The sequence below is a fragment of the Gobius niger genome (genome assembly GCF_951799975.1).
Source record: "Gobius niger genome assembly, chromosome: 8".
NCBI classification, from domain to species: Eukaryota; Metazoa; Chordata; class Actinopteri; order Gobiiformes; family Gobiidae; genus Gobius; species Gobius niger.
Genome location: NC_136859.1, coordinates 38,043,759 through 38,187,937, shown reverse-complemented (window position 1 = coordinate 38,187,937; position 144,179 = coordinate 38,043,759). Strand labels below are relative to the sequence as shown.

Below are 144,179 nucleotides of genomic sequence, written 5' to 3'. Positions count from 1 at the left end.
CGCTATATAAAACCGATGCATTATTATTATTATTTATTTATTTTATTTTGTATTATTTACTTGTAAACCCGGAGATCACACTGCTCTGGATTCGGATACGAGCTGAAATGAGCAATGGCAGCCGACTGTGGAGAAGTGCAGCTAATGATAAAACTTAAACCCACTGCAATAGTGAAGGTAAGGAGACTTTTGGACACAGCCTTCAGTGTAACGTCATGTTGTGAATTACATCTGGTGTGGCATCTTATCCTGCTCTGAGGTTGTAAGTCATCATTTCAAAGTGGGAAAAGAACAAGTTACCAGTTGTTTAGGGCCTGTCTCAGCGGGCAGTGGCTTGTGATAAAGGCAGAATTTTTTTTTTAAATAATGTTGAGGCACACACCAACTGTGCTGCATAAGTAATGCACCTGAAGCATCAGCTTCACACATCCATCAAGTTTCAAGTTTAATGGTTTTGTATAGCCCAATATCACAACAGAAGTGGCCTCACAGCTGCACCAAACATCAAGGCAATAAAACAGAGCAATAAATATGACAATTATAAGTTCAGGTAAATGTAATGGCAAATATAATGTCCAATAGGAGGCAGCGACGAGCGGCGTGGGCGTCCCCCGTCCTTAGACTCTCCAGCACGGCAAGGAAAAACTCAAAAACCCGGCAGGAGAAAAGAGAAACCTTGGGGAAAAGCATCAGCATAGAATGCATTAACATTATGAAACAGGTCAATGTTGTGTTTCTCCCGTGTATCTGCGTGACTAAGACCATTGAACTCCTACTGACCGTAACTACGGCCGTGTGATCACTGTCAGCAAACGTGTGCTTTATTTAAACAAAAAACAAACACTCACATTGAGAAACATTGCTATATTTTCTACTCCCCTCCGCAAGCCAAAGATTGAAGGTTCAAATACTGCTCTAACAATTTCCCTTTTCACATAATAATAATAATAATAATAATAATAGTATAATAATAGTATTTTTTATTTGAATTGCACTTCACACATGAAAAACACATCTCAAAGTGCTACAGAACATATCAACAATAAAAACACGTAGCATATTAGTAGTAAAAACACAAAATAAACACACTAAGAGAAAGCCTCACAGAATAAATGGGTCTTCAGTTGACTTTCAAAAACCTCGATGGACTGTGGTGCCCTCAGATGGTTGGGACAAGGGCCACTGCACACAGTCTGAGCCTGATACAACTCCTCAGTCTGCTCCAACTTATGCAGATAGAAATATAGATTATTTGGCCACTTTTTCTACATTGAACAGTAGTGCCTTTCACCTGCCTTTGTCTCTTCCCTTCTAAACTCATGCAGACACTTCTCAAATAATACCTTCTATGTCCCGATCCAAGCTCCTGATCCTCCACCTTTCATGGAGTCAGATCCCTCTGTAGGAACGAGAGCTTCAGCAGCACTTGCCCAATGCAACTGTCCTTACCCAGGGTGGAAAACACAGTCCATATAGTATTGGACTATAAACACTCCGACTACTGGCCTCTGATTTTAATGACTCAAACATGAACCACACAAGCCACACACAAAACAGACAACGATAAAGAGCTGATTCAGATTCACCTTCCACACCTGGCTTATGGGATGGCACATAGCTCCTAGTCGCCGGTGAGGAACCACCAGAGGTCCCTATGCTAAAGGAGGTTTGATAGTTAGCATACAGGCTCCTTTCCCTGCCTCAGCACAATTCGGAGGCTTCTTATCATGGCGGACGCTGACGCACATCAGGGCTGTGTCCGAAACTGTCAAACTACAGCCTCTAAGCACTAACACCAGCAACTAATCCTTCACCTTTCATGGGTCGACTGTTAGATCTGTGCAGTTAGTGAACTAGACCTTCAGCTGCATTTGCACTATTCGACCGTCCTTAAACAGGGGAAAGGGAAGTGACATCACCAACAGCTGTTTTTCTTCTTCTTTAAAGTTATTGGTGGAGTGCAGGCCAAACAAACGTGCATGTCGCCCCCTAGTGTCCAACAACAACATAGTGTCCAAACAAAGACATTTAAGGAGGAAAAAAAATCCAAATGATCCAAACATTTCCCTTTAGTGTCATTTTATCTCAACAGCGGTTTCATAAAGCTACATTATGCAAATGATCCATGTGGCTTAAAGGAATAGGCCACCGTTTTTACATACTGAGATATGCTCTTACCTAACCGTAGCCGAGTTAATATATCCCCGTCTGGTCTCTGTCCGTGCGCTCACACATACGCAGCCTCTCCCACATGTCACATAGCTCCAAAAAAGCTCACGATAGAAGCTACCAAGCTCTTCCACGTGTTCCCTATTTAAATAAAGTTACGTGAAGTGTTTTCATGCAAAGTATATTTACACAGAAATGTAACATGTCGATTTTATAAGCAAATAAAAAGGGGAACTATATTGTGAGGCGTAATGATACAGGAGCACAGTGTTCACGCAGTAACTCCTAAAGGTTATTGACGGAAGTGAGCGGGGGAGTCTTTAGGAGTTAGTCGGTAGCTTCTATCGTGAATGAAAACAAAAGCACAAACTGCCTTCATTTAAAGTATTTACTGAGTTTCCTCTTTAACACTGACATGTGACTGAGCTGTGGGGACATGTATTTTGTCACTTTTATAAATTTTGGCTTGTGCAGAATGTTTCTTTTTCAATTTTTTTTAAAATTAAATGTGCTCCTGTCAATCAACAGTGGTTGTGCATGAATCACTGGAGGGCGGGGCCGAGGGGGTGGAGGGATTGGCGCAGTGGCTTATGCGATGGCACAGAGCTCCTAATCACCGGTAAGGGGCGACGGTGGCGCAGATGGTAGAGCAGGTCGTCTCATGATCGGAAGATCAGGGGTTCGATTCCCACCTCCTGAAAGTGTACACTGTCGTTGTGTCCTTGGGCAAGACACTTCACCCACATTGCCCCCAGTGTCTGCGTACATTGGTGTATGAATGAGAGTATGAATGGGTGAGTGGATCCTTGCTGTAAAGCGCTTTGAGTGCCTAATGTAGGTGGAAAAGCGCTATATAAGTTGAGACCATTTACCATTTACCATTTAAGGGACCACCAGAGGTCCCTATGCTAAAGTGGCTATGACAGTTAGCATTGAGGCTTCTTTCCCTAACTACTTCCTCACTGACAAACCAATTCGGACGCTTCTTATCATGACGGACACTGACGCACATCCGGCTTGGCGTAAGTCGACCTCTTGCCCCTCTTACTTGAGGGAGTCACAGGGGCCATTCACTCCCATTCACACATCTGCATCCTTAAATCTTTTAAATCTCTTCGACGGAGCAATTCTCAGTCAAAGGTTTATTGTGAGAAGCTAATCACAGCTCGTAGTTTGGTCTCAGCTGTGACAGCTCGTGTTCATGGGCTGTAGGAATACGGTGGAAAGGCTGTGTATGCTATATATGCTATATAAAGCTATATATGACACGACATTATTCATGACAGTATGTCAAAGAAAAGTCAATATGCCCAAACAAGTCACACAAAAGGTCACATTTACTAAAAATAATACAGTAAAATATAACAGAATAACCAGAGGCAAAACTGTTTGGTAATTGTGTTTTAGGGATCCAGGACATTTACACATTACTTCTAAAAATGTGTCTCGTTCATTTCTCTTCATATTCATGTCATGTCAGTAATTTAAATGGCTTGTACATAATTACGATTTTTCAAAACTTACAAAGGTATGAATCTACTTTGACGTTTTCATTATGGTGAATTATAGATGTTAAATGTATCTTTTAAACGTTGGAAAACGGTCCAGATTGAAATACATCCACGCGTAGGGCAGTAGGCTGCTTGGTGATCTGGGTCTGCTGCTCAGCTGCCCTGGCGGATTCTCCGCTCGCTCTCATCGCGCTGAGAGAATACAATTTACATGACATGCGGTAGAAATATACAGTGCCTCTCGTTAGTATTCATACACCTTGAACTTTTGCACATTTTGTCATGTTTACAACCCTAAACATAAAGATTTTATCTTGATTTTTTTACTGAACGTTCACACACAAGTAACAGACGACTGTGAAGTGAAAGCAAAATGATACATGATTCTGTTATTTTTCAAAAAATAGAAAAGTGAAAAGTGGGGCGTGCATAAGTATCATACAGCATTTTCTGAGTGCATTAAATTGCCTTTAAAACATTCCTAATGACTCCAGAATGTTCACACCTTGGCCTAACGGTTAAACAGAGGCACCTGTGTGTAATCTACTCTCAGTTTAATTACAGCTGTTCTTTTAGGCCCTCAGAGCTGTGGTCGGAGTGTATTGGTCACTAAACAACATCATGAAGGTCAAGGAGCACCAGAGAGGTCAGGGATAAAGCTGTGTAGAAGTGTAAAGCAGCGTTAAGTTATACAAATGTCCTGCTGCCAAGTTTCCTTTAGGTGATCAAGTGAAGGCATATATTCATAGTATTCATGTCTGAGCTGGGAGAATGAGAAGGAAAAGAGGGAGGTGTATTCTGATCAAATTTAATATTGTAATAATTGAACAGAATTTGAAGCATAAAAGTTGATTTCAGGAGGAGGAGCCAGGTTTAGATTTAGTATCTATTATGTAAACAGTCTGTGTCAGACTCTGACGCACAGGAGGCTTTAAACACAGTGATTCTTCAGTAGACTGACCTTTCTCTAGCGGGCCATGCGTTCTGCCTTTCCCTCGCTGTCTGCGCGACTGCCATCTGCGCGACTACCATCTGCGCGACTACCATCTGCGCGACTACCATCTGCGCGACTACCATCTGCGCGACTGCCATCTGCGCGACTACCATCTGCGCGACTGCCATCTGCGCGACTACCATCTGCGCGACTGCCATCTGCGCGACTACCATCTGCGCGACTGCCATCTGCGCGACTACCATCTGCGCGACTACCATCTGCGCGACTACCATCTGCGCGACTACCATCTGCGCGACTGCCATCTGCGCGACTACCATCTGCGCGACTGCCATCTGCGCGACTACCATCTGCGCGACTGCCATCTGCGCGACTACCATCTGCGCGACTGCCATCTGCGCGACTACCATCTGCGCGACTACCATCTGCGCGACTGCCATCTGCGCGACTGCCATCTGCGCGACTACCATCTGCGCGACTACCATCTGCGCGACTGCCATCTGCGCGACTACCATCTGCGCGACTGCCATCTGCGCGACTACCATCTGCGCGACTGCCATCTGCGCGACTACCATCTGCGCGACTACCATCTGCGCGACTACCATCTGCGCGACTGCCATCTGCGCGACTACCATCTGCGCGACTACCATCTGCGCGACTGCCATCTGCGCGACTACCATCTGCGCGACTACCATCTGCGCGACTACCATCTGCGCGACTGCCATCTGCGCGACTACCATCTGCGCGACTGCCATCTGCGCGACTACCATCTGCGCGACTGCCATCTGCGCGACTGCCATCTGCGCGACTGCCATCTGCGCGACTGCCATCTGCGCGACTGCCATCTGCGCGACTACCATCTGCGCGACTGCCATCTGCGCGACTGCCATCTGCGCGACTGCCATCTGCGCGACTACCATCTGCGCGACTACCATCTGCGCGACTACCATCTGCGCGACTACCATCTGCGCGACTGCCATCTGCGCGACTACCATCTGCGCGACTACCATCTGCGCGACTACCATCTGCGCGACTACCATCTGCGCGACTACCATCTGCGCGACTACCATCTGCGCGACTACCATCTGCGCGACTACCATCTGCGCGACTACCATCTGCGCGACTACCATCTGCGCGACTGCCATCTGCGCGACTACCATCTGCGCGACTACCATCTGCGCGACTACCATCTGCGCGACTACCATCTGCGCGACTGCCATCTGCGCGACTACCATCTGCGCGACTACCATCTGCGCGACTACCATCTGCGCGACTACCATCTGCGCGACTGCCATCTGCGCGACTACCATCTGCGCGACTACCATCTGCGCGACTACCATCTGCGCGACTGCCATCTGCGCGACTGCCATCTGCGCGACTACCATCTGCGCGACTGCCATCTGCGCGACTGCCATCTGCGCGACTGCCATCTGCGCGACTACCATCTGCGCGACTACCATCTGCGCGACTACCATCTGCGCGACTGCCATCTGCGCGACTGCCATCTGCGCGACTACCATCTGCGCGACTACCATCTGCGCGACTACCATCTGCGCGACTGCCATCTGCGCGACTGCCATCTGCGCGACTGCCATCTGCGCGACTACCATCTGCGCGACTACCATCTGCGCGACTACCATCTGCGCGACTGCCATCTGCGCGACTACCATCTGCGCGACTACCATCTGCGCGACTACCATCTGCGCGACTGCCATCTGCGCGACTGCCATCTGCGCGACTGCCATCTGCGCGACTACCATCTGCGCGACTACCATCTGCGCGACTGCCATCTGCGCGACTACCATCTGCGCGACTACCATCTGCGCGACTGCCATCTGCGCGACTACCATCTGCGCGACTACCATCTGCGCGACTGCCATCTGCGCGACTGCCATCTGCGCGACTACCATCTGCGCGACTGACATCTGCGCGACTACCATCTGCGCGACTGCCATCTGCGCGACTGCCATCTGCGCGACTACCATCTGCGCGACTGCCATCTGCGCGACTACCATCTGCGCGACTACCATCTGCGCGACTGCCATCTGCGCGACTACCATCTGCGCGACTACCATCTGCGCGACTACCATCTGCGCGACTGCCATCTGCGCGACTGCCATCTGCGCGACTGCCATCTGCGCGACTACCATCTGCGCGACTGCCATCTGCGCGACTGCCATCTGCGCGACTACCATCTGCGCGACTGACATCTGCGCGACTACCATCTGCGCGACTGCCATCTGCGCGACTACCATCTGCGCGACTACCATCTGCGCGACTACCATCTGCGCGACTGCCATCTGCGCGACTACCATCTGCGCGACTACCATCTGCGCGACTACCATCTGCGCGACTACCATCTGCGCGACTACCATCTGCGCGACTACCATCTGCGCGACTACCATCTGCGCGACTACCATCTGCGCGACTGCCATCTGCGCGACTACCATCTGCGCGACTACCATCTGCGCGACTACCATCTGCGCGACTACCATCTGCGCGACTGCCATCTGCGCGACTACCATCTGCGCGACTACCATCTGCGCGACTACCATCTGCGCGACTACCATCTGCGCGACTGCCATCTGCGCGACTACCATCTGCGCGACTACCATCTGCGCGACTACCATCTGCGCGACTGCCATCTGCGCGACTGCCATCTGCGCGACTACCATCTGCGCGACTACCATCTGCGCGACTACCATCTGCGCGACTGCCATCTGCGCGACTGCCATCTGCGCGACTGCCATCTGCGCGACTACCATCTGCGCGACTACCATCTGCGCGACTACCATCTGCGCGACTGCCATCTGCGCGACTGCCATCTGCGCGACTACCATCTGCGCGACTACCATCTGCGCGACTACCATCTGCGCGACTGCCATCTGCGCGACTGCCATCTGCGCGACTGCCATCTGCGCGACTACCATCTGCGCGACTACCATCTGCGCGACTACCATCTGCGCGACTGCCATCTGCGCGACTACCATCTGCGCGACTACCATCTGCGCGACTACCATCTGCGCGACTGCCATCTGCGCGACTGCCATCTGCGCGACTGCCATCTGCGCGACTGCCATCTGCGCGACTACCATCTGCGCGACTGCCATCTGCGCGACTACCATCTGCGCGACTACCATCTGCGCGACTGCCATCTGCGCGACTACCATCTGCGCGACTACCATCTGCGCGACTGCCATCTGCGCGACTGCCATCTGCGCGACTACCATCTGCGCGACTGACATCTGCGCGACTACCATCTGCGCGACTGCCATCTGCGCGACTGCCATCTGCGCGACTACCATCTGCGCGACTGCCATCTGCGCGACTGCCATCTGCGCGACTGCCATCTGCGCGACTGCCATCTGCGCGACTGCCATCTGCGCGACTGCCATCTGCGCGACTGCCATCTGCGCGACTGCCATCTGCGCGACTGCCATCTGCGCGACTGCCATCTGCGCGACTGCCATCTGCGCGACTGCCATCTGCGCGACTACCATCTGCGCGACTACCATCTGCGCGACTACCATCTGCGCGACTACCATCTGCGCGACTACCATCTGCGCGACTGCCATCTGCGCGACTGCCATCTGCGCGACTACCATCTGCGCGACTACCATCTGCGCGACTGCCATCTGCGCGACTGCCATCTGCGCGACTGCCATCTGCGCGACTACCATCTGCGCGACTGCCATCTGCGCGACTACCATCTGCGCGACTGCCATCTGCGCGACTGCCATCTGCGCGACTGCCATCTGCGCGACTACCATCTGCGCGACTACCATCTGCGCGACTGCCATCTGCGCGACTACCATCTGCGCGACTACCATCTGCGCGACTGACATCTGCGCGACTGACATCTGCGCGACTGACATCTGCGCGACTGACATCTGCGCGACTGACATCTGCGCGACTACCATCTGCGCGACTACCATCTGCGCGACTGCCATCTGCGCGACTGCCATCTGCGCGACTGCCATCTGCGCGACTACCATCTGCGCGACTGCCATCTGCGCGACTACCATCTGCGCGACTGCCATCTGCGCGACTGCCATCTGCGCGACTGCCATCTGCGCGACTACCATCTGCGCGACTACCATCTGCGCGACTACCATCTGCGCGACTACCATCTGCGCGACTGCCATCTGCGCGACTACCATCTGCGCGACTACCATCTGCGCGACTGCCATCTGCGCGACTACCATCTGCGCGACTACCATCTGCGCGACTGACATCTGCGCGACTGACATCTGCGCGACTGACATCTGCGCGACTGACATCTGCGCGACTGACATCTGCGCGACTGACATCTGCGCGACTGCCATCTGCGCGACTACCATCTGCGCGACTACCATCTGCGCGACTACCATCTGCGCGACTGCCATCTGCGCGACTGCCATCTGCGCGACTACCATCTGCGCGACTACCATCTGCGCGACTGCCATCTGCGCGACTACCATCTGCGCGACTACCATCTGCGCGACTACCATCTGCGCGACTACCATCTGCGCGACTGCCATCTGCGCGACTGCCATCTGCGCGACTACCATCTGCGCGACTACCATCTGCGCGACTGCCATCTGCGCGACTGCCATCTGCGCGACTGCCATCTGCGCGACTACCATCTGCGCGACTGCCATCTGCGCGACTACCATCTGCGCGACTGCCATCTGCGCGACTGCCATCTGCGCGACTGCCATCTGCGCGACTACCATCTGCGCGACTACCATCTGCGCGACTGCCATCTGCGCGACTACCATCTGCGCGACTACCATCTGCGCGACTGACATCTGCGCGACTGACATCTGCGCGACTGACATCTGCGCGACTGACATCTGCGCGACTGACATCTGCTTTGTTTTGCTTTTTCTGTGCACGGTAGAGTGCACGTGTGCAATTGCTAAATAGAAGATCGATCGACCCGGACTGAATGGTTAATTGTATCTTCCCACAGCAGAGCCTTTAGTACAAAATGAAAATGAAAGTAATAGGGGCGGGTGTGAATGAGCGGGCCTGGATCTGCAGCGGCTCCAGTCTGCGGGTTGATGTGCGAGTGTCCTGGCTTGGGACCGCTCGCTCTCCAATCAATCTATTGAGTACACACTGTTAGAAGTAATGCATACATATTCCCTTATGCCTTATAAGCAGTCTATAGTAGGTGTATATCTAAATGACAGTACATCCAAAAAATAAAAAATCAGAAGATTACTTAACATCGTGACGAGAAATCTTGTGGCAATTTCATCTCGCAGGATCTCGTACCCTCGTCCCCACTCTCCCGATTACCCTGCACGCCTTTGGGATACTCCAATACAAGTAAAAGTTTCTCAGTCAATTTGTTCTTTTACTGTAATGTGTAAGTACTTAAGTACCTGTAGAAAATACTTAAATATTCAAATTAAGTACAAATCAGTTTTAGAAAATAACTTTGCGGCGTCAAAAACACGACGATTCTGCCCAAATTCCTTCCAGTGTACAGCAACTGGACAGGGACAAACCTTATGTAACCTCTATTTAACCTCTTAACTCCCACCTTAACCGAGAGCATGTTCTCTTTGCTTTGCCCAAATCTAAAAGATTCTTGACTGGAAATTACAGCCTACAAGCCAGTGTAACTTCTCAAGCTACAAAAACGATCTAAATAGATCTTTGACTTTGTTTTGTTGCATTTTGTCCTCTTTTTGTTGTGTTTCCAAGTGATGAAAACATGTCTCATTTTTAAGCTTTTAGATTTGGATAATGCCAAACTGGACAAGAGTTGATTATGTTCAACTATATCATACGACATCATGCGTGATATGGGAAGTATTGAATAACCAGAGTGTGCGGTGAACGTACTGTTGTGTTGCTTTAAAACTTCACAACTTGCATAATGTTTGACTGTGACACAGTTCCATAATGTAGGATTTCTATAGGACTCGGGGGGGGGGGGGGCAAGTCCCCATAAAAGCCAAGCGCTCCAGCAGAGCCTCAGACTTCAGCTGCAGAGAACCACACGGTAAGACCTGAACATGCATGACCTGTGAGTGAAGGAAAAAAGATTGTCCTTAACCCATGTGAAAATGGAGCAGTTCACTATTTTGAAATCAGCACTTTGAAAGAGAATGTTCTGATGAGTGAAGTTTGCATCTATAATATAAAACGCAATCGTGAGTAGGGCGGAGCTTAAGCTCCATAAAGACGCCGCCATGTTTATTTCCCAGAAATCGCATGGCCTGCACTGTAGCTTTTGTTTTGTTTTGTTTTTTCCTTTGCTGCTGTACCATTTGTTTTGTTTTGCTTTCACGTATTGTGAGCCCAGACGTACATTTTATTATAAAGCAGCTTTGGAATCATTGCCCATTTTATTCTAGGGTTATAAATACTGTTTAATAACGATCATTAGGCTATTTCATTTCAAAACCACCTTATTATTTTTTGATTGCACACTACTGTGATGCACCAAACCGCGGGTCCTGCTTCTGCATTTGTGCTGAAGCTGCTCATGAGTTCAGGCTTTCTTAGACTCACTGTGGATCATTTATTGACGTTTGGAGAGAAAAAGTACCGAAAATTAGCACCGGTCGGTACCAAGTAGGAGTGAGTTAGAGCTGTATGAATTTCTCCCTCTTCATGTATCACTGATGAAACAACTTTATTTTCATGCAAATATAATATGATCAAATCAATCATTAGGAATAATAGAAATATGCGCTGTAGGCTGTGTTAGACACATATCCAGAGTTAGTGGCTCTCAGTGGAGGTCCAGCCCCTGGTCCTCTCACTGACACACAGTGTTTGGAATAACGCCGTTTAAAAGAACGGCGTTAGGTAACGGCGTTATTTTTTCAGTAACGGAGTAATCTAATTCATTACTCTCCTCGTCGTTACAACGCCGTTATCGTTACTGGGTAAACAAAGTGGCACGTTACAATTGGGCTGAATGAAGCGCCGCGGTGTCAGCATGGGGAGAGCAGTGGAGAGGGTGGGCGGAGTCTGACGGAGCAGAACACGCACATCTGACTGTCCGTGCAGAGTACTGCATCGCGCTCTCTGCTCCATAAACTACTTGTGTCCCCGACCCGCGGCTTGTCATCCCCACAGCGCGGTGCAGCCGCAGGGGAGAATCAAGTTGGTGATCATTGATCAGTAGTGTTGGAACTTATTTTTAACCCAAAGACGCAGTGGACGCGGTGGAGACACGTCTTTCTCCCTCTCTCTCTCAGCGCCTTTCTTCTTCCTCTCTCCCCGCTCTCCGCTCCATAGAACAGTGCAAGGCCACTAACCTTCTGGGGCATGTAAACTTATATTTGCTGTCGATTGTTTCACGGAGAGACATCATGCTTGTGCGTAAAGTCTGCCCTGATCGTTGGCACATGTTACTCTTGTTCCTCCCCATTCTCTTTGAATACGGCCATATTCCTACATTAATAAAACAGCGGCGCAAATACAATACCACTCAGTCACAGGGGCCTCCCCCACTCACCCCCCATTCAGTTCATTCAGTTACTATGAACATCTTTGAACATCTTTGAACACCTGTCTGTTCTAACCATTTCAATTGACTTGTGAAAACAGCAACAACAAAAAAACAAAATTCTTTGACATAGCAACACAAATAGTTACTTTCCCTGGTAACGAGTTACTTTTATTATAGAGTAATTCAGTTACTAACTCAGTTACTTTTTGGAACAAGTAGTGAGTAACTATAACTAATTACTTTTTAAAAGTAACGTTCCCAACACTGCTGACACAGGGCTGTGACACAGGCTGCACTAAACTAAAGTCTGAAGCCTCTGTCAGGACTCCGAGCCTGAGGTTTTACACTGTGATGATTCTGTAGTTGCTACGCACTATTGAAGGCACAAACCTATCTGTCTATCCATCCATCCATCCATTTTCTTCGAGGGCAGCAGTCTCAGCAGAGATGCCCAAACTTCCAGGGGGACCCCGAGGCGACACCAGGCCCCAGAGCAGCTGAAGGTCTATCTGTTTATCAGCTCGTATAAGTCCGTGTATATGAGACGGATTTTCATAAACTGTCCAAAAGCTTGTGATCTGGAGAGCCTCTCTATAACATCTATACAATCCTACAATCATCATTTACTCTGTATGTGCTGTTGAAGTCCAGCACCAAAGTTTAAAGTCCAGGGAGAGACAGAGCAGAGAGAGCAGAGTCTGAGGCACAGCACTGTGAGGAGAGAGGAGGGGGAGAGCTCAGCTACAGCAACGAGACATCAGACCAAATCATTTAGTGAAGAGGGGTGTTTTGTTTCTTTAAATAAGCATATTTTAATATATCATAGATGTATATATATGTTTTAGTGTGGCTTTTATTTCTGTTATTATACTTTTGGCCTGACATTTTGCCCGTGGAAGAGCGTGGTCGCTTCCAACTTCACCCCAGTTTGGAGCCATAGGAATACATTGGGAGAGGCTAAATGCTAACAACATCTTTGGCCGTTTTGCCTGACAGAGGTTATGCACAAAGACCAGACAGGTACGCATCAACTTCAGTTCAACATATCTGAGTAAGGACAAGCGGTGGCCTGTTCCTTTAATACAACGACAAACATATATGAATAAATCACGATATATATACAGCCGCTGCACGACACTGCGTCGACAAAGCCAAATATGACATTTCAATAGTTCAGGTCCTCCCTGCAATGTAACAGAGTGGGAATAAATGCAGACAGAGCGAAGAAGAGGACATGAAGTTCATGAAACATGCAGGAGAGACGCAGACAAAAACACTTTCATAACCGGAATTAAGCGCTCATTCGCTCGTGTCACTGAGTGCACGATGGGGCAGAACACATGTCGCTGTTGGACCTGATGATGAGTCCTGTGGAGGAGGAAATACTCAACAGAGCCACTGTCACACAAATATAAAGTGATGGAAACCCCAGTCTAATGCAGCTCACTGTCATATTTAGTTATAAATCAATTACAAAAATAATTCTTTCCGTGAGGCGTCTAATTTTTGCAACGCAGAATCTGAAAATGACTGAATGAATAGTTTTGTTTCCATCAGTGAAATTGTGCTTCTGTCTAAAATCTACAAAATAACTGTATAACAAAAGCTAATTGACATGGCGGCTGAATGGCGCAGCATGTACCCAGCAGAGGGCGCACTGTGCCTCTGCTCTCTGTCAGCACTATTCAGACTCCTCCACAAAGCAGCACATGGCATTGTTCAGAAAACTTTGTTTATTTCCAGCTTATTTCCAGGGGACAAACCATTTGCAGCTTCCAGGCACACATTCCTCCACCTCATCAACGCATCATTATTTATTACAAAAACAAACGTGTTGCAGCGTTTTGTTTGGAACAGCAGCTCAGACACAAAGGTTCTGACCCTCGTCCTCGGGTTTCAAACGTTTCAGGGATGAGCCGCAGAGCTGGTGCCCCAGATCGCAAAAGATGTTCATTCAACATTGACTTTTGGTCAGATTGGTTATTTTTTGGTTGAGATTGAAATGTCAGTGTTTATTCAACGTTTAATCACCGACGCAATATCAATGGTTGAAAATAAACTTGGGTATTTTAAGGTTGAAGTGCAAACATTGACTCAACATTGTTTCCATGTCCACGGCCCTGATGGTCCTGCTGGTGCAAAAAGAGCGGGAATTTGAAGTTGTCATGTGACCTTAAGCGCTCAAATCTCAACGACTTTCTAAAGGTCAGTTTGCTGAGGTTTTGATTAGGATTAGATGATTAACAACATTTATAATGGCACAAACCGTAAATCCTCTAATGCTGGCCTGTATTCCAACAGGGACAGGGGCCGGGTCTAACAGAGGCCGGGTCTCCGACAGAGGCCGGGTCTCAGACAGAGGCCGGGTCTCAGACAGAGGCCGGGTCTCAGACAGGGCCCGGGTCTCCGACAGAGGCCGGGTCTCCGACAGAGGCCGGGTCTCCGACAGGGCCCGGGTCTCCGACAGAGGCCGGGTCTCCGACAGGGGCCGGGTCTCCGACAGAGGCCGGGTCTCAGACAGAGGCCGGGTCTCCGACAGGGGCCGGGTCTCAGACAGAGGCCGGGTCTCAGACAGGGCCCGGGTCTCCGACAGAGGCCGGGTCTCCGACAGAGGCCGGGTCTCAGACAGGGCCCGGGTCTCCGACAGAGGCCGGGTCTCCGACAGAGGCCGGGTCTCCGACAGGGCCCGGGTCTCCGACAGAGGCCGGGTCTCCGACAGGGGCCGGGTCTCCGACAGAGGCCGGGTCTCAGACAGAGGCCGGGTCTCCGACAGAGGCCGGGTCTCAGACAGAGGCCGGGTCTCAGACAGGGGCCGGGTCTCAGACAGAGGCCGGGTCTCAGACAGGGCCCGGGTCTCCGACAGAGGCCGGGTCTCCGACAGAGGCCGGGTCTCCGACAGGGCCCGGGTCTCCGACAGAGGCCGGGTCTCCGACAGGGGCCGGGTCTCCGACAGAGGCCGGGTCTCAGACAGAGGCCGGGTCTCCGACAGAGGCCGGGTCTCCGACAGAGGCCGGGTCTCAGACAGAGGCCGGGTCTCAGACAGGGGCCGGGTCTCAGACAGAGGCCGGGTCTCAGACAGGGCCCGGGTCTCCGACAGAGGCCGGGTCTCCGACAGAGGCCGGGTCTCCGACAGGGCCCGGGTCTCCGACAGAGGCCGGGTCTCCGACAGGGGCCGGGTCTCCGACAGAGGCCGGGTCTCAGACAGAGGCCGGGTCTCCGACAGAGGCCGGGTCTCCGACAGAGGCCGGGTCTCCGACAGGGGCCGGGTCTCCGACAGAGGCCGGGTCTCAGACAGAGGCCGGGTCTCAGACAGGGCCCGGGTCTCAGACAGAGGCCGGGTCTCCGACAGGGGCCGGGTCTAACAGAGGCCGGGTCTCCGACAGGGGCCGGGTCTCCGACAGGGGCCGGGTCTAACAGAGGCCGGGTCTAACAGAGGCCGGGTCTCCGACAGGGGCCGGGTCTCCGACAGGGGCCGGGTCTAACAGGGGCCGGGTCTAACAGAGGCCGGGTCTCCGACAGGGGCCGGGTCTCCGACAGGGGCCGGGTCTCCGACAGAGGCCGGGTCTCCGACAGAGGCCGGGTCTCAGACAGGGGCCGGGTCTCCGACAGAGGCCGGGTCTCAGACAGAGGCCGGGTCTCAGACAGGGGCCGGGTCTCCGACAGGGGCCGGGTCTAACACGGGCCGGGTCTCCGACAGGGGCCGGGTCTCCGACAGGGGCCGGGTCTCCGACAGAGGCCGGGTCTCCGACAGGGGCCGGGTCTAACACGGGCCGGGTCTCCGACAGGGGCCGGGTCTCCGACAGGGGCCGGGTCTAACACGGGCCGGGTCTCCGACAGGGGCCGGGTCTCCGACAGGGGCCGGGTCTCGGACAGAGGCCGGGTCTCCGACAGGGGCCGGGTTCGCGGCGGAGGCAAATAAAGGCCGGTCTCTAAAACGGGCTTTTATTAGAAACTATCCATCCATCCATTTTCTTCCACTTTTCCGTCTCCGGGTCGTGGGTGCAGCTCTTGGAGATGCCCAAATCACACTGCACCAGCCCCTTATGGCTGCTCCTGCAGGTGGTGGGTCCACAGAAGGACGGCCTCATGGTTCTAGCCGGGCCTTTTGGTCTCTCACAAGGGGCTTCTGAACCGCTCTTTGTCTCAGACCTGTTTGCCCTGGGAGACCCTACCAGGGACACAAAGCCCCCAACAATATAGCTCCAGGATCATTCAGGTGCTCAAACTCCACCACCACGTTAAGGTGGCGGTTCAGGAGGGGATTAGAAACTATAGTGGTAGAAATATTCCCCGTGTTAGGAGTTTGTCTCATACTGGTGTAAATGAAAACTCAGGTGCAGGAAGTAACAAACTGAACCCGGGCCGAGGGCGACGCTGCGGAGGAGCTGATCCCACTTTGACACAGATTTAGACACTTTTCAAACCTCCTGTGACCATATTTGGAAACAGGGCAAATGTTGTGTGACCCTCCAGGGTTTTAATAAAGTCTCCATCGCGTCTTCAAAGCACGTCCAGCTGCTCCGTGTGCAGGTCAGTCCCGCCTCAAAATAACTCCTCCCATCAGCGCGAGCGTCTCGTCTTCTCTCGGGTCAGTCTCATGATCGATCACAAACACAAACGCTCCGTCTAAACTCGCCTTTACACAAGATAACAACAAATAATCCGGTCCACGGTAAAAACGAAACAGAAACCTGCAGTGACACTGATGTCAAAGCTCCGCTAACAGCAACGAAACACTTCCTGTTGTCCCGACAAAATAAAAGGCGTCAATGTTCCAGCCGCTGGGAGAGGGTTTGAAATGTTCAGTAATAAATGAACCTAATATTTTAGGTGCAAATGGACACAAATCTCTTTTTTCCGTTTTGCTCAAATAGAAATAAAGGCCTGTCTGTTACTGTGGCCTGGTTCCAATAAAGGCCTGGTCCTGATGCCCTGGAGTAAATAAAGGCCCCGGCCTCTATTAGAGCATTTACGGTACATAACATAATCTTTTGGTAACTGTTTCTTTGCCAACTTGGTTCAAGTTATCTTATTGCACTTAAATACTGTATATTATTACTATATTATTATACATTATTATAATCTGATATAAAATACCAGATTGCTCTGATCTGAACTTGTTTTGTACCATGTCAACACTGTGAGACCCTATAAAAACTTGTCTTTAAATGGCTAGTGTTGTTTAGACTTGACCTGATGGAGCTTAAGGCTCATCTAATCTTGGTTATTATTTCTACTAATTCCTTCCTCAAAACCCACATATTTTGTTTTGTGCAAGTCTAACTGTAGCAGCAGCATGGACATGATTAGGTTTGTTTCAGACCATACACCTGCAGCACACCTGTTTGATCTCTTTGATACAGGGATTTATTTTCTTTTACATTGACATCATTGTTTCCATTAAATGTACAGCTGAGAGTAATTTACTGAAACTTTTACTTAAGTAGCCCACGATTCAGCCAGTTCCCAGTCCAGCCAGAGGGCCTGGTTTATCCTCGTGCAGTGTTTCTCCTCTTTGTCTTTTTGCTTGTCAGTTTTGTTCACCTAAACTCACCGACACTGATGTGCTGAAGAAGTGGTTTATGGACTACACAGAAAAGACGTGATCAAAGCAAGGAAGCAGATTTCAAATGTGTCCAGAAGCATTTGACCCACAGCATGAGAGGAATGAAATATGAACTGTTAAACCAATACAAGAGTCACATGCTTTTCTAAAAGGGCTTAAACAACAAACTGTATGTTCTCTGTGAAGACCATGAATTACAGTTTATATATATATGTTTTTTAAATTGCAACATGATGCCATTTTAATTGGACAGTGCTTTGTCGTACAGCCTGTAGTGATTATCTGTATTGAGCTCAACAGTCCCGCCTACTCCCGGTCCTTCAGTGGGAGGAGCCTGAGGTTTAAATTGAAAAGCACAGTGCAGTGTTTCTTTGTGTTTGTAAAACATCTGTGTCGTGGTTGGCAGTTAGCACAGAGCATGTGTCGTGCTTTTTAACTCTTAATATATATTTTATTTGTGAAGTCAGAAGGTCAATGGGATTTTTACTTCCTACACCCACCAAATAACTGGAAGTGGGCGGGACTTGACTGGAACTATTAAACTATTTCATGTCTAGTGTTCCCTTAGACACCACTGTACAAAGTCATTACAATTGAATGATTAAAACATGCTGATTCGATGTAAGTGAAATGAGCACAGCTTCTGTTTGTGGTGTTTTGTGTGTTTTGTGTGTTTTGTGATCATGATAAATGTAGCACAGGCAGTGGTACGTTTGAACTACAACACAACACTGCTGGGTCCTACTTGTTACACATCATTAAAGCTACATTTAGACGCCAAAGAAGGTGGATTTCTATGAGTATGAGAATTCTGTGATGTTTTATTTTGTTCTTGTCTGGTTGTCACGTAGGTAGTTTTATACAGTTCTAGTTTTGTATTATAATAAATTGTGTAATAAAGAAGTTTAATAAGATTGATTCTGTTGATTTAAGAGCAATTAATCAATTACATGTTAATGCTTATTTATTTATGGTTTATTTGGTAGGGACAGTGCAAGTTAATGAACAAGCCACACCGGATTGTAGCCTTAGGCTAATTTCCATCCGTCGTCCCCCATGCGCACTCTCAAACACACTCTCATTCATCCTGGCCTATTGTACATGTTTTTAGTGGTAGGGGAAACCGGAGTACCCGGAGGAAACCTACAGACACGGGGAGAACATGCAAACTCCACACAGAAAGGCCCCGTCCAGGTGGGAATCGAACCCGGACCTTCTAGCTGTGAAGCTGAGGCGCTAACCGCTGTGCCACCGTGCCGCCCTAAATCCTGTAATAAATATAGTAAATAATGCTGCTAAATCCATGATGATTCATTGTTGTGCAGTGTTGAAAAACCGCCGCTGTTTAAATGTTGATAATTGTAGTTGATGTGATGTTATTTCAACGTCAGAAATCAACGTTGATTCAACGACGTTTTGCTGTTTCTGTTCTTCGAGAGAACACTAGTTCACAGAACATGTCAGAGTGCCTCATCAATGGGCTCTTACTGACCAGTGTGGTGTGTGGAGGAGTCTGCTGATGTGCTCTCTGCTCTTACTGACCAGTGTGGAGGCGTCTGCTGATGTGCTCACTGCTCTTACTGACCAGTGTGGAGGCGTCTGCTGATGTGCTCACACTGCTCTTACTGACCAGTGTGGAGGCGTCTGCTGATGTGCTCACTGCTCTTACTGACCAGTGTGGAGGCGTCTGCTGATGTGCTCACTGCTCTTACTGACCAGTGTGGAGGAGTCTGCTGATGTGCTCACACTGCTCTTACTGACCAGTGTGGTGTGTGGAGGAGTCTGCTGATGTGCTCTCTGCTCTTACTGACCAGTGTGGAGGCGTCTGCTGATGTGCTCACTGCTCTTACTGACCAGTGTGGAGGCGTCTGCTGATGTGCTCACACTGCTCTTACTGACCAGTGTGGTGTGTGGAGGAGTCTGCTGATGTGCTCTCTGCTCTTACTGACCAGTGTGGAGGCGTCTGCTGATGTGCTCACTGCTCTTACTGACCAGTGTGGAGGAGTCTGCTGATGTGCTCTCTGCTCTTACTGACCAGTGTGGAGGCGTCTGCTGATGTGCTCACTGCTCTTACTGACCAGTGTGGAGTGTGGAGGAGTCTGCTGATGTGCTCACACTGCTCTTACTGACCAGTGTGGAGTGTGGAGGAGTCTGCTGATGTGCTCACTCTGCTCTTACTGACCAGTGTGGAGGAGTCTGCTGATGTGCTCACACTGCTCTTACTGACCAGTGTGGTGTGTGGAGGAGTCTGCTGATGTGCTCACTGCTCTTACTGACCAGTGTGGAGGAGTCTGCTGATGTGCTCACTCTGCTCTTACTGACCAGTGTGGAGGAGTCTGCTGATGTGCTCTCTGCTCTTACTGACCAGTGTGGTGTGTGGAGGAGTCTGCTGATGTGCTCTCTCTTACTGACCAGTGTGGAGGAGTCTGCTGATGTGCTCACTCTGCTCTTACTGACCAGTGTGGTGTGTGGAGGAGTCTGCTGATGTGCTCTCTCTTACTGACCAGTGTGGAGGAGTCTGCTGATGTGCTCACTGCTCTTACTGACCAGTGTGGAGGAGTCTGCTGATGTGCTCTCTGCTCTTACTGACCAGTGTGGAGGAGTCTGCTGATGTGCTCTCTGCTCTTACTGACCAGTGTGGAGGAGTCTGCTGATGTGCTCACTGCTCTTACTGACCAGTGTGGAGGAGTCTGCTGATGTGCTCTCTGCTCTTACTGACCAGTGTGGAGGCGTCTGCTGATGTGCTCACTGCTCTTACTGACCAGTGTGGAGGAGTCTGCTGATGTGCTCACACTGCTCTTACTGACCAGTGTGGAGGAGTCTGCTGATGTGCTCACTGCTCTTACTGACCAGTGTGGAGGCGTCTGCTGATGTGCTCACTGCTCTTACTGACCAGTGTGGAGGAGTCTGCTGATGTGCTCTCTGCTCTTACTGACCAGTGTGGTGTGTGGAGGAGTCTGCTGATGTGCTCTCTGCTCTTACTGACCAGTGTGGAGGAGTCTGCTGATGTGCTCTCTGCTCTTACTGACCAGTGTGGAGTGTGGAGGAGTCTGCTGATGTGCTCACTGCTCTTACTGACCAGTGTGGAGGAGTCTGCTGATGTGCTCTCTGCTCTTACTGACCAGTGTGGAGGAGTCTGCTGATGTGCTCACACTGCTCTTACTGACCAGTGTGGAGGCGTCTGCTGATGTGCTCACTGCTCTTACTGACCAGTGTGGAGGAGTCTGCTGATGTGCTCACACTGCTCTTACTGACCAGTGTGGAGGCGTCTGCTGATGTGCTCACTGCTCTTACTGACCAGTGTGGAGTGTGGAGGAGTCTGCTGATGTGCTCACTGCTCTTACTGACCAGTGTGGAGGAGTCTGCTGATGTGCTCACTGCTCTTACTGACCAGTGTGGAGTGTGGAGGAGTCTGCTGATGTGCTCACTGCTCTTACTGACCAGTGTGGAGGAGTCTGCTGATGTGCTCACACTGCTCTTACTGACCAGTGTGGAGGAGTCTGCTGATGTGCTCACTCTGCTCTTACTGACCAGTGTGGAGGAGTCTGCTGATGTGCTCACACTGCTCTTACTGACCAGTGTGGAGGAGTCTGCTGATGTGCTCACTGCTCTTACTGACCAGTGTGGAGTGTGGAGGAGTCTGCTGATGTGCTCACACTGCTCTTACTGACCAGTGTGGAGGAGTCTGCTGATGTGCTCACTGCTCTTACTGACCAGTGTGGAGGAGTCTGCTGATGTGCTCTCTGCTCTTACTGACCAGTGTGGAGGAGTCTGCTGATGTGCTCTCTGCTCTTACTGACCAGTGTGGAGGAGTCTGCTGATGTGCTCACTGCTCTTACTGACCAGTGTGGAGGAGTCTGCTGATGTGCTCTCTGCTCTTACTGACCAGTGTGGAGGAGTCTGCTGATGTGCTCTCTGCTCTTACTGACCAGTGTGGAGGAGTCTGCTGATGTGCTCTCTGCTCTTACTGACCAGTGTGGAGGAGTCTGCTGATGTGCTCACTGCTCTTACTGACCAGTGTGGAGGCGTCTGCTGATGTGCTCACTCTGCTCTTACTGACCAGTGTGGAGGAGTCTGCTGATGTGCTCACTGCTCTTACTGACCAGTGTGGAGGCGTCTGCTGATGTGCTCACTGCTCTTACTGACCAGTGTGGAGGCGTCTGCTGATGTGCTCACTGCTCTTACTGACCAGTGTGGAGGAGTCTGCTGATGTGCTCTCTGCTCTTACTGACCAGTGTGGAGGAGTCTGCTGATGTGCTCTCTGCTCTTACTGACCAGTGTGGAGGAGTCTGCTGATGTGCTCACTGCTCTTACTGACCAGTGTGGAGGAGTCTGCTGATGTGCTCACTGCTCTTACTGACCAGTGTGGAGGAGTCTGCTGATGTGCTCACTGCTCTTACTGACCAGTGTGGTGTGTGGAGGAGTCTGCTGATGTGCTCACACTGCTCTTACTGACCAGTGTGGAGGAGTCTGCTGATGTGCTCACTGCTCTTACTGACCAGTGTGGAGGAGTCTGCTGATGTGCTCTCTGCTCTTACTGACCAGTGTGGAGGAGTCTGCTGATGTGCTCACTGCTCTTACTGACCAGTGTGGTGTGTGGAGGAGTCTGCTGATGTGCTCACACTGCTCTTACTGACCAGTGTGGAGGAGTCTGCTGATGTGCTCTCTGCTCTTACTGACCAGTGTGGAGGAGTCTGCTGATGTGCTCACTGCTCTTACTGACCAGTGTGGAGGAGTCTGCTGATGTGCTCACTGCTCTTACTGACCAGTGTGGAGGAGTCTGCTGATGTGCTCACTGCTCTTACTGACCAGTGTGGAGGAGTCTGCTGATGTGCTCACACTGCTCTTACTGACCAGTGTGGAGGAGTCTGCTGATGTGCTCTCTGCTCTTACTGACCAGTGTGGTCCTGATTTACTTTTGAAAATACAACGGTAGTAAAACAAAATGATGGAGGCGATGATGAGCTCTTTATTCAACCACAAAGCATAACAATGAAATACTTTTGAAATGGAAGCACACGAGCAATAATTAAACCTGAAGCCGACACTTGATCTAAGAAGTGGAACACATCAATACTGCGTCATCTTCCCAGAAAAGCTCATCTCAAAACCACTTTTCGTGACCTTTTGTTCTTGTTATTCAGACTCACTGCCTTCTAAATGCACCGGGTATTTTTGTTTACAGGCCACAGTGATCTGACTGGTGGTGGTTTTTCCTTTGTAAACACAGTTGGGGGGGGCGGCGCCTTGGTTCTGCAGTTGACACTTGGCCACACGGAAGCTCTTGTTGCTGGTGAACAGGTCGCCTCCCGTGGACGTGCCCTCGCCCTGGCAAATTTTGATGATATCCCTGCTTGGCGTTAGGTCCCAGAGGTCTCCCAGGATGAGGATTCTGCTGGGTTCACAGGACGCCGAGTGCCTCTGCCTGCTGTTCATCTCGGTGGTGCAGTTGAGAGCTCGATATGTGTACACAGTTGAGTGGGCGTGATCAAACGACCAGAATTCAGGGGGCACGTTTTCCCAAAAACAAAAAGCCGGAGCGAGCAGCAGTGAAGCCAGGACCAGGCAGAGGAGCGGGGCGTTCATGGCTCTCTGCAAAACATCGTTTACAAAATAGTTCATAGAAATTGAAATGAATGTCTTTGTCAAATACCCAGAAACCTGTAGAATCTCATAATCATCATAATCTCAAATGGAGGGCAGGAACCAATACAACTCTATGGTAGAAATAATCTCTAAAAAGAACATGAACAATGCTGAAATTGATCATTTGGAAGTGTTTTCATCTTATGGCTAAAAGTCCTTTTGACCGACCAGCACCAAGCAAATGTTTTGGAACATTTTGCACCTTTATGGATAATAATAGTTTACATGTGCCGAGATGTGGATAGTTCCAGTAATGACAGAGATATTAGCCATGAATCAAGACCAAAACAAATTGTCCATGTTTGCACTGTTACAATCATGGAAGTCTTACCTTCCCACCGCCTCAATAATAAACTATAGAGTCTTTCCAATGTTGCTGATAAACGTTCTTTTGGGCACCTCATGATAAATGACATTTCATGGCTTTGAAAGAGTTGTCATTGAACTAATATTCTAGTTTTTTAAAAGCACAATATACACTGTGCAGTCAGAAGTCATGCTGGTTCAGGTCTTACCGTGTGCTTGTCTGCTGCTGGAATCTGAGGCTCTGCTGGAGCGCTCGCCTTTTATCCCCTGGTCCTTCCTGAACGTCTCACGATTCAGGGAACTCTAGGGAGGATCCATTGCGACATTATTGCACAACTTTGTCACAGTGGACTGACATTTATTATTCACCTTATTCCTGGACTTCACGTGGGCGCCGACATGAATTGTGCCCGCCCCTTTTCTCCTGTCAGTTTTAGGACTGGAGAAGTCCAGATAAAATCAGTCACTACACGAAAACAAAGCCGTTTTTCGGGCGTGCAGAGAAACGCTGCAGTGTCGACTTGTTGGTGCAAATGAACATTGGACGTTTTACACAAATCAATCGACTAAACATCAGATTTGAGCGGAGAATATTTTCCCTCGTTCTAAATTCAAACGATTTTTGCCGAAACAAGGCAAAAGGAGGCAAAAGTGGGCGGGGCGGAATAAGGTGAATACACTGTAAATTCCACCTCATTGTGCTTACTTGGAATAAACTGTAAACGCAATGCGTAGTTATTAATCCCGATGTTAAAGGGGCTAGATGCAAGTTAGTCACATTATACTCACTACGTCCACCTCTGGTCTTATGCGTAACTGCATAAGACCAGAGGTGGCAGTAGTGAGTATAATGTGACTAACTTGCATCTAGTCTTATGCGTAACTGCAGCTTCTATGTTAAGCTCGTGCATGACGGCGCTTCAGACCCAAAGTAACTCCTTTCTGAGTGACAGAGCAGGATTTAGAGGCAGTTGTGGTGAACAGGTCTGAGCTCATTCTACACATTAGGACATGGAGGAACATGTGGGGGAGGAAAGTACCTAGTTTTAACATTTTTAAACTCCGTATAATCCCTTTAAGCAATGGTTACTAGCAGGCCTGTCGACAGGGGCGGGCCTAGGGTACAGTTGCCCTGGGCCCCAGGACCATAGGAGCCCATTAGAGGCTCTTGCCTTTTTTTCCCCCAAAAAATGTGTCTGGTATTTTCATAAAATCATTGAATATTACTTTTAGATGTAATTTCCTACTGAACAATTACTCAACAACTGAAAAATGTTTATTTTTGTGAATGTCAATGTCTTCCTGTGGACACTTGTGAAGAATGGTTTGGCCCAGCGCCCACTGATGCACTTGTTTGGTTTCGAAGCGGGACATTTGCATATGTCAGTCTAACTTACTGTTGATGATGCTGGGCCTAGTATTGGCTCGTCGACACACATCAAGCTCGCAGAACAGAGAAGAACAAAAGCGGAAGATCAATAAGGAGAATGGGAGTTCATGGGGAAGTCCAAGAAGTGACCGCGCTGGGGATTCTGTGGAATCCGATAAAGGCAGTGGCGGAGAGGAAACAAGTTACAGTCGCCAAAACACTGCAGGCATTTACCAGAGCGCAACTCGTGTGAATATAGCTTTAAGATTTAAAACCGATTAGGCTATGTAATGTAACGAGTTCTAAGAGGTACTTGTCAGGGGGGAGTAAGGAGGCGCGTCCCACACAGCACAGCCTCAGAGTCAGAGTCAGCCTGTTGTTGTTGAAACGCCAGCCTTATCTTCTACAGAAAAAGAGCAGTCTGGACATATGGAGTCAGGGGTGTGTGAACCTGCAGTCACTGAGCATGAGCAGACGGAGACACACTGAAGGAGCTGCATCACAATCATAGATTTAGAGAAAATGGATCACGTCATTGGTCAAGTTACAATTTACAATAATCAGTGAATTACACACCTTATTGTAAAGATTAGGTCCTGATTATTATATGTTTTATATGTTAAGGCTCTTAACATGGACCAGGCCTCGGCAGATTACGGCCCGCGGGCCACATCTGGCCTGCGAGATGATTGAATCTGGCCCACGACTTGTAGGACAACAATCCCTGAGCATGTCTAGTATCGAGTCTCTAGATCTTTCAGAGTTATGATTTTTGAAAGAAATGACCAGAGTGCTCATTCCAGCTTAAAGCCACACTGCGTAACATTTGATCCAATCAAAAAGATTGAAATACAAGCCTTTATTTTATGTCAGATATTTTCATAATTGAAAAATACCTCATAAACATAAACAAACATGAGCCTTTGCTGCGAGCGGCTCAGCTGTCCTAACACATGTAACTTTACCGTCTCCAGCTCGTTTCCTTGGAGATGTGACTAAAGGTTTGGTTCTCATGCTAATCCATTCTTTGATTTCCCACTGCATTGTCTGTGTTGAGCTGGTCTTTCGGAGCATGTTTTGTACTGATGGCAACAGTATAGTCCAAAAAGTTACGCAGTGTCCCTTTAAATAAAAATAAAAGGAAAGAATTCCACACGTGTCCAGCAGAGGGCACTGTCATAATGAGAGATCAGGATACAAACAACACAGTGGCTACAGTCCTGATTGTCCAAAAGAAGTCTTTCTAAAAGGGATTTGACCGTCTCCTCTGCTTGTATTTACATTCATCTGTATAAACTCCTGTAATGGGGGCGGGGCTAGTCCACTTAGGCTTTTATAGACCATAATTACATACGTTAACACATTTTCCCACTTTAAAAACTTGTGTTTGATAAGAATTGTTCTTTTTGTCTAATGTTTTTACTGCTTATAAAGTCTTTCCAGGCACAGTGTGGTCTGGCCTGAGACCAGCTCGTCAAACACTCATTAATATGAGAGAGGATTGTGGGGTTTAGGTATAATTTTGAAGCATCAGTCGTTAAGTTATTTCTAATATGTTTAAAATTCACTAAATTGAATTTAATTTTGTTCCTCAATTTCTTAACACGTTTTTTAAATGATAATTGGGAATCCATGGTGACGCCTAAGTACTTGTATTCTTGCATCTATGCTGGCCCATCCACCAGGACTATTGGGTCGCTCTCTTTGGTGGCCGACTTAGTGAAAAACATACACATAGTTTTGCTTTAGCCTTTAGCTGTCATTTTGAATTTTTTAACCCATCGCAGACTGACACCATTGCAGATGTCAGCTTTTCTGCTGCCAGTTGTTTCCTTTTTGCATGAAAGTTTTTAACTTCAGGAATAACTAGGAGACCCCTGAGGAGGAGCGAAGGGGCCGTGAAGGTTCATAAGGTAAAAGCAGTTCTGAAAGATAAGAAGTACCAAGACCATTAAGACATTTAAAAACCATTAAAAGAACTTTAAAGTTAATTCTGAAACACACGGGAGCCAATGCAGCGATTCTCAAACCGCTGTAATGTGGTCCCGCCTCCTGGTGTTCGTCAGGTGAAATGTGGTCCCGCCTCCTGGTCTTCGTCAGGTGTAATGTGGTCCCGCCTCCTGGTCTTCATCAGGACACGAGCTGCTGTAAACCTGAGATCCTCTTTTTGGGAAGAGCAGAGAGCAGGGCATTACAGTAGTGGATACGACTGGTGATAAAAGCATGCATCACACCCAGGTTCTTCACCTGTGAGGAAGGATTAAAGACAGTGACTGTAGTTTGGGTAAAAGTCTCTCTCTCTGGGCCTCAGGACCGATGATTAACATTTCAGTTTTGTCCTGGTTAAGCTGGAGAAAGTTTTCTGCCATCCAGGATTTGATTCTAAAATGCAGTTAAAAAGTGCGTCTATTGGCCTGGTGTCATCAGGAGACATGGAGATGTATAACTGTGCATCATCAGCATAACTGTGAAAGTCGACCCCGTGTCTCCTGATGACATCACCAACAGGGAGCATATACAGGTTAAAAAGCACTGGGCCTAAAACTGAACCCTGGGGCACACCACATGTAATTCCATGCACCTTAGAGGAGCAGGTATCCACACTCACCATGAATGTCCTGTCTGTGAGGGAGGGAGTAAACCATTTGTGTGCAGCACCAGATTTTTTTAAACGTGTTAAAAGTTGCCTGTCCTGCCAAACTACATGCTATAGTCAGGGAACAAGCATGATCTCAACGATTTCCCAGTGGGCGTGAATGACAGATGGCATCAACCAATCAGAGCAACGCTGGTATATGTCGCAGTAACAAGTGGCAGGAAGCCTTTTTACGAGGAAGGAAACAGTGTATCGGTCGCCGCGCCGCCATCTTGCGTGGTGGTGACAGGTGACGACTTCCGTCTCTTGGTGCGTGATTGGACCGATGTGGGTCAAATCGTGAAATAATTGGCTGCGAGCAGCCGCCCAGATGGTTCTTTTGAACAGAAAGGAGGAGTGTCTGGCCGGCCAGGCAAAGTTAAAACAATAGTGTGGTCGACTGTATCAAAGGCTCAGATCCAGGAGAACCAACACGGTGACCTTCTGTGAGTCATAATTTAATCTTAAGTCATTTAAAATCTTTAAGAGGGCGGGTGGTTTACCCTAAAGCCAGACTGGAATTTCTCAAGGACATTATGTGCAGTAATAAAATCATTAAGTTGGATAAAGTCAAGTTTTGCTTAAAAATGGTACGTTGGATACTGGCCTGAAATGATTAAAGGTCCTATATCATGTAAAATCGACTTTGTGGAGCTCTTAGCCATGTCTTTATGCTATTTCCTGATCAAAAACACCCCACAGTGTTTTCTGAGCTCTGAGCAGCTGCTCCGCCCTCTCCTGGAAAACAACTGACTTGTGACACTCTGATGTCTTTTACGTCATAGTGTCAAACAGGAAGAGCCTGACGTCTGTAATGTAATGCCTTACGGCCTGATTTTAATTTATAAAACAGCTATTTCGTTATTTCTGTTGTAAGAAATAAAAAAAATAAAAAAAAGAGGAAGTGCTTGACACGTCCGTGCTGCCCCTGCAGGGAAAACAAACGCACCTGAAAGCTGTGCAGAAGGAGCTCTTTCTAACCTACTCTTTTACCTAACGCTAATGTCATGGAGAAAATGCATGTTCGGGTACGGGAGGACAGGACTTATTCCTTAAGAAGAGGACACTCACCAGAACTTGGAGTTCTTTCCGGGATTCACAGACTATCAGCTGAAAAGTGTTTGTCTGTGACCGTCTCTGCACTGATGGATGCTTGGGGAACCTTTGCCAGAATCAAAGTGGATTAAATGTTGATGATTATGGAGAGGTGGTGAGTCAAAACGCGTGATAGCCACTTAAGAAGCTCCTTATATCTGCATTGTAAAGTAACTTTAATTATATTTCTACTACTTCAAAAGTTGCATCGGCTGTATCAACTCGGGGAGAGGGGGCGGAGTTAACTGAATCCAAGCGTCTTGTCTTCCTGGTTTGAAAAATACCTCCAGAAAATACTTATATTTATCACAAAAATATGTGCTCCATAGTGGCAGAGGTACAATATATCATATAAATGCCTATAGTTTACTTTGGAATGGCTAAAATAGCAGGATACAAATCTTTTCATTGTTTCTTCTGGGCACAAAGTGCTGGTGCAGCTGACAACATAATCCAGTTTATTCCAGTAAGCACAGTGTGTTGGAATGTAGTGTGTATTAAACGTCAGTCCACTGTGACAAAGTTGTGCAATAATTTCGCAATGGATCCTGGCCCCTGTCCTGGACCAGGGGATAAAAGGCGAGCGCTCCAGCAGAGCCTCAGATTTCAGCAGCAGACAAGCACACGGTAAGACCTGAACCAGCATGACTTCTGACTGCACAGTGCATTATTTTTAACCATGAAATGTCATTTTTCAGTGCTGAGGTGCCCAAAAGAACGTTTAGCAGCAACAGCCTATAGTTTATTATTGAGGCGGTGGGAAGGTAAGAATTCCATGATTGTTGACAATTTGTTTTGGTCTTGATTTATGGCTAATATCTCTGTCATTACTGGAACTATCCACATGAAGCAAAAAACTGTCACGAAGTTGAACGTCTTCTCGGCACATGTAAACTATTATTATCCAAGGTGCAAAATGTTCAAAAACATTTGCTTGGTGCTGGTCGGTCGAAAGGACTTTTAGCCATAAGATGAAAACACTTCCAAATAATCAATTTCAGCATTGTTCATGTTCGTTTTGGAGAGTTCTTTCTCTACCATAGAGCTGTGTTGGTCCCTGCCCTCCATTTGAGACAATGACATCATCAAATTTTAGAATGTGAATTTTGATTAACAAAGATAAATTCACTTTCCTGTTAGGCCGCTTTCTACAGGTTTCTGGGACATTAATCTCAATTTCTATTAACTATTTTGTAAATGATGTTTTGCAGAGAACCATGAACGCCCCGCTCCTCTGCCTGCTGCTGGCATCACTGCTGCTGGCTCCAGCTCTTAGTGAGGATCTAGTGCCCATGGATTTCTGGGGGTTTTATTATCAGCACTCAAACTGGTACACACGTGACGGTTTCAACTGTACCACCGAGATGAACAAAAAGCACCAGAACCCAGAGTACATGGGCAAGCCACAGAGTCCATTCTGTGTACCCAGCAGCATCATCATCCTGGGAGACACCTATGACATAACACCGGCCATGGATGTCATCAACATTTGCCAGGGAGAGGGCACATCCACGGGAGGCGACCTGTTCATGAGCAACAAGAGCTTCCGTGTGGTCAAGTGTCAACTGCAGAACCAAGGCGCCGCCTCCCCCAACTGTGTTTACAAAGGAAAAACCACCACCAGTCAGATCACTGTGGCCTGTAAGCTAAAATACCCGGTGCATTTAGAAGGCAGTGAGTAGAAGACGCGGGATTAACAAATAATGTCTTAAAAAAGAGATAAGATGAGCTTTTCTGGGAATATGACTGCAATGTTAATTGTTTCTTGTATAGGGCCACTTAACTGCAGTCCGCGACTGGGACTTGAGGAGACAGCTTGTTGTTTTTTATTACATTTCATTTTTAATCTACATGCATGCCCTTGAAGTTTTAAGTTTTTATATATTTTTTTTTTAAAGTTTTATGTTGTACAATTGCTCTGAAGAAAATTCCTACTTTATGAACCTGTTCACTGACAATGGCAATAAAAACAATTCTGATTCTGATTGTGTCGGATTATTAACAAGGAAAAGCTTTCAGTTTCTACAAATCTGGACGGTGAGGGGAATGTTCTACTTCAGTGCCGAGTACGAAGTAAAGTTTCTTGAAGGCCGAGTGCGTTATCAGAAAAGATCCAGCAGATGACCTCATGTATGTGATCATTGAACTGCGCGTACTGTAGAAGGTGATATTGCACATGTTTTGCAGGGTACGTTTATTGTTTCCTTTGCTGCATGACTTTGCCATTTAGCCTTTCCTTCACACACGATCATCGTAATCCCTCCTCCCCCACAATGCTGAGAGAAAACATGTTCATGTTGGCCAAATCATTGTGTTGTATAAAAGTAAAGATGACTCACTCTGCTTTTCTATATTGCAATTTATATATAGTGTGTAATTTTCAGGAAAGAATTGTCTTCCAGTCCAAAAAGTCGATCTACCTTGTGCCATCTGCAATTGGAAATTAAAGCTAATATATGTGTCCAAAATGTTGGTGGAAGCACAGATACTCATCCTCAATATATTTTTGATGATCTGTTAATGTACCACAGTTTTGATGCCTGTAAAACAATCTTTATTCATGCATATTTTATATTGGAATTACTGGGAGATTGACCTTTGACCGGGATTGCTGCGCATGTGCACTACGAGATTAGGATTTTGCTTATTGTCATTTGCTGAATTGTGAACCAACTGCCCTTTTAACAACAAATGAAAAACAAAGTAATTTATTGAAACAAACTTTGTAATAAATAAAATGAATATTTTTGCCAAGTATGGACTTGTCTGCCTGTCAATCAAAAATGAAGCTACGTGCCTTCGAGGTCCGGAGCCTTTTCTCGCGTGGCGTCCCAGGTGAAAAAGAAATATATTTAAGTGTATTGTTGCTCTATTTTACTTTTCAAAAATATATTTTTAATTAAATAAAATGAACTTGTACTTTTAAGAAATACATTTCAAGTATAACAGCAATATATCTGTAAAATTGTTGTTCGAACATATTTTATAGTAAGTATATTTTTAAAACACTTTCAAAAAATATGTTTTACAAAAGTATAATTCAAATGCATAAAAAGTATAACATTGTATATATATTTAAACCGATTTATTTCATTATATACTTTTTGTATATTTATTCTAAATATACTTAGAGTAAATATGTTGATAATATGTAAATAATGCAAAAAAAGAAATACTTTCTTTTCTTTTCAAACACAATTCAAATGTATTTTCTTATCAACCTACTTATTTAATATATTAAATATCAAGTTAATATTAATTTTAACAATGCTAACTCCAAGTTACCTTTGTGTTGTATGTTTACATACAATTTTCATATTGTTAAATACTTAAAATATTGCAAGTTCAACTTTCCTATTTGAAAATAAAGATTGTAAATGGATTTACAGATTTCTACAAATAGGCCAGACAACAGAAGACTGTTCAGTTGATTAAAATCTTTATTTTAATCTCTTTCAATGCTGTTTGGAAGGGGGACAACAAAGAATTTGTTCATGGAACTAAACATTACACGTTTACGCTGCAGTGACAAGGGGTCCACAGCAAATACATTATTTGTCCTGGACACCTCAGTTACAAATGTAGACGATATCTTCAGCTTTACATCTTTCCAAGCATTGTTTTCACTTTTTTTCAGTTCTTTCACCAACACACATATGCCAGCATTCTCATGGGAAACTTCGTTCTCAGATGAATAATGAATTAGTGTTGATATTTCACAAAATTGTCCATCCCTCAACTGTGCAACAGAATTAATTCTCTTTTTAAGACTTGTATTATTGTAAGAATGATAAAGAACTCCGCTACAAACAAAGCGATCATAAAATAAACCAGAATTAATCATCATGCCTGTGTAACATTGTATGGCTTTTCTATGCAATATAGATGTGTTATGCCTTTTGGGGCAGCCAACTCCTCTGACACCACACTGAAAAGCATTTGACTTCTGAACTAAGGAAGAGCTACCCTGTAGTTTATTGAAAAAGTCCTTTACACTGTCACAAGCATTTATCATCGCAGCATTTGCCTTACTTGAAAGACCTCTCCACTTGAGGAACCTCTTGACCATCTGAATAGGAACATGTGTTGTTCCATTGAAGAATGTCAGCAATGTCCCATTAAAGGATTCAAATGGAAAGGTAGACGTCGCCCACAGAGGGCCCCAGTTACGAACACTTGCAGCCAAATGCATTAGCAAATGAACATTGTATGAAACATTGACCGTGCCATAAAGTCTTTCAAAATCTAACACATATTTACGCAGAGCCTTTTCTGCAACATCAATGTGCTTCACTGAGATGGCATCCTGAAGAAGAGTGTGCATTGCAAAAACTAGTAAAAACAAATGATTAACATACTTTTTCTTCAAAATATTGTTAAGAACAGGCAAAGCATAAAAAAGTAGAAACGACCTCCACTCGGACGCTTTCCAAAATTTCCTTTCATTTATTGATCTTGGTACTCGTGTCACTTCCACGGGTGGCATGATTCCAAGTAGCTCCTTGTCTACATCACTGACCTTAGATCCAATGTACCAGTCCTGATTATGGTGCCTACTATCAAACCATAAAGACGTGATCTGTCTGGTCACACCCAGACAGACACTGTGTTGATACTCCGGAATGAAAGAGGTGATCATGTTCATGCTCTTTAGCTCCATCAGTGGTGTGGGTCCTTTGACACCCATTACAGGCTCATCACTTGTTCCTTGCATGGCATGCTCAAAATGGCTTTCTGCTGTCCTTAACGCTGGTTCTGGTGTTTTCCACACATAAGGGCCACCACCCGGGTGGAGGCAAAAGTCACAGCCATACTTTCCATTGAACTGTTTTGTGTTTCTCAAAAGGGGTCGGGCTATTGAATCTGCTGAACAGATTAATGCATGCACTCTACTTTTATGTTGAATGTTGTCACTGTCCCTCCAAGTAAGGCCAACTTCTTCAAGCACTTTAAGTTGATCTACAAAAGCACTCAAGTAACTTAGCATGTTTGGTTTACTTTTCCCAAACCACAGGCATGGTACGATTATGTTTTGCTGTCTGTCTTTAGGTGATAGTTCAATGATCTGACACTGTATTGGCCAAACTTGAACATTATTGCTTTTAAATACAGGTATTCCGTCACAGTTCCATAACAATGACACATCATCTGGTCCAATATGTCCACTTATTTTTAGTTTTTTATATTCCTGTGCACACTCTATATCTGATACTATTCCATGAGTTGTTTGTATTGCTTGTAATTTGATTTTTTCAAGAACTTGTACAATTTGGTCCGATGTGTTCATTACGAAAAAGAAAGATCCAGCGTTAATATTCTCTTCCAAGTCAATTTCAGCTTTGCATGAGGAACAGATTTTTGGTGCCTTTTCCTTAGGTCCCAAGTAACTTTCGCAGTCGGTGCAGTAAAAATGGGGAAGGTACTCTCCAAACTCACCATAAGCTTTGTTGAACAAATATGAGGTGGCTGGCACCAATCCAGGAATATGTTCATTGAAAAGTGTGAGAAGATCCTGAAGGGCCACGCCACTCAAATTATGTCGAAGTATGTAAGCCATGATCAAAAGCAGGCTCTCTCCCTTTGTGAGAGAGGCACCAGGATACACAAGGTCATCTCTTTTCTGAAATAGATTTAAAAAAAATAATAATAATAATAATAATCAATATTCTTAACATAGCCATCAATATTTTTTTAAATATTAGTGGATAATTTGTACTTTACCTCATTAAATATGTGTTGTTGTCCAATACTTGTATGTCCAGAATGTTCATGCTCCCTCTCCTCTCTGACTCCATCAAATGTATTTTGCATATGTAAACTGTCATTGTCTTTTTCACCTTGAGGTTCACTTTGATTATTTTCGCTATCGATGTTTAGTCCAATATCATTTACAGTTATGCCATCTACACATCCTTGTAGTTCAGCATTCTCGGACTCTTCGATTGAATGTGTCCATGACATCAAATCCTCCTCCTCTTCCTCCCTTTCTTTTTGGTTTGGAATGCAGTCCACAGTTTTCTGCAAATTAATAAAATGTACGGTAAAGATACAATCCTAACATTTCGTATAAAATGCATGTCTAACTGAATACCTCTCTAAGCAACTTCCTTCTATATGTAGTAGTCCTAGGAAGTGCAGATTGCAGAATCAGATATTTCTTGTAAGATGCTTTTCCTTTTATCTGAAAGTAAACCAAAGTCAATTTAGGACATTTTTGAACGGGTAAGAACCTTTTAACTCACAACTAATTCAAATTGTAACTTGAAAATATAGCAGTGTAGAACAATGTCTCGGCAAATATATTATACATACATACAAGCGCGCGCGCACACACAGTACATTTGAAAATGGCACTGAGCTGGGAACAGCCAACCGCTACTAAACTACTTCCATACTGAAATGCTAACAGATGCTAACAGCATCTAGCTGAATAAATATTTTTTGTACTTGAAACCACACATTTTACTCACCTCTCTCTGTTTAATCTTTCTATGTTTTGTTGTTCTTGGCGTATCCCACGAACTCGAACTTAAGTGTCCTTTCAGCACACGGGGCGCCATGATAACTAATTGAGAGCGGAAAAACTCAACCAGAAGTTTAACAGTCATATTTGATACAGCCAATGAAAACAGTCGGTCTTGAGCAAGTTTCTCTTCAGCCAATAAGAACACTTTGCCTTGAGTACGTTGTACGTACGTTGCGCGCCGTGCGCGCCCAGCGCCCGCCGCCATCTTAGTTGTTTTTCAAAAAGCAACACTTGAGCTGAAACAACCTAGCGCACTTAGATTTACGGTAAAGAGAAAATGCTTCCGTTCAAGTTTGCGATTTTTTATTTCCACAACGAGGTCGTCAAAGTGGAAAGCACTTCTTTAATAGTTGGAAATATTGGCAAATTCAATCAAATTAATTCTCGGCCTGATTTGACCGATGAGAATTGGTTAGAACTCAAATGTCCGTCGAGGAAGGAGCCGAAGAAAACGGAGGCCGTCAAAGTGTTACTCTTTGGGGGTAAGCCGCAAAAAAGTTAACGCTAGTCTTTATTTGTGTATGTACAAAATTACATATGTACTTACAGATTCTTTTAAGGAGTTGATCCAAAAGAAGAACAAATTCATTATAGGAGGAGACATTTGGCCCAAAGATGACATGAAACCCAGAGAGGCAAACATTGGCCAGGTAAGCCTTGTTTTTATTGTTGCGTACACCTTTACATTTTTAACATTAGTATGAAATATAAGGGTACACTAGTGAGTGCTAATTACAAATTACATTAATTTAAACAATCTGGATTATAGGACGTAATGTTCCAGTGGAATGTTAACCTTGCTAACGCCATGCTGCTGTGTGCGCTCGAATCATTTCGAACTGCACAACAATATATCACTTGTGATTTTAGTCTGGTGTTAGCCAGGCTAGTGGAATGTAACAATTGACATTAGACTGTTACCATGGAGAGCCGCCATTAGTTTTACATGTACAATTTAGATAATCTACCTTCCTACCTACCTCAGTATTTTTGAATTATTTGTTTATTTGTTTTTTGTTTGTTATTTGTAAATCATAACACTTTATTATATTAAGGTGTTTTATTAACATAAATATCTATTGTTTTTGTAGGATAAAAAAAAGAAACAAAAGTCTACCCGACAAGAAGCAAGGGACAAAACTCTCGCCAAATTAAAAGACACACTTTCACAAAAGAGGTCTCTGCAAGAATCTGAAGAGTTGTTCAGCAGCTCTGACGATTGCCAGACACCTGTTCGCAAGGTTGGGTCATTTATTTACACATTAACAATCCCTGGTGTAAAATATTACATGTAATTTTTTTTTTTTTTTTGCTAAAGAAAAGCATGCGGATACAGCAGTTCTCACCGCAGCCCAGTTCAGATGATACAGACATTGGGAGCCCACCCCCTTTGCAGATTGTAAGTTGTGGTTAATATAAGAAAACCATATTGGACTTTGGCTTACCATAACATATTCTAACATGATTAATGTGTTATAGATTGAAAACTTAGAAGAAAGTTTGCATGTCAATCCAGAGGTAAGTTCTAATGTTATTTTTTGTGGTCTTCGTTTTGATTGTTGAAATTAAATTTTTCTCTAGACAGGGACTGATGCTCAAGATAACGCTGTGCCATCAATGGCAGAGATTATCGGGTGTCTTCGTGGTATGTTTTGTGGCTCTTTCATGAAAAGCTATGTCTATTCTAATGTTAATTTGGTTTATATATTATTCGTACATTCTCTGTTTTTCAAGAACTCCCAGAGACACTGCGATTAATGAAGGAGTGTGTGGAGAAAGTGAACACATCACTGTCCCATACTTCTTCAACCAATGTTTCTGTGTCATCAACGTTTTCTTCAGATGCTGATGGTGATGGTGATAGTGAAGTGGTAGGTATACTGTTATACCATGTAGTATACCACGAACAAATGATTTTGTTTAAAATAAATATGATTCAATCAGAAAAGCCAAAGACAAAATGTAATTTATTTTCATTTTCTGTGTCTGTTTCCCTACAGCACTTTCTACCAGGGAAGACGGTGGCAGTTTCTAAAAGGGCTTTTCTTCGTTTGAATTGAACACGGATGACCGTTTTCGCCCAAGAGTTAGCGGTGCTTCTTTTTTCAAAGGACACTCTGGCAAAGTCAACTTTAACTGGAAAGTATGGAAAAGGAGAAATGGCCAAAGGTCAACTAGATGTCATCAAAGTCCAGGCCATTACAGGTAATTTCACCTGTTAATCTTTATTAAAAAAAGAAAAGAAAAAAATATTAATATATGAACTTAAACGTGTCTTATGTAGGTGTGCTTCAAATATACACAATTCTAAATAAGTCCATTCTCAGTCATGTGACTTTTGGTTGGCAATCTGCTGTTTAGGACTATGCCTATTTAAATGAAACCTCAAAGTTCTAAAAAGCTGACTGACAACCAGAATGACAGCGACTGAGGAATGCTCTATAAACAGAGTATGTTAAGAACATGAAAAGTACTTTTGGAATGTATCTTTGAAATTCATATGGGTTAATACTAACACAGTTGTGTCTAGTTAGTTCCTGGATAGGAGAACATGAGGGCTTATGAGTGGTTAATAGTGGTTGAACTGTCTGTTGCTTCTCAGCGTACACTCCTGAAAACTTTGCCAATATACAGGTGAAACTCACTAAATTAGAATATCGTGCAAAAGTTGATTTATTTGTGTAATTCAACATAAAATGTGAAACTAATATATGATGTAGAGACTCGTTACATGCAAAGTGACATTATGTCCTGCCATTGTTTCAAATAATTTCGATGATTATGGTTTACAGTCCATTTTCAAAATCTTCTACTTTTCAGAGATTTTTAATTTGGGATTTTTACAAGCTGAGCCATAATGATCAAAATTGCATCAAACAAAGGCTACATATATCACTATGCATGTAATGAGCCTGTCATATTAGTTTCATATTATAAGTTGAATTACAGAAATGAAAGCACTTTTTAACGATATTCAAATAGCTTACAAGTGAGTGAAAAACATTCCCATATCTTGTTTGAAATGCTGTACGTGACCTGTGTCATGTGAAAAGCTCTGTACAAATTTGATTTCCTTCCCCTAATACATTGATAACTTGTATGAAGTGCATATAAATGCGATTTACATTAATATTACTGCATTGGTCATATTTTTTGTATTGATTAAGTTTTCATGTGGGATGTGGGATCCACAGTGTCTGAAGTTCGTGCTGCCATAAGAAGAAAGTGCAACAATGAACATTTCTCACATAAGAGGCCATAGATGTTTTGGTTGAAATAATAAGGTCACATTGTTTTTGTTTTTGGTCTTTTATCTTCCAATTTATTTAACCTAAGATCAAAAAGTTCAAGGTGTAACTTCTAAGTACATTTCCTTTATAATTAAATGTATTTTTTTTTTGTTCAAAACATAAATACAAATAAAGTATATTTGTAATGGTGGAAGTCTTTGTGTAATTGATGTAGATTAATGTACTATAAACACATATAAATATTTGAAATTACAATAAAATGCAATGCAATAGCCTTTCCAATACACTTTCAATTACATAGAAGAGTATTTCGTATACATTATTAGTACACTTTAAATACAATGGAAGTGCAATTAGATTATATTAATCGATGACAAGATTGTCACCTGTAATAATATACTTAAAATGTACAAAGTATACTTAGAATTGTTCCACTTTAGTACATAAAAATGCATTAAGAGTACTTAGAATGCAATTTAATTTCTATTTATGTGCAATTTAAATATATTTAATACAAAAAAAGTTGTTCCAAAATAGCACAATTAAAATTTACTTTATCAGAATATACTAAAATATATTAAAATATACAGAAATTAAATATATTTAGTATATTTTTTTTTCACCAGGGGTTGTCAGTTTCAGTTTATTTTAGCCTTTAGACTAGCACTCCACTGTGTTACATATGGATATTTTTTACGTCGGTGTCAGACGATAGTATAGTAAAACATATTTTTGAATATAGAGAAAATCCTCTTCTTCAGAAAAATGGAAACATAGTCCACTAAATTGTCTGGACATTTTTGTTCTATATGGCAGACGATCTGAGAATAGAAAGTCTAAGATGTGGAGAGTCATCAGGTTGTGGACACATTGTGTCCGGGGCACAGAATATTATCAAATGGTATTTAAATGGCGACACAATGTGAGTTGAATGCAAATTGTGAATGTATGTTGAAGCATCTATGGGAAGCAAATTGGTTTGAATGTTTTCAAAAGATGTTATGTAATAAGATATTTCTCTGGTCTGTGTAAAACAAATGAACAAACCTATCTCATGATTTCCATGCGCTTGCATAGCTTCACTTCAGTTTTTACGCTGACACAACAAACGCAACTGCACATGGTTTTGGGACTCTTCTTTTAGCAAAGTTATGAACAATCCGGCCGCTTGTACTCTTATAACACACTGTGCATCGGGCCACCTTGAGGCCACTGTGATCGAATAGCATTGTAAAGTGTTGACACCACTATTTTATTAACCTATTCCCTGATCAGGGGTTAGGGTTGGGAACGGCAAATGTGATCCAGGGAAAACTGTTTGAAGTAGTCTCCGAATACAAGTACCTTGGGACTATTATTGACAAGGACTTGCGCTTGGACTTGCAAAAAGGTGCACCAAAGACTCTTCTTTTTAAGAAAAATAAATTGATTTAGAGTTTGAAATGTTGTCATGACTATCTTTCACCAGTCTTGTATTGAGTCACTTTTAACATTTTGTTTTGTATCTTGGTTTGGGGCTCTTTTTGTGACCAACAAAAATTGTCTGATGAAGTTGATCAGAGTAGCAGGTCAAATTATTGGTGCACAGCAGACTCAGCTGCATGACCTTTACATGACCTTTGGTTGTACGTAAAGCCTGACAGATAATGGAGTGTCCGAACCATCCACTTTTTAAGGAGTTTACTCCCCTCTGGACGCAGGCTAAGAACGCCCTGTACTGGAACCCGTCGGGCCAGTGCCTCTTTTATTCCAGAGGCTGTTGCGAAGATAAATGATCATATGTTGCTCAGTTGCTCAGCTCGTACGGTCGCAGAGGCAAAAACTCAGGTCTGGCAGGAGTTTGGAGAAGCCATGGAGGAGGACTATCGGTCGGCCTCGAGGAGATGCTGGCAAACCGTCCGGCGCCTCAGGATGGGGAAGCAGTGCTTCACCAACACTGTTTACAGTGCGGGTGGGGGGCTGCTGACCTCGACTGGGGATGTCGTCGGGCGGTGGAAGGAGTACTTCGAGGACCTCCTCAATCCCGTCGTCACGTCTTCCAATGAGGAAGCAGAGGCTGGGGACTCGGAGGTGGGCTCGCCCATCACCGGGGCTGAAGTCACCGACGTGGTGAGAAAGCTCCTCGGTGGCTCCGGGGGTGGATGAGATTCCTTAAGTACCTTAAGTCTCTGGATGTTGTAAGACTGTCTTGGCTGACACGTCTCTGCAACATCGCGTGGCGGTCGGGGACAGTGCCCCTGGATTGGCAGACCGGGGTGGTGGTCCCTCTCTTCAAGAAGGGGGATCGGAGGGTGTGCTCCAATTACAGAGGGATCACACTCCTCAGCCTCCCCGATAAGGTCTACTCCAGGGTGCTGGAGAGGAGGATCCGGCCGATGGTCGAACCTTGGATCCAGGAGGAACAATGCGGTTTTCGTCCTGGTCGTGGCACACTGGACCAACTCTATACCCTCCGTCGGGTGCTCGAGGGTTCGTGGGAGTTCGCCCAACCAGTCCACATGTGTTTTGTGGACTTGGAGAAAGCGTTCGACCGCGTCCCTCGTGGTGCCCTGTGGGGGGTGCTCCGGGAGTATGGGGTCCGGGGCCCTCTGCTAAGGGCTGTCCGTTCCCTGTATGACGCAGCAGGAGCTTGGTTCGCATTGCCGGCAGTAAGTCAGACCTGTTCCCGGTGCGTGTTGGTCTCCGCCAGGGCTGCCCTTTGTCACCGGTTCTGTTCATTACTTTTATGGACAGAATTTCTAGGCGCAGCCAGGGGCCGGAGGGTGTCCGGTTTGGGAGCCTCAGGATCTCATCTCTGCTGTTTGCGGACGATGTTGTTCTGATGGCTTCAACGAACCAGGACCTTCAGCTGCTCTGGGGCGGTTTGCAGCCGAGTGTGTAGCGGCCGGGATGAGGATCAACACCTCCAAATCCGAGGCCATGGTTCTCCACCGGAAAAAGGTGGTTTCCCCTCTTCGGGTCGGTGGGGAGTCCTTACCTCAAGTGGAGGAGTTCAAGTATCTCGGGGTCTTTGTCGTGGTTTGGAGGTGCGAAGGTGGAATGTGGACCCATATGCAATCAGCCAACCAAAATACTGGAAAACATATTCCAAGGACAAAATGCAAAAACCAAAAACTCACAAAACTGAACCAGGACACAGACACATGAACGACAGACATGAACGACAATGATCCAACAAAGGCAAGGGAAAACAGAGGGGTCTAAATACACAAGGAAGAGGGAACAAGTGAAACACATTAGGGCGGGGCAGGTGATCAACAAAGGGGAAGCAAAGCAAAATCACAAGGACAGAACAGACAAGTCAAAATTAAACACTAAGGACAAGAACACTAAGCAAAATAAAGGGGGAACTGAACATGACAGACAGAACCGAGACAGTACCCTCCCACCAAGGGACGACTCCCAGACGTCCCAAAGTCAAAGAACCCGGGAGGGTGGAGGGGGCCAGGCGGAGGGAACAGAGTGAGAACCAGGGGAGCAACTGAAGGGACACGAGGCAGACCAGGAGAGTGTGACGTTGATGGTGGAAATCCAGGAGGGCTCATGAACAGCAGAGACAAGTCAGGCGGGGCTGGGGGACGAGTAGCGGCTGTGGAGTGCTCAGGTATGGAGCAGGGCTCGGCGGTGGCTGAGATGACCTCAGTGTAAGACAGGAATGTGAGGCAGCTGAGAGACCCTAGGTGACGAGGAGGGATAGGAGCAGGAAGGGCCTACCCAGGACGGAGAAGAATGTCCCGCAGTAGCCCTGGAACACGAGCAGGAGGAGCCCACCCCAGACGGAGATATCGGTCCAATGATGACCCCAGAACAGATGGAGCCCACCCTGGACGGAGAATAGTGTCCAGCGGTTGCTCCAGGACAGAAGGGGCCCACCATGGACCAAGATCCGTGTCCAGCAGTGGCTCAAGGAACAGGAGATAGCCACCCTGGACGGAGGTACGTGTCCAGCGGTGGCTCAGGAACAGGAGCCGGGTCGGGGTAGGGTCCTCAGTACTGATGAGTAGTCCGCTGGGTCTTGCAGTGGTCGCGTCATTCTGTTACGTGTGAGGTGGAGATTAGACCCAAACGCAAAACACCCAAAACAAGTTGAAAGGAAATTTGAAGGCAAGTCCAAGAACTGACAAAAATTGCAAAAAACTCACTAGCAGGCACAGGCACAGGCACAGGCACAGGCACAGGCACAGGCACAGGCACAGGCACAGGCACAGGCACAGGCACAGGCACAGGCACAGGCACAGGCACAGGCACAGGCACAGGCACAGGCACAGGCACAGGCACACAGAACAGGACACACACGACGCACCAACAGAAATACAATGAACCGGCAAGGACAAGGGAAAACACAGGGGTCTATATACAGAAGGAACAGAGAACAGGTGAAACACATTAGGGTGGGGCAGGTAATCAACACAAGGGAAGCAAAGCAAAACCACAAGGACAGAACAGACATGACAAAATAAAAGACTAGACACAGAACCAAACCAAAACAAGGGACAGAACACAAATTGACAGAACCATGACAGTTTTGTTCACGAGTAAGAGACGGATGGAGACGGCTGTATCGGTCTGTCGTGGTGAAGAGGGAGCTGAGTCGGGGCAAAGCTCTCGATTTACCGATTGATCTACGTTCCCACCCTCACCTATGGTCATGAGATCTGGGTCATGACCGAAAGGACAAGATCGCGAATACAAGCGGCCGAAATGAGTTTCCTTCGTAGGGTGGCTGGGGGTGAGGAGCTCAGTTACCCGGGAGGAGCTCGGAGTAGAGTCACTGCTCCTTCACGTTGAAAGGAGCAGCTGAGGTGGCTCGGGCATCTGTTCCGGATGCCTCCTGGTGGCCTCCCGCGGGAGGTGTTCCAGGCATGTCCTAGTGGGACATGGCCTTGTGGAAGGCCCAGGACACGGTGGTGGGACTATGGGCCAGATCTTGTGGCGGCGCACGGGGCGGCGCAGGCTCTTGGCGATGTATTTTCCGAGTGGCGGCGCTATATGTGCCATTGGCCTCCGCCACCTGTGAGGGGGCGTCACAAGAGGAGGCGACTGCACTGATGGAAACACGGCTGACATTCACTTCCTGGTTTACATTGCGCTGTCTTGCGTTCTTTCTTAAGCCTTAGGCTCTCACAGGTCAAACTAAAAACTTTATTTACCCCATCGTGAGCTAAACCATGTTCACGTCTCGAGAGAAAAAGAGCTACATCGTCCGCTGTGGCGCGGATCGGCCGCGCTCGGCGTGAACGCGGAGCAAAACAAAAGCACATGTTCACCCCCCACTCCCACACAACCACTCTCCTGGAGGCGGAGTCGATCTGGTTGGAGGAAAATGTGTGTCTCCTCCCACTTAAATGCGCTAAGTCTGGAGTGGCAAGATCACAAAGTGCTCCGACTGAGGCAAAATGTCACGCTCTCGTCTCCGTTTTGATGCACGAGATCGGGCCCTATGTCCTATGTCTCCGGCCGGTTGTCGCCTCGGGGTCCCCCAGAACAGCTGGAGGAGGTGTGTGTGGATCGGGAAGCTAAGACTGCTGCCCCCGCGACCCGGCCCCGGATAAAGCGGAAGAAAATGGATGGATGGATATTGCTCAGTGAAATTAGGCTTTATTCGATCTTATGCTGATTGGCTCTCAGCTTCAGAGCTGGACTGATGATGGCCTTGAATGTATGATCTTTGTCCCAAACACAATTGTTTTATTGTATCATGTGGACACCTGCTGCATGATCATTTTCTTTGGGACAGTAATAAAGTTGAACCTTGAACATTGTAAGTTCTGCTTTACTCACACAGATCTTACACATATTTTTAGAATCTAGAAGGTCTTGGCTTTCAAATGAGGTATAACACTTATGTGCTGTAAGCGGTCCAGTCAACACGCTATGTGATTTGGATACGCGGAATGTGCTAACCCTAAGGTGGAAGGTAACAGGTTAAAGCAGATGACAGAAAACGTCCCGTATTCAATGAGAACGATGAGAAAGAAGAGTTATAGAAATGTGTGACAATGTGACTGACGATAAAGGCTCGTGTAAGTAAACATTTCATCTGAAATGTACTCTTGTATATAAACTATTCTTTTGAGTTTAATTATACTCTCATTACAAAATATTCAGTGTGCATAATGTGCATACCCTTCACTTGGGTAGACTTTACTGTGCGGACGTCGAAGTGCTCCTAAGGTATTATTACGCCTTACAATATAGTACCCCTTCTTATCCGCCTAGATAATGAACATGTTTCATTTTGTGTGACTATACTGGGATCGTGTAAACACTCACATAACCGTATGTAAACGTGGAAGAGCTTGGTCGCATCTAACATGAGGAGAGAAGGAGAGGCTTATGCTACAGATTTGGTGTTTATTTGGTGTAAGAATATATCTCATATGCAAAAACAGTGGCCTGTTCCTTTAATGTCCCAGCTCATGCTACAGGGGTCTGGGTGTTGATTGTGTGGATTTTGACAAACACTTTTTAAAGAATGTATGCTGGCTGCAGCTCTTGAGGGATCTGCCAGGGACAGGCCACAGACCTCTTCATGAGCAAGGAGAACTTCCGTGTGGCTAAGTGTCAACTGTGGAACCGAGGCTTTGTGTTCCGCTTGAAGTGCTTCACAGTAACGACATGTTGCATAGATATAAAATACAAGTAAACGATTACATGCCAAGAAACACAAGCTCGTATTGAAAGCCATGGAGAAGAGGTGTGTTTTCAGTCGGGACTTGAACTCACACAGACTGAGAGGACCTGACAGACAAAGGAAGACTGTTCCTTAGATACCATGTTGTTACAGGTGCTCATTTTCACTTTTAGAATGTACTTTAAGAATCGTACATGTAGTTTTTCAAGAATGTCCATTTGTTCATGTCCCCACGTCCCACTATCCTGGTTATGGCCCTCTGTCTTCTTTATACAGAGGGGATCAGTCTGGACACCGTTGGCGGTGTCAGAAAAATCAAAACGATCCCATGCAATCAGATTAGTTTTCGTTTTCGTTCCTTAATACCAAACTACGACCGGAGCACGAGAGAGAGAAAGAGCGTGTCTCCAATCGGCGGTAAATGACCAAAGACACATCGACAGTAGGAGAGTTTGTGATTCATTATCCTGTGCGAATATTAAGGCAAAACCGCCAATAACACCACATCAACAGCAGACGCCGGCCCTTCGCTGATTGGTTGACTCCGCTGCCTGTTTGTTTGCGTATGTTCCGCTGTGGGAAATGGAATTGACGGTGCTGTAACAGACGCTCGCTGGTACAGTGGTGAGTCTGGCTCCCAGGCTAACGTCTCACAGGCATACAGCATAATTCGGGCGTTCTGCTCTCCCAAAGTTCCACCCGATGGGCGGGGGGAGCGATAAAAAAAAACATCCGTCGTTGCCTATTTCACTTCCGGTTGATTTAATGTAATGGCGAATATGGCTCACAAGCGACTGACAGGGCCTGAACTGCGTGAAAGGTTGAAGAGAAAGAGTATTTGGAGTGTGGGGAAACGAAAGGAGGAATTGTTGTTGCCGGTTGAACGAGCGGATGGTGTTTATGAAGATTTAGAAGAAGATGATCGTGAGCAGAGCGAACGAAAACGTCTGTGTGTGCGAGTGAAAGACGGTGACAATGTGAATGAAGTTCAGCTGAGAGGGAAGAATGTGATGATGTGATGATGAATGATCTTCAACTATAGCTATACACACGATCTGCACAAGGATCTCCCCAGTATTTAAGTTCATATCCAGCCCATATGTCTGAATAAAGGACTATTATTTGTGCCAGTGGACAAGGGTTATTCCAGGTTAGCCCCGTTAGCTTGTTACAGTCGCCTACAGCTCATTGTTGTTGAAAAGTCTGCAATAAACCGCAAATGCATCAAGCCCGGCTCAGTGTGTGTCATCTCAAAGGCTGCTTTATATAGTTACTGCTGTATTGACGTTATTAGTGCATAATACTTGTTTTCACCGGATCTATGCGCTGCTTGTTAGCTCCGGCCGAGCGGTTAGCAGCTCGGCTACGGACTTATTTTTTGACCTGGCTGATGTTCTCACGTTGAAAACACAGACAGATAAAGTTGTTTTGGGCAGAGAGATAATCAGAGGCTGTCAGTGCTTTTTACTATAGTCTCCCAGGGACAGCTCACAGACCCCTGGGGCAACGCTTAGATATCCCGCCCGGGAGACCGTACAGCGGGGCAGTGCGTGGCTAAAAGTGTCCGCTGAAGGCAGGAGGGGGCGGGAGGTACGAGCCCCAAATGTAGGGAGTCGGAACAGTCGAAGTCTGCATCATAAAATATCAGCTACAGAACTGTATTCCTCTCTGAGCAGAAGATGAAGCAGCAGAGCGAGCGAAAACGCTCCAGCAGAACTGGAACTTGCGAAGACTGTTTGTATTGTATTTTTTTAGCCAGAACTGCAAACATGGCACTATTGGCAGCAACATGCAGGTCTTAAATATCTGGCTGAAATGAACCTTCATGATGTTTGAAAATGAGGCCATGCTATATAAAGCTAAGCACTATCTCTAAACGAGTTCCATTACACATAAAACTGAGTCTGTCGGCATTAGCCTTTTTACATCCAAATACAGTGATTGTAGTTTTTCCACTATTCATCTTTAACTTCCACTTGTCACAGTATTCACACATGTTATAGCATCTTGCAGGCCGCCTACCTTTGTGGTGGATATAACAATGGTGTCATCGGCATAGATCACATTTAACAGCTTCATATTAAGGTCAGTGGTAGGATCTTCCAAATTAACTGGTTGGCATCCTCGCTCTTTCCTCATCACAGAGATCTGCTGTGATCTGCTGAAATGCTTCATATTGGACAGAAAGTGGGTGTGTCCAACATAACCTACATTGAGGCAATATCCACACGAAGACAAAACGCTTATATTTTCAGAAACTTTCTTTGTGAGCCTGAAGCAGCTCAGTAAATGTGAGCGTCCACATGGGTCGACTCAGGTCTGTGAAAACGGTGTGATTCATCCTCCAGGCCTGTGTGAGGCGCTGTGACGCTAACACAGATAATAGAACAAGATGTAGTAAACGTTTGTGGAATGTAAACAGTGAAAATGAAACTGATTCAAGGATTTACGATGTACAGAAGAGACGAGGAGGAGAGTTTATTCTTCAGACGTAAAAAAAGAAAACTTTCCAAAAACACAGACTGACTGGCCGTGTTTTTCTACTTGTCTCCTGTGGCTTGCGGACCTCAGGAGCAAAGAGGAGTGGAGTAAAACCACCATAGGTAGAATAGAATGGAATAGAATAGATACATTTTATTGTCTACCATGCACAATGATGGCAGAAGTTTGCCTTTGGCTTGCTCATACATTCTAGTACATTTACATTTGCCCAGTAAAGTACATAATACAATCAGTTCATTGCAGACACAGCAGCAGATTCACTTCATCAAAAACAGAAAAAGAAACAGACTGACTGAATGACATCAGTAGTTACAACTGATTCAGCTCCTTGATGGCAAACGGAACAAAAGAATTCCTGTACACATGTTTCTTGGCACAAGGAAGTCTGTCTCTCTGCCCTGATGAAGGAGCTCAAAGTGATGCGACAGTGGACGGATATCGTCATCTGTGATCTTACTGCAGACACGACTGCTTTACTGTAATGCTGAGACAAACTGGTTTGTTCTTGGCCTGTTATTTTACTGCCCTGTTTAACAACTCTGCCAAGTTTAGCTTTGTTTTTGACGGTTAAATGACCAAACCAAGAGACTATGTTAAATATCAGTACGCTCTCAATTAAACACTGATAAACCCTTGTTAAGATGTGGTCACTGACTTCAAACCCTCTCAGCGACGCAGCAGGAAAAACCTTTGCTGAGCTTTCTTGTAAACACAGTCAACAAATATTTAAATGAGTCCACTTGCTCTACTTCATATCCGTTTAACTGAAGTGGTTCTATCAGAGGATCCATGAGTAAAGCTCATCATAAAGTCAGTAGATTATGGATCACAGACACCACTCTGTGATGTCACCGTTTTAGAAAAAGTTGCAGAGACATTGTAACAACGGCGCCACGTAAACGGCGTTTTGAGATCTTTCCACTCTAGGTCCAAACTAGGTCCCATAGTTTGGAAAATGTTGGTTTACAGACCCCCAAAACGCCGGGCTCGTATGGACGATACACTGGATTGATAAAATGTCTTTGCGTTTGGTCCTCAGCATGACTTCGTATGGACAGAGCCTTAAATAAGCAGAAGTTTATCATTCTAATCCTAAACTGTAAGAGGAGAGTTTATTCTTTTCTCTGATGATGAGGTGTGTGGGAGAAGCAGAAATGTGTTCACAAACTTTTCAAATAGTTTTATTCACAAACTCTTTTTAAACTCTCTGCTCTGAGGGCCAGAACGCGTCCGCCTTGATTCAAGACGTCTTTCCCGCCCTTGGCTGCACTTCAGAGATACAGAGCGTAGGGGAGAGTGGGGTAAGATGAGACACTTTTTGCGGTGGTGGTTGTTGTGTAAAAACAGGATAAAATAGAAGTTTCTCTTTACATAGGATATTTTGGGACGTTTTCTAGTTGTTTGCATCTTAAAAAATCCTTTTACCCCACGAGCGAGGGAAATTGAACTAGGTCTTGGGGTAAATTGAACCACCAGATTTAAAAGTGAAACTGGCACTAAACGTCATAAAGTCTTATTTATTTTTTCGTTTCATGTGCTCCTTCCGCAGATTATGCAGTTTTTCCCCCCAAATAATTGAATGTAATATTCAATTTTAATTTGCTTTCTCTACTACATCCAGAGCCACAAATAGACAACGCAAACACGATAGAATTGTACATTGTATGAAGGAGAGAGTGAATGGGTGACTGGTTCCTCACTGTAAAGCGCTTTGGGTCTGATAAAGTCCATTTACCATTCATTGTTTCTTATGGAGCAGAGGCTCAATTTGCCCCAACACTCCTGGGTCAATTTACACCTGGGTCAATTTTCTTTGAAAACACCAAGATAGTTGTGTTTGTTTAAGAAGAAATCTGCATAATCTGCTTTTATACCTAACAAAATGAGCAGCTCAGTGTAGATCTGCCTCTGAAGGTAAGGCTTTGTTTGACCGCTCATTATCTCCACAGAGGAAGGTCTTTTTTATTGATTCAGTGCAAACTACATCAGTATCTTCCTAAATAAACCTAGTGCAGAACATTTGAGGCGGTGTGGGGCTTGTATTATTCTGAACTGAGTGCTAATAGTGGTTGTTGAAATGTGATATTTAGACATAGGTCTCTCGGTCTCTCTCTCGGTCTCTCTCTCGGTCTCTCTCTCTCTCGGTCTCTCTCTCGGTCTCTCTCTCTCTCTCTCGGTCTCTCTCTCTCTCGGTCTCTCTCTCTCTCGGTCTCTCTCTCGGTCTCTCTCTCTCTCTCTCGGTCTCTCTCTCGGTCTCTCTCTCTCTCTCTCGGTCTCTCTCTCTCTCGGTCTCTCTCTCTCTCGGTCTCTCTCTCGGTCTCTCTCTCTCTCGGTCTCTCTCTCGGTCTCTCTCTCTCTCTCGGTCTCTCTCTCGGTCTCTCTCTCGGTCTCTCTCTCTCGGTCTCTCTCTCGGTCTCTCTCTCGGTCTCTCTCTGTCTCTCTATAAACCCACGGCGCCACCAGCTGGCAAGAGGAGATGCAACAGGCGCCATATCACAGTGTTACTGTCACTGACCAGTGTGGTGTGTGAATGAGTCTGCTGATGTGTCCGCCCTACTCTTACTAACCACAGTGACCAGTGGGTTCTGCTTTAGGTTTGAAAATACAATGGAAGAAATCCATCTGATGAGGCGACAATGAGCATTTTATTCAACCACACAAATTCAATGCAGCCATTACAAAAATGATTACAATGAAATAAACATGCTAGAAGGTTGACGAACAACAACAAAACTACAATGGATAGACCTGAAGCTGACACTTGATCCAAGAAGTGGAGCAAACAATACTGCATTTATGTTCTCAGAAAAGCTCATCTTTTCTCTTGTCGCAGATAAAACACATTATTTAAGACATTATTTGTTAATCGCGCGTCTTCTACTCACTGCCTTCTAAGTGCACCGGGTATTTTTGTTTACAGGCCACAGTGATCTGACTGGTGGTGGTTTTTCCTTTGTAAACACAGTTGGGGGGGGCGGCGCCTTGGTTCTGCAGTTGACACTTGACCACACGGAAGATCTTGTTGCTGGTGAACAGGTCGCCTCCCGTGGATGTGCCCTCGCCCTGGCAAACGCGGATGACATCCATGGCCGGTGTTATGTCATAGGTGTCTCCCAGGATGATGAGGCTGCTGGAGATGCAGGATGAACCCAGTGACAGAGTACCAAAGCTCCAGTACGAGTACTGGTGCTTTTGGTTCATCTCGGTGGTGCAGTTGAAACGGCCAAATGAGTACCAGTTTGAGTGCTGATAATAGAACCTCCAGAATTCCTTTGGCATCGGCTCCATACTAAGAGCTGGAGCCAGCAGCAGTGAAGCCAGCAGCAGGCAGAGGAGCGGGGCGTTCATGGTTCTCTGCAAAACATGATTAAAAAAAAGAGTTCATGAAAATTTTAATTAATGTCAAATTCACTGTTACAATCATAGCACCGCCTCAACGTTAAACACTGTTAAACAATAGGCTCTTTAGAATGTTGTGATGGCACATGATCGGTGGCTCATATTATTCTTTTTGGCTCCTCAGCACTCTTATTTTACATTTCATAGTTTGAAATAATGAAATGTCTCTAATCTCTCTTTTAAAAAGAAGGACAAAATGCACAAACTCCACTTACCATGTGGTTCTCCACTGCTGAAATCTGAGGCTCTGCTGGAACGCACGCCTTTTATCTCCTTCACCAGCACATACGGGAGGTCCAGGGAGGATCCACTGCAACATTATTGCACAACTTTGTCACAGTAGATTTACGTATGTGTAATATTCTGCTTTTTTAAGCCTTTCTAAACTTTGAAGACCTTTGCCGCGGTGTATGTAGCAGGCATATGAGGCAGTACAAATGAAATGTATAGATAAGTAAAACCTCTACTGACTTTAATGTAGTTACCAGCAAAGGAGTTATTTTTTTATGTATTGAATGCTAGTTTTTAGCTCTATTCTATGAATATAAATTTAATGGATTTGCCGTGTTCTTGCAGCCTGGCCATCGCCAGACAAAATATCACGAGTTATATTTAGTCTGGGAATCACCAATTCATTTTCTGGTTGGAGAGGTGTGGTTTACGATTGTCCATAGCCGTTTAGTGAGTGCTATGAATGTCTATCCATCATATCCGATGACGGAAGACGTACCCGCTGTAAACATTCGGGCTAAACTATTTAGAACACGGCCTAAAGCTTGATCAAAAGATGGAGTCCCTGCTGTCATGTTGGATCTGTAAATAAACTTTTTGGTAAAAAGGCTTTATCCGTAAACAAACTACAAGCTTCCGTATGTTGAATAGCTCGTCATCGTCTCACCGTCCCTCCTCGTTCTGTGATTGGTCCCCAAATCCATGTGAAAATTTGGGCCATGGTCCCCAGACTTCTGTGCAGTTCCAAATGACTCGAGCGCACACAGCAGCATGCGTACTCCCCGGCTAGTGTTCTTGATCCAAACAGCAGCAAACGCTGCTCCAAACGTGTGAGGATTCAAGCCGGTGAGGTCCCAGATTGATTTCAGTGAAAATGTTATCAGCGCTGTAGTGTTAATCTGGCTCTTACCAGGTTAAACAAGCAGTTGAGCAAACAGTTGATGGTAAAAGTGCCAACCTGCTTTAAATCAGTCATAACCACTTTAAACCAGTCCAAACCTCATCTAAACCAGTCCAAACCAGTTAAACCAGTCCAAACCTACTCTACGCTAGTCCAAATCTGCACTAAACCAGTCAAAGCAGGTTTTAGTATACACAAAGTATGAACAATAAAAAAGAAAATAAACAGACTATAATGACAAAACAGTCAGTATTAGCAGGTTTACAGTCAACAGTGCAAGTGATAAAGTGACGCAGATAAAGTGAATATGACACAGAGATTATTGGTGGTTTTGCACTTTTTACTTCACCGTCTTGTTGTACAGTCTGACAGCAGTGGGGTTAATAGACCTGCGGTAGCCTCAGCCTGCCACTGAAAGAGCTGCTCAGGTGCTCTACAGTCCCGTGCAGTGGGTGGGAGGTGTTGTCCATGATGGAGGTGAGTCCAGGCGGCAGCCCAGGACGGAGCTGGCCCTCCTGACCAGCTTGTTCAATCTGTTCTTGTCCCGCTCTCCCGCCGGGAGCAGCAGCACAGCAGGGCACTGACCCACGAGAGCCCAGAGGAGGCGCAGCACAGACACCACACCTCCACCTGAGCACCCACAGGACAGAGACACCTCCACCTGAGCACCCACAGGACAGAGACACCTCCACCTGAGCACCCACAGGACAGACACACCTCCACCTGAGCACCCACAGGACAGACACACCTCCACCTGAGCACCCACAGGACAGAGACACCTCCACCTGAGCACCCACAGGACAGAGACACCTCCACCTGAGCACCCACAGGACAGAGACACCTCCACCTGAGCACCCACAGGACAGAGACACCTCCACCTGAGCACCCACAGGACAGAGACACCTCCACCTGAGCACCCACAGGACAGACACACCTCCACCTGAGCACCCACAGGACAGAGACACCTCCACCTGAGCACCCACAGGACAGAGACACCTCCACCTGAGCACCCACAGGACAGAGACACCTCCACCTGAGCACCCACAGGACAGAGACACCTCCACCTGAGCACCCACAGGACAGAGACACCTCCACCTGAGCACCCACAGGACAGACACACCTCCACCTGAGCACCCACAGGACAGAGACACCTCCACCTGAGCACCCACAGGACAGACACACCTCCACCTGAGCACCCACAGGACAGAGACACATCCACCTGAGCACCCACAGGACAGAGACACCTCCACCTGAGCACCCACAGGACAGAGACACCTCCACCTGAGCACCCACAGGACAGAGACACCTCCACCTGAGCACCCACAGGACAGACACACCTCCACCTGAGCACCCACAGGACAGACACACCTCCACCTGAGCACCCACAGGACAGACACACCTCCACCTGAGCACCCACAGGACAGACACACCTCCACCTGAGCACCCACAGGACAGAGACACCTCCACCTGAGCACCCACAGGACAGAGACACCTCCACCTGAGCACCCACAGGACAGAGACACCTCCACCTGAGCACCCACAGGACAGAGACACCTCCACCTGAGCACCCACAGGACAGAGACACCTCCACCTGAGCACCCACAGGACAGAGACACCTCCACCTGAGCACCCACAGGACAGAGACACATCCACCTGAGCACCCACAGGACAGAGACACCTCCACCTGAGCACCCACAGGACAGCACCCACACAGCCACAGCCTGTCACTGCTCCCGAGCCATGAGGGCCCCTTCAGAGGAAACACTTAAAATATATAATAATATAAGAAACCATCTCAAAAACCCTCATAAGAGTTTAAAATTCAGAAGTAAAAGCAATTAATGAAGCTAGAAATAAATATATACATATATATAATTGTATAATATATAATTAGGACTAAATAAATGTCAGGTAAAAGCTAAGCTAAAAAGGTGGGTCTTGAGCCTGCTCATAAAAATCTGAACGTTCTCCACAGCCCTGAGCTCCTACGGCAGGCCGCTCCTGTGGCTAGAAAAAGCCATTTTTTAAAAAAAAACATAAGATGTCCTGTTTTATGTTTGCCAGAAGCCAAATGCCATAAAGGCCAGATTTGTGCAGTTTTCGACTAATAGCTGTTATATGGACAGTTTCCCCCACCTGATATGTGTCTCTCTGCAGTTCATCCAGGGTCATCATAGGCTTCTTGGTAACAGCTGTGGTCAGTGCTGTCCTTGTTCGGTCAGTAAGTTTAGGAGGACGGCCGGGTCTTGGTAGGTTTGCAGTGATGTCAGACTCTTTCCATTCCTGGATGGTGTTTTTAACTGTACTTTGAGAGATGTTCAAAGCTTTGGAAATCTTTTTATAACCTAATCCAGCTTTATACTTCTCAATAACTTTATCCTGGACCTGTCTGTGTTCTTGGACTTCATGATGCTTCTGCTCCACAATAGTCTCTGACAGACCTGAGACCATCACAGAGCAGCTGTATTTGAACTGACATTAGAAACACACAGACTCGATTTAGTCACTGGGTCAACATGTGATCATTCAGAAATCATCAGGAAACTTCTGAAGGCAGTTGGTTTCACTAAAAGGAAAGGGGGGCCTGTACTTTTGCACATCACACTTTTCAGATTTAAAAAAAAAAAAATCAAAATCATGTATACATTTTATTTCACTTCTTTCACATCAAATTTCAATTAAATATATTTATGTTTATGGTCCATCGTATGGCAAAATGTCCCCATAAATGGGCCCATACTTACTATCTGCATGCCACTGTAGATCAGACTTTTACGCTCAAGCGGTTAGTACTCGTAGTACTTTTTTAACTTTTACTTGAGTGTTTATTTGGGCCTCTACTTTTTAATTGTACTTGAGTAAAATCATTTCAAAGCACCGTCACTCTTTCTTGAGTAAATATTGGCCACTCCTCTGATCATGAACTTAAATAGAGATAAACTACTCTCCCATAAATTCAAAACAAAGGTTTTAACAACAATGACACTTACAGCCTGTTGGTACGCCACATTTGTGGCCCTTGACTCTCAAATTGTCGGCCATCTTTGTGTAAATATGTCCCATTGTGTCACTTTAATGGGCTCTGTGTTTGTCTAGAAACTATTGTTATTCCAAACTCCACCCTGTATTGGTGCAGTCAATGTCTGTGTGGTTTCAGGTCGTGTAAATAAAGCAGACACTTCCTGACGGTAACAGTGATTCACAGGAGTGAGACTGTTACGGTCAAAGGAAGCAACACATTCAGAGTTTCAGAGAAATCAAGTCTGACACTGACGGATAAAAGAGAACAATGACGCATTGGCCCATTTAATCAGATGAATAAAATATTCCATTATGAAGCCCACATAAAAGTTTGATGCACATTATTCCTTAAAGGGGGGGTATTATGCAAATCAACTTTTTCAAGCTTTACGTCATGTTATTCTGTCACTCCCTCATTAAAAACATGCCTGAAGTGTTGCCTATGCTGTGACTGTTTGTCACTAACTCACTGTCTGTCAGTAATCTTGAGCTTTTCATTTTTTGAGACAAGACGCTGCTACAACCCCATAGGGAAAAAACGGAGACAATTGGGTCTTCGACCCCAATTCAAATTTGACATGTAAAGAAAACCTCAAAAACTATACAAAGTAATTTCAATTGTTTCAAACTAATTATACACTATATTCCAAACCAGGCCCTTCTGTACATGCACACTATGATATTCTCACATATATCACACTGCATGACAGCATGGGCCCAGGCCACGCCCTGAGACACTAAACACACTATACAATCAAACTCTAAAGATCATGGACGAGAGGCCAATCTACTTCCATCACTGCAGTATAAATGTTAAGCTTTGAAAGCTTTAGCGATTTATGTTTTCTCAAACTAACTTTCAAATGTGTCAATAATCTGCACCTGAGCCTCAGTTCATTTGTACAGAGACAAAACAGACAGTCACCAGAGGCTCCATCAATAATAACTGCACAGTTCCTCACTTGTCAGTCTGCCTTTATGTATACAAGTGCAAAGTTGTGGAACTCATGACCCACTGAACCTAAAACCATGACTGAGTTTAAAATGTTCACCATGTTAAGTCTTGGCTGAAATCAAAATAGAAAGTACCCATCAGTGAATAGCACTGACTTTGTGTATATGAATGATTTATACAGTGTATACAGTGTATATAGGTACATTTTAATGTCGTGTAGAAACGCCCAATCAGGGACTGGAGTTGAAAATTAGCACTAGCTACAAACTGTTTTTGCATCAGCTCCAGGCTTGTTTTGTATATGTTGAACTGCAATGTCCCTGTCAAATAAATGGATAAATAAAATAAATAAGAGCAGGGCCTCCTGAGGATCCACTCAGAGTCACATGACACGCGTGTGCTTATAGCCGAGTCCACTGAATGACTAGTCACCAGGATTTCTGCTGGGCATTAAAAGTCATTCAACAAATTATGCCCAAATTAACCCAATCAATGAAATGAGCCATCTCATTTTACTGCAGACATTCAGCTGCAGCTCTGACTGAAGTGTTTGCTCGTTTACAAATAGGACAAAGTGAAATATGCCAAGATATTTTTCTTTACATTTTTGACATTAAAATATCGTGTGTAGGCATTAAAAATGGCATTGAAAAGCGTTCGGTTGAACTTGCTGCCACCTGTAGAAACCCTGAGTCACTAAATAAAATGTCTAAAGTCCTGAGGTCGCAGACCTGCAGTCAAAAACAGCGGCCCATGAGTTGTAATGTCTACAGTAACTTAAAGCACAACAAATGGTGGCCTGATGAAAACCCTTGGATTGGTCTGTGTCGTTCGGCCTGTTGGATTTGACTGAAACTTCAATGAAAGAAGACAAAATGACAACAAGTCCTCCAAATCCATACGACACAAGTGGTCGTTTGTCTTATCCCTTAATTACGATCATATAAGACGTTTGCTGAAACAGCGCCCCCAAGCTCCCATTGAGGGTATTACATTACATTTAACCCAATTCAGAAACGACTTTATTTTACGTAGTGTTTTGCGATGACGATTCCAAAAGTGAAACGCAAAGAAATAAATCACAAACTTGCAAAATTAGCCCCACGTGCAATAAGTAAAACAGCCCCAGATGTTCAGCCCCGCCACACCTGTGGAGGAACTGAACGTCCAGCTGTGCCAAAGGCTCTCCAAGCGGCTCTGCGCTATTACGCATCACACCTCCCCAACCGCAGCAGCGGCACCATTCACCACTCTCATTATATTATATTATATGTGTAGGCTATAGTTTTTTGTTTCAGGTTGTTTAAATAAAGCATTGATTTCCTGACAGTGATTCACAGGACGGTTGACGGTCAGAGGGAGCAACACATTCAGAGTTTCAGGGAAATCAAGTCTGACACTGACAGATAAACGAGGAAGAATTATGCAGTGATTCATTTCAACAGATGTTTCAAATCGTTATGAAGCTCATGAAATGTATGTCGGTGTCCAATGCAAATGATTCCTTTACAACTGAAACATGTTGGATAGTGTGTGTGACATGTTTATTGTCAGACCATTTGTCGACTTTGAAGAGACAACATCATGCCTCCAAACTCCCAAATAAAGAGTGTGTCAAGTGCGTTACATTCAGTGTATCTAATTATAATAATAATAATAATAATAATAATAGCTTAAGGTGCTTTGCAAGCCTGTGTTACCAAGTTTCTCAAAGCACTACACTGTAGTTGTGATGCTAGCTAATGGAAGCTACTGAGAAGAGGAGTAACGCACACCAAAAGTGGTGCAGATGTTGAGGAAAATCATCAAAAAAACAAAAAAACAGCATTGCACACTCATAGTTTATGTCAAAAAGTGTATTTAGATCACTTCTTTTTTTCTTTTTGGACCACAATGTGTAGTGGACCAGCTGGCGTAGATCTTCTCCAAATGGTGGGTGGTACCCATCAATCCGGAGGCCACACTCAGTGCAAAGCAGCCAACTTCTACAAAGACAAAAATAATTAAAATATATACAAAGCTACTGTTGTAGCCACAGCTGCCCTGGGGTAGATGTATCTGTGCCATCGGCCCCTGAGACCACCACCAACCACTCACACTCTAGTGGCAGGGCAAACCGGCGTACTCAGAGGAAGCCGACGCAGACACAGGGAGGACATGTAAACTCCGCAGAAAGGCCCCCTCTGGCCGGGGATCGAACCCAGGACCTTCTAGCTGTGAAGCACAAGTGCTAACCGCTGTGCCACCGTATCAAGAGTTCTACCTGCAAAAGTGATTGTTACTTTTTGTCACGTTGTCGCCCCATTTTTGTCACGTTTGTGTTGCTTTTTCATCGCTGTTTTCGTGGCTTTTTGCCGTGTTTTGGTCACATTTTTTGCCAGTTTTTGTGGCTGTATTGTTGCTTTTTCATTGCTTTTGTGTCATGTTTTTGTCACTTTTTTGTTGTGTTTTTGTTACGTTTTGTTGTCACGTTTTTGTGGCTTTTTGTGGGGTTTTCATTGCTTTTTTGTTGCATTTCCGGTCCATTTTTGTTTAGTTTTTGATGCTTTTCTTTCAAACTTTTAGATCGGTTGTTGCTAGATCGTCGGCTCGGGAGGGAGGGAAGGTCTGCTGTGAAAACGTGACATCCCATGACGCAAATTAAGGTTAGGGCCAGGGATATGATTAACCTTAAGGGTAGGATTAGGGATATTTGTATTTTTCAAGAAAGTAACTCATAGATCTATACAAAATCACAGCAGACCGGCCCTCCCGAGCCGACGATCTAGCAACAACCTTTTAGATTTGGGTACAGCTCGGTTAAGGAGTATTTGAGACGCCAGACAGGGGGCCTTAGAGCCAGTGGCCCCTCTGTGCTCTTCCAGATCGGACATATGGCCAGTCCGCCCCGGTTTAAGTGGGAAGATTGAAAAGTGCACAACACGTAACAAAGTGCTGTGTAACTTTCTTTCTTTCTTCCCCCCTCCCCCTTTTTTTTATGTTGTTTTGTATTGTTGTTTTGTTTAATGTACCCCTCGCTATGTTGTTTTTTCTTACACAAAACAAAAACCCTTGCACAAACACCCCTCTTGCAGCAGTAAATGGTTCAGTCCAGACCCCGCCCCCTGTTAGCCGTAGCGTTGCTGTCATGTGTAGCCAGTGATTGATTTTGCTGCACATTCAAGGCCTGTTTGCCACTTTTTCCAACCCGGTACTGGCGCTTTTTCTTGTTTGTTTCTCCTCCTCGTCACAGCAACATGTCGGCCCCCAAGAAAGGAGACCTGTCCCCGAGTGAGAAGGAGTTGTTCCAGGTTATTACAGGAGGTAAGCCTCTTGTGCTAAGGCTAATCCCCAACACAGAGTTAGCTAGCACCTGTTAGCATCAGCTCCACTCAGATTTCCCACATTTGCGTTTAAATTCACACTCGTATGACCAAATGCGTGGTCAGTCGTCTCGGTGGGGTAATTGTCCAATGAGTGACACCCTTTATGTTAGCTTTTTAGCATCTGGAAAAGCAACAAGCTAACCCTGACATGCTACTTTGTGTTTTGCCTGTATCCATCAATAATGTGTTAATGTTGTGCTTTCAGGAAACGTACAGGAAGCCTCTCGGCTGCTGGGCTGTAAGGATGTGCGGGTCAACTGTTTGGATGAGGTAAAATACCAGCTACTCTAAAGCTAAAGTTAGCCTTTACCTCCAGAGACATGGCATTTGGACTGAGGAAGTATTCAAAGCAGTTCGAACAGAAGCTAATCCTAAAGTTTACTCAAATCCAAATATTGTGTCTTTGGTAAAATAGTTTAGCCGCTTAACCCCCGCCTTAGCCAAGCGCATTTTCTCCAGTTCAGCTTTACCCAAATCCATAAGGTCACTGGCCTGTCACAGCCTACAGGCCAGTGTCACGCCTCATTTGAAAGCTAAGACCCACAAAACTCATCAAACGGAACTGTGTCGCCTTGTGGCCGTGTTGTCGCAACCTCTTTTTGACGTGACATTGCTCTTTTGTTGCTCTTCGGTGGCGTAATTTTCCATTTCATTTTTGTTACTTTTTCGTCACTGTTTTTGCTTTTTCGTTGTCACATTTGTTTGGCGCTCTTTTGCTCTTTTGTGCCGCCTTTGTTGCTTTTTCGTCGCACATTTTTGTCACTTTTCTGTTTTTCTTTGGTTGCTTTTTTGTTGCTAACCCCCTGAACCGACACATTTTCTCCAGCTTGGCTTTACCCAAATCTAAAAGCTTCTGGAACAAAGTATCAAATAGCGACAAAAATGAGGATAAAAACACAAAAAACCCCGTCAAAAACACAATAAACAAGCGACAAAAACACGATTGGGAATGTGATGATAAGGCAAAAAAAAAAAGGGCAACAAAATGTGCCAGAAAAGCAAGGAGAACGCGGTAAAAAAGTGACAAACCGTGATGAAAACACCAAAAAAAGAGTCTCTGGCCAGAAAACCACAATTGCAACTTTCCTGCCACCAGGTCGGAGTCACCAATACGCACTGGTGGAATCACAAAGAAGAAGCTAGCAGGCTAACGGGCAAAGCTAATCGTGGGCTAGCACCTCTTGAACAATATTTACAGCCAAGTCAGCGTAGTATTTACTCTCACGGACAATAAGTAAAGAAACGCATCGTGCTACGACACTTGCAGTGGCGCTTGTGGCCTCTAACTTAGTGCTGCTTTAAACTAATACCACCCAAACATTTACATTTTATCATATTTTTGTTGGCCATAACATGTAAATATTCACAACACAGTGTGGAAAAAGTAAGTGAACACCCAGAAGTCTCGCTGAACTGCAGCAGTTTTATAAAGTGAATGGTCCAAGATTCATCCTGATCGTTGTTAACGTTTAATCTGCCACTACAGAAAAGCAGTTGCTCAGTGTAGAACATATGTGTTAGACAATAGCACTCTTCACCTTCCATCTGAAGAGGCCCCTGTGCACACATGTCCCAAACACATGAGGAAAAAGTACTTGGTTTCCCCCTTTGAAAACAGAATGGAAGTGTGCGAAGGAAAGGCCGAACGCAGTAATGTTTTGCCAGTGAAAAAAACAAATTTGACTTCTTCCACTCTGATTGAATATACTTTATTTATTGTGTAATCTCGGAGGACGTACTTCTCAGTGGGGGATATTCCAGCTTTGTGTTTTTCTAAACTAAGTATCTAGTATGTATTCTTGGTCTCCACATATTAGTCAGAAAGGTTGTATTCAGCTGATGAAAAGCTTGTAACCGTTGTTTCTCTTTAGTATGGGATGACTCCTCTGATGCACGCTGCCTACAAGGGGAAAGCCGACATGTGTAAGCTTCTCCTTCAGCACGGAGCTGATGTGAACTGTAACCAGCACGAGCACGGCTACACCGCGCTCATGTTTGCCGGGCTGTCAGGTAGATGAAACTTAACACACTGAAGTTTTGGAGGCGGGTTATAAGAGGCTCTCTAAAGGCTCTATTTCCTGGTTTTAGGAAAGACCGACATCACGGCCATGATGCTGGATGCCGGGGCAGAGACGGACGTGGTCAACTCTGTGGGGAGGACAGCCGCTCAAATGGCAGCTTTCGTCGGTATGGTTTGACGCCAGCTCCAGTTTGTATGTTTCACTGAAAAGCAGAGTCTATTTGCACACGAGCGACATGTGACTTCCCATTGGACTGTCTGACAGCAGTGGGGTCAGAGTCAAAAATATTATTAGTTCAAATAATCAATCCTCATGCATGTTATATGTATGTACTCTGTAGGGGAAGAATCCTTAGTTATTCCCAGCTCATAGACCTACACCAAGTTGAGTAATATACGTATTTGAAGGTGTATTATGAAGCTTTTTATGTGTGGAATAAAACCTTTCTCTTAGTGTGTACTTGAGCTTATAGTGACCCTGTGGCTGTATGGGTGATTTGCATGGCGTCTGTGCTGTGCTCTGATGCTACAGGATTATTAGTTTTTTAGTTTTTCTGGATGGAATGTATGTGTAGCCATGGCGATGGTTTCAACAGTAGTGAAAACCCACCTGTAACCCTCAAAACAATTGACCCTGGAGTGTTTTAAAGACCACTGATGGGAAATGTAAACGATCCATCCATACAGATTAAATATGTAGCAATGTCACATTTTTTTCTTCGCATAAAACGTCCCATAATGGACCTTTTTAAATGGGTTATTTGACCTCGATTCATAAATCCAAGCACTTTTCACTTCAGATATTCAATATTTTTCATTTTTATACGTCAAAGTCATCTTAGGATGTCCCTTTAGTGCTTGTGACGGACCACTGCCCTACACCACAGAACCATGGCAACTGTCCTCAACCATGAAGGCCAACACAAACAAAAGCACTAATGAATGTTTAATAAAACAAATGCTTGTTTGAAAGATTTTTTAGCCAGTTATGCTTTTGTTTGGACCACAGTCTTTCTTTTTGGGGTGTAACCTGACTTCAATATAGATGATGTGATTTATTTACTTTTTAGACCTAGAATAGCGAACTTATTTCCAACTTGCACCAAGACACAATCTTTTGAAGTTTAAGTTAAAGCAATCTGCTTTAAAATGTGGATGAGTGTGCTGAAAAAGAGGATACAGCTTTGCATTCAGTGGTGTTTTTTTGTTTGTTTTACATTTGTGTTTTTCCACTGCAGGTCAACACGACTGCGTGACAGTGATCAACAACTTCTTCTCCAGAGCCAGACTGGACTACTACACCAGGGCTCAGGGGCTGGAGAAGGAGCCCAAACTCCCGCACAAACTGGCCGGCCCCCTGCATAAGGTCATCATGAGCACCAACCTCAACCCTGTCAAGGTGAACAACACAGCAAACCTTAGTGAAGAAGGACTCAGCGTAGAAAACACCTTGGATGTCAATGTGTTAAGCTGAAGTACACTGCACATTTGCACATTTAGAAGATCCATCAGGAGTTCAGCTTCCTGGTAGATGTTTAACTACTGATAATAGTATGCTTAATGTTGTGTACAATAGAATTTATTTGCTTACTGAACAATTTTAACAATGTTTGTGAAATTCTGTGTTAATTTTTTTTAGGCATGTCATACAGTAATTCAAAGTAGTTTTAGCAGCTTTATCTTATCTACAATGCGCTAACAGCAAATATCAGTGGTAAACAGCCGCTGGTCTTGCATATACAGTGAACAGTGTGTGGGTGTTTCAGATGGTGCTGCTGGTGAAGGACAACCCGCTGCTGGCCGAGGTGGGGGCTCTGGACAAGTGCCGCCGCGTCATGGAGCTCATCAGCGAGAAGTGCATCAAGCAGCAGGACATGAACGAGGTGCTGGCCATGAAGATGCACTACATCAGCTGTGTGCTGGGCAAGTGCGCCTCCTTCCTCAAGGACCGCGAGGACAAGCTGGACGGCCTCATCAAGTGGTGGGTGCAGCGGCTATGGTTTCGTTACAATTCAGTGGTCAATACTGAGACTTATGGCTAGTTTTCTCCCGTATTATCTTAGATTTAATATCAAAGTAAAAATATATATATTAAACTCACCCATAATAATGTATATCATGTTTTGTCGACTGACGCTTGTGAAATCGCTCCATGATTCACACGCATATCCATTCACTAATACAGCCACGTTTGGTTCCACATGACTTGAGGTCGACTGACAAAACGCCTGGACGATATTTGGGTGTTTTCAGGGTTTCGACGAGGCATTAAATAAACTTTTTGGTTTCTTTTTAAAAGACAGTAGGTTGAAACAAACAAAAGCTGTTCAATTACCTTACGCGTTTCGACGGACAAGGAACTACTTCCGTCTTTGTCAGAGGCCTTTTGTTTGTTTCAACCTAGTGTCTTTTAAAAAGAAACCAAAAACTTTATTACTCAAGAAGACACAATGAATGTAATAAAAGAGCCATTAGATAGTCATCAAACTACTTTTGTCAAATTCAAGGCCTTAAATGTCATTAAAAAGCATCACATTGGATTCAAACTGGCTTTAAATCAACATTTGTTGGACAATTATTACATTGCTCAACAATTTTTACTGAAATACTGTATACTGAAATTGAACACATTGTTTGCCCAAAGTGAAATGTTTGCAAATCTTATATAAAATATTGCAGATGTGGTGGCATTAAAATAAAGTATTTGGGCATTAAAAATGTCATTAAAAAGCATTAAATTTGACTTGCTTCTCCCTGTGGAAACCCTGATACTACAATATCAGCTATCGGCCCATATCTCTCCGGAGCCGAAAGTGATGAAGAGCCCAGTCAGAGGTTTAAAATGAAGCCTTCACACAACTTCCTAGGCCTCAGGGGAACTGGGAAACCTTGTGTTTGTACACCTCCCACCATGTTATATACATTTTATGTTGCCGATTTTTGCTTTGGAATCAGCTGATTTTTGTATTTTAAACGAGCTGAAATGCACCTATGCTTCTGATTTGAAGCCTAAGTGTGAGCAGATCAACATCCATTTGTGGCGTATGTTTTGTCCCTGCAGTTTGCTGAAGGGCAGAGACACGGATGGATTCCCCGTATACCAGGAAAAGTTTATCCGAGAGTCCATTCGAAAGTTCCCATACTGCGACGCCACGCTACTGCAGCAGCTGGTCCGCAGCATCGCTCCTGTGGAGATCGTAAGTCAGGAAAACAAATATACTGTTGTAAAAACACTAATCAATCAATCAAATCTTTATTTCTATAGCACTTAACAAAACCTACAGTTGACCAAAGTGCTGAACAGACTCATTGAGAGAAACAAAAACAATGGTCATTATATATTGAATAACAGTTGGAGACAATAATAAAATAGGTGTCGAGTACATTGTTAGTGTCTGATGTGTGTTGAGCAGTTTTTAAATGCTCCAGTGTGTGTGTAGTCCTCATGTGCTGTGAGAGGCCACGCCCCGTCTCCTCTAGACTGGAGCCGACAGCAGGAGCTGGTCAGCGGACCTCAAGGCTCTGCAATAGCTCAGACAGGTAGAGTGAGGCTAACCCATGTAGACATTTCAAAGTGAGTAGAAGAAAAAACTGTATTCTAAAAGTGACTGAGAGCCGCCAGGACAGGGGTAATGTGCTTCCACTTTGGTGCCTGCATGGTTGTGCACACCCTGCAGGCCGAGGCTTAGTTCAGGGGTCTGCATCGTTCATCATCAGTAGAGCCATTTGTTAAATTTGACGTGTTACAGCCACGGAATACAACAAGCAGAAGTGCAGTCTGCATGAGAGGCTTACTTTGAAATTGCTTAAATCAAACCATGAACTATGAAGGTCTTTTTGTGTCCTTCCTATATTTGTGGGGGAAACGATTGTGCCAAAGGGAGCATTACAGGGGAGCTTAAGAGCCGCAGGTTTCAGACCCCTGTGTTATGCTAACCTTCTAATTAAACTCTACTAAAATGTTTCCAATTCTTCAAGCCAAGTAACAAAACAGTTACATTTGTCATTAAACACATTCACTTGTTACGGCAGACCATCAGATCTTTCAAATCCTGATTCAGGAGGTTTTAAACAGTGGATTCTGTAATAACACTGCATTTACCAGCGTCGCTCTTGTGTCTGGATTTCAGGGCAATGACCCCACGGCGCTGTCGGTGCTGACCCAGGCCATCACGGGGCAGGTGGGCTTCATGGACACGGAGTTCTGCACGTCCTGTGGGGAGAAGGGAGCGCAGAAGAGGTGCTCCATCTGTAAAATGGTGCGTCTGGAGAGCTATTTACACAAACGGGCTACCTGGAGTCCTTAACTCATTGTCTGCCAGCTGTTTTCATATCTGAGAGCTCCCCACTGCCAGAGGTTTCTGACTGTTTTTTTCAAGACCCACAGAAAATCTAGTTCTAAGTCTATGTCACCACCAAATGTACCAAAAGAAAAATTAGAGACAAAAATATGCAGGTTTCTGACCAAAAAGCTGAAAAAACAAGCTTTTTGTAATCAAGCAGAAGCTCAAACATCTGAACAGTGGTTTCCTTCTATAAAACAGAAGCACACTCTGAGAGAAACATAAAACCTGCCTCTCATATGTGCGCGGTGATGAAAGGCGAGAGTGTAAGTTGCCTGTGTTTTTCCTTCATGTGACGAGGCTCGGATCACACAATAGTAAAAGGCATACTTGAGTATGATCAAATAAATGAACATTGGTCTCCCTCAGGTGATCTACTGCGACCAGGCGTGTCAGAAGCTGCACTGGTTCACTCATAAGAAAGTGTGTAAGACGCTGCAGGAGCAGAGGGAGCAACACGAGGCGGAGTCGGCCAAGCTCCGGCAACAGCAGAGCAAAGGTGAGAGAAAGCGCTGAGACCATTCGCCATTTCAGCAAGTTCTCCAGTCACTGAAGAGGAAATGGTAACGGTCAAGTCATGTCTTTAGAAAATGCCAAAATAGACACAGCAAGGTCTTGGGTTCGTCTACATATGTGTCCGCTGCCACTCGAAACATGTTCAATAGGTTCCTTTCTGGTGCCAGAATTCCCTTTGAGATTTGAGAATCTTTTTCATGGGACATACCAGGCACAACTAAGGCTTCAAAATGTCTTGGGTAATGGCCTATGTGAGGACAGGATGAGCCGGAGCTGAAATCAGTGGCACATTGAGCACAGAACTGCCCAGAACGAGTTTAATACTGGATTATGGGCTTTAAAAATGTAGAGCTCCCTTTCGTATTCCAGCTTTGAGGCAAATACAGTAAAAATCCGGGAAATACAGATAGGAGTGTGTCTGCAGTAGAAGAAGCAACCAAAAGCATCATTAACTTTTATCCTAATTATTTTTTCCAGCAGTTCAAGAGGCCACGGAGTCTATGGACGACCTGTCGGTGTCAGCCAACAGTGAAGGAACAGAAGAATCACCAGCTGAAACCTCTGTGAACCCAGTGCCCATCGCTGCTGTGGAAAACTGAGCTCTGAGCCGTACTGTCCCGCGTGCACTGCAGAGGAGGAGGCTCAACAGACTCTTGTATGGACTCGCTCATATTTATTTACTACGAGAGACTGTGGCTAAGGTGACTTTTTTATACTGCTATTGTGGATGCGTGTGGGCCGTGGCACCGCAAAATTACTAGTTATTAAGTTAAAACGACTTGGATTAATCTTGTACTTGGAGCTGTGGTTCTGATCCAAGGTTAGGATCTGTTTGATAGTAGGGATGCACTGATCTGATGCTGGTATCAGATATTTGAGCCGATCCTTCAAAATGTACCGTATTAGGTATTGGTCCCAAATATCCCATAACCCATACCGTTTTGTCACAAACTAAATCTAAGTGAATATGGACATGCTGCTGCTCATTTTGAAGCTCTGAACCAGGTTTAACCTCCACAAACTTGTGTTCTTGATCACTGTGCAAAAAGAGTAGCTCGCAGCAGTATGCTAATGCTAATGCTAATGCTAATGCTAATGCTAATGCTGATGGGAAGTAATAAAGGAGGCCACCTTCACCATCACCAGAGCCTCTTTGGTCACTTTTAAACCAAAAGAAATAGCGTTTTTATCCTAAAACAACAAAGCATACGCATTTTTAATTTATAGTCAGAAAAGAAATCTTTGAAACAAATGAAATAATGAAATAAATGCATACCTGGTCCTTCCCCAAGTGAGTCACAGCCATCCTTCTGGCAAACGTTTTTCCTCATACTATTGCTGATTGTCACTCTGATGAAAACACATTATGGGTTATCCCTTTTCACCAAAGCTCCAAAGAGCTGCACGGCCGGCTTTAAAGAGCCGCATGTGCTTCCAGAGGTAGTGGAAATGTAACAGATTAACATTGGCCACTGCTGAAGGTTTCAGTCTTTAAAATATATTAAACGGCGGCTGCTACTTTGGATCACTGATCCAACATGTTTGTAATGCACAAACTGTTTAATGATCGGATCGTGTTTATATTAATGTGACCTAATAGAGTCAAAGCCAAGGACATTTAGTGAAGATTATTCTTGTTTTAATGATTTTTCCATCACAGATTATGAGTAGAAGCCTCTTGATGCTGGTATTGGATGTCGGAGGCACGTCTCGTTTGCAAGACTTCAATTCACTTGTTCCAAAAGACATCCTTAGTCTAAATGTGTCAAACTGGACTTTCTAGAGAAATTGTGCAGCGTTTGAATGTTTTCCCCGTGTCTGCGTTGGTTCCTCAGGGTGCTCTAGTTTCCCCTACCTCTAAAAAAAATGTCCAACAGGTTCAAGGTCAAATTAAAGTGAGGAAGGTCTATAAAAGAATACAAAAATTGAGTGAAATTCTGAATTCAAGTCGTTTTAACTGTGTGTTTTTGCACGGTGATAATTCTGCCTTAAGAGTCTGTAGCGAGGGGTTTGAATCTGTCCAGTTGTGGATGAATGATTGGGCTGGAAAGCGTTGACCAAAAAGATAAAGTGGATGATGATGCTCAGGATCAGATCATGTATAATGTAAATGTAACATGAAAGTAATAACAGCTCGTGATGCGACGGAGATCAGCACAAAAAAAACATTTCCTCCTGTTGGAATCATGGCCTTAATGTATTTCACATAATAAAAGAAATAATTCCCATGTAAAGTCTGCTGTCTGTTTAATTTAGACAAGTAGCCTACTGAAAACCAATGTCATTGTTGAAGAGACTCATGGTATTTCTGTTTTTAATTCAATGAAAAGCGAAAGTTCAAGCTTTTAGCACGCAGAGTTCCTTTACACCTCAGTGGCCAGCAGGGGGCAACATTTCACTGGACATGCAGCTCTGATCTTTGTTGCAATGAATCTTACTCCTATTCTTAACAATTCTGCCAACTATAAACCCACACATTAAACACGACAACACAATAGAAGATGCCATCATACTTTTAATGTGAGTGACTTCATAAGCAGACCTCATGATGTAAATGTGCTCCGATAACGGGCACAAGCCACTGGCCCCGCTGATGTGTCAAATCACACACATGTCTTGTTTTGCATTGTGATGCTTTATTCTGCAGACATTTAAATTCTCTGGCTGCATAGTGTCAAAATGGCTGCTTCTCCTTCCTCCTGTTCTTTAACCTTTTGAAGCCGAGGGCATGAGGGCGACCTTGAGGTTTCTTTAGCAGTTCGGAACTGCCCAAATGTCAGAATGGACTCTTTATAAGCTGCACTGTTCAAATATCACTGAACGTTTCAAACATGAACCACTGTCAACACCATATGAAACTAAACAGACTGATGATGAGCTAAGCCTTGGTTCTTTCAAAGTGGAGATTATGCAAATGATGGCTCCATGTGGTCGCCTCGGGGTCCCCCCAGAACAGCTGGAGGAGGTGTGTGTGGATCGGGAAGTCTGGGCATCTCTGCTGAGGCTGCTGCCCCCGCGACCCGGCCCCGGCCCCGGATAAAGCGGAAGAAGATGGATGGATGGATGTGGCTCAAGGTTCGTTCTTGTAAAGTAAAGTGTAAAGTGCATTGACTTCCCCTGGCTGTCAGATTGGCTTCCAGATGCTGTGGCCCTGAACGCTGCATGACCGGCTTCATGCTTCCATAGCCTTTATTTAGGACAAAGCTCATGATTTTATTTGAAGTGGACATATCGTGCAAAATCGACTTTATTGAGGTTCAACCAATGTTTTAACGTTGTTCCCTCATCAGAGAAAGACCTGGAGTGTAGTATTTCACAACATTCACAGGTTTGAGCTAATCCTCAAACAAAACTCTTAAATTTAGCTGTTTCTTCTTCTATGGCGTCAGCGCCTCGTTCTGTGCTTCATCATTGTCATTGTTCAAACCCCTAAAACTGTCCTCCACATTTTTAATTATCAACTGAGTTATTTTTTTTTAAATGACTCCCATAGCTGCCTGCAGGAGAAGGCCCATTTTTCATTTTTAGTATTTAATTCTTACTGAGACATATTTTCATCTGATGAAACTGAAAATCAAAGCTGAGGCTCCCAAAATAAGGTTTTTAAGTCTATCTTTAAGCTCTGTATGCAGGACATGTCCACTTTAATGAAATGTCATGCAGAGAAACTGTCCATTTCACGGTTGTGCAGAGATTGGCCGAGTTCATGAGCCTTCAGGAGGCGGTGCAGTGGATTGGGGCTCCGTCCGAAACCGGTAAATTGGTGAGAGGTCTTACGCCAAGCCGGATGTGCGTCAGTGTCCGCCATTTTTAGTAGCGTCCGAATTGATCTGTCAGTTAGGAAGTAGTTAGGGAAAGAAGGCTCAACGCTAACTGTCTTAGCCACACAAGCCGTGACCCAAATAAGGACTGAGTTTGGAATATATCATAAAAAAAAGACTCTTACCTCTATACGTCCTCAGTAGATGACAATTTGAAGAAATGTTCACGAGTCCCACAGAAAATGGCTCCTCAGCCTCTATTACCAGAAGTATGAAACTGCATATGTCTATGAATATATGAATGTGTTTCAGACACATGAGAGTCGCTCCAGTTTGGTGTTGTCGTTTGGAGTTAAGGTGAGACGACACAAAAAGCTGAGAGCGCCGGTATTTGAAAAACCTCTTCTGGTCCTTTGTGCGTGACCTTTGACCTCTCTATCCCGTGTTTCAGGTGTGGTCTGCTCCCTTTTATCTCTCTCTCTCTGTCCGGCCACGCCCCTCTCCCCTACAACAATTTAACTGAAAATAGCTGAAAAATTACGAAGGCAGCGTCTGATTTATGCTTTCAAACAAAAAATAATGACTGATTCTGAACTTTTCCCGAGCTTTTTATTTCCCATCAATTACCACGAACTCAAAAGCAGAAATGTGCCCGTGGAAGAGCTCGGTCGCTTCCAACTTCACCCCGGTTTGGAGCCGTAGGAATAACCTGAGAGAGGCCAAATGCTAACAACATCTTTGGTTGCTGTGCGTGACTGAGGGCACACACAAAGACCAGACAGGTACACATCAACTCGTCTAAGCTCAGGTAAGAACATATCTCAGAATGGCCTGTTCCTTTAACCTCTTAACCCCCAACTGAACCGGGCACATTTTCTCCAGTTTGGCTTTACCCAAACCTAAAAGCTTCTTGATGAAAGCATCAAAATAGCGACGCAAACGAGGATGAAAACGCAACAAACGAAAACAAAAACCACAACAAAAAAAGTTACACTCCGTTTTTTTTGTTTTATTTTATATCTAGATTATTAGGTCTTGGCTTTCAAATGAGGCGTTACTCTGGCCTATCGTCTGTAAACTTGGTGGGTTTCGTGTTGACATAGACGAGACCTAAATTTACTGTTGGTCTTGAAGAAACAGTCAAAATCCTGAAAACCTGTGGCAGTGAGGAGTGCTGGCAGTCAATGAGTTAAGAAATGCATTTGTTTCTGTTTGTGGCCTATTTTTACTTGAAGAACCTGTGATTTCTTAACTTGAGCAGAGTTTTTCCCATGAGTGTCAGGGCGGTGTATGTCCCCCCCCCCCCCCCCCCCCGCAGGAGCCTCGCGGTCTCTGTCTCTTCCCCCCCCAGTGTCAACATCTTTCTCTTGTGTCTCTCGGAAGTGGAGCCACTGAACCTGCGCCGCCTCTGTTTGAGGGTAAACACAAAGACGCACTCGACACCTGCCGCATTCATGGGGCCGTCCAAAACGCCGGAAAACTGGCTTCCGAGTGGGATTACCGGCACAATGAAGACAAAAGCAACACAAAAAACATCACACATAGGACGCACTCAGGTACTGGCCCATCTGTGGGACTCGGCTCCCTCCCAGTGTGTCCCACTCACGGTGTCATCACATACTGTCACAATAAGCAGGGAAACAGTCACAGGCTACAGGATACAGTACTGATCCAAAAACTCCTCATTTGAAAGCTAAGATCTACAAAACTGATCTTTATGTCCCGTTGCTGCAATTTTGACACTAGTTTGATTTCATTGCTTTTCATCGATATGTTTCCGTTGCTTTTCTTAAAGGGGGGGTATTCTGCAAAATGGACTTTTTCCAGCTTTCCATCCTGTTATTCTGTCACTCCCTCATTAAAAACATGGCTGAAGTGTTGCCTTGGCACATTCACGTATTTCTGAGTAATCTGTAAAAACTCTGATGGCGGCCATTTTAGGGATAGGTTTGCCTGAGTCCTCCTAGGAACGCCCCCACCTCCTGGAGACGCCTCCGAGCTTTGGTCACCAGCCGAGTAACCAACCACTGCTCCTCAGCAGAACCCCCTCCCCACTGATGCCACAGACAGCGTGTGGAGGGGGCGTGTCTAAAGGCTCAGAGGTTCTTAAAGAGACAGAGGCCTATTTCAAGACATTCACTACAGCCATTTTGAGAGAGACATTTTATACAAGGCAGTTATTCTAATTTACTGCATTTACAGACCAACAGAAGGTTTGTCATCATTGTAGTGAGATATAGACTGGTGCTGTGGGACTGAAGAAAGCAGAACACCCCCTCTTTGAAGCAGAACACCCCCTCTTTAAAGCAGAACACCCCCTCTTTAAAGCAGAACACCCCCTCTTTAAAGCTTTTTATTGTTGCTTTTTTGTCAAGTTTTTATTGCTTGTTGCCGCATTTATATAATGTTTTTGTCGCATTTTTTACACATTTTTGTCGCTTTGCTGTTGTGTTTTGTTGCTGAGGACATTGGATGGCAAGATACGACACAAATAAGGATTAAAATGTTCTTAAAGGGACTGTGCATTTGTTAAGTGTGACGTCACGACTTCCGCTTCCGGCTAATATGCAAGAAAAAACTCTTTAATACAACAATCAAGATTTCTGAACCTCAGCAGAGAATTACTGAACCTACTTATTTATCATTAGCCAAAAATGCAGCACCTACTGTTAAAAAAGTATTATTTCCGAAAGTCGGTACTTCAGGGGTTAGCGTAGCTGCTGCGCCGTTAGCATTTATCTCTTTTATAACAGTAGGTACAGCATTTTTGGCTACTGGGCCTGATAAATAAGTCTGTTCAGTAACTCTCTGTTGAGTTTCACAAATATTGATTGTGGTATTAAAGAGTTTTTTGTTGTTTACGACCCCGGAAGTTAAAACTAAGCATTTTCCTCCTCCTGCATGTTCCTCCATGTCCTAATGTGTAGAATGAGCTCAGACCTGTTCACCACAACTGCCTCTAAATCCTGCACTGTCACTCAGAAAGGTGTTACTTCGGGTCTGAAGTGCCGTCATGCATGAGCTTCATATAGAAGCTGCAGTTACACATACGACCTGAGGGGGCAGTAGTGAGCGTACAAAGGCCAACTTGCATCTAGTCTGTTTAAATATTATGCAAAACACTGTATTTTCTCCACAAATTGAAAGCCCCACACCTGATTTCTGATGTCACACAATGACAGACGATGACAGACGAAGCCGATGAAACTATTATTGTGCTCCTAGTTCATTCCCAGCATATTTGTAGCATCCCAGTTCTTCACAGGGAGAGGTCACCAGCGCATTTCCCAACGTGTAGGCTCACGTTTCAGGGTCACTGTCACAGAAATGTCCTGAAGACGAGTGTGCTTGTTTATAAAATGGAGGCAAATGCTTTAGAACTCAATGCACAGTGTTGAATGAGTTTGCGATGTACTGAAGGAGGACAAAACCAAACGAGTTCCACTGCGTGAGAACAGTCAGGTGTCGCCTTTATTGTTGAAAGACATTCATAAACAAGTCAAAGTGATTTGGTTGGGACATGTTAATGAACACACATGCATGTAAACCAGCCACATTTGCCCTCTCAAACACACTCTCATTCATCCTGACCTATTGTACATGTTTTTAGACACGGGGAGAACATGCAAACTCCACACTGAAAGCCCCCGTCCAGGTGGGAGTCGAACCCGGGTCCTTCATGCTGTGCAGATGTTCCTACTTTTATAGGAGATAAATGTAAAGAAAGTGACTCTGTGACCTGCTATGAGAACCACAGATCTGTATGATTGTTTTAACTATGATCCTGGACTGTGCTCATTGTGGACGTCTCAGTCACGAGCTGCTAGTTAGTTTAGTTTAGTTTAGTTTAGTTTAGTTTAGTTTAGTTTAGTTTAGTTTAGTTTAGTTTAGTTTAGTTTAGTTTAGTTTAGTTTAGTTTAGTTTAGTTTAGTTTAGTTTAGTTAGTTTAGTTTAGTTTAGTTTAGTTTAGTTTAGTTTAGTTTAGTTTAGTTTAGTTTAGTTTAGTTTAGTTTAGTTTAGTTTAGTTTAGTTTAGTTTAGTTTAGTTGTTTGTTTGAGCAGTACACGTTCCTGTAGAAAAAAAAAAAGTCAATCATAGTTTGATTTTCCTCATTGGCAAAAGGGAACCTGTTACTTCAGAGTGGCTCTTACAGAATGACAAGGCATTGTGTGAAATGTCCATATCATGAACAGAAACAAACACAAATGAAGCCCAGCTCTAAACACTGTCTGGATTCCACTGGCTCCAAGAGGAAAAGGTGTCGGTCTTTTATGAAGCAACAAGTGAGTCTCGTGGGCGGGGCTTTTGTAATGCTGTGAACCAATCGGCTGCTGTCCCTGAGCGCGTCCCCGCCTGCCTATTAAAGCCAGAGTGGGAGCGCGCACGGTTGCCCCATCAGCTCCAGCCTCCAGCGCCGGCTCATCCTCCTCCACCTCCTCCAGAGTCACGCAGTCACACACGCCGTCCAGCATGCGCCTGAGCGGGCACGACGTCCTGCTCCTCCTCGGTGTGCTGCTGCGGAGCGGCCTGGCCCTCAACAACCAGGCCACGGAGCTGTCCCCCCGCAGCGGCAGCGGCGGCAGCAGCGGCCCGGGCCAGGAGCCACACGGGAACACGTCCCTCCTCAACAGAGCCCGGACAGGGGGCCGGGGGGGCGGCGGAGGAGCGCGCGACAGAAGCGGTGAGTCGGAGGAAACTAAACTCTTTCTAAAGTACTTGTTAATACAGAAGTCCACACAGGCAGACAGACAGACAGATAACCCTAACTCAGGTGTCTGGATTTAGTAGTGCTCCTGTAGGTGCAGGCTGCCGTTGTGTCCTTGGGCAACCATGTGAGTGTTGGTGGTGGTCGGAGGGACCGTTGGCGCAGATGTGAGCAGCCTTGCTTCTGTCAGTCTGCCCCAGGGGAAACTGTGGCTACTAATGTATCTTACCACCATCAGCATGGAGTGATTGACCGTGTGTTCCAGCTGGGACCATCTCCAGGTCTTCATTCCAAATCTTGGCATATTTTGTGTTCAGTGGGAAATAACTGGTGACTTGGTGAGAGAACATGCAAACTACACAAACCCCACCTTCGGGGAATAGAACCTGGGACCTTCTTGCTCAGGGGCGAGAGTGTGAGCCATAAAAATAAATAAACCTGCGATTGACACAGAAATACAGGTCTAAATAAGAGGGGTTTGACCCAGACCACCTGTTTCAGTGGGGCTTTGCAGATCTGTTGTTGCTGAGTAGTTGGCGCTCTGGCCTCACAGCAAGAACATTCCTGGATTGGTTCCCGGGCCAGGTGGGCCTCTCTGCCCGGAGCCTGCATGTCCCTCCTGTGTCTGGGTGAGGCACCTCTGGTTGGAGGGCTGGACAGAGACGGTGACAGATAAAGCCTTCGAGACAAGATTCTGAGTGAGTCCATTCAGAGGAGCGAGAGGGGCATGAATGGCCTGGGTTTGGGTTTCAGACGTGGAAGATGAGGGGGGGGACAATAGTAATGCTCCGTGAGGTAACGCTGTAAAAACTCTATGCTTTTGGTGTTTTTGCACATAGATTTGGATGAAACGTCCTTCACTTCAACTACATAGTACAGACGACGACTCAAGAACCTCACTCAGAGAGCCTACACAGATTAGTATTTGGGCACTACTTTTTACTTTGTCTTGACTAAATATATTTGAAGTACTGAGTACTACCCGACAGCTACATTTCCTATCGGGCAGCTGTGGCCGTAGTATTTCACCTGTTCCACATCCACAGTAATCCATGTAGTAAAATACTGAGAGACTTTAATCTTATGTCATCATCAGAGGTTTGTAAAGTAGCTAATGCTTTGACACAAGTAAGAGTAGTATTACTTTGAAAAAGCTTTACTCCAGAAGTAAAAAATAGTGATCAAAATATTTCTCAAGAGTAAAAAGGTACCTGGGGAAAGCAACGTGAGTAAGTGAGTCACTGTTTGAGCGTAAAAGTCTGCTCAGTGGTTCCCAACCTTGAGGCATTACTTTATCCTCCGAGTGCCCCAAACTCGAGGATCCTGCCAGCATTTTAAGCAAAGTGAGCAACTAAACATAGATTCAGTATTTAGTACAGTGAAATGCTCAAAATGTAGCCAAATGCTCTCAAAGTCAATCCTTTTACTGAAAAAACTTCTTTCTACTCAGTTCACCTTTTTTTTTCCCTTTTATAAATCTGAGGTCCTTCCAAGTACTTCCTGCCAAGTGCTCGAGTACCCGGTTGGGAAACACATCACAAATGATGAGAAACAAAACATAAAGGACATGCCAGAATATATGACAACAATCTTTATTTCTGAGGAATAAAGCATATAAAACACAGACTCCATATGTTATATCTTATCTTGTCACATGAGATGACACACAAAGCAGTATGAAAAGTGAAGAGCACTGTCCACACATAAATAAAGAAGGTTCGCTGACTGGGGGTTACCAGAAAGTGTTTTTGAAGCAAACCCAGTCCATAAGGCCACCTTTGATCACAGAGTTTACTCTTCTCTTTGTTTAATTCTTGCTGTTTTGTCCCCATAGACAAAGGCCAGATCGGCTGCCGGGAGCTGAGGTCCACCAAGTACATCTCGGACGGCCACTGCACCAGCCTCAAGCCCGTCAAGGAGCTGGTGTGTGCGGGCGAGTGCCTGCCCGCGCAGCTGCTGCCCAACTGGATCGGCTCGGCCCGCGGGAGCAGGCTGTGGGGCAGGAAGGGCGGCGTCCACGGCGGCGTCGGGCAGGACTGGAGGTGTGTCAACGACAAAACACGCACCCAGCGCATCCAGCTGCAGTGCCAGGACGGAAGCACCCGCACGTACAAGATCACCGTGGTCACGTCGTGCAAGTGCAAGAGATACTCCCGGCAGCACAACCAATCAGAGAGCAAGTTCAAGGAGGAGGAGGAGCTGATGTCGTCATCGTCGTCCTCGCCGCACTTCCTGCACAAGCATCAGTTCAAGAGCAAGAGGAGACCGGGGAAGAAGAGGTTTATGGATAACTGGCATGAACCCTGAGAGCGGACACAGTATGAAGACTATGGATGGAAAAACTCTTCCCTCCCCAGGTCTAAAGTCCAGAGACCTCACGATCAGGGAAGCTACTTCATCACGAACCATCAATCGCACAAACCCAACTTCAAATTGGGCCATAGAAACTAATCAAGTACATTTCTTCTTGCTGATGTTGTGGTTGAATCACCGTAAACCATTGTTTTAAGTGGGAGAAACTCATTTCCAAAATGATGTTTAAAAGCCAGAATTATAACTATTATAACCTGTCTCCGTCAATGGACAAGAATATGTTGTTTTTTGTAGTAGGGATGCACCGATCCGATACTGGAAAAATCTGATATCGGGTATCAGCTACAAATATCTGACACTGAACCGATACCTGTTTTGACTCTCAACGTTTTAAAAACACAACTTTCTCCATGTAAATCTCAGTGAACCTGCTGTATGTCATTTTAAAGCAGAACCAAGTAACTCATGCCCCTAGAGGCCACTGCAGGTGTTGTAGCATGTTTTTTTTACTCATTAATTGTCCGGCCAGAGACTCCAGGGTGAGATGAAAAGATGAAAGACGCCCAATCATCCCATTAACACTTGTATTAACCTATGATTGGATCACCTCAGAAAGTAACATACACTGCTGGAGCGGTCAAGTGCTTGTATTTTAGTCTTTGAAATGTTGTTATAGAATAACTGTTCCAACACATTTGTAATGCACAATTTGTGATGATCAGATCCTTCCACTAGTTTATTCATAAATCTAATTGATCTGTAACATCTTGTTTACAAGAAAAGGTAAGACTTTATTTATCTCACAATGGAGAAAAGAGACATTCACTTTTTTCACTCACAGCGGCCACTTTTAGGAAAGTCGTTCTATATCAGTATCAGAAGCAGAAGCTGGATCGGTGCAGCCCTTAGTCCTTCATATTGCAAGAAGACTGGAATCTAAGACGTGTTGCTCCTGAGATGCTTCTCTGGTCAAGCGTGACAACCTGCCACCTTGGTACTTTTGAGGCTTCTGGCCAGTGGTGAGTTTAGAAACATGGCTCCATTCAGCTCAATATCAAGTTCTTTCTTTTCACTAGAAAAAAGCCCCACACAGGCCACACGCACAGTGGAAACTCCAACATACTGAAGCATGAAGATGTTTTCATTTTGGTGAACACATTTTTTTATTGCTTTGAACTGCAGTGATTTTGATAATGTGACGTATATGTTGTATTTGCATCATTCCAAATCATATAAAATGTCAATGACAAGCTCTGCTATACCAAATCCAACATGTAAATATTTGTAAAAACATAACAAAAAGATTTACTGCGCAATAAGAACTGTTAGCCTACATTGTAAAATTTATGATGTAATATATTTTATTTTTTATATATGCTTTGTTTATTTGTAATAAAGATTTTGTATGACACCTGTATGTAGAATATCTGATACACTTTTACACAATAAATGCTGAGACTTCTATAGCTAGTATTTAAAAAAAACTGAAATCTCTCTCTCTCTATACATATGTATTTATATATATGTACAATAGTTGTAAAATATGCAAAGCCTGTCAGTTAATTCTGATGACTAAAATCAAGTTGGAGTCTGGGATATTTCACAAGGAAATAGCTCGAAGTCAGTGCACGGTCCTTTCTAAATAAGAGCGATGAGTCTGCATTTTACGGACTATTTTGATGTAAATGTTACTTTCGTCTTTTTTTGTTAAACGCTCATTGGTCACTCTTATTAGAATTTGAACCATTCTCTGTTAAATAGTTGGAAATGCTCTGAAAAAGAAGCTCCTAACTTTATTGTGGAAGTCAAAACCGGAACTCGAAGCGTCTTGTCTTCCTGTGTTGACAGCGGCGTGAAAACAAGTCCACGCGTTGTTGACATTTGTTTGCTCAGCTTTAGCAATTATGTTACTCATCGGTCCACCATGAAATAGCCACAAACCCGGACCCGAGAGTCCCCGAGTGTCCCCGAGTGTCCCCGAGTGTCCCACAGCGGCCTGACATGGAGGGTCCCGCTGACTCCGGAGCTTCCTCTCTGGCTCGCCTGCCGGGGAAAGACCCCCACAGCCATCCCGGGGACGTGAGCGTGGACTTCCCCGTGTCTGTGGTGCTTCCAGCCGGCGGCACTGGGGAGAGGACCGGGCTGCAGACACCCAAACAGTTCTGCGGGCTCATGGGCAGACCGCTCATCAGCTACACGGCCCAGGCTTTCGAGAGGTGCGTGTGAGCGGGGGGGTCCAGGAGAGGGCTGCTGGGGGGCTTTCTTTAAGGAAATACTGCCATGGCTGTGTTCGATGGCTGTCGAAGTCTCACGCAGTAGCTTGGCTTCTTAAAATGAATTCACCTGGAAGCAAAACAAAACATCATATAATCTTCTCAATAACATGTTTAATTATTGCACGGATTCAATGTTTATTCATAGGTTTATTTGGGAAACAAAAGTTGATTCAGATTCAGAAAACTTTATTGATCCATCAAGGGCAATTCATTTGCTGCAACCTCACACAGATATTACACAAACACATAATAATAATAATAATAATAATAATAATAATAATGCATGGGTTTTATATAGCGCTTTTCTGGACACTCAAAGACGCTTCACATTGCACTATTCATTCACTCCATACTCGGTGGTGATAAGCTATTATTGTAGCCACAGCTGCCCTGGGGTAGACTGACAGAAGCGAGGCAACCAGTCTGCGCCATCGGCCCCTCCGACCACCACCAACCACTCACTCACTCACTACAATCGCTAGGCCTCCTGGTGTTACCAAACGGTCTCCCATCCAAGCACCGACCAGGCCCTTCCCTGCTGAGCTTCCAAGGTCTGACGGGATTGGGCAGAGCAAAGGCGGTATGACCACATCACACTCACTGTGTGTCACTTCCAACAGTACAGACAAGAGATAATAAAAAAGGACACGTTCAATGTCACTTAGTAAACTCACTTCCTTCAGAATTCAACAGTTCAGTGACAGAGGGGACAAAAAAGTTGGAGAAACGATTTATTTTCTGAAAAGGTACATGAAAACGACCTCCAGAGGACAGAGCGTGAAGAGCTTCTTTAGCTCCTGCTCCTCCCATGGAGACTGTAGGTCTCTTTGTTTAACTCTGATGATTGTATGGTAGCACCATAGCATCAAGAACAAAAAAGAAATCAAGCAAAAGGACTGCAAAGAGTTGGCTTGTGAGTTAAACCTGCACACTTCTCACTAAGCCTATATGAAATTGGGTTCGCCCATCCTGAATCCCTCCTGAATCCCTGACGGAAAACACCTGCAGAGGGTGGTGGTGAAGACTTCATCCAAGGTCATCCGGACATTTACCAACAATATCTATGAATGCCGAGTTCACCAGAGAGCTGTCTCCATCATTAGGGACCACACAGACCCCAGCACGGATTAAAGTAAATGCTAAACTCTCTAAAAACGTACAAAACAAGCGCTCTTCATGAGTGCTCTGGCTCGTGGGCCGAGGCAACAGAACAGGAAGATGAGCCCAGTTCTATTTAATACCAGTTTGTCATTTCTCTCCTTTCTTCCTCAGAGTGTCGTGGATCCAGTGCGTTGTGGTGGTCGTGGCCACAGAAAGCCTCGCCCTGATGAGAGACATAGCGCAGAGGTACAGGCACAGCAAAGTCCGGGTGGTACCGGGAGGCGCCACGCGACACCGCTCCATCCGCAGAGGGGTGCAGGCCCTGGGGGAGCCTGAGGAGCAGGCCGGAGCAGGGACTCCTGAAGTGGTCCTCATCCACGACGCAGTGCGGCCCTTTGTGGACGAGGAGATGCTTTTTAAGATCGCAATGGCTGCCAAGGAACATGGGGTTAGTGATATTAACCTACTGTGGTGGAAGATATTGAGAAAGGCCATTTGTATGTGTCTCTCTGGTGAGATAGGCCCTTATACAGCCACTGGGTCACTGCAGAGTGAAAGATGAACTCATGTTTTCACATAAAATGTTCCATAATGCACATTTAACCATGAAGAAAGATTGCATCAGGGACATAATGTCTATACCGCTCTTCAGACCAATGTAGGTGGTGCAAAGCTGTTTATTGTCTAAGGCTCTGAAGAAATTCCAAAATGCCAGCTGTCATTACAAGTTGATTAAATGTGTCGGCCATTGGTCATCAACTTCTCATTATAGGACCGTCTCAAATCCAAATTTAACTGGTCGTGTAAACATTCTCGCCTTTCGTGATCTAAATTGTAAGCGGCCTGAACCCGGAATGACACGTTTCCCAATTGAACTCATGACAACCTGTTTGATTTCTGTGCGTTATGGACATAAACTCCACAAGTGTTCAAAGTCAGAAAGAGAAAGCCTGGACCGTCAAGTGTTTTCTCTCTGTTCCTAAGCGGTGGATCAGAATGACAGGCCGCAGTAGCGTTTATTTCTCCAGTGAGAGATGGGATGGAAAACACCGGAGCCAAAGTCATGCTGCTCCGATGGCTCTGTGCAGAATACCATTAAAATGATTCATACGCTTTAGGCCAGAAGCGTCTCTCCTGGTGTTTGTTGGTCTGTTTGATAGAAACATCAAGCATTTATGGGAATATATGCTTTCAGATTGGAGAGTGGTGGTTAATTGTAAAGAATTGAGAGATGGGACAGTGGGTTGAGAAATCACCCACACACCAAAGAGTTTCAGCGTCTTTTACTTTTTGGTTTCTTTTCCTGAGACAAACAGGGTTATATTTACTTTACTTTTGACCGAATAAATACCATACCTTTATAGATTGGACTTCCCCTCCTGGAGAAGTGATACTCTCACAACAAGGGGCCCGCCAGTGTGAGGATTGTCCAGTGTGAGGATTGTCCAGTGTGAGGATTGTCCAGTGTGAGGATTGTCCAGTGTCCTCCTGTCTCTCGCTGTCACTAATGTCTCCAGCTGACGGCCCATCACCTGTCCAGCTTTACGGATCAGTTTGTGGATCCGGGAGACCTGCTTGCCCAGTCACCCCAGACTGGTAGAAGATCTCCAACAGTTTGCTGCACCTATTGAAAGACCTGAGCTTCCTCAGGAGGTGGACTCTTGCAGTTTTCCTGGAATTTGAATTGATCAGGGACAATTCACTAAAGACATTAGTCTTAGAAAATGTGCTAAATGCATTTTTCTCACATTGGTGTGGCTCCACATCAGTAGCACCTACTGACGTCAAACTGTCCAGTCTTAGACTTGAAAATATTTTTGAAGGTTTTTCAGAGGGATTATTAATATATAATTCCAAGCCTGATTTATTGAGGTTTGATTTCAAAACAAAAGGCCAAATTCAAATCTTTACAGATTTTTCAACTAAAAATCTGTTTATTTTCTTTGTAACTAATATGTCAATGAAATGAAGCCATACATTTAAACCTGGCTCAATCCATTATTCAGATTTCGTCACCAAAAATGTATTAAATTGTGGGCATTTTTAGACATAAAAAGCCTTATTTTAACATGAAAACATGAAAAAAAAATGTATGCCAGTAATCGACAGCAAAAGTGTCAAATTGGTATCTCTAAATTTAAACAGTTTCCCTCTTCACCTGCCTTAAGTTAAAGCCTATGAACCAGCTACTTACAAGAACTTTCTGATGACCTGCTTGTCTTACATGAGATCACTTCAAAAGTAAATCATTTACCTCATTTGAAAGATTGCAGTGAGTTATTTCCCCATCATGACAGGCAGAGTGATGTCTTCATTGTGTTTGTGTGTGCGTGACGACCCCGCTCTGCGTTTTGGCGAACAGGACTGGGCTCATGACAGTAAAGCTCGTCTCCCTCAGAGGAAACAGATTAATTTGATATTAACAGCATGTGGAACGCTAAAACACATGTCTGCTCTCCCTCCGCGACACTCCTGCTCCTCTGTTTGGAATTTAGTCTCAGTCATGCGAGATGTTCGCTCACAAATTCCTCTTGTTGTGATTTTCCGGTGGAGGAAGTACAAGTGGTTCATGGGCCAGTTGTGTTGAATTATCATGTGACTCACAGTGAGGTGTGTTCATAATGTGCCTTTGTTGATGCGAGACCTCACACAGTTTTACAAAGCAAGACCTTCAACAAAAAAACAGTTTCATAAATGCGGCTTCGTCTCCGCAAAATCCTGTGTGAATAAATAGGATGACAGTGATTCTCAGCTGCTGTCTCATCTATAAGGCTGGGCAAAATGGCCCAAATTGTATATCATAATTGACAAAATCTGGGGAAAATTGATTTAAAGCGATTTCATTCTTTTTAAAATGGTTGTAAAAAGAAACTACTGAAAAATAATATCAAGAGAAAACATTTTTGACACAAAGTTTGGCTTCAACATGGCATTTTTGCAGTTTATATAGCATCCCTCTTTACTGCCGTCAGTGCCTCGGCGACCAAGAGCACGCGGTTACGCACACGCGCAGAAGAAGAAACAGCTTCAAGACTTACGTGAGATCGGGATGAAGACGCCACAGATCAAATGGATATTAGCTTCTTCCACCACTTTTATATGGTGTTTTTTTGCAGTGTTGTTGTTAGCGCCATGCTAAGGAACGCTAGCAGGCTATGCTACATCAAGAGTTCCTTTCCTTTCAAAGAGGATTTACTCAAGTTTATGGCAGAAACAACTACCAGAATAATTGCTACAGCCCTTCCTCAAGTTATAGAGAAGCTTCATTTTCATTAAAGTCTCCTCTGTCATGTTCATGCTGGGTGTCTACAGCAGTATTACAATTTGCACCCGTGTCCAAACATTGAGTTGTCTTTGACCAGAAATGTGCCGTATTTAAAGCTGCCTTGCTTATAACCGTGCACGATATGATGTGGCCCTGCCTGACTTACAATGGAAATGTCCAAAAAGTAAAATGAGAGAGATCAATTCACATTATTATGATAGAAAAGCCAAATAGATGGTTGCTATTTTGTGTCAGTATTAATTATAATTAGTTTAATGATTATTTCAGATTCCAAAACAAGGTGAAACTACAGGACTGCCTTCTGAATTACATTTTGTGGTAAAGGTGTTTTTTGATAGAATTCTTACTTACTATTGAACACAACACATTATATTTTTATTTTAAACCAAATGATAGTGGATAACCTTATAAATCAGGGAAAGGCAAGAAATCTGGCATATTCCTCAAGATGATTTTGAGGTGTGAACTCCTGTTTTCTGAAAATACAGAAATGGTCAGTTCTTTATAAACGTCCCATGGAGAGAACCCCAGACCCCATTTTAAAAAAGTGACTTGGCCCTCGATTTATTGTGTCAGAAAAAATGTTGTGCTTTGTGGTCGTATAAAGATGTGCTACTCAGTGAAGAAAAACAAAAACAAAAGAAAGATTCAAGGGTTAGGGTCGCCCGGGTGAATCTAAACCGTTCCTCCCTTCTGTCCCCGTACCCCAGGCGGCTGGGGCGATCCGGCCCCTGGTCTCCACGGTGATCGCCACCAGCTCAGAGGGATACCTGGACCACAGTCTGGAGCGGGTCAAGTACAGAGCCAGCGAGATGCCCCAGGGGTTCACCTACGAGGTCATCCACCAAGCTTATCAGAAGGTCAGGGTTTTTACACAAACATCCAGGTAAAGGGATTAGTCCAATCAATCAAACCAGCTGTATCATTTTGTCGTAAAAGTAAGGCTAGATGATTTGATGATAACCTTCTTCTCTGGAGCTGACACCTGTAGGCCAGTGCAACGGCTCATTTGAAATCTAAAAGCTACAAAACTAAACAGATCTTTTTCCGCACCTTTTTTTCTCCATTGCGTTTTTGCCACTTTTTCATTGTGTTTTTGTCATGTTTTTGTTGCTTTCTTGTCACATTTGTTGTGTTTTCATCCTTGTTTTTGTTAAACGCAGCTCTCTGCTCAAATACAAATCTCCCACTCACCGCTTCTGCTACTCAGTCTCGTCAAGCTCTGAGTGAGAGACGGAAAATCAAGCAATCGTAGTGACTTTCAGTAGAAGCAGATGGCTTTAGTGGCCTCTAAAAGGAGATAAAAACAGGACTCGTAATCAAATCGTATTTTTGATCTTGAGGACTGTCCTCCTCGCCTACTTAAAAGCTGATGTCTTGCCACAAACCATGGTTGAACTTTAGTTAATAATTCATATACTTAGATGTTTTGTCTCTCTATTGTGATTAAAAAAGAATTTGACTTTGAGAGAATTTGGCTGGTTTGATTGTTTGTACTGATAATTGCCAGTTCCAATGCTTTTAAATGCAATGACATTTTAAATTTCAGGGCCAATCTCGGGCTGACCCATCAACCATTTACTTTTATTTATTTATTTAATTTACATTTGCAAGAAAGTGAGTGGATTTGTTCACTTCCACCTGCTCATATGCATCGTTTTCCGTTGTGAGCGTATATTGCTGTTTCGATGGAGCACGGAGCCCTTTAAGCTGTGGAATGCCTCTGATTGGAAATCCAGTTGTGTTTTTTTTTCAAATTCCTGGAACCTTTGCGTCTTTACTTCACTGTTGACTTTGGCCTTTTGTGAACGTGAGCTCAACGTTAAATGTAGGATGTTTCTAAACTTAAAGCTTTGGAATATAGACAGTCAGGTGAGGCAGTTTTGCGTTCACTGTAATTAAATATTTCCAGATGAATTGATGACCATTGAAGCAAAGAACCCTATTTGTTTCATACATATTTTGCTTCCTCTCTCAGTGCACAGATTATGACTTGGACTATGGCACTGAGTGTCTTCACCTCGCGCTGCAGTACTGCGGCACCAACGCCAAGCTGATCGAGGGTCCGCCCACGCTGTGGAAGGTGAGCCGCAGGACGACGGAGAGGGAAATCAGCTCCACATTAATAAGAGGCCGATTACTGTTACATAGGTCGTTCCGGCTTTAGGACTTCTTCATCTCGATCATTTTGAAGTCAGCGTTTCCACAGGCCAAAATCAAGTCCTTAAATGTCATTAAAAAGCATTCATTGGATTCAAACTGGGAAAATTATAACATTGCATAAACATTTTTACAGTTTAAGTCAATCGCAAATACAAAAAAAAGTATTCAGTTGCAGTTTTGGCTTAAATTGTTTGCAAAAATCTTACCTCTGTTAAATGAAATGTGTGCTGATTTTTTGGTCTGCATTTGTGGTATTAGAATATAGTCTTTAGGCATTAAAAATGGCACGGAAAAGCATTACATTACTTACTGTATTTTTCCAAAAAATACAACTGTAATTACTGACGTTGTCAAATGTCGTGACATAAAACGGCAAGTTTACTGAGGTTGTTTAGACTTTAAAAAGTCAGAAACACCTCATGAATTACTCAATTTTGATGTGAAAATGAAAGAAAATGCCACTCCATGCCACTATGTTTTGATCTGAATATATCAACTTGTTTAAGAGCTCCAAAAAGTTGATTGTGCAAAATATAGATCCTTTAAATATCTGCATTCATATTGCATTTACTGTAGAAACCATATTGTTTAGACATGCATAGTTTATTGCTCACTAAAATGTGCTGTATGTCCTTTGGATGGTCTACCATTTTTCCAATTAGTGACTCATTTTTTCCCTTACAACAAAATACTATTGTTGTTGAAACAATGGCCCAGAAAGATGTCGTAATCAAATGGGTCCAATAAAATATTCCAATGTGTGACTGTTTTTGGAGTGTTTTTTCTGTTTGTTTTTGACCTAGTTGTGTATCTTCTCTCCTTTAGGTCACATATAAAAGAGATCTGGCTGCTGCAGAGTCCATTATTAAAGGTATCTTACACTCTTCTTTTTTTACTGCATCACTTGCATAATCCAGACGAGTCTTTTGTCTTTTTGTCTTTTTGCAGAAGCTCAAATTGAATAGACCTTGAACCCTCTTTGTTGTGCTCCAAAGGGAAATGGTTATTTACCCAGTGTGTATGCAATCTATATAAATTCAGTACAAGTCAAAACTCGTGAGACCAGCACAATCAGGGCAGTGGAAATAAACAGTGGCACATTAGCGCCACTGCACCTGGAGCAGTCAGCGTTTCTGTTCTGGGCTGAGAACGACGTGAGAGAGAGTTCTCACATCAGTCATCTCTGCACCGGGCTCAGTGGAACCGCACATATGCAATAAACATGACTTTCTGTACATAATGGGTCCCACAATGTTAAATGCTGGGCACAGATCCAACATGCGTAAGGTGTAAGGTATTAAACACATTTTACATATTGTGTCTTTTTCACGCAATTGTGCCAAGACCATTGCGACATCATTGTTGAATGGTTACTGCTTTCCCCTCACAGCAAGAAGGTCCATGGTGTGGCTCCTGGACGACTGTCTTTGAGGAGTTTCTATGTTCTTCATGAGGCTGGGTGGTTTTCCTCCCGGTGTTCCAGATTCCTAGCCTGGAAAACCGCTCACTCATACTTTCTTTTCAAATGCAGAGATATCCGGAACCGTGCTCACATGTCAAATCACAGTCGTGTATTTGTAGCTTGTCACTCAAATGTAGTAGAAAACATTTCCTCATCGCCGAAACCTTAAAAGCCAACTATCTATTTTTAATATAGACCAAATAAGTCAATGGTATTGTTTCTCAGTCTGTGTGATTTCTCTTAGTTCTTTCTGCAATTCAAAAAAAGTAATATGTGGAGTGCCGCAAGGGTCGGTCCTGGGGCCAAACTTAATCAAACTTTATACAACTGTGCATTAAATCCTAGGGGGCATTAAAAGTCATCAAATTAATAGTAGCAAAAATACGGATTCAAACTGGCATTAAATTGAAATTTCTTGATAATAACTGACATTTCTCAGCTATTTTTCACTGTATAAGTTTATTGAAAATACAAAAACTAAGATCCAAAACACACTTAACTGCAGTTTTGATGAACATTTGCATGCCATTTTTTTACTCAAAGATTGCTTGTTGTCTCGGAATTTCCCTTCATTCTCTGTTGAAGAAATATTTACCCCTGTACCAACAATTCCTAATCATGTGACGTCTCTGTCCTCTGCCAGAGTCCCTGTCCCGGTCGTCCTGCGTCCTCACCGGGGACCGTCCCGCGGCCCTCTCTCTGGCCGCCTCGCTGCAGACGGCCTTCGCGGCGCAGCACATGGTAAGCACCGGCCCATCTGCTCCCGGCTGCCGTCGACGAGCCCCGCGCTGACAGCTTTACTTCCCCCACAACTCAACATTTGTGCGTCCCATCTCGCAGATTGAATCCCTAATTTGGCCAGCGCCTGGGTGGCCTGGTCGTGAGGTTTTCCTTGTGTGGTCAGATTTGAAATGAAGCGTGTCCGCAGAGTGCTGTATCTGTGGAGTGTTTCGATTTGATTCCGCCGTGTGGGTTGAAACAGATGGTTAAGTCAGGTTTAGTGGAGGTATCTTGATTAATAGTTGTTCAGCGCCTCATTTTTTAAAGGTTGTTTTTTGGCCCGTAGGCTTTATTGGACAGGACCATAGGGTGAAAGGGACGGTTCAATTTGATTTATTTTCATCATTTCATCTGCAATTGCACGGAGCTTTTACTCATAAGATTCATAAACTCATCTCCTCCGTCGGGACAGTGTTGCCATGAAAATGAAGTTGTCCTATTGTATTCCTTCAAAAACGTAAGCTGCTGCATTAACTGTAAACCTGACAATCGAAAAGACCCATGACGATGACTGCCACTGACCAAAGTTGAGATTATGAGTTCGATTGGTTACACAGCTTTAAGAGAGCTATGATTTATCAAGGTTTCAGCAAGGTGTTAAAAAGCACTGAAGGCCTCAAAAGTCATTTAAAAGGATTAAATTGGATTCAAACTGGCATGAAAGCAACATTTTCTTTATAGACAGAACCCACAACAATGACAGTGCTCAAGTATTTTAGCGGTTTGTGAAAAACATTGCATTTGTGGCATTAAATTTGACTTGCTGACACCTGTAGAAACCCTGCTTTTCCTCACCACTGACTCTTAAACTTGTTTGTAATAATAAGAATAAGAAAAACACATGTTCCATTGGTTTTATTTGCACAGTCCTCCTCCTACAGCCCCTGTTCTTCCCAGTGTAGGTAGCTCTCTTGTCAGTGGTCCTGGCCCTCCTCGACAGCTTGGCCCCGGTGGTGCATGACTAAATTGAAATAAACATTCCCAATTCTGCAGGATTTCATGCCCAACCTGCTTTTGATCAAGATCAATTTAGAGCAACTTTTCCAATCCCGGCCAGTCTCCACGGTGTGCTGAACTGATTTTCAACTGAGTATGTCGAAGCTGATCTTTTGAGAAGAGTCTCCCCTACAGTCAGGATCCTAACCCTAACCCCTGCACCCAACCTGGAGCCCCTGACCCTGACCCTAACCCTGACCCTGACCCTGACCCTGACCCTGACCCTAACCAGTGCACAGTTTTACATCTTTGTATGTAAATCTTTTAAATTCAGTATGTGCCAAAGGTTTGTGAGAACATGTTTAAACCAATTAAGAGCCTATCTCACCGGCCTGAAGACGAGTTGGAGACTCGATTTGCCACTGGAGCCGTCCTCTGGAGATTAGGCGAGTTTCCAGGTTGTCTCGGTGAAAACTTCAAACTTTTTCAAGTCTCCATGCAGTCTCTATGTCTGCGCAGTCTCAAGCAGTTGTTGTCGCAAATACTATTTGTTGCCCTCAACCTTTGAGATGTTTCTGTGACATCCCTGCAATATCTTCGAGACCTGTCGGATCCCAAGAAGATCTCAAATGGAGACGTACGGAGTCTCTTTGAGATCCGACAGGTCTCGGAGGCATTGCAGGGATCTCACAGAAATGTCTCACAGGTTGAGGACAACAACAACAACTGCTTGAGACCGGGGAGATGTCTCAGAGACCATGCGCAGACTCCGCTGAAATTGAACCTTAGAGTACCTGGAGAATCGCCTCATCTCCAGGGGACATCTTGGAGACATCTCCGTGACCAGCGGCAACTCGGGTCTCCAACGAGTCTTCAGGCCAGTGAGATACGTCCTTTGTATCTGCGCGGTCCATTCGAGTTATGGAGACGCATCTGGCAGTCTCCGCAACTCTGTCCGGTGAGATAGTCCCTTTGATAAACTCCAACAAGCGGATCAGAGCAGGGAAAACCTGAGGCTGTGTGGTTTCAGAACTTTGACAAGTTTTGCTGTAAAAACAAATGTACTTTAACTCCCTTAGTAACCTTATAGCAGCGGACAAAGGAGAGTGTGTACGTTAGCATGCAAATGATTTCAAATATAGTAGGCAACGTTCATCTTTCTGGCCGGTGAACCCCAGCATGTGTTTTCAATAACGTGTAACATTTCTGATCTGTTTCTTTTCGTGGCTGACACGGAACGACCCACACAAGTTTGTTTCCTGTTTTTCCTGTTATGATTGGGATGTTGTGAGTTCGGAGGAATGGAAATATTGCCAAATGTTTGAATGGAAATAAAGGGCTGCAATAACTTACTTCAAACTGGTAAATATTCCATCTCCTTGTGGTTTCATAATAAAAAACACAATAACCTAATCCTACAAAAATGTAATGAAATGAATGTGATTGTTGAGTGTAAACCAACTGCTCCATGGCAATCGTTTGCAGTTCAATTACAGTGCGTTTTATATGTTTAAGTCAATATCCAAGAGGTCGGCCGATATATCCGGCTGATATTTGGGTATTTTACAATATCGGCTATTGGCCAATGTCTCCAAAACCGAATAGAATAGAATCGGAAAGAGTTCAGTCAGAGCCTTAAACTGAGCCTCCCACAACTTCCTAGACCTCAGAGGAGCTAGAAAACATGGCAGTGAAAACGTTTGTACACCTATTTTATACATTTTATGTTGCAGACTTTTGCTTATAATTTTGGAACCATAAAGGCCAACGCACGCAGAGACGCTTTGACGCACGGCTCTATTCATTTCAATGAGCGAAAGCATATGAAGGTTGCAGTGACGCGTGGCGACGCTCAACCCCGCGGCACGATTCGGATCTGCTGAGTTCAGACGTTTGCACTTCTGGTCACAGGTCACTGGCCTGTGACAGACAGGGAGACCGCTGTAAACATCAACAGAACTCCTGCAACACTCTGAGCAGGTCAACTCTGTCGCCAACTCACTATTACTGTGCAAAAAGGACCACATTGGCTCTCTCTTGCAACAATGACCTATGCGTCTTATTGTATTCATGATAAAGTGATAAATCACGTGTTTGAAGTGCTGCTCGGTTTGGAAACAAGCCTTTGAAGTGCTGCAGTGTTGCATGGCACATGGACGCGGGTCAGATGATGTACCGCGTTCTGTGTGCGCTGGCCTTTAGAGATAATGGGCCAGATCTTGTAGATCTTGTGACTGGCGCAGTCCGTGCACAACTCTAAACGCAACGTGGTACATGCACGATCTTGCATGTGGCGCAGGTTTTGCGCTCAAGGCTGCGGCACTAGGAGAGGGCGTTATTTAAGAAAAAGAGGCGACTGAGGCGTGGTTCATTACAAGCAGCACTCGCGCTGCTCTTCTGTGGCAGCCTTCACATTATGTTCCTCTTTACATCGAGCTGCCTCGTCTTCTTCCTTAGAATCGACGTCAAAATTAAAACAAAAGCGAAATTGCCTTGAAAAGTCTGTCTGAGCGTCAGTTACGCACGGGTTTACTTTGATACAGTAGATCAACGCGCACACCCCTAACAAACCACACGTGCTTCAAGTGCCACAACACCAGGTCTGATCTGAGTTTTAAGGAGACATTTCCATCGTGTGTCAGTCGTTACCTCCTGATGATGCTCCTTGTGTAGCCACAGCTCAGTCCAAAAGAAACAAGCGCATTTCACAGGGCGCAGAGCAACTTTTTCTTTTTTTTTTTTCAATTCAGCCGCTCCAAGAATCCTTCAGCTGTAGCTCAAATGTTCCAATACACTACAGGTTTCCTGCAACTGCTGCATAACTCTGCAACTCCTCCACAGCCGATATGACAGTTTCTGATCAATTAAATCCTGTACAATTCGTAACTTTGCTCATTCGATCGGTGTCCAGCGCGAGGCTGCTCCTCTCTGTCCCGCCCGCTCAGCTTGGATCTGCAGCAGCGGAGGAACAGTTTAATTTCTTTAATCTTTATTAAACATTGCGCGCTGCATCATGCATGTTACGCGTGTACAGGAGAGCCCCCCCTCGCAAACCACCGCCTTCCGCAGGTCTGGGGAAAGCATGGGGAGGGGGCGGCACCACAACATCACAATGCGAGTCTGCCCCCCCCCTCCTGTCTTGCCCACTTTTTGCGCCAGGTCTGACACTGAAGATTGCAAGGAGCGCCACCGTCTGCGCAGTCGTCTGCTCTACAGCCTGCGCCATAAACCACAAGATCTGGCCCATAGACTTACTGTTTTTTGTTTTGGAATCTGCTGATTTTTGTCATTCATGAGCTCGCTCCGAAGTATCTCATAAATAACGCAGCCCTACTCCCCTAATAAAGGGCCCCTGTGATACTAACACATTTTACAGTTTCGTAGCATCACACACAGGATTATGGACGAGACATTTTAAAAAATTGGCCAAAACTATCGGCGGTGCATATCGGCATCGGTCAACGAAAATCCACAAAAATCGGCCTTACAAAAGTCTGTATCAGTCGATTTCTCGGATATACTTGATATAATTGCAAAGAAAGACAAAGAAAGAGATGTTCTTTTGTAAAGAAAATGCTTTTTCAGATTGGAATATTGTCTGAATGTTTCCAAAAATGTTTTATTTTCCCGAAATCGTCTAGGCCTTGAGTTGTATCTGTAACATCATTTGGAAAGATTGAAGCTCTTTGGGGGCCATGGGTGACTGGAGCCTCTCCCTCCTCTGTGGACCAGGCTTGGAACAGCGCTCGTCCTGTCACAGAGTTGACATATTCCACATCACACGATGACAAACTACTTTGGAATCAACAATAACACTTATTGCTCGTCAGTGCCAGGTTTACATTATTTGACTGGCACGAAAGCTTTACGGAGACAGAAGCTGGGGAAGAGCTTAAAGGGACTAGATGCAAGTTGGCCATTTTATACTCACTACTGCCACCGCAGGTCATACATGTAACTGCACCTTCTATATTAAGCTCCTACATGACGCAATTCGGACCCGAAGTGACAACTTTTTTAGTGACTTGGATTTTAGAGGCAGTTGTGGTGAACAGGTCTGAGCTCATTCTACACCTTAGTTAGGACATTAATGGAACATGTAGGGGGGGGGGATACTTACCTTTAACATTTTTAAACTCCATATAGTACCTTTAAGCTGAAAAATCATCTTTTGTTCGAGCTTCTAACCATATGATAACATTGTTCTCTCTTAATAAGTATACACAGTATTTTCCTTCATTCACACAGCTTCGAGGTCTGAATTGGTCTCCTCTTCCACCGCTAAACCGCTCCAATGTGTTCCTGGATTTTTTTCAATAATAGATGAAACACAAAACTGTCCATTTGTGTTTATCACAGCGCCGTTGATTTGTTGGTATGCCATTAGCTAAAAGAGAAAGCTTGTTTTCACTGATTTATTGCATTTCATTCCCACGGCTGTCTGCAGAGTGTGCTCCAAGCCAATTTGGAAATCCTGACTAGCCCAGTTTCTCAGACCTTACTGTCTTTTTTTTTACACAGGCAATATTTCACATTTTAACTTGAGAAATATCAACCAAAGACACCCAAAATATCACATTTAAGCCTCAATGATCCTCAATTCTGTCCACTTTGAATGCATTTTCCACCAGTCCACTGACACTTACAGGAATAGTCTGTAAGATTGCATACACGGGAGAGACTGAGAGTGAAATTTGAACAATGAAGTTCCTCCACTTCCCTGATTGGATCAGAAATCCACTTCTAGTTTGTAAAATGAGGGGAGCGAGAACAAACTTTCAAAAGTAAACCATCAAGTTCCCTCCCCCTTCTCTCCTGATTGGACCTGACAGGCAGGTCCACAGGAAAGCTCGTCTCAACAACAACATTTAAACAGACTATTACTTTAGTTGTTTGTATTATCTTTCTGATCTTTGTATGATCTTTATATTGATCTGTTCTTATCTGACAGGATCTGGACATCATTCCCAACCTACAGGGAGATAACGCCAACTACCTGCTCAAAGAGTGGAACTTCATACAGATATCTGTACGTAAATCATTCAAACCTTCAGCATGATTAGCATGATGCATTCACGCAGTCAAAACACCAATCAGTATTTTGTTGATCGTCAGGTCAACGGCTCTCTGTCTGAAGTCAAGGCTTTACTGGCTTCTTTACAAGCCGCCGAAAGAGCTCTCCTCAACCCTGTGGTGGTCGTCTGGGTGAGTACATTTTGCTGCAAATGCAATGTAAGTAAGTATACGTCATAGTGTCAGTCCTGTTCACAAAGACACTTCTGCCAGTGCCTGTTGTTGTGTAATCTGTTTGTCAAAAGCCTATAAAGCCAAGAGAGTGTAAGCCTATTATTGATCCCAATTTCCAATACTCATCGAAATTAATTACTTTTTATAATGAAACTGACTAAAATTTGACGAAAACTAAATGCATTTAGCAAGTATGAGACTGAAACTAAAAGGACTGCCAAAAACAACACTGATGCACTGTCACTAGATTGGGCCTCGAAACAATTCAGGCGAGACTAGACACAAGGTTGAGTCCACGAGAACAGAACAAGTTGATTTGCACAAATAAATAATACACCCAAACAAAAGCTCCTATTAATCATGCACATATCAACAGAATTTGAAGCTTAAAAGTTGACAAAAGGAGCAGGAGACACAGATTTAGATTTAGACACAGATCTAAACTTAGCATCCAGTTAGGCTGACCTCCACAATACCACTATTAAAAACACAACTTCAGCTGACTTAATCTTGGTGAATAAGGGAGGAAAACGAATCAACTCTATTATCTGTTATCCAGCTAAACTTGTTGAATGCCCTCACTGCCAACCGATTTCCTTACACGTCCAAGGAAAGTCTCTTAGTAAGAGTTAATATCGGGTATCGGCAGAAACTCAAATTCCATAATTGGTGTCAGAACTATTATATTAAAGCATACATTTGAAGCTATTTCCAACAAGTTGTGGCTTAAAAACCCTTAATAAAAACCAAAGCCACGGTAAAATGGATCTAAATTTGACTAAAACTGAACTTTGGCACATTTTAAAGTCACCATGTGTTTTTGTTTTTGGCCATGCTCGCCCATAAAGGTGTAAATCTCAGTCAGATGGAAGACCGCAATGATTTTGCGATGTATTCTGGCTTCTTGCATCAGGTTTTAGAACAGGCCTTGACAGTGTTTAGAAACTCTACAGCTCCCACATGAGCTGCACATTCACTCCGCAGAACCGTTTCAAAACACGCTGCCCTGAAACCGAAATAAACCAGGCTAATCGATGCATACACGCGAGTTAAATATTTATGCTTTCATTCCTAATTGATGGAATATTATTTGAAACAGGTGCCAAAACAGCAACAATTTCTATCCGATCTTTGTGAAAAATAAAGTCCTGATTAGCACACGTTACGCTGCATTAGTGGAGGAGAAGCTGCTCACAAACGCACACAAATGAAGATCTACTTGGATTTACTCATATTTCAAAACAATAACACCTTGTTTTTGAAGCCTAAGCACCTGCAATGCTGTACAATGTCCTGAACCAACAGCTTCTCCTACGACCAACCATCAACTACCTTTACTTACATACTGCATTCACATAGGCAGTTTGTTACATTCAAGTGTATTTATTCACTCTTTCTTGATACAAAACAAAACCAGCTAATAACTATTAATCAAGATAACTCCACCATAAAAAAGCATTCCAAACATATCAAGACTTGATTGTAAAGATAAAGAAAAAAGCCACCAATGGGGTATCTGATTTTTTTCAAGCCTAATCTTAGGGACCCGATCTTGTGTTCCAAAATGCATACTACAGCGTAACATTGCACTTGCCACTCCAGACTCAGCACATTTAAGTGGGAAGTACATGGGGTTGCTGAAGCGGTGTTACTACAGCCTTTTCCTCCAACCAGACTCTGCAGCCGGGAAGGGGAGAGGAGAGAGCCACAATGCTCAGATGGGCTTAAAACGCCACAGCACTTCATAATCAGAATTTATTAATAGATAAGATGAAGACTCGACAAAAATGTTATTGAAATCCGTCCAATTCCATTGATATTTCCTTAAAAAAACAACCCCCACTATATTCATTCATTCACGAATGTCTAAGCAATCCTCCCTCCCTGTTCTCTGACCAGCGGCTCCGCCCTCCCCGGCTAAACGACTGACTTGTGCCCGTGTGACGTATTTTGCGTTACAATGGAAAGTAGGAAGTGCCCGACTGCTGTAATGTAATGCCTTACGGCCTGATTTTAATTCATAAAACAACTTTTTCAATATTTCTGTTGAAAGAACAAAAGAAAGAAAGAACGAAGAGAGAAAAGGAAATGCCTGACTTGTCCGTGCCACGCTGCCCCTGCAGAGAAGACAAACACACCTCTTGAGCGTCCGAACAGAAGATATTTGCCCCGAAGCTATGAAGAAAGGACTCCTTTCTTACCTACTCTGGACACCGCCTGTTCTTTTTTCTTACCTAACGATAATGTCTCTGTGAAAATGCGCGTTTGGCTGCGAGAGCTACAGGAATATCAAATACAGTAGTGAGAAAAAGTTAGTCAACCATTTTGGAATTTCTCACATTTCGGCCTAAATTGGTCACTAAATGTGGTCTTATCCTCATCAAAATCACAGGAATGATTGAACAGTGTCAGTGGGTCCAACAGTCCGCTGAATATGTTTCCAGTAGTGCAGTGGAGCATCCAAGAGCTCTTTCACAAAGCAAAGGTGAATAGTTTGGGAGGAACACACAACGTCATGTGTGGAGGAAAATGGAACAGCACCAACATCTAAACCCTCTCCTCACTGTGAAGTCTGGAGCAGGAGGATCCTGGTGTGGGGCTGTTTTGTTGCCTCAGGGCCTGGACAACATGATCTCATCAATACAAACATTAATTCACAAGTTTATGAAGAGATTTTTCAGAAAAACCTGAGACATTCACAACATGCATGTGAATAAGTAAGTGAACCCCTGTATTAAATATCTGCTGACTCTTGTTCTGCAGCAGTAACTGTTTTCCTGTAGCTGCAGATCAGACGCTCACAACGATCAGGATGAATCTTTTCCATTCCTCTTTACAAAAGTGCTGCAGTTCAGTGAGATTCAGGAGATGTACAAAAAATATGATCAAATGTAAATGCTTGGGTGGTATTAGTTCAAGCAGACACTGTTTAATCATTCCTGTGATTCTGATGAAGATCTGACCACATTTAGTGACCAATTTAGGCAGAAATGTGAGAAATTCCAAACGGTTACTTACTTTTTCTCGCCACTGCATCATTATGTTTGTCTGATGGATGCTGGTGAACCTCAGTAGTAGTGTCTGTGATGGAGTGATCTTTTGTTTTGTCAGGTGCATCTGAGTGGCATGGATGTGCCTTCCATCGGGGAAACAGCGGCTGAACCAGCAGCGATCAGGGACCTGGCCTCCCCCGCGACAGGAAAATTGGAAAACCTTCTGCTGTACGGTGTCCACCTCCAGCTCTGTAAGGTACGGCTCTTCTACTTCCTCTTACTCTCCTTTAAGTGTTTCCAAAAACAACTGGGCAGTGCTTGAATGTTCATGTGCCAATTTGATCTCTGACGTAAGCGTGTCCATGAGGAGTAACTAGACGTGGACAAGATGTTTCCAGCTCAAAGAAACTTGTCAGAAAATGTTCTTTTGCATTTTGCAAGTACCTCATAACAACAAATGTTTTCTTCCAATCTGCGGTGCTCATTTATAAAACCAGTCCTGATCCGCCCTTCGAAGGGATTGGTTCACTTTAGCCTCCTTTCTATGGAAGTCAGTCACTTGAAAGAAGTTCAAAGAACCTGCCTTTAGTTCTTTCCTGAAGGCATTTCATCTCCTCTACAATTGCGTTGTATGTTGTTAACAGTAACAGTTGAAATTGCAACTACTATTCAATTGATATTCCTTCTCCCGAACCCTCCTTATACAGTATCTTCTCTTTTAGTGAACATGTAACATTTTCAAAGGCTGCAGTCATGCTTTTGCTGCACAATTCTCCTCAGTTGTCCCCAGGGTCTTATCACTCAAGTTGAGAAATGTCGGGTTCCAGCCTCTGCATTGGACGCCGTCCGTGTGATAAATAGATTTTGAACCTGATAGTTTAATCACTGGAGCTCAGGGGACAGCGAGGGGAAACTGATCCTTTACCGATGTGTATTTGTGTCCAAAGTTAGTTCTCTCTAGTGAGGCTTGACTTGAGTTTCACTTTCACTGTTCAGTTGGTCGCCACAGGGGTTTAAGACGTCACATTTGTCATCTGAGAGGGAACTCTGGGCGGTTGGACGATATACTGTATATAACCCCATGAAATAAAGGTCTGCTGTTCTTGACAGAACCTTGTGAATGCCCGATCCTGTCAGGTTTGTGCTGATTAGCACCGGGATGTGCTAACCGAGGATGTTCAGGTGGGATGTGGGAACACCAGGTAGTGCTAGTGTGTGTGGTCTGAGTGATGGCTGGTGGGTGGTCAGAGGGGCTGATGACAGACTTGCAGCCTCAGTCTTCTGAAACACTTTGGGTGATGTAAAAAAAGATTCCCTTCTCTGAAAATATGTTGTTACCAGTAGCATTAGGTTAAGAGAAGAGGGGTGATGGTTCCTTATTTATCTAAAGACTTCCATGAGACAAGTAAGATCTCACTAACTCAGCAAAAGAGTGTTCAACAAACAGAATTGCAAGACAAGGTCAAATACTCTGATTCAACGAGATGACATGTCCACCCAGATCAATCCAAACTTATCCCCAATTCCTATCCCAATTTGAACCTGAATAACCCAAGCAATGAACAAGACGGGGTCGCCTTTACACATATAACACTTTATTGAAATTGATATAGAAAGTTTGGACATTCAGGGCCCGATCTTCCACCTGGCACAATAAAAGCGTTCCTAAAGAAGTAGCTGGTATGTTGTGTCCAAACAACGGTCAGTGCTTTGGCCAGTAGCCTGAGGGCTTCACTTAGAGAAATGGGTGTCTGGGCTTAAGCGTGGTGCACTACAAACAACGCTCTTGCTGCTTCCCGCACCTCCTTAGAAAACATTTTTGGACTTATAGACGTTGGACTTACTGGTTAATGATTCTGTCATGTTTTGTCATACCCTATCTTTGCATCTCCATCAGCTTTGCGAGCCCGCACCTCCATAGTTGTGAAAGTGCTGATGTCCTAGGCTATCTCTGGCTGCTGTGATGACGGCTCGTGTCATCGGATCCCTCCTCCTCGGCTCCGGACACTTGTCATGCGCTGAAAAGGCCGCTGTCACAGTGATGCATGGCTGTTGTAATCCTCTGCACTGAGGGCCCTCATGTTTACCCAAGCCCCCGCTTCCTGGCCCTTCACTGAGCCGCGGTGGGAATCCTAAACCGGGGCAGATTAGCAGCAAAGAGGGCCGAAAGAAAGGAGCCCCGGAGGGAGGGGACAGGTCTATTCTCCTGTACCCGATCATAACCCGCTCTGAAAGGCAGTCAGACGACACCAGACACCCCCCCCTCCCAGTGAGGGTCTGCCGGGACACCCATATCTGGGTTGGGGGTCACCAAGGTCTTGACTGCTTTCACCAAAATCTTTACTTTCAACAATTAATCACTGCTAATGTGCTGTGACCGACATTGTGGAGGTTAACGCTCAATGTGGTGGTTTTGTGGACTAGTCAAAACATTCTGCAAATTAGAAAGTGTTTAAGACAGACAACATGAATAGAAGGAATGATGGCTTAAATCATCCTGTCTTTTGGTTATTTGTAGCTGATGTGTATCTTGATCTTTGTTGCTGTTACATTATGTGAAAGAATGATTCATTATAGATTGGTATTTCAAGATTTTATTAAGTAAAGTACTTCTACTCACTCCTTTTTGGATTTGTAGCAGCTTGTGTTGTAGTCGTTAGTCACGGCTTCCGTAGAGGTGGGTGGAGACACAAATTCTACGAGACGAGACACGAGATTGGGTTCACGAGAACGAGAGGAGATGAGCTTTTGACATAATTTGGTATAATAAATAATGTGATAATGAAATATTTCCTTTTACTGAACAGTTTAACAAAATGAAAATCACTTTAAAAGTGCAAACCAATATATTGTGTAAACATTTGTGGGTAACTATTAACACATTGAGAGCCAAAAACGGAAAAACCCATTTTTGCATTTTTTTAATTATTATTATTATTATTATTATTATTATTATTATTAGAAAACTAGACACTCAATGCACCCTATGTGTGATTTTGGTAGCTCTGTGATGAACAGAAGAGAAATAAATGACGATCAAAACCTTGTGAAAAGTCACAAACTGGACATTTCATATGTTGTTGTGTTTTCGTGTGTCCGCGGGGGCGTGGTGTTGCGAAGCGAACAGCTGTAAACCCGACACTTCTCTCTCGCTCTCTGGAGCACGTTTGACAAAGCAGAGCAGCTTCCCATGGACAGATCGAAACAGTTGAGATGTTAACGTTTCTCTGAGTTTTAAAATAGTCAAAATTGATCCAAGGACGGCCGAGAAACATCGGGGTTAAGTCTTCAATCCGAGAACCAGGCTGTTTAAATGCACACGCGATGTGTGTTTTTAAAAGCGACCGATCAGGGGCAACACGTGGTGTTTCAAAACGTGTTGTCATTGAAAATTTACTTGAAACCGTAATATTTCGGCATTTGCCTCTTCCCATAACGTTAGTGTCCGTCCAGAGAGGAGAGAGGAGTTAATCAGAAAGGAGAGCGTTGCCTAAAACCCCCTTTATCTCCAAATCTAGAAAAAAAAACGTGAACCGAGGCAGGCACGTAGAATTAAACTGTTTCCACTTATGAAGAGCTTAGATTCTCAGCTTTCAAATGAGCCATAGCTTGTGTCCATAGCTCTAACACAGCTACAAATATCATGAAAAATGGTCTGAATTGTTGGTAGTCAACAGATAAATTCCAAAAACAGCGCGGCACTCAATGTATTAACTAAATATTCTTTTAAATGCCTGTCAGCCGATATTGGATGCATCGCAGTGAAATAAAAAGATCTTGGCCCATCCCTACTTTCAGGGATTTCTATTTCAGTATGAGTATGAGTTTTCTGTTAATGGACTAAGAAGTGAATGAAAACCATGGCTTCATTTGCGTGCAGCCAACATGATAAATATGAGTTAAATAAGAGTCTTAAGTGTTTAAATAATGACTGGTATAATGTATTTAAAGGCAGTTCTACAGAAAAAGAACAGTACTATACAGTACTAAACAGTACTATAAAGCTTTTTAGATATCGATCGATTTATGGATGCGATGGAAACAAACAAACATTGTTTGACCTCTATACACCATATCATTAAGTCTATGTTGTTGTAGAAGGATGGCACAGTGATTAGTGCTCTTGCCCCATAACAAGAATGCTTTGAGTACCAAACGAAGGTGGAAAAGCCTATTTAAATGAATGAGACCAAGGTTCTTGGTTTGACCTTGGCACCAAGCGAGGCAAGTTTGTATGTTCTATTGTTGTTTGTGTTTATGAGGTACTTTAGGTTTCCTGTTGTTAATCTGGGTCCCCTACAATTAAAACATGTACAGTAGGGTCCCCTCTAAACCTCAGTGAGACTTTCTTGATTAAATAGGCGTCAAAGAGTAGTTGACTTGAGGTCAGTTGGCCGACAAAAAACTGTTAGGTTTGATCCAGTCTTCAGTTCAGCCCTCAGCTCCCGCAGTAGTCTCCTCTCAGCACATCTGTCAGACCGCTAAGCCCCTCGCCTCGCTCCCCCATCACAGGCAGCCACTGAAACCAGAGCCGGGGTGAGGCTGTCACACCTCTGCATTCACACCCACAGGGGTCAGCCCACAGCACCCACGGGCCCTGTGTCTGCGGTCGGTGCGCACTCCAAACTGAGCCCTTCTCCAAATCCAGCCATTGTCCAGGGCCTAAAGGTGTTGTCTCCTCAGATAACCCTTAATCTAACTCGTATGTTGTCCTGCAGGTCTGGCTGTGAGGAGAGGGGGAAGTGAGGGCTGATTCAAAGAGTGCATTGCTTTCCAAAATGTGCAGTAGTTCAAGATAAATAGAAGAAAAGTGCTGTATATTGTTCTATAGAGGCAAGGAAATTTGCTTTAAGGATAAGACAGTGATGGCGAGCCTGTGTGGGTTAGGATTTCGAAAAGACCTGGAAATCTCTCTGCAGGCACCAGTGGGAAAGATGATATGATATAGGACGAATACAAACCACTTTCAGCTCATGGCTTGCTAGCAATTTAACGTTTATGAGTTTTTGTGGACGAGACAAAAATGTTTGAAAGTGGTTGGCTCTCTCTTCTCTCTCCTCCCCGCGCTCCATGACTGATTGTGATGAAACAGGGACTTTATCTTTTCTCAGGACAGTTTTTTTCCCAGTTAAATATAGTAGAGTGTGAATGCAGAAAGCATGTTGTGTAAATAATGTGCTGTTTCGAAAAAAAAAATCAAAACGATGATAAGAGAACGAGGAAAACGTTCGCTTTTGGGAAACGCCATGTTCACAATCAATGACACTTCTGCCTTTTGTGGAGGATTCTTGTCTGAGGGTTTTATTGAAATGCTAATGTTTCAGAGCGTGGTGTTCTGCACTGGTCAGCTCCTCCTACCTCTTCCTCCTGCAGCTCCCAACGCTCCACAACAGTCCTTCACCAACTCCTCGTTTGTCCCTTTTTTATTTCCTGTAGGTCTTGCGAAACCTCCACTGCTGCAGCTGTAGGGGGTCTTGGTCTTCAGTGCTGCTTTTTTCAGGACCATTTTGGACTCTCAAAATAAACAAATCCACCAGACCTCCACCGAAACACAGCAAAGACGTACAAAAGTGTCCAATTGAGCTTTACCAGGAGAGAGGGAGGTTGCTTCCTGTGTTCACATCGCCATGACAACTAAGTATGAAGTGAGGTGTTCGGTCCAGGTTGTTGTATATATATTTTTTACAAGGAAACAACATTATAACATGGTTAAAAGCTCAGAAAAGTAATGATACAGCATGATACAGTATGTTGGTGTCAAGGATCTGTGCTTGGTTTCTATTCATCACATGGCCTTCATAGAGTTTTATTCCCATGTACGTTTAGACAGTCTACTCCCCTCCTCTTCCCCACTGCCGCTGTGCTCACCACTTGTCTCTATTTTACGTCTTCAAACCATACGTCACCTCCCAGCGGACATGCGTTGAGCGCTCGACCGCCCGTACTCCCCCGGCATCCGCAGAAGCCCACGGACCCCTCCTGTGTGTGGGGTCAGCTCCTCCAACATGTGCGGGACATCAAACCTGATCCACCGTGTCCGAACCTGGGCCAGGCCAAGCGCTGTTTACTCAGCTTTGATTTCTCCGATTAGGGATCAAGAAACCGCGCGGTGTTGCGGCTGGATGTGACGTTAACCCAGATTTGACGGATAACTTAATGCTACAAACAGTCTGCGCGTCGGACCCAAAGACGGACATAAGCCAGAGTTTCTCAATGAGTGTGCTGGCAGAGCGTACGTGTGTTTGTTTTGCCTGTAGATTTAGGGCAGGTTCTGACCACCCACAGCAGAGCAGATTCAGATTTATGCAGTAATGCGGCGCGCTCTTAAGGATCACGCATATTTCAACAGGCTTCGTCAAAGCCTGAATGTGCACGTATTGATCTGTGGAGACCTCTTGGTATGAGTGCGTGCACGTTTGGGATTTGGGGCAAGTGTAATTTATGGAATATTTTGGAGTATTTTAAAGATGCTGTGAACTGTCCAGGTGTTTTGAAAGCCTTTTTGGACTCCTGGGCATTGACATAAAGAGGAAAGCTAGAATAGGTGATGTGTCTTGGAGATATGTAGTTGTTATGAAATGTTCTTATTCAAAACTTATTCAAACTGCAGCAGATTGTGCTAGTCCCCAACGCAGTGCAAAGTGAAACAATTTCCAACAAGCTAAAAAGTAAAGTTGGTTCAAGCCACACGTTGTCTCATCTTCATACACAAAATCATACAAAGACGTGAGCTGCTAAGGACTGGCACCAGTTTCATCAAATTCACATTTTGCATGGTTTGGATCTTAACAAGGTTCCAAGTATAGAACTATAATATGCAACAAGAAAAAATGGGAGTGAAACAGAACAATTTTGAGCAAAGACAACAATTAAACTGAAATAGCCTGTTTTTGCAGCTCATCAAAAGGTTAAGACCAATGTCTTTAAAAGGCCAAATCTGTGCAAAAATGTGGATGTCATGACGTGCATAAAAACGCCCTAGTTCTGCACGTGGTCGGGTAGTTGAGCTGCATAAGCAGAGCCTCTCGCAGCTGAGGTGGGCCGCTGTAAGACGTCAGTTTGAATTTCTTAAAAGATCTTGAGGGTTATGGTTAAAAAAAAGTCAGTGGAAGACCCAAACAAATGTCACACAAGTGTCCTTCAAGACACTGGACGGTCCTCAACCCAAATGTCCCTGTTACCTGAGCCGACTACTGTTTAAAGCTGTCTTTTGTCAAAGGATTCATTTGTATTGTTTTGTTGTATGCATTTGCAAATCTTGATCAATCGCTGCTGTCAGTATAGTTCCCTTTAAGTTTGTTTATTACCCAGTAAGATGCTTGTTGGTTATGTGTACCTGTCTTTGTTTCTACTTTAAACATGTGCTTAATTTTTAATCATTTTTAGTGCCCAGTGCTTTTTATTTCCATCTTCAGCATTATTATAAGATTACTAACAGCCAAACACAGAGGCACTTCCAAATATATCACTTTTATGACTCCTTTGTCCTCCCGTATGTTTTGTGTGTTTTCACGGGGGTTGAGTAAATCTCCCTCCTTAGCCTCCGCGCTCTCACAGCCCATCGCTCAGCTCACGCCGGGCGCTCTAATCCCCCGTGTTTAGTCTGCGCTGGGCCTTATTATTATGATGGACGTGCACAAATACTGTAGCACCTCTGTTTGCATGCTTTCTATCGCGATTACCATCTCGTGCTTGTGTAGAGGAGTGAGGTGTGGGGGCTGCTGAGCGAGCCAAACCTCTCAATACACCAGTGTCTTCTGCACCTGACCTGAGATACCCTGGGAGTGTGCTTTAAGGGGAAGGACTCTTGTCAAAAGTGCTTTTGTGCACCACCACATTGATTTTGCACCTCTTCAAACTTAAAGTAATATCTGTTAATGGATAAGGCACTTTTTAGCATGGTTAAGTTGGTCTTGACCTCATTGTGAAGTGGAGCATCCTCTGCAGGTAGCTCTGAAAATGATCAATATTTAGGATTCTACACGGAGTCATTTTGTGCGTTAAATAGATGTTTTGTGCAGAGATTCTCTGAAAGGGTGATGGCACATATAGCTTTAAATGAATAGGCCACTGAGATATGTTTCTACCTGAGCTTAGATGAGTTCATGCATAACTTTCTGGTCTTTGTGCGTGTGCTCAGTCACGCAGTAACCAAAGATGTGGTTAGCATTTAGCCTCTCCTCCTCTTCTTTATGGGGCCAAACGGGGTGAAGTTTGAAGCGACCAAACTCCTCCACATTATCCCTATTTAAATGTGGTTACGTGAGCATTTATACGATCCAAGTATAGTCACACAATATGAAACATGTCCATTTTCGAAGCGGATAAAAAGGGGGCGTAATAACAGCTTAGGAGCACTTCGACCACTTCATTGTGAGGGGGACATGTCCTGTGTCCTGTACAACTTAAAATGAGCACCTTTAACTGATTATAGAACACCAAATCTGGAACTCACTACATGCAAATCTCTGCCTTTAGACCTCAGTTGGTATTTCCAAGTCTTAATCAAAGCTCATAATGAGGTTGCATAAACTAATTTCTACAACCAATACTTGGAATGCCTGTCTCTTTCACATGTAGGAAGTTTCCCTCCCGCGATTGTCTGTTTTCTAGCTGTATTTCTTAATGGTGACAAAATGAAGGCCTTAGATGCCATTAGAAAGGATTCCATTTTTTTACTTAAAGGGGCTAGATGCAAGTTTGCCAATTTATACTCACCACTGCCACCTCAGGTCATATGCGTAACTGCAGTTTCTATATTAAGCTCGTGCATGACGGCACTTCAGACCCAAAGTAACAACTTTCTGAGTGACAGTGCAGGATTTTAGAGGCAGTTGTGGTGAACAGGTCTGGGCTCATTCTACACATTAGGACATGGAGGAACATGTAGGGGCAGGAAAATACATGATATTAACATTTTTAAACTCTGTATAGTCCCTTTAATAAGTTTATTTAAAATACTACGATGATAGTCCAAAACACATTTCATTGCTGAAATTTAGTGTCAGTTTTGCTTAGACATTGCCCGTTCTGTCAAAGTTAACATTAAATATCCAAATGGTCCTTCATTCCTTTGTTTAAATGTAATGTTTGTAAATCTTTAGAAGTAATAAATGCAACAAAAAAAAGCATTTGGGCATTTAAAAAGAAAACTTAGCATTTGACTTTCAACCTTCATAAACCAATATTAAGCACTTTGAGTGAAAGGTGCTCTCTGAATGAAGTTGAGTTGTTTTGTTGTTTTATTCTGAAATTTAGAAAAATCTAGTTTAGATCGAGGTGGAAATCTCATAAGTTGTGCATTTTCTGTCCTCGTGGCCAAACGCTGCAGGGGTGTCCTTTGAGCCCGCATGTCTCTGTAAGTGATAAAGTGCGATAAGCAAAGCGGGGAGTATGGAGGCGGCGGTGGGAGAGCGGGGTTTGTGGGTGTCACACTTCATAAATCCTGGCCGGGACGTTCTGTCTTCATGCCTCGTCAACCATGAGGCTATTGTTAAGAGACGTGTTGTTGTGAGCCGTCTGTCGTTACGTTCATGTTCACACAAATGGCTCTGGAGTAAACACAGACCAGAGAAAGTTCTTTGTCAGTTTACTTTCCTCAAATGGTTTAACATAATGATTAATGCAGCTTAGGTTGGAAAAATCAATGAATTAAAGCAGAGAAAGTCAACTTGTTTCATACATAATCAAATCAAGATATGTGGACAGATGTTCTGACTTACTAGCTTCTAAAGTTAGGGGTTTGCAAAGTGAGACCTCGGGGCCAAATGCAGCTCCTGGCCAACTGTAACACTTTTACCTTTGGACGACCATACAGGACTCTTGGATGCAACAAAGCTCAGTTCAAAAACTGTTTCAGCCCTCATCTCTGCTTTCAACCATCTGAAGGTCACACCCTTCTGCGGATATGTTTGTTTAGGCTCTCAGTCGTACAAGAGTTTTCCATGGTAGACCGGAGTTCAGATGACAGATCACGGCTCAAGAACCTGATGTGTTGTATCTAAAGTGTGTGTGTGTGTAGTATGTTCTCTCCTGTTCAGCTGTGAAAATGACAATAAGCAATTTTTGTTGTCCTTCAGCCCTCTCGCTGAAGATGCCACAGTTGCCAAAGGAAATCTAAATCTAGACCTGGTGGTACTTGGAAAGTTAAATTCCTAACTCTACTGTGTCTAAATATGTCTACATAGTCTAAAATCTAAACTTGGTGGTTGTAGACAATGTTGAAACTAGAAAAGCACCTAACTTACCCGCCTCGAGTCATGTGCAGGATTTAAAGGCACAGCGCTCAGCTGGTTCCGATCGTACCTAACTGACTGGTCGTTTTCTGTTAACCTGGGTTCTTTTAACTCACGAGAAGCTCCTCTTGACAGTGGAGTGCTCCAAGGCTCTGTTTTAGGACCAGTTTTGTTTTCACTGTACATGTTGCTGCTCGGATCTATCTTTAAAAGACGTAACATATCACTCCAATGCTTTGCTGACGATGTTCAGATTTATCTTCCGTTTAATGTTAGATCAAACTCAATCCATGCCCTGCAGAAATGTCTTGATGATGTAAAGGACTGGATGTCGCTCAATTTGTAAAATATAAACAACAAGAAAACAGAAATTGAGCTTCCTGTTTTCACTGGTGCATGTAGCCACCTCTCCTCTTTCTGTCGTCCATTTGCAGAGAGTCTCGGTGTTTATTTTGATGGTGCTTTTAAAATGGACAAACAAAGAAGAAGTTCAGTGGTCAAAACCAGCCTCTTCCAGCTGAGGCTTTTGGGGAAGGTCAAACCCTACCTACCACCATGCCAACCTGAGAGAGTGGTCCACGCCCTCAAAATGTCACGGCTGGACTATTGTAGCTCATTATATTACGGCCTTGACCAGTCGTCCATCCGCAGACTCCAGCTCGTCCAGAATGCGGCAGCTCACAGGGACCAGACCACAGGAGCTCATTACTCCTGTGCTTTGCTCTCTCCACTGGCTTCATGTGACTTTTAGAATCCAGTTTAAAATGTTACGGTTTGTTTTTAAATCTCTTCATGACTTGGCACCTTCGTATTTAAAAGACTTGCTGACCCTGCACACTCCGGGAAGATCATTGAGGTCCTCGGACCAGTTGCTCTTAGACTTTAGCCCACGGTCCAGACGATAAACCAGAGGAGATGGAGATGGAGCTTTTAATTCAAGCTGAGCTGGACATTTTGATTATGCTGCAGTTTGTTTGTTTTGTTTTTGTACATTGTTGCAGTAATTTGTTTTCTGTGTGTCTGTATTTTTGTACTGAATATGGAAAGCTTTTGGGGCAGGACTCTGTTTTTAAAATGTGCTATATAAATAGACCTTGACCTTGTGCATTTCAAAATGAATAGATAAAATTACCTGTAAATATTTTAAAAGTGTAAAGATGACCCTGTGTACCACGTTAAAAACCACATGTACCACCACTGGGACACGTACCACAGTTTGAGAACCACAGCTCTCAAACCAATCGAGCCTCTACATGTGACCATGAGGGCGGGCTCTAGTTTGGCTTCAATGCTTCAGTGCAGCACAAAGGCCTAATGGTTAAGGCTGCAGCACCATGCTCGTCTCTCCTGTCCCGTCCAAGGAAGTCTGTGGGCCAAAACAATCCATTAAATAGTGACTTGTTTCCACTGCGCGAACCTTGGTGGAATCACTTTAAATGTAATATTGCTTGTGAGAACAGAACACACACACACACACACACACACACACACACACACACACACACACACACACACACACACAATGAAAAAGTTATGAGTTTTCCACAATAAGCTGGTCATTTTGAGATGAGGTGACGCACAGAGGGAACGCAGCTCCTAAAACACACAGGAAAAACATTCAATATTACACCGATCTGTGCCGTGAGAGTGGAGGAGCTGTCGCCACGTCGTTTCCTCTCTCGGACTGACACAGGCTTGTATTTACTGACGATCTTGCTCTTCAGTGGTTAGTTCCCAGATTTTGTGATTGGTGTTAAAAGATGGAACAGTTTGTGCAGGCCTCATGACTTAACTCGAATAGATTTGTGTTGCCTTTAGTGAAATCAAACTGTTAATCTATTTCAAAATCATGTTTGCTAAAGTGAAACGCTCTGGTGGTGTTTGTCAGGCTTCTTTAACGGCATTGTACTTGGGTCATCTGTGATTTTATGCTAGTTAATTTATATTCATGCTTTTGTAATGCATTTAAATTAGGTGCTTTTCTAGTTTAGACTTGGTTTACACCCAGATTAGACATAATCTGGTATTGCTTGGAACTTGGAAAGTTGAATAATTGATCAGGTTGTACGTGGTGGGAAAGCTCAACAACACTGAGATAATACCCCTTGAGCTTTAAACCATGTATAATGTTGTTCTCTTGTCAAAGACCGGGAATAGTATTTCTCTTCATTGATAATCCTCAAGTGATCCTGTACAATTTAGCAGTTTCTTCTTCTACAGTTTCAGTGATTCGTTCTGTACTTCCTGGTTATACGGGTCATTATTATACCTGAAACTACACGTCCTCCACATCATTAAAGCCCATAATCCAACATTTTCTGTTTTGAGCTCCACATTTGATATTCTGAGATTATGAGTTAGTCCCTTTAACCCGCCTCTCAGTGTAGCTGTAGACCCGCACTAAGTAGACCAGTGGTTCCCAACCCATTCCAAAAACTATGGCCACTACAAATGTGTAAAATAATGAATGCTAAAAATAATTTCAAACAAACTGCAATTAGAGTGTTTGATGCACCCGTGCTCCTTTCTTATAAACTACAACCACAATATGTTCGATAAACTCAGGGAATAGAATTCAAGAAACAGTGGAATATTTATGGATAAATATTAGGGGTTCAGCTCTAACGGTTTGGTTCACGGTGCAGGACCCGTGGTTTGGTGCATCACGGGGCAAGTGCAATCAAAAAAATAATAAGGTCGTTTTGAAATGAAATAGCCTAATGATCGTTATTAGACAGTATGTATAACCTTAGAAATCAATTGGCAATGCTTTCAAAGCTGCTTTATAACAAAAAGTACCTCTGGGCTCACAATACGTGAAAGCAAAACAGAAAAGAAATGGTACAGCAGCAAAGTAAAAAAAAAAAAAAAAGATAAGCAGCGCAGAGCAGGCCATGCGCTGGTTAAGGTAGTTTCATTTTCTCTTTCCGCACACGAGGCTGAAGCTCTCGGAGCAGCGCGTGTGATTCGAAGCTCGTGTTTGAGCAGTTGTTGCACAACTTTCTGCTGTACTTTTTTTCTGAGACAAAGCTTTGGAGACGGAATATGGCCAGAATGATGAGTCAATCAAAACGCATGTAAGCTTGTGCGTTAGCCATTTATGAAGCTGTGTTGCAGATGTCAACTCCTTATAACTTAACTCTTTGCTGTGATATTTATATTTCTACTACAGTAAAGTTGTATGAGCGGAGAGAGGGGGCGGAATCCAAGCGTTTTGTCGTCCGGGTTGGAAGAATACCTCCAGAAAATACTTAATACACAACAATGAGTAGAGCAGTGTTTTTCAACCTGTGCCGTGGCACACTAGTGCACCGTGAGATACTGTCTGGTTTGCCTTGGGAAATTATCCAATCTCTCCAAGTTTTTTTTTTTGTTTGTTTTTTTAAACAAATGCATTATTATCCACAAATAATGTACCGTTTTCGAGTGTCAATGCTGTCTAGTGATCGGCAGAGTAACCATATAATACTCTTAATTTCTTTGAGACAAGAGAATTAGTGATGTATTGAGGTATTGTGGCGAGTGAGACTACACGGTGTTCCTATTCAAGACACTTTGATGAGAACATTTTCTGCTGGTGGTGCCTCGTGATTATTTCAATGAAAAAAAATGTGCCTTGGCTCAACAAAGGTTGAAAAACACTGGAGTAGAGGGTAGTGGTAGGGGTACAATATGTCATATACAGTGGGGAAAAAAAGTATTTGGTCAGTTTCACATAGACATTCTATTGGATTTTGGCCAAATACTTTTTTCCCCACTGTAAATGCCTATATTTTGCTTTGGAATGGCTAAAATAGCACGATACAGATCCTTTAAGCTAAATATGTAGGATACCTCCACTTTGAAGTGTTTGAAACACCAGCCGAGGGCAAGTTTCAGTATTTAAGCGACCACAATAATCTGCACAATCTGGGAGTAGCTGGCAGGTTTTTGATGCGGATATAACAATACCATTAAAATCTGGTTAGTAGCTCCACAAAAGTTGGATTTTGAAGAGGCCTTGGACAAGCTGTTTGTGACAACCAATCAGTTGTTTTAGCTAACTTTAGTATTGTGGGTTTGTAAAGGTCAATGATGTTTAGGACAGCGGCTGACCAGTGTGATTCTTTGTTGTTATTCAATTTCAAGCGGCAACATTGAAGCATCTCAAATGTTCCAAGCGTGCTGTGTAAAAGTGAGTCACCTCTAATCAACGCTCTGACCCCACATGATTGACCCTTTGCTCTGAACGTGAGATCGAATAAGAGGCCAGAAGGATCAACATGGCTGCCAGGATGATCTGTCACAAACTCCAACCCGACCTGCCTCAGGTCACTGCCCCACTGCCCCCTTGCTCTGATGTGTTATTGGAGGTGACGAGACATCTATTTCGTTTTATGTCTGGGAAGTCCAGCTCAGTCTTTGTGCCAGCGCTCCGGCTCATTCACAAACTGTGTCTTCAGCTTTTACATTTCTATCTCATTGCCCTCTTTCTGAACCCGGCTGAGAGTTTTCCCTTCCTATTATTTGCACCGGTGGTTTTCATCCAGTGCGGCTTTGGCTTCGTGCGTCCCACTGCTCCCTCTGACGTCAACCAGCAACTCAAATCAAGTCAAAGCTTTGAGCAATTCAACACTGCAACCTTACTGGAAAACCGTGTCTTCACAAAAGTGTTGAAATGATATTGAACATATTACAGTGGTTCTCAAACGTTCTGAAGTCACGTACCCCCTGCGGCTCTGGGTGACCTGTCGCACACCCCCTACTTCGATGCCATTGAAAACACTGTGAATATAGCACACATCATACATGTCCACATTGAAACAGTTTAGGCTTGTCTGGGTAATTGGCTCTTAAATGTAGGCCTAATTAAATACAGTTCAGTTTTGTATTCTTTTCAAAACAAATCTGCTTTGTCCAATTGAATCGGGCTTTTGTCAGTCATTATGAACACCAGACACATCTACTGTATGTTTGGAGCTGGACTGGTTTTGGACCCGCCTCCTTTGCGTCTCCCTCACCGTCCTCAGCGTCCTCAACTGAACCCAGTCCAGTGGATGATCGGACATTACAAGGACATCAATGTCAACACACTGTATGTGACCGACACAAAACCACGGGTCGAGCGGCAGAGGTGGAGAAAGACACGGCCGCTTGAAAAAAAAAACCTGTTGCAAATGGAAGCCTCTAATTGGTCTAACGGCAGCACTGGCTTTTCTCTTTTTATGACAGATGGTTAAGACATTCCGACTCTTTCAAACTTTGGCTCTCAGCTGTGCTCCTGCTCCGTTTTACGCAGCCGGGTCCAGAGCGGCTCTTGAGGCTCAGTTCTGGAGTGGGCAGCATGTAGGTCCAGAACTAACACGTCCACTACTGGTTTAGAAATGAGCGGAGAACGCGTCTTTGGAACAGACACTCTTTTCGCAGATGCTTCTGAAGGATCCAGGTACAAAAATCTAATATTTAGAAGAAGGCGACGATCCGAGGCACTCAGATTGCCGCCTTCTTCTAAATATTCCGTGTAACTGCAGCTTCTATATTAAGCTCGTGCATGACGGCGCTTCAGACCCGAAGTGACACCTTTCTGAGTGACAGTGCAGGATTTTAGAGGCAGTTGTGGTGAACAGGTCTGAGCTCATTCTACACATTAGGACATGGAGGAACATGTAGGGGAGGAAAATACATTCTTTTAACATTTTTAAACTCTGTATAGACCGTTTAAATAAAAATGCTTACTACCGGGGCATCACTTTACCGACGCGCTTGGACCACTGGCCAAGTGTGCGTGGCTCGTCGTCTGTTCAATACGAAGTCGTTACGCTTAGCATTTTACAGCGAAAAAATAGCGTAGTTTAAAATAGCGTAAAAAATATATTCATTATAATGAAACGCAAAAAAGAAAAGAAAACATTTTGGCTGGTGTTTATTCTGTGTTCAAATGAGTCTATGTGTGGGGAAACACTGCACAATGTGCTCCAAAGTCCAACAAAAGAGTGAAACATTTGGGTCAAGCTGAACTGGAGAAAATGCGTTCGGTTTAGACGAGGATACATTTACCTCCCCACTCAAATAATGATTCATGCAACTTATTTTAAGATTGAGTTAAAAGTGGGAACTACTACTGATCCACTGCTGTTTAAACTACACTTTCATGCAGCACCTTTTTAACAAGAGGTTTGCTGTTTAGGTAATTTACCAGTTCTTCACTGGTCCAAATCCACCCAGCAGTAGTTTTAACCTTCAAAAAAGTAAAAAGGGCACATATCTTCTTTGATTATCTATCTTACATCTGTAGTAAGGAGGTATAGAGTTCTGTGGGTCCACAAACCGTTCTACTGCCCTCTAGTGGACTGTGCTATAAAGGCCCCGTGACTCCGCTGGGATGGAGCTCTTTAGTGCGGTCAAAAACACTGTCAATATTCTCAGCCGCCTCCTGTGTGTGACTCATCTGACTCTCCCGCTCTTTCCACGGCACTTGCCAAACGCTCCCGTAATGTGTTTTTCTATTGGACCCTGGACTCGCTGGCGTCGGATGAAAGGAGCCCCGTCCTCGGGCTTTGGAACCACCAGGCGCTGTGCAAATTGTCGCAGTTTTAAAGCTCTTTCTTTAGCCCAAATGTTAATCTTCAAAGTCGATCTTCTTGTGTGGCTGCGGCGCTAACAGCTCACGGAAAAGACTGATTTCATTTAGAGGATTTGGTACAAACAAGGCACAAAAAGTATTCTCTACAAGGTTTTCTCCGAGTTATTACAAAGAATTAAAGTTAGTTAGTTAAGGTCTTAAATATCTTTGCTAAGCCCTTAATTAGACTCCAACTGGCATTACACCTATATTTCATTTTGCATTTTTTTGTCAAAGATACAAAAAGTTGTCCAGAAACACATTCAGATGAGGTTTCGCCTGAAATGTTACGCTATTTTTTTGCCCAAAAGTTGTTCTTTGCGTCCAGTTTTTGTCACTAGACTTACAGTGTAGTATTTGGGCTTTATAATGAAATTAAAAACCAGTACAAATCCTGCCTCTAGATCTATTCAAATTCAGAAAAAAGAATATCTTTGCCGAGAGGGTTTAAAAGGAAAGCAGCTGCACAGGGAGGAGATCACAGCGAGCCATGTCTGGTCATGTCGTGTCCCGTAAAGGCCAGTTTTATGACACTGACGTCATATTTCAGCAGCTAGAGTGACACTACTTTTCCCCTGACAAAGACAAACTGCAAACCTCCCTCAAACGCAGCCAAGACTATGACATTTCATTACATTTCATCATGTTAGAGCGATGTCCACCACAGGAAACAGGCCCAGAACTTACTGAACCAGCCTTTAATGTTTTGATTTGTTTGTGCTGGTGCCTCGTAGGGACCACATTCAATGCATTTGTGTGTTAAAGGGACTATACAGAGTTTAAAAATGTTAAAACTAAGTATTTTCCTCCCCCTACATGTTCCTCCATGTCCTAATGTGTAGAAGAGCCCAGACCTGTTCACCACAACTGCCTCTAAAATCCTGCTCTGTCACTCAGGAAGCTGTTCAGGTCTGAAGTGTGTCTGAAGTCATGCACGAGCTTAATATAGAAGCTGCAATTACACATATGACCAAAGGTGGCAGTAGTGAGCATAAAATGGTCAACTTGCATCCAGTCCCTTTAAGGTCATAACTTTGAGTACATGATAAGCATTTTGTATAAGATATTTGTTAGCGTAGTAGAGTCTACTGTGATGAAAGATAAAGGGCCCATATGAAGGGTCAACTACGCACCAATATGAAGTTTTCTTATGTTTAAAAAGTGCACCTATAAATGGCTGTTTGATTGAGCACGCGTATTGAAACCATCTTGGTAATATTGCACTTTTTGGGGGCGGCTCGAAGGCTTTTCTGAACTAAAAAGATCCTACACTTGTGCGCATTACTCTGTGCTTGTATTACAAAGTATACTTGGTCTGTAATCATTGTGGCCCCTTCCTTTCTTCCCGAGATGATTGGCAGTTCTAACTTCTCCAAAAACACTTCCCCACATATTTGCTCAGGCGTTCACAGCACGCAGCTTCTTGATTCAATACCGGGCGTTTGTGCAGCACAGCTCACGTTTCAAAGAGACCATATCTGAAGTGGAAACAAGAACTTTGATCCGTCTCGATCGTGACTCGCACTTTTATTCCTCTGGTCTTTTTTTTTTTTTTTAAACAGACCTTCGTAACGTAACCATTAGTTGTGGTTTGACGCCGGTGTCTTTGTTCAATGTGCCCAAACACGCTCTTGGGTGGCTTCTTACTCCTCACATCGATCAGTCTCTCCCCAACACACGCCACATTTGTGATTTTTGGCCTGAAAATGAAGCTTTTCGATGCCCGCGCGAGGAATGTTGCAGTGATTTGGTGGATCGAGTAAACATGGGATAGTTGTAATCAGACTTTTCACTCCAGGGCTGATTTTTGGGTTGCGTTTTGTTGACCGCGAGCAGATGTACCAAGCGCCTAATCACGCTACATGCCAGTGAGTGGGAAAGACAACACGTGAGAGGAAGGGATGGCCTTTTAATGTCACGCAGGCAACAGATCTGTGCAATCTCATTCCGTACCATTTGCAAACAGTTCATGAAATACAGCAATGAGGGAACATTTGGATATTGAAAAAGACGACACAAGATGGATACATTCAGGAAATGTTTGCGCATAAGAATGTCTGTCATTTCGCCCTTTCTGGTCTCTGTCCTACAAAAACTACATGCCCCCTTCCTGATGCTTACATTTGTTTTGATTTCTCACACCTAAATGCCCCCTGAACTTAACTGGTGGGGTCGCCCTTTGCGTCAATAACTGAGGTCAAGTGTTTGCAATAACTGGCGAAGAGTTTCTGAGGATTACTTGTTTTCAGATCCTTGTCATGGCGACATGAAAACAGGAAGCTCCCTCTGTACACTAGCATGTGTCAGAGTGACCATGAAAACAGAACCATCTTAAAATACGCAGATGACTCAGTTATTGTAAGTCGACTTGGTGCGATGAGTCTTATCTTCTCTTGAACGTTGCAAAAACAAAAGATCTGATCATCGACTTTAGGAAGAGCTCTCCCACATGTTGTAACATATATAAAGGGACAACAAGAGGAGTGTGTGGAGTCCTACAGGTGTCTTGGAACAATTATAGATGCAAACTGAATTTTAATGAAAACTGTGCTGCTGTTTATAAAAAGGGCCACCAACGACTGTATTGTCTTTGGAAACTGTCCTTCTTCCATGTAGATCAAACTGTGATGACACTTTTCTATCGGGCGTTCATGGAAGCGACCCGAGCTCTGCCTGGTCGCCTGGTACGGGAGCTCCTCTGTTAGAAACAACAACGCCCTGAATCAGCCGGTCAAGTAAAGTCCTCGGCCTCGGACCAGTTTGGACTTTCTGCAGGACAGACAGTTAGAGAGGACGAAGCCTCGTAAAGACACAGAGCAGCCTTTGCACTCAGAGTTTCGATGCTTCCGTCTGGGCGTCGGTTTTTGATGCCAATGAGCCTCACAAACCGTTTTAAGAAAAGCTTTGTTCCCGCTGCCCTTTCTTTTATGAACAAGTCGGGGTCAAATCGCCCCTGACACGGGTTTTTATCTTTGTTACTGTCAAGTGGCTTAAAATTCAGTTGTTTCTGTACCAAAGGCACTTCCTGTTAGTATCTGGAGACTTACAAGCTTTATATTTAAATATGTGCGATGTTTTATCTTTGTATAATGTGTTTTAATGTGTCGACTAGTTCTCAGAATTGCAAGACGAATTTACCCACGGATACAAATAAATGAACCTAACCTAACCTCTCTCCTGGTACAGCTGAATTTTGTGCCTTTTTATGCGAACTGCAACTGGATTGTCGACTTCTTTTTTGCCTGCCGAACTATTTATGTATCAAATGTGTCAACAAAATGAACCCATAAACCTAGACCTGGCTCGGATGTTTGATGTATTTATTTTCAGATGACAGTGTTAAATGATTAAAAATACCCAAAAAAACCTGCAACATTTTGCTTACTTTAGTTTTCTCTCATTTCCCGGCAGCTTCTCGCCTTAACTCCATTGTCTGGACTATATGAAGCTTGATCTCCAGCTCTTTAAGTCTGACTTTAGCTTCACCTCGGTCGACTCTCACATGTTGAAGACAGTGCGCCGTTTTGGCCACACTGGTCACAGGGGTATGGCCTCGCTCTCGTGTGTATGTTGAGCACATGCTTCTGATGGCTGCTCATACTTGTACAATCGTCACATGAGTTCTCTCCAGTGTCTCTCCAGGATGTGCTCATGCCCCACACTGTCCACAAAACAGCGCTTTTATTCCAAAGTGGATCAGCCGATGTTCACTTTGTCGGCTTTGTACAATAAAACCCTTGCCACACTGGTCACGCTCATAGGGATTCACTCCTGTGTGAGTTTTTCATGTGCGTCTCCAGGCTTCCAGAGCAACTGAAGGCCTTACCACACACGTCACCTTTATTGCACACGTCACAAATAAGAGTGAATTCTCATGTGTTTATTTAAATTGCTTAATAATAAAAAAGAAAACCCACACTGGCCGCAACCTTATGGTCTTTCCTCAGTGTGGGCTCTATAGTGGATGGCGAGGAACTGTGCGTGTGTAAAAGCCTGATCACACTGGTCACATTTGTACGGCTTCTCAGTAGAGTGCACTCTCATATGCTGCTCTATAGAGACTGATAAAACAGGGCCTTGCCCACACTGCTCACAGGCAAGGAACCTGACTCCAATGTGGGCGACCACTGGCCCATCTAAAAGCCTTACCACACTGGCCACAGACGTACAGTTTATGTTCACTGTGGACTGCCATGTGTTGACTGAGAGTACCTGATGACCTGAAAGCTTTCTCACACTGGTCACACTTGTGTAAGACCACACAAGCTCCAGTGTGGATCTGTGTGACTGGGATGACAAAACGTCTTCTCAGAAACATTGAAGCTGAATGGTTTTCCCCGGTGTGAATTCTTATGTGTCTTTTGAGATGCGCTAATTGCTAAATCGCTACCCGCTTTAAATGTAAACCCACACTGGTCACAGCAGTACGGTCGTTCCTCTGTGTGAGTCCGGTCGTGAATGGAGAGATCCAGCTATTCGGCCGTTCTCCTATGCGGAGGCTCTTTTATAGTCGAGGGCCCCATCCGCAGAATCGTTCAAACTTCCTCTGCCTTCACATTGTTATGTCTATTTATAAAAATAATTATAATTATATAAAAACTGAAAACACAAAACTTACTCCAGTTTGGCTTTACCCAAATCTAAAAGCTCCTTGAAATAGCGACGAAAACGAGAAGAAAATGCAACAAAAAAGAGCAACGAAAATGTAACAAAACTGTGACAAGAACAGAACAAAGAAGTGACGACAAAAGCGACGACAGTGCAAGAACAACAAAACAATAAGTGCCAAAGACTTAGATGCAAAAGGACTGAATAAAAGTGACGACAACGTGGCGGAAAAAGATGAGTTTAGATGGATTTGCAGGTCTCAGTTTTCAGAGAGGCAGTTCACAGGCCTACAGGCTGCCAGCTCCACAAGCCACGTGTTTAAAGCACAAACATGTTCTGTGTTTGTCCCTTGACGAGCAACTGGGAGACATGAACCAGGAGATGAACCAGGACTTTCTTCCGCCTCCGCAAATGTAAGAACAGAGTCCGAGGACAGAGCAGAGGCTTTAACAGAGCAGAGGCTTTAACAGAGCAGAGGCTTTAACAGAGCACTGTGCAGCTGCTGCCAACACAAAACAAGAGACAAGTGTAAAACCTGAGTGTGAGAGAATGTGCTCCTCTCTACGTTCTGTCCAGGATCATCTGAGGCCTGTGGAGATGATCAAATGAAACGGAGAATAGATCTTCACTTGGTTCCGGTGAGATTAAATGCATGTAATGTATTTATTCAAATTAACAGCATTGAATCAGTATTTACAGTGGGAACTAGAATTTATACACTTTAGTGCATTTTGTTCTCACTGTCTGGCATGAAACCAGAATTAACTTCAACTTCTTTAGGTCCATTAGAATTGTCAAAATGATTTCTATTTGCTAAATACCAGAAGAATGAGAGACAGATTTGTTTTTTGTTAGTTGACAGTAATCTACACTAACATGACTTTCTATTTGGAAAAGCCCTGATGACGATGTCCTGGTTCCTCCTTGATGACCTGAAAGCTCACATTGATCACACTTGTGGTCTTGCTCCAGTGTGGATCTGCATATAGTAGTAGAAATGTATTGTCCCCGTGGGGAAATTCATTAGCAGTGAGTGGAGATACACAAATACAACAATGACCAGGGCAGACAGATCCAAACATTGACAGCATATGTGTGACGAGGTGACGAGGCGACGAGGTGACGAGGCGACGAGGTGACAGCTGAATGATGTCTTTTGAGATGCGCTAATTGAGAAAAACTCTTCCCACAGAGGTCACACTCATGTGCCCTCTCTTCACGGTGCACTTTCCAGTGTCTATTATGGGCACTGGAGTTTGTAAATGCAGACCCACACTGGTCACAGCTGTATGCTTGTTCTCCTGTGTGATTGTCTGAGGTGTATTAAACCTTAGCACACTGCTCACATCGGTGGGTGAGCTTGTGCTTTGAGAGTGTCTCTTTGGTTTTAATGTTTTCCACACTGGTCAGAAGGATTGGATGACAATGTTTTCCACATATCAGGTGATATTTGTTATGTTAAATGAGATGTTTCATGTAATGCTGCTAAATCATCCAGGAAGATTAAAGAATTGTTTCCTTCTGGACAGACTTCCCAATAAAACTAAACTTGTTCCAGATGCAGAAAACATGCAAACTAGTGAAATAAAGTTAGTTATAATTGAAACACGGCTGAATGGCAGGGAGAGGCAAACTCTGTTACACTTTTTTTTTAAATAGGCATTCATCTTAACACTTGTATTTCATGTTTACAAGAAACATGTTTCACAAATCACAATAGAAATGACCTTGAAAATAACCATAATTAAACTATAGAAGTATAATGAGTTTATGTGTAACGATATTCATCTAGTAGTTGTAAGTTGTATTTCTATGTAGTTGTATAGTACAAATAAAAGTATCTATGTGTCAGAGTATTCTTAGATTAAAATAACGACTGTAATTGGGCAGATTCAGCCTAAACCAGTAATAATGAGTCATTTGTATTTGTAGTTTTGTCCAAATGCATCTGAAAGTGTAAAGGAAACTAAAGCGGAGGCTCTGCACTTGTTACACAGTCGTCTGTGAGAGTCGGGAGGCACAGACCGGAAATAAGAACACACGAAACTGAAAAGAAAACGCAACCCCAGGCAAAACCACACACCCAGTTCACAGACTTTTACAAAACAATTCTAGACATTTACTAAAAGGCTGTAGCAAAGCCAAAACTGTAATGAATAAAACATAAATATATATAAATGTAATAGCACTGACAATACTATTACTGCTTTTCATGACCATTAACATCTTCACATCATGTCTGACAACAGTAATAACATCAGTGACAGCAAAGCTCCACATTACTCTTTATTTATCCATCTGAAATGTCCTTTAATGGATGCCATGTTTGAAGATAATCTGACTTTGATCTAAATGCACTTTTTTCCACTGATGTCGTCTCCACAGTATGTACTGCACATACCAGTCATAATGACTGTCAGGATCTTTTTTTTCAATATTGTTGCTGTTGTTTTTTATGCAGATTGATAAAAATGCGTCTTCACTGGTGCTAAAACGATTTCCCCTTTTCACATATATTTCAGTCGGGTGGTCTCTAAACAACCGCTTTGTGTAAAACCTTTGTTTCACACGTCACAACGACAAGGTTTTTATCCAGAGTGAATTGTCATGTGTCTATTTAAATTACCTAAAGATGGAATTGCCCTCCCACACTGGTCGCAGCTGTAGGGTTTTCTTATCACACTGGTCACACTTGTACGGCCTCTCAGTACAGTGCACTCTCATATGCTGCTTTAAAGTGACTGATGAAACAAAGGCCTGTCCACACTCCTCACAGGCAAAGCCCTGACTCCGTTGTGGGTGATCTCATGACTTCTGAGACTACTGGCCCATCTGAAAACCTTACCACACTGGCCACAGACGTCCAGTTTGTCTGAGTTTATCTGTTGACCTGAAAGCTTTCTCACTTTGATCAGTGTGGATCTGCACATGTGTGACGAGGCCCGATGAATGAGCAAACTTCTTCTCACAAACAACACAACTGAATGGTTTTTCCCCGGTGTGAATTCTTGTGTGTTCTTTGAGAGCTGCTAGTTTAGAAAAAGTCACATTCATGTGGCCTCTCTCCACTGTGCACTTGCCAATGTGTATAAAGGGCAAACCCACACTGGTCACAGCTATATGGCCAACAAAGTAGTATGAGATGGCCTTGAAGCAATAAGGTCCTGGGTTCGAGTCCTTGCCCGGTCAAGGCCTTTCTGTGTGGAGTTTCTAAGTTCTCCTTGTGGAGTTTCTAAGTTCTCCTTGTGGAGTTTCTAAGTTCTCCTTGTGGAGTTTCTAAGTTCTCCTTGTGGAGTTTCTAAGTTCTCCTTGTGGCTCCTTTATGTTGCTCCCATTTCCACTGAAAACAGGTACAAGACGGTCAGTCGTGGGACCATGAAGAAGAGACTCAGAGAGACTTTCCTTGTTAATAAGGGTCATATTAACAACAAGTTAAAGCTTCACCTGAAGTGGAGATGTGAGGCCTGTGTGAACACTTTTTGGAGAATGATCTTTTAAAACAGGCTCATGTCGGCGCTTAACTGTGTGAATAAACAAGTTTGACAGTCAAATATTTTTTAGCTTTACGTGTTGTTTGTGCCCACGCAGGTGTCGAAAGTTAAGTGCCATTCATTTCGATAAATATTTTTAAAAACATTTGATTTGACGTGCACGTAAACCCTGTAATAGTGACACATTTATATGCCATGTTGTGTTTTCCATCATTGACAAAGCTTCCAAATGCGTCGCCTGTTCTTCCATGTTTAAAATGGCGTCTGTAGCCGGTGATCTGGGGTGTCTCTGTTTCAGGACACAGAGAGCTGGGAGCGCTCAGTGTTACGTCTCGCTGAAATCACCTCAGCCCTGATCCGAGACCGGAGCCCTGCGCTGGTGGGACAGCTCCTGCAGGCCTGAACCTGACACTCTGAGCTGACACAGGACACACTCCCGACCCAAGAACCAGACACACTGAGCCGACACAGGACACACTCCCGACCCAAGAACCAAACACACTGGACTGACACAGGACACACTCCCGACCCGAGAACCAAACACACTGAGCTGACACAGGACACACTCCCGACCCAAGAACCAGACACACTGGACTGACACAGGACACACTCCCGACCCGAGAACCAAACACACTGAGCTGACACAGGACACACTCCCGACCCGAGAACGAAACACACTGAGCTGACACAGGACACACTCCCGACCCGAGAACGAAACACACTGAGCTGACACAGGACACACTCCCGACCCGAGAACCAAACACACTGAGCCGACACAGGACACACTCCCGACCCGAGAACCAAACACACTGGACTGACACAGGACACACTCCCGACCCGAGAACCAAACACACTGAGCTGACACAGGACACACTCCCGACCCGAGAACCAAACACACTGAGCCGACACAGGACACACTCCCGACCCGAGAACCAGACACACTGGACTGACACAGGACACACTCCCGACCCGAGAACCAGACACACTGGACTGACACAGGACACACTCCCGACCCGAGAACCAAACACACTGAGCTGACACAGGACACACTCCCGACCCGAGAACCAAACACACTGAGCCGACACAGGACACACTCCTGACCCAAGAACCAAACACACTGAGCTGACACAGGACACACTCCTGACCCAAGAACCAAACACACTGAGCCGACACAGGACACACTCCCGACCCGAGAACCAGACACACTGGACCGACACAGGACACACTCCCGACCCGAGAACCAGACACACTGGACCGACACAGGACACATACCACAAATACCAAAATGATGGTCTCCTCTAAAACTTATTCATTTGCAGTTTTGGCTGAAATTGACCAGTTTTTGGCTGAAAAGATCATTTTGTCCAGCGATCTTCCCTGCAGATGAAATGTTTACGTTTGTGGCATTAAAAGTGACCTCTAAAAGCATTAAACTTGACTTCCTTCTGTCTGTGTAAAACCCTGTTGTAAATCAATAAACATTGCTATTTTCTAAAACCTTTTTTTTGTCTTATTCTGAATTTCTATGACTCTGCTGCCCCCCTGTGGACGTCAGTGACCCTTCATGGATCATCTGTTTAACCCCTTAACCCCCACGGTAACTGACCACATTTTCTCCAGCTTTACCTAAATCTAAAAACTTGTGGACTGGGGAGCGTTTGCCTTTTTTTAAAGTTTTTTTTATGTGACCAAAGCATGTTAAAAAAAAAGCAAGAAAAAAAAGCAACACAACATGATGCAAAACACAACCTAAAAAGAAGCTGAGTTTTGTCATAGCTTTTATATTTGTGTAAAGCCGAGACCGTCCACTGGAGGGCGCCATCAGACAAGACTAGAACACATTAGATCAGCTTTTAGACCTGGGATGTTTTTACAAATCTCATTTCTTTCTTGGTTGACTAGCTGAGACCCGGCCTTCGGCCGGGCCTCGCTAGTCTCCACATTTGATATTCAGAGATTGTGAGTGACTACAAAGAAATGTCCAACCCGTCACACAGTTCAGCTGTAGGCCAGTGGTTCCCAACCCATTCCAAAAACTATGGCCACTACAAATGAGTAAAAGAATGAAGGCTCAAAAAAATGTCAAACAAACTGCAATTGGAGTGTTTGATGCACCCGTGCTCCTCTCTTATAAAGTACGACAATATTTGCGCTAAACTTGGGGAACAGGATTCAAGAGACAGTGGAATAATTATGGATAAATATTAGGGGTTCAGCTCTAACGGTTTGGTTCACGGTGCAGGACCCGTGGTTTGGTGCAGCACGGTAGTGTACAATAAAAAAAAAGAATGAGTAGGTTTTGAACTGAAATAGCCTAATGATCGTTATTAGACAGTATTTATAACCTTACAATGAAATTGGCAATGCTTTCAAAGCTGCTTTAGAATCAAATGTACCTCTGGGCTCACAATACGTGAAAGCAAAAATAGAAAACAAAAGGTACAGCAGCAAAGTAAAAAAAAAAAGGAAAAAAAACTACGCAGTGCAGGCCATGCGCTCGTTAAGTGGTTTCATTGTCGCTTTGACTCACACGGAGGAGAAATCAGTCGGAGCAGCGCGTGTGATTAGAGGCTCGTGTTTGAGCAGGTTTTGGGCACGCACACACACGCACACACACACATACACACACGCACACATCACCCTGTTTGGATGCGCGCACACGCACGGCAGTCAGATCGCGTGCACTCGCGTTTGTGTGACAGCGGGTTGTCCTCGGACAGCAGCACCGCGGTCCATATGGACCCGTGGCCAATGCCCGCGGCCGGTGGGACCGTCACGTGGGGGCCGGCCGCGGATGTCCACGCACACACTCAGTACTGTCGCCAGGCTTCCTGGTGTTCCCAAACGGTCTCCCATCCCAGTCCTAACCAGGCCCTTCCCTGCTTAGCTTCGGAGGAACGGTCTCCCATCCCAGTCCTAACCAGGCACTTCCCTGCTTAGCTTCAAAGTCGGTATGGGAAATAAACATGGCGGCGCCCAGGCGGCGGCCATTGAAATAGCGTTTTCTATAATAGATGTTTGTAAAGCTTCCTGTTCTTGATTATTTGTACCTAATAGTCGAAATCACACGTCTTAGCTTTCAAATCAGCCGTTCCACTGGAGAAAAGACACTGGCTTTAAGTGGGGTTAAGAAGTTAGAGGCTGACGTGAGAACGAGCGCCGCAGGGCCGGGGTCTGAGGCTGTTCCTGGAGACGCCAAACAAACAGAGCAGAGGTCAGAGGTCGCCGTGACCACTGGCTTTTGGTTAGTGCTCGATCGTCTGCTCCGGAGGGACGGTCTGCTGTGAGTTTGTATAGATCTATGAGTTGGTTTGTCTAAAAATACAAATAATCCTAATCCTTAAAGTGTTATAACCCCTTAACCCCCACCTGAACCGAGCACATTTTCTCCAGTTTGGCTTTACCCCAATCCAAAAGCTTCTGGAAAAAAGCTGTGAAAATAGCAATCAAACAATGATGGAAATGTGACAAAAAAGTGAGAAAACATTGACAAAAAAAGTGACGAAAAATGTATGAAAAATGTCACAAAAAATGGACAAAAAATTGATAAAAAATGGACCAAAAAATGTAAAAAATGTGACAAAAAAATTATTAAAAATTGATTAAAAATTTACGAAAAATTGACGAAAAAATGTGCCAAAAAAAGTGACAAAAAATTGATTAAAAATGGACGAAAAAAGTGATAAAAAATTACAAAAAAGTTACAAAAATGAGTTGAATACCCAACAAAAAAATGTTGGAAAAATGATGATGACGTGAGGAAAAAGATCCTCTCGGTTCAGGCGGGAGTTAAGAGGTGAACCATTTCCCTGGCCCTAACCTTCATTTGTGTCATGATATCTCACGTTTTCACAGCAGACTGTCCCTCCGGAGCAGAACATCTAGCACTAACCACTGGCTTTTGGAGCTGCCTACGGAGGCTCAGCGGGCCCAAGCCAAAGACAACAGCGTGGGGCTGGAATGGGAATACTCCGAGAATACTCCATTTGATTTTCTGCCTTTTACTGCACTTTCTTTCTCCAGTTCAGCTTTATCCAAATCTAAAAAGGTCTCGAGAAACGGCCCATTTGAAAGCTAAGACCTACGAAACTCATGTGAACAGATCATTTACCTTGTGTTGTGTTGTGTTTTCATTGCTTTTTTATTGTGTTTTCATTCCCATTTGTGCCACATTGTTTCTTTATGGGGGTGAAGAGGTTCAGGGTCTCCGTTTTTAGGTGTTTGTTTCTTTACACAAACTTCCACCTGGAAACAAAGAGCCTCATCTTCTAACGTCTATTTCCTGTCTGAGTTATTTGAGTTTTTTTCTCCACACTAATCAACAGCTCTTAACTATACATGATTAAAAAAAGAAAATCCCCTCTGAAGAAATCTTTGCAACTAAACCTAGGTTTATCCCGGGCTTTTTCCGTTACTCAGAATATTTGGGGTCAAGAATGACATTTTTACATAAAACATAAAAAAAACATGCAATAATTTTTGAGTTATTGTTGAAAAGTTTCGCGTCTCGCCCGTAGATACAAGAAACAGACGGTCAGACATTCACAGTAATGACCCTGAACTCCTGAGCAATCAAGCACATTTTCTCCAGTTCGGCTTTACCCAAATCTATAAGCTTCTTGAAAAAAAGCATCAAAATAGCGACAAAAACGAGGAGATGAAAATGCAACAAAAGAGCGACAAAACATGACGGAAATGTGACAACAAATTGACAAAAAGAGAGAAGAAAATGCAGCATAAAAATACACAAAAGATCAACAAAAAAGTATCAAAAATGTTGACGTCATTTGAAAGGCCTTAGCTTTTCAAATGAGGCAATACGATAGGCCGTTTAGATTTGGGTAAAGCTGAACTGGAGAAAATCCCTGGGTTAAAGCGGGGGTTAAGACGTTAAACTTCTTCTGCATAAAAACCAACAGCCCAGTGCGGTCACATGGGTCACCGCATTTTTTAGAAAAAGTAAAAAAGAAAGCCCGGCCGTGCTCGGGAATCATGTTCACAAAGTGTCTTTCTGACTTAAAGGGACTGTCCCGAGTTTAAAAATGTTAAGATGAAGTATTTTCCTACATGTTCCTCCATGTCCTAATGTGTAGAACGAGCTCAGACCTGTCACTCACAAAGGTGTCACTTCGGGTCTGAAGTGCCGTCATGCACGAGCTTAATATAGAAGCTGCAGTTACACAGATGACCTGAGGTGGCAGTGGTGAGTGTAAAATGACCCTTTAAGCGAGGGAGATCGTTCCGTTGCTCTGAAATCCACATCTGCTCTGGCTCATGTAGAACCTGGAGTTTTGGTGTTCTGATTACTCCAGTTATGGGATTTCTCGGATCATGTAAACGTAGTGTAAGTTCAGAAAGCTGCTTTGTTAGTGCAGATATGGCCTTTCACTGAAACAAATCATTTTACTCATAAATGGGACTTCAGGGGAGCTTTTTTGGAGCTGCCACCTAGATTTAAAGATTACTCAAAGATGCGCGAGTGCCTGGTGAAACACAGCTCCAGGTCTGTTTCTGATGAGAGAACAGCATCGTAAACATGGTGCACAAACACAGTCCCCTTAATTCTTAAAAAAAAAAAACTGTTGGGAAAATAGTGCGATTGGTGCTTTTCAGGAGCAGAGGTTCCCGCGCTCTTCACACGGACGTCGTGTCATTCAGACTCGTACCAACCGAACGTCCACCAGCTGCAGCTCAGGACGGATAAACATGAAATACTCGGGGCCTCTGGGGTGTTCGGACACGGCGTTTCTCTCCCACACATGCTCCGGAGACGGGCTGCTCTCACACACTTCTGTTCATTCAAAAACACTCATCCTGATGTAAGTCTGAGGCCGACTTACCGGAATCTAATGCGGAGAATTATTGAGACATTTAAGTTAAAGGGGGGTGTTATGCAAAATGGACTTTTCCAAGCTTTTATCCTGTTATTCTGTCACTCCCTCATTAAAAACATGGCTGAAGTGTTGCCTTGGCACATTCACGTATTTCTGAGTAATCTGTAAAAACTCTGATGGCGGCCATTTTAGGGATAGGTTTGCCTGAGTCCTCCTAGGAACGCCCCCACCTCCTGGAGACGCCTCCGAGCTTTGGTCACCAGCCGAGTAACCAACCACTGCTCCTCAGCAGAACCCCCTCCCCACTGATGCCACAGACAGCGTGTGGAGGGGGCGTGTCTAAAGGCTCAGAGGTTCTTAAAGAGACAGAGGCCTATTTCAAGACATTCACTACAGCCATTTTGAGAGAGACATTTTATACAAGGCAGTTATTCTAATTTACTGCATTTACAGACCAACAGAAGGTTTGTCATCATTGTAGTGTGATATAGACTGGTGCTATGGGACTGACAAAAGCAGAACACCCCCTCTTTAAAGCAGAACACCCCCTCTTTAAAGCAGAACACCCCCTCTTTAAAGCAGAACACCCCCTCTTTAAAGCAGAACACCCCCTCTTTAAAGCAGAACACCCCCTCTTTAAAGCAGAACACCCCCTCTTTAAAGCAGAACACCCCCTCTTTAAAGCAGAACACCCCCTCTTTAAAGCAGAACACCCCCTCTTTAACAACACACTCTTGACATCACAATAGTTGCTCACACTTAGACTTGTCCAAAGCATGTCCTGAAACAGGCCATATTCGCGCTGAGACCAAATGTTGTTTGAACATAAAGTCTGCCCACTCATTCCTCCAGCTCCCTGTCGGCCTGAGCTCCGGTCCCAGGCTGGTTTTTCCCATGAAAAGGACTGCGTTTGGGACGTCCCGCCGCAGAAGGCTCCCCTCGGTCCTTCTCCTGTCATTCAAGGATATTTTCGTCAGCCATGACAGAGCTTCACATCCACCAAATATCAATGACATAAACGGAAAATGTTTCTCTTATATTAACCAGCTAAGTGCTGATGTAGGATTAAAGCGTGTGTAGTTTGTGTTACATGTTGTTTCACTGGATCCTTTTGTACATCTCTGCTGTGTTTGTGGAGGTTCAGTGGATTTTTACTACAGAGAGTCCAGACTACCTGCAGCACAAGAGGAGCTACAGGGAACAAGGAAGGGACAAACGAGGAGGTATCCGGGCAAGACTCAGCTGCGCAGGAGGAAGAGGAAGGAGGTGATGGAGGAGCTGACCAGTGCAGGACACCATGTCCCTGACCTCCAAAAACATGCTGCCCAGGTCGGCCCACAGGACTGACCCACACCTGAGCGCAGTTTTACACTGACAAATAAAGCACTTGGTTCTTTTCTCCAATGATGCAAACCCACAGGTCAAAGTTCACTGACTGCACTGTGACGAGTCAGGGGTGAAGATGTGTGTCAGGTCAGTGTGAGAGAAACACATGTACAGCCACTGGGGGTCAGTATAAATAAAACTGTCCCAGCAGAAGAAGCAGCAGCAGAGAGTGATGGGTTAATGATGAGAGTCACACTGTGTTGGTCGGCTTAGAGGCGCCATCTAGAGGTGAGAAGGCATTGCAGCAGTGAGTCTGAAAAAGCAAACTCAACACTGACAGTTCATTTATTCTAAATGTGAACCTAATGGTCAGGATTGAGCAGTTTAACAGCTCAGAGTGATCTTTTAGTGATACAAAAGCATCTGAAGATGAAGTCACTGACCAAGATTTAATAAAGGATATAGTGCCTGTGACAATAATAAGCTACCAAACATCCTTTTGCTTTGTTTACCAGTGGATGTAAAGGAAAACGACCATACCCCCCCCTGCTTGTTAACCGGACGCCCCCCTCACAGAGGTACGTGAACAGTATGACCAGGTACTGGCCTATATCGATGTTTTAGCGCCGCACTCTGGACGTGAACGAGAGGCTCTTGTGCTTTACACAACATCTATTGAATCGTTTTGTGATCAGTTTTGGGCGGCCTGGGGCGGGCGCTCGAGCTCAGCAGCACCCACGGGATCAGCGCCCGGTGCATAAGTGACCAAATGAGCCAGGTGTTGCTCTCCTTCAGCTGGCGCCCCCTGCTGCTCGCTGCAGGGGGGGTTGGTCACATGTTGGTCACGTGACTTTTCTTAAAACGATACGTGAGGTGTTGCTGTCTGTGCCTGACGTCACTTCTCATGAGCCGCGATCTGTGATGGGAAAGTGCCAGTGGGTCAGGCCTTAGCTGAGTGAAGCTGGCCCCCCTTTAAACGCAAATTACATAAAAAAACTAAATAAAAACAGTGTCAATTGTTGAAATATGTGAGTCGTTTGTGCTGTTTTGTGCCATAATCATGTTTGTTTGTTCTGATATCATTTTTGAGATATTACGATTGTTTTTTACATCTCAAATACAGTAACAGCACAAACGTGTTTACATTTACGGGGCCAGGCTCCCGATGGTCAGACAGTTCGCCACGCTCTAAGCCAGCTTCATCATGAAGTCAGAATTTAAAACTGTGTGATACAGACTCACTGCCCTCTGGCGCCCACTGCTGGTGAGCGGCAGGTGCTGCCGTCACATGCTGTGGTTTCTTTTTCGGGGGTTTCTTAAGTCGACACGAGACAGGGACAAATCAGCGTCCACGATCTGTGCATGAACTGTTTACACAGCAATGAGCCATGACACGTTTGAAAGTACATCATTCATTCCACCTCAGCTGCAGCTGATCTGTTGTGCTGCAGTATTGTCTACAGTCAGTGGGAGATGTGTCTTGCCCAAGGACACAGTGACAGTCTCTGAGTCAGAGCAGGGCGTGGGAGGCTCCCTGTGGCTCTGGCTTTCTGACTCTGTGATTCACTGTGTGAAGACGGCGGGTCTGGGGGAAGGAGACAGAGAGGATTACAGTGATGTCGCCTTAAAGGCCTCACAGAGACGTGTCACGCTTTGAAATCAAACCACTCAACACTGGCACCTTGTGTTCGGCAGATGAGCTGCGAGGGACAGTGAACAGGAACAAACCCCGGGGCGTGGACAGATGTCAGCCATGAGGCAAATGAAAAGAAAGAGTCGGTGTCAGGCCTGGACACTGAGACGCTCGAGAGGGAGAGGAGGCTAAAGTTTCTGCTGCTGCAGTGAAGGTGGGAGGGCACTGAGGTCACACTGTAGCTCCAACCATTCAAAACATACTTTTCTTGAGTAGTTTCTCAGGGACATAATCGCAGATTAATACAATGTAATCTATGTCAAAGTCCACAGAGGAGGCAGAGGTTCTACAGAAGGCGGCTTTGGTCGAGTTTATGTTTTGTCTTTAAAGCAAAGCTTTCAGCACTGGATCTGCAAAGTAAATGCTACATACAGATGGTGATGACACAGGAGCTAGTTTTCCAGAGGAGTAACGAGGAAACGTCTTTATTTCAGTGGTATCTGTACCAAACCGGCCGCTGTGACAGGCCGCCGGAGGAAACCGACGAAACAGCCTCGATGTTTTGAATTCACGCACACAACTCCATAATGTTAGCACTCGCAACCCTTCCTCTGAAACCACCTCCTCTGACTTTTCCCCGTGTCTTTCCCGCGATCCTCCGAGCAGCTCCACGCTCGGACGACATTTATTGATCCCGAACAGGCCCGCGGCGAGAGCTGATTGGCTGTTTGGGAGCTGACCCGAAATGCTCGCGCCGCAAACACTTCTCCCAGAGCTCAGACTTTTATTTCTCGTCTTCGTCATTCGGACAGTCTTTTTTTTTGTGCGAGCTCGCCATTTGGGTGTGGAGCGCACAGCCGCAACTCGCCAAACCGCCATTTAGGTCATTTCCTCCGGCTAAGACCAGATATTAGAGCCAGTGCCAGAGTGGGACAGAGCTAATCTAATTATAGGCTCTGAGGGCAGAGCGGCGCGGAGCCAGCCACAGTTCCAAATCCCCTGCGGTAACGTCTGTGGGGCTAATTCTTCCGGGCCTGCGACTGGTGATGTATGGCCCTCTGTAGGTTATATATATACAGTATATATATATATATATATATATACAGTATGTGGCGCAGGGGAGGCGGGAAACGCAGTAAAAGCGGCTCCTGAAGTCAGGGCTGCGGCAGGACAGGGATGGAAGATTTAAGGAGCAACATGAGGGACAAGGCTCACAAGTAGAGCCTCGTGTTCGTCTACGGGTCTAAAGCTGGTGTAGATTTAGTTTGAATGTAAGTGATTTATCATGAACGTAGATCAGAGCTGGAAAAAAGAACTCAACTTAAACACTTCAGAATAGACACGGACCGCCATGGACGAGGCAAGACCACTGCTCCGCCTCTCACATGAAGGGGCGCGGCTCTATCAGGCTCTACAGACACAATATCTGATTATTATCCTCACCATCTCAGGACACTTTGCACCAAATCTCATCCTTCAAATGAAGCAGGTCTGAAAAGAGGGATTCCTGGATCCTGAGCCCAGACAGCAGATGAGGACCTCCGATGGGCTGACAGGGTCAAACAAGGAGGAGTTTTCAGTGAGTGAGTAAGTTGGAGGTCGGGGAAACCGGAGCACAAGCCTGGTAAACCACACCCACTTCTTTCTGCGTGAAAGAAGGTGGGTGTGGCCAAACACAGTAAACAAGTGTCTGATTGGCGGCTGAGGCCGAACCAATCACGAGCGTCACAGAGAAATGACCAGGTTACGTCACTCGCTGCACTACTATGTTGTTCAATTAACATCAACATTAGCCAAAACTAATCATGGATGAAGCAGTCGAGGATTTTGCCTCACGTTCTCCGCGTGAGTTTATATTCAGTTTATATTTTGTGAATTGGACACAGCTGTCGTCACGTCCGCTCATTGTAATTGGTTTATTTCACTGACAGTCTGTGCGTTAGGCCCGCCCCTTCAGACTGCTCCAATGGCTGCCCGTCAGACCTGGGAAGCTGAGCAGGGAAGGGTCTGGCAGGACTTGGATGGGAGACCGTTTGGTAACACCAGGAAGCCTAGCGAATGTAGTGAGTGAGTGAGTGGTTGGTGGTGGTCAGAGGGGCCGATGGCGCAGACTGGTTGCCTCGCTTCCGTCAGTCTACACCAGGGCAGCTGTGGCTACAATAGTAGCTTACCATCACCGAGTATGGAGTGAAGGATTAGTGCAATGTAAAGCGTCTTTGAGTGTCCAGAAAAGCGCTATATAAAACCCATGCATTATTATTATTATTATTATTATTATTATTATTATTATTATTATTATTATTATTATTATTATTATTATTATTATTAATAGTATGGCAGAGCCAGTACTGCCTTCTGTCTCTGAAACAGTTCAGCGCCTCCTGGGTTTGTCCCTGTTTCAAAGCGTGGTATCCTGCACTGGTAAGTTCCTCCTCTTCTTCCTTCCTCTTCCTCCTGGGCAGTTCCCTCTGCCTCCTGTTGAGCTACGACTATAAACCCACAACAGTCTTTTCCCATCTTCTGGTGAAGATCCGAGCAGACCAGTATGATCCAGAACAATAGCAGCGACAGAGGCGAGTGAGGCTTTGAGCCCGACGGCGCTCCTCATGTGTGGTGTCGGCGAGGAGGTAAGGGCTGTTTGTCGGGTCGCGGTCTCCAAAACCTCAAATCGTAAGTAACAAACGTGATCTCTACATATATGATGCGTTCAAGGACAGGCCGCTGCTGTCGCCTTTGTCTCTGTGACTTCTTTACAGAAAGCTGCCCGTGTGTGCTTGCATTTATCAGAATGGTTCAGTCTGAGTGTGAGGTCTGGGCACGACTGCATCACGTCTTAGATGGAAACAGATTCTGAAACGCTCTCGCCTGGACCAGGCTTAAGTTGACAAAGACATTTGGAGATTGAGTTGTAGTTTTGAGCACTTTACGAGCTCGGACAGCGCGTTGTAGGCGTGTCCCTCAGTGAGTTGACCCCTGGCTGACCCCTGGGCTGATAATAAGCCCCTGGTGGAGAGTGGGCCGTGTCTGTGTGGGGGGCGGACTCTTTAAAAACTGTGCTGCTAATTTGAGCTGCAGCAGTTACACGGGTCAGCTCTCCTCTCGGTGCCCCTCCAGTGCGGGACCCCTCCTCAACCCCCGCATGTGTGATCAGAGCCAGGTGTCCCGGAGCGGCACCTATCGCTCACTCTCTCTGCCCCCGCCATGGTTTATTAGCACCTGCAGGAGTCCGGCGGGGTGAGACTTTAACAAGGAAGAGAAGGATCGCTTACAGCCTCGGAGCCCAAACTCAGGGCAGTAAAACAGTGGCCATGAGAGGATGAAGCTCCTCAGATGAAAGTCTTTTCACAATGTGCTTGAGAGATCCTGACCAAAAGTACAATGACGGTCACAAGAGCAGCCGCCTTTCCAACAGTGAAGCAGACAAACAAATGTTGTCAGCTGAGTTTGACAGTTGTCCCGGGGCGTCACTCTGGGACACACGGCAAGGAACCAAGAGGGATGAACAGAGGAACCTTGAGGATGAAGGAGAAATCCAACTCCCATGTACAGACAGGACACGTTTGACATACAGAGGAGATACTTTGTGTGGGGCACAGGTCTGCTTACCCATCCAGCCACAAAACATCTGTAGGCCTCAAATGACCTGTGAACTTTGAACTGTGCGACTGGCGGCTGTTGGAGATGTTGTGGCGCACTAAATCTGGTAGCGTTATTATTATTCCCGATAGTTGGCAGTTTTAGAGGTGGATCAGTCGTGTCTTCAGCATGTGGAACGATGACTGGGTCTATCTATAACCTGAGGCTTCTCTTTTCTCCCACAGGGTTTTGGAGTTTTTTCCTCCTGGTGTTTTCCAGGTAGGAGAGTCTTCATCGGCTTCTGATGCTTATTTAGAGATTGCACCGGTTTGGACATTGTGTTTACCTGGACACCACTTTGGCTTGGGCATTACTTTGGCTTTTGTTTCATTGTTTTAATCTGTTACTTGCCGTCAGATTTAAGGCTAGCAATTCTGCACATCCAATTCCCAAAGCGTTTTGACAGAAGAGCTTACAGCCTATATGCCAGTGTGGTCATTTGAAAGCCAAGGCCGTCTAGTTTCTGAAAATATTTGTGAGATCTGTCCTACTGTAACACAGCATCACATCACATTTCCTAAGCTGTGACCCTAACCCTCGCCTCCTGATCGATCGATAGGGTCGGTCTGGAGCAAAGCCATGGATCCTGAGAAAAAACACCACAAAACGTAATAACACTTAGCTAAATGTGGAAAACTATAATAGTTCATAATATTCTAGATATTAAAAACTTGTACCAATGTCTGTTTGCCCCTTTTACGTTTCGGTTCAGGCCACTTCAGTTCCTCAAGTTCCCAAACCATAGAACGAGGCAAACGGCACAACTGGAATGTGGTGAGCAAAAGAAACGGCTGAGCAATTCATTTCAATCAAATGGAAACAGCATCTCGCTTTGGGGCTGAGAATAAGGAACTCATTTTGTTAGTTTATGTGTTGAGGTTGTTGTTTTCTGACGCAGCAGCAACACATGACCTGGAATGTTGGACAGTGTGGCTTTACCCGTGGCTACTGGTCGCTCTGCTTCATGACTGTGACGCTCGGGGCCGACACTGCCAATGGTGCAGTGCCTCCATATGTGGGCGGCAAAACAAGCTAGTTACCCATTAGGTAGCATTGCACTCTCCACACATTATAAGCAACTGTAAAGCCTGGTTTCCATTTGTTTTTACTTTCTATAGCTCGATATTGCTCCTGTGATAACACTGAGTTAGTTAAAGAAACCAGGCTGCTTTTCAAAAGGTACATTCTAGACTTTGATTGACAGGCGCAGCCACGATCGAACTAGGCTCAGGTCTACAGTGAAGATCCCGCCCTTATGCCCTTTTGAGGAAATCTAAAAGCTTCACTTGAACTTCCTTTGAAAGCTAAGGACTACAAAACTGATCGTAACTTTTTAGTCGTGTTTTCTTAGGGGTTTTTGTCGTGTTTTTTAAAACTTTTTCGTTGCGTTTTGTCACATATTTGTTTTTCGTTGCTATAGTGACACTTTTGTCAAGAAGCTTTTAGATTTGTTTCTGGTCGAGGTTAAGAGAGTTTTTGCTCATTGTTTGCCACATTTTTTCCCTATTTGTACCAATTTCTTTTCCAAAATTCTCCCCATATTTCCCCAAATTATTCCCCATTTAGCAAATATTTATTGGAATTGAACCTGATATTCTAAATGTGCACATCTTCCACATTATTTTTCAGAAAACCACGTATGGTTAAAGTCCTGCTTTGAGAAAGGCGGGACGGTACCCAGGCCTCCCTCTCCGTCTCTTGGCCTCTGTCCGGGCTCTGACTAATTGCCCGGCTGTGATTAAAGGCTGCAGATGCGCGGGGGGAGAGCTGCCGCCGTTAGCACGCTCTTTCTTGTGGAGAGGAGCAGGAATGTTCCCATCCCGCTCCGCACCGGTGTTTACACTGGTACCAGCCGCTCATGTGGGGGAGATTTATGACTTATTTACTCTGCGCTTTTGTGTGGCTCAAACTGCTGATCACTTTCGATGCTGAGGGCCAGACCGCGGCGTGATGGAGGCATGTAAACAGAGCCGGGGGGGGGGGAGCGTGTGGCACATGCTGACAGTGACAGGGTGGGTGTGTTGTGTTATTATTATGTTCATTTCTCATCTTCTGGCTCTGTCGCTCAGTGTCCTCAGATGCCCCTGGCTCGCTTCACTCTTCGCATTTGTGAAGACCTCAGACATGTTCACGATCAGCTGTGTCTACACATAGTGTTTTAGATACATGAAGTCTAATATTTCACACACTGCCTTCCTTCCAAAGCCTCAGAAGCATCAAAACAAGAACGGCAAGGTTCCTCATGTAACAAATCAGACTTTTTGAGTAGAATGTTCATTTGGGATTTTTGTTTCATATGAAGCCTCGGCGTTAATTCAACCTGGTAGACTCATTTCAGCATCACCTCCAGCCAATGATCACTTCTGTGAGGGCCACACCTCCACCTCAGCCATCAGTGTAAGAGCCGGACCTCTGTAGCAGCCAATCATCGCCCTCGGTCCTGCTTTTAAGCCCCAGCAATCATGGTCCGTTCACTTCCCTGCTGTGCTGCGACCCAACTCCGCCCCATCTCCACCTCCTCCATCCACGGCTTCTACCTGCTGCATCTTCACTGGTCTCCTATACCACCACCAGTGTCCAGACATCCCTAACTCCAAGCAGCTCATCCACACTGACTTTCATACATCGATGTTACCGCTGATCGCCAAAGCTAATATGTCAATAAATCTTCCTAATCGCAGCTTTTGTCTGTTTGAGTCTATCCAGGTTGAATTAGAGTTCATAAAGACATAACACTGCTTGGCATGTCGCATGTGTACAGTCCATAGATGACAGGGTTAAAAGAGCAGGTTGAGTCCTTTCATTTAACCTAAATTATAGACGGAAACATATCAGTTTTAGCAGAAAGACAAAACAGCCATGGGCAGTGCTGGGGCTGCGGCCGTGTTAACTGGGATGATGAAAGAATTAGGCCACTCAAGAGTGTTACCTGTGGCCACCTTAGGAAACTTACCCATTAGAGCCGCCTTTCATGTGCTGTTCGAGGGGAAGATGCAACAGACCCATCCATTTGTCTGGAAAAATCCAGACTCTGGTCAGAGTCGGAACATATACACTCTAACAGGAAGCGGAGCAAACCAATCAACAAAGGGCAATCAGTGGTGTTTTAGGAGTTCTGTGTTAATATTCGAACAAAATAATGAATCACAAAACTTAGAAACAAACTCTGGGTGCCCCCGTGCGCCGCTCGGAGATTGTTATGGAGGGAACTTGCTCACGAACAACACGTGACCTCAAATAAACTATTCTGATTCCACAAATCTGTTTGAGTTTGGCACCACTGGCAAAAGGGAGCGCCCAGCCCAGACTGATGTCCACGTGTATAAAACATACAGAGGGATATATCATTCTGGAGCCAGGCTACCCATCCACACGACCATCAGGGAACTGCAGAGCTACAGCGCTGTGCCATGACATGCTCCCAGTCAGGGACCCACAGAAACACGAGGAAACACTCCAATCCGGGCAAGGATGAAGGATGAACTTAAAGCAAATGTTGCAATGATACCGGTCTTGGACAGAGCCCCCAAGCGCCAGCACCGGGGTCAGCAAAACAATTACGTTTACAACCAGCAATTCTAAACCTTTACAGAGCAAAGACAACACGCTTCCATGTTGACATTAACACTTGCCCTGGTGCTGTTCGCCTCCTAAACACCCTCCAGAACTGCTTCTCCAGAGCAGTCTTCCCAGGGGGTCCCAAGCTCATTTCCAGACATATATAAGAAAAATACCATATTGGATTGTGCACATGTTCATGTTCCTGGCCTGAAAAGTCTGAGAACCCCTGCCCTGAGACTAGACTTGATGTGTTACTCTGTGGGGCATGTGGAATTTATGGCTCTGAATGTGTGAGTATGATGATCATGTGATGAAGGTGCATCAATTAAACTAATCTCACCAAGCAATCTAGTTGAAGACTCTACAAAGGATGAGTGATTAACACTTTACCAACTGCTGGATGTTTATTTTCACTTTTCTGATGATCCAATTGTTTTTTCTCTAAAAACAGTCCAATGATTTCATTGTCATATTATTGTTACATCTGCAACGATGATAAATGGCTTCATCCTGACAGTGCCGTGTTTACTCCTCTGCTGCTGTCGCTCTCTCCTCCTTCACGTCTGAATAAATTGGTAGCATCAGTTTCTTGTAATCAGAGTCTTGGACCAATCAGGTCGTGGTAAACACTGCACGCACCATTAGCCGCCAACACCCACAGAGCCACTGTGGACTCAGGTTTAACACCACAGTCCTACTGCGCTGTACTGTACTCGCCTACTCTGAGCATGAGCATCTCTGAGTCAGTCATGTGAAACATCTGTCAACATAGTGTTTATTAAAGTGCTCCCCAACCTTGGACCATTTTCTTATTTCATAGATTAAAACATTATATACCAAGTTTTTTGGTTTTGGTTGTTGTTTAAGTGTAGGGTGATCGGTCAAAGTGAGTTTAATCAGATTTACTGTAATAAAAACAATGGGCTGAAAGGGGGCCACTGTACTGCAGGAGTGAAAACTAAATGAGTTTGGCATGTAGTGCCTTTCAACTTGCACAATGCTGTTACATTGTTTACAGAAGAAGACCTTTATTTCTATATTCCTTTCACCGACGATGAGACAGTTGTACATCACTCCACACTCGGTGTAAACTACGTTTGTAGCTTCAGTTTCCCCTGGGGGAGCCTGACAGAAACGCTGTCACGACTGCACACGACTACGCCAACGGTCCCTCTGACCAGCATACACTCACTCACACATCATTTATCCTGGCCTATTGTACATGTTTTTAGTGGTCGGGGAAACCGGAGTACCCGGAGGAAACCTACGCAGACACGGGGAGACACAGAAAGGCCCCGTCCAGGTGGGAATCGAACCCGGACCTTCTAGCTGTGAAGCGAGAGCACTAACCGCTTGCCTGGCTCTGCCAGACTCTTCCCTGTCCATTCCATGGAGGGAGTTAGTCTGGTCATGGAGCAATTGGAGCAGTTTGAAGGGGCGGGGCCTAACGCGCACAGATTGTCAGTGAAATAAACCAATTAGCGATTAGCGGACGTGACGACAGCCGTGTCCAATTAAACAAATATGAAGTGAATATAAACTCACGCGGAGACCGCGAGGCAAAATCCTTGACTACTTCATCCAATGATTAGTTTTGGCTGATGTTAACGTTAATTGAACTAAAAACATAGAGGTGCAGCGAGTGACGTAGCCTTCTCATTTCTCTGTGACGGTCATGATTGGTTCGGCTCGGCCTTAGCCGTCAATCAACAACTTGTCTACCGTGCGTGGCCAGACCCACCTTCTTTCGTGCAGAAAGAAGGTGGGTGTGGTTTATCAGGCTAACTAACCGCTGCACTACCGTGCCGCCACAGAAGTAAAATACATAATAAAAAAGATCTATGTCAGTGTCAACTTTATTTCTACAGCACATTCAAAGACAGACAATTAACAAGTAAAAAACAATTACAAGATGTACAAACATGAAAAAAATGATATAAGACATACGACCTGCTCAGCTTGTGTTGAAGGCCAGAGCAAAACAACAACAACTGAAAAACATGAATAGACTGGGCCATTTTACCCTTTAAGGGAACGCTGTCCCACAGTCTCGGAGCCATGACGGCAAAAGTCCGGACTCTTCTGGTCTTCAGAGGCGGGTCCGGGATCTCGGGCGGAGGCAGAGGTGGGTCTGGAAGGACCATGTGACTTCGGGACCTTCAGAGTTTTTTGATTGGATGATCTCAAAGCTCTGAAAGGTCGAGCCATGTCGTGGTTTAAGGATGTTAAGGACCCGAATGCAAGCAGCCACCAAAACCTTCGTAAAATTAAGTTTAATGGAGGAATCCAAGGGCAATAACGCAAAAAACAAAAACTCACAAGACAGGAAAGACAGACGCAGAACAGACGTGGTGATCCACTCAGGGGACACAAAGCAAGAATCATAAGGACAGAACTGACATGTCAAAATAAAACACAAAGAACATAGACAGAGGCCAGACTCCAACTGAAAAACTGAACACAACCAAGAAACAACAAAACAGGACCATGACAGAACCTCCACTAAGCGACGGCTCCCAGACGTCCCATGATGTTAAAGTCAACCAACTCGGGAGGGTGAAAGAACCAGGAGGAGGCAACAGAGTCAGGTGAGTCGGGGGGGGGGCGTGGCAGCAAGTGAAAAGTGCCCGGGATACAGGGCAGGCACAGACAATCCAGAGACACTGGGGGTCTGTTCGCCCAGGAGGTAAAGGAGCTGGAGGAGGCAGGAGGAGGGCTCCGCTGGTGGAAGGAACTTCAAGGATCTCAGCTGGACTTGAGCTGCATGTATCAGCTTTCATGTATCTCATTGAAAACAGTGCAATTGATGGGCATGTTGGACAGTGAACATAGAAACAAAATGATGAATGTTTGGCACCGAGGATCATAAGCACATACAGACTTTGATTTTTCACCTCAGATCCAAACGATACCTGATTTAGCCATGTCTGAAATGACATTTAAAACTGTCATTAAACTCGAGGACTACGGCCGCTCACAGAACTGTCACTGGTGGAGACAGGGCTGACAGTGGCGGATGGTCTTGTGATCAGAGGGTTGGTGGTTCGAATCCTGCAGGTGCACACTGTTGTGTCCTTGGGCCCCACACAGGTGCCATCCAAGTTCGTAACAAAAGGCGGAGGTGTAAAAGGTCCTGTCGAAGATCAATTCAACCATGAACCCCTGAGGTGACAGAGTGAGTATCCAGACAGTTTAACTAGTTGAGAGAACCAATTTAGAATAGTAAAGTAGTTTCAGCTTAGAATTAGGAGTAGTTTTTTTTCAGTGATAGAAAGAGTATTTCAGTTGATTGACAGGATTTGATCATTTAGTTTTGGAATATATAGAGCGGTAATAGATTCATGTGAGCAGTAGAGTATTTAGGTTAATTGACCGTTTTTGTATCCCGCGAGGACAGATGTTTGGATATGGCCAAAGCATACACTGATGATATAAGTGGTCCCAAAGATAAGGCGTTTATTACCATGGTTCCTGTAATTTAGTATACTTGAGTGAAAGTGTTAGAAGTGAAGACCAGTATTTGGTGAACATGGACCCAGCAAAGGCCAGAGAGCTGGTAGACTTCCAGCATGGCAGACTCCCTAACACTACACAGACGGCGGGCTGCCTTCTTCAATGAATGGCAAGCTCAAAGCCATGTATGTGCAAGATGGAGAGTAGCACTACCTGTGCAGGCGGAGGAAAGCAAGGTCCACTGGGCCAAGGTGGTGGCCTCCTCTGAGGAAGCCAACGCATTGCATTTCCATTCATTATTGAGGGATATTGTGGATGGGAGAAGACCCACAGGGCAATTTTGGTCCATCATTACCGGCCAGGCATGAAAGGGACATAAAACATTGGGTGAGTTGACGATCAACAACTCACCAACAATTGTTTGATTATATAAAAAATAACTTTATTATTATACAACTGCACAACTAAACTATGTGTTTAAAGCCTTTCCAGTCCGGACAAAGATGGTGGAGGAAGTCACTGCTTGTGTCTTATCCTTTTTTTAAATTTGAAGTCCCAAAAGGATCCTGACAGATCGGGGCACAGAGTTTCTAAATAGGGTAACGTGCTTGTAATGTCAGCTTTGTAAAATGTTTGTATAGATTTCAGCTGAATGCTGCAGTTTGTGAAAAACTGGGGATTGAGAGGACCAACCACAAAGCTTAATGGGATCATTTTGGGGTAAGTAGGAAATTGACTGAAACAAGTCGAACCAGTCTAAACAAGTTCAGAGCGAGGTATGAACAACACACACTGCCTAATGTGAAGGGCATCCCACAGGTCAGGGCAGCTTCAACAGCCAATGGGTGACTCCGCTGTGGGAGGGCATCGCCAAGAGACATGTTGGCCGTCTACATGTTACAGCCTTCCACACAGAGTCCAGAATGGAACACATGTTTTTACTGTACCTTGTCGTTGTGCAGTTGAACCTTCATGATGTGGCATTTGGGTCCGTCTGTTCACAGCACCATTGGACACTGGGGGCCCGCTGAGCCTTTGTACACAGTGTATGCAGATGTTTGGAGGATTGGAGGAGCTAGGGCACCGGGCCACACCCCAGGCAGCACGATGGGCGCTCATGTGGACTGTTTGGATGCAAAGTTGGTCGAAAATTGGACAAAACGTGATATTTTTCAGCAAATCTTTGTGTACAACTTCAGTTATACAGAAATCTACCTTCGACTGAATGTGATTTGGACCACATTTGATTGTATTTTCGATAAACTTGTGTAAAAAGTCAAGCAATGTCACTATTACCTCAGAGTTTTCGATTAAATGCCTGTTGCGATCATTTAAGGCCTTGATTTGATGACTTTTAATGCCCCGTAATCAGTGGGCTGCAGCTCTCGGGGGTCACGGCGGGTCTGGAACAGTCAGACAGGAAGTCCCGCCCCCTCCTCGTCCTCCTTTTGTTTTAATGAAGCCCCTGGGAGCCCGCGGAAAGCCCTGGAACTGAACACAGCGCGTCCGTCCAAAAAACGCCGCCCACTCTCTCTGGTCCCACTGAACACCCCCCCCACACACACACATCACCACGGCAACGGCAAACAGGGCAGGGTCCCCGACCGCCAGTGGGACGATGCGTTCAGCAGATGTCCCGACGCGCAGCTCTGGTCTGAGGACTTTAATATGCGCCTTTCCTTTGTCATATTATCGGGACGGCTTTATAAAGTGGGGGGACATGCAGAAACACCCACTCTGTCGCCACGGCAACAGTGTCACAGAACCAGGGTGTTATGACTTTTATGGTCTACATTCATGTTTTCATCTTTCCTTTGGCGCAGTGGTGACAGCGTTTGTCAGAGGATCCAGCTTTGACCGGTGCTCGTCGCCATTGGGCAAGACACGTTTCCCTGGACACTTCACTCACTTCTCCTCAGGTGCAGAAAGTCATGCCACATATTGACCATCAAGTCCAAGCAGCTGTGGATTCAACAGTCACTTCCCACCATCAAACTGCATTAGGGCCTGACTGTTTATGATCCTGATAAAAGGGATGGAAAGGCCGATATATAGGCCGATATATAGGCCGATATATAGGCCGATATATAGGCCGATATATAGGCCGATATATAGGCCGATATGATTCGTGATTTAACCTAATGTATTTATTATTTTACAAATAGACTATAATTAAACACGGTAACACTTTATAATAATGATACATCAGTTCATGTATGATCTTCATGAATGTATGCATGAATTAATCCATGATTTCATGACACATTCATGCTTTACTAAATCAGGACTTCTCAGGAACAAACATGATCACATGTTGGTTCATGGACGACGTCATCTCTGAATTAAACCTGTAACTACTGTAATGAATGTACATGGACATCGTAATCATTCATCATCATCATGAGG

General features: G+C 44.6%; 4 protein-coding genes and 1 long non-coding RNA gene across 6 annotated transcripts; all 5 read left to right on the top strand.

The window, feature by feature from the left end:
• Nucleotides 1-35,572: 35,572 nt before the first annotated feature.
• Nucleotides 35,573-35,885, top strand: LOC306966978. Its single transcript, XR_013793144.1, has 2 exons — nucleotides 35,573-35,716; nucleotides 35,784-35,885. It is a non-coding gene; the product is annotated as an uncharacterized lncRNA (long non-coding RNA).
• A 670-nt stretch (nucleotides 35,886-36,555) lies between these two features.
• LOC306966511 (uncharacterized protein) lies at nucleotides 36,556-37,385 on the top strand. The gene is made up of 5 exons (XM_079561279.1): nucleotides 36,556-36,633; nucleotides 36,714-36,752; nucleotides 36,816-36,879; nucleotides 36,969-37,105; nucleotides 37,235-37,385. The coding sequence occupies exons 1-5, from the start codon at nucleotides 36,559-36,561 to the stop codon at nucleotides 37,292-37,294; spliced, it is 375 nt and encodes a 124-aa protein (XP_079417405.1). The 5' UTR covers nucleotides 36,556-36,558; the 3' UTR covers nucleotides 37,295-37,385.
• Nucleotides 37,386-59,248: 21,863 nt separating this feature from the next.
• On the top strand, nucleotides 59,249-67,013 carry ankmy2a (ankyrin repeat and MYND domain containing 2a). Of its 2 annotated transcripts, none has more exons than XM_079562265.1 (10): nucleotides 59,249-59,431; nucleotides 59,699-59,763; nucleotides 61,365-61,503; nucleotides 61,582-61,680; nucleotides 62,752-62,912; nucleotides 63,280-63,494; nucleotides 64,575-64,710; nucleotides 65,644-65,772; nucleotides 66,226-66,355; nucleotides 66,853-67,013. In XM_079562265.1, the coding sequence occupies exons 1-10, from the start codon at nucleotides 59,365-59,367 to the stop codon at nucleotides 66,969-66,971; spliced, it is 1,260 nt and encodes a 419-aa protein (XP_079418391.1). In that variant the 5' UTR covers nucleotides 59,249-59,364; the 3' UTR covers nucleotides 66,972-67,013. The 2 variants fall into 2 exon arrangements, with proteins under 2 accessions (XP_079418391.1, XP_079418390.1); XM_079562264.1 differs by having other exon boundaries at nucleotides 66,850-67,013.
• Nucleotides 67,014-70,078: 3,065 nt separating this feature from the next.
• Nucleotides 70,079-77,167, top strand: sostdc1a (sclerostin domain containing 1a; the record flags this gene model as incomplete). The annotated part of the gene is made up of 6 exons (XM_079561579.1): nucleotides 70,079-70,135; nucleotides 70,446-70,490; nucleotides 70,585-70,589; nucleotides 71,517-71,689; nucleotides 74,500-74,814; nucleotides 76,673-77,167. The coding sequence occupies 6 exons, from the start codon at nucleotides 70,079-70,081 to the stop codon at nucleotides 77,143-77,145; spliced, it is 1,068 nt and encodes a 355-aa protein (XP_079417705.1). The 3' UTR covers nucleotides 77,146-77,167.
• Nucleotides 77,168-79,078: 1,911 nt separating this feature from the next.
• crppa (CDP-L-ribitol pyrophosphorylase A) lies at nucleotides 79,079-123,034 on the top strand. The gene is made up of 10 exons (XM_079562025.1): nucleotides 79,079-79,367; nucleotides 80,700-80,976; nucleotides 84,525-84,674; nucleotides 85,793-85,897; nucleotides 86,803-86,848; nucleotides 88,083-88,180; nucleotides 94,107-94,184; nucleotides 94,271-94,360; nucleotides 97,514-97,651; nucleotides 122,629-123,034. The coding sequence occupies exons 1-10, from the start codon at nucleotides 79,153-79,155 to the stop codon at nucleotides 122,731-122,733; spliced, it is 1,302 nt and encodes a 433-aa protein (XP_079418151.1). The 5' UTR covers nucleotides 79,079-79,152; the 3' UTR covers nucleotides 122,734-123,034.
• The last annotated feature ends 21,145 nt before the right edge of the window (nucleotides 123,035-144,179 follow it).

Coding starts and splice junctions, on each gene's coding strand:
- crppa (XM_079562025.1), top strand. CDS start 79,153: ATGGAGGGTCCCGCTGACTCCGGAGCTTCCTCTCTGGCTCGCCTGCCG. Junction 80,977..84,524: donor TGGCTGCCAAGGAACATGGG/GTTAGTGATATT, acceptor CCCGTACCCCAG/GCGGCTGGGGCGATCCGGCC. Junction 94,361..97,513: donor ACCCTGTGGTGGTCGTCTGG/GTGAGTACATTT, acceptor TTGTTTTGTCAG/GTGCATCTGAGTGGCATGGA.
- ankmy2a (XM_079562264.1), top strand. CDS start 59,365: ATGTCGGCCCCCAAGAAAGGAGACCTGTCCCCGAGTGAGAAGGAGTTG. Junction 59,764..61,364: donor GGGTCAACTGTTTGGATGAG/GTAAAATACCAG, acceptor GTTTCTCTTTAG/TATGGGATGACTCCTCTGAT. Junction 65,773..66,225: donor GGTGCTCCATCTGTAAAATG/GTGCGTCTGGAG, acceptor GGTCTCCCTCAG/GTGATCTACTGCGACCAGGC.
- LOC306966511 (XM_079561279.1), top strand. CDS start 36,559: ATGCGGATACAGCAGTTCTCACCGCAGCCCAGTTCAGATGATACAGAC. Junction 36,880..36,968: donor GATTATCGGGTGTCTTCGTG/GTATGTTTTGTG, acceptor CTGTTTTTCAAG/AACTCCCAGAGACACTGCGA. Junction 37,106..37,234: donor GTGATGGTGATAGTGAAGTG/GTAGGTATACTG, acceptor GTTTCCCTACAG/CACTTTCTACCAGGGAAGAC.